This window comes from Lepidochelys olivacea (assembly GCF_965140295.1).
Source record: "Lepidochelys olivacea isolate rLepOli2 genome assembly, chromosome: 1".
Lineage (NCBI taxonomy): Eukaryota > Metazoa > Chordata > Testudines > Cheloniidae > Lepidochelys > Lepidochelys olivacea.
Window position 1 is genome coordinate 15,328,034 of NC_140411.1, and position 144,179 is coordinate 15,472,212.

General features: G+C 48.6%; 2 protein-coding genes across 5 annotated transcripts in view; one reads left to right on the forward strand and one right to left on the reverse strand.

Moving 5' to 3' along the window:
* Positions 1 to 232: 232 nt before the first annotated feature.
* Positions 233 to 77,952, reverse strand: MAP6 (microtubule associated protein 6). Of its 4 annotated transcripts, none has more exons than XM_084612277.1 (5): positions 77,854 to 77,952; positions 76,337 to 77,154; positions 18,504 to 18,717; positions 16,386 to 16,582; positions 233 to 441 (listed from the first exon to the last, which is right to left on the reverse strand). In XM_084612277.1, the coding sequence occupies exons 2-5, from the start codon at positions 77,098 to 77,100 to the stop codon at positions 372 to 374; spliced, it is 1,245 nt and encodes a 414-aa protein (XP_084468403.1). In that variant the 5' UTR covers positions 77,101 to 77,154; positions 77,854 to 77,952; the 3' UTR covers positions 233 to 371. The 4 variants fall into 4 exon arrangements, with proteins under 4 accessions (XP_084468403.1, XP_084468404.1, XP_084468401.1 ...); XM_084612278.1 differs by lacking the exon at positions 77,854 to 77,952 and adding an exon at positions 77,651 to 77,774 and having other exon boundaries at positions 16,423 to 16,582; XM_084612275.1 differs by lacking the exon at positions 77,854 to 77,952 and adding an exon at positions 77,651 to 77,774.
* An 18,693-nt stretch (positions 77,953 to 96,645) lies between these two features.
* Positions 96,646 to 144,179, forward strand: part of MOGAT2 (monoacylglycerol O-acyltransferase 2) — a 58,649-nt gene continuing 11,115 nt past the window's right edge. The window contains exons 1-3 of the mRNA XM_084617579.1: positions 96,646 to 96,827; positions 117,842 to 118,020; positions 143,894 to 144,098. Of these exons, the coding sequence (XP_084473705.1) occupies positions 96,734 to 96,827; positions 117,842 to 118,020; positions 143,894 to 144,098 (478 nt within the window). The 5' untranslated portion in view covers positions 96,646 to 96,733. The remainder of the gene's footprint in view (positions 96,828 to 117,841; positions 118,021 to 143,893; positions 144,099 to 144,179) is intronic.

Sequence of the window (144,179 nt, forward strand, 5' to 3'; positions counted from 1 at the left end):
ACGAAAAGAACGGCTGACACTGGCCATTAGGCTCCTAGGATAAGCCCTAAAAGCCAATGTGATACCTGCATGAGTCTGTCTCCCATCAGCCAATATCAGCCACAGTACCTCAGCTGAAATCAGTGGCATTTCACCAGTGTAAGGGAGGGGAGCCTCAGACCCATTGGCTTCCCCTGCTCAACCACATATCAATTCTATCATGATCAAGTGAAATAAATGACGCAGATAGAAGTAACGTTTCAGTGCCTGACGGGCAACAGAAGATCCCATTCCAAGCAGTTCACCGTTTTTATTGGACGCCATAGGACGATACATGTTTCATGCAGGCGCTGTGTTTGTCCCAGCCGCCGCTCAGAATGAAGTGCTTCACTTCATGTAGGTGGGTCCTGGGCTAAGGTACTTGGTTCCTGGTCTGTAGCACCGGTGGCTTTATCGAGGGTCCTGCAAGCAGAAAAAGAGAGTCATTCCACAGCTGCTAGACTGAACCGGTGATCAAAGACCACAGAACATGCCCCCCCCGCCCGCCCGCCCTCGCCAGTTGGTATTGGCCTCACAGTGAATCACTGCATGGAGTGCATTCATTTATTATAAACCCAATAAATAGTTCCTACAATCACCATATCGACGATGGGACTGATTCTGCTCTCATTTAGGGACTGATCTAAAGCCCACTGAAGTCAATGGGTGTCTTTCCATATACTTCACTGGGCTTTGGGTCAGGCCCATGCACTGGTTTTACTACACCTGTGCCACTTCATTGACTTCAGCAGACTTGCTCTGGGTTTGGGCACAAACAGGATCAGTCCCAATGGGAAGCCACAAATCGGGGATGAAAAATGTTTGCCAATTGATTATAACCTGCATAGGCAGTCAAAGGGTGTCTCACTGTAAAATTCTACAACAAAGAAGCAGTGTCTTTCCCTCAAAGCGAGCCGTGACTGCCCTGTGACATAAGGGAGCTGTGTGCTATAAATTAAGGGGTGACTTGTCTGCCCTGAGCGTCTTAGGGACTCCTGAAGTGCTCAGATCCTGCTGGGTCATTAAAATGATTGGCTTTACCAAACAGCAGCTGCCTGAATAATACAGGCCAGGGTTTAGGGTAAGCAGATAGCAATGTGAAAAATCGGGACACTTTCTTTTGGGGGTGGGGAAATGGGGGTATAGTTGCATATGTAAGACAAAGGCCCTAATATTGGAACGGTCCCAATAATATCGGGACTTCTGCTCACCCTACCAGGATTCCACTCTGCCAACACCTTTCATATGTAAATTCAGCAATCCAAGGGAACTGACAGACATGGGTGGTGGGTGAAGCTTCCCCTGGGGGCTCGCTCTCTGTCCCCCACTCTGCCCCAGGCCCTTCCCCATCCCCACTCAGCCCCCCCCCACTGCTGCTCACCGCTTCCCTCCTCACCTCCCCACTCCTCTCAAGGCCCCCCCCCGCCCACCACTCGCTGCATACCTTCTCACCTCCCCACCCCTGCATGACCCCCCCCACCCGCCACTTCCCTCCTCACCCCCGTGAGACCCCCACCATCCACCAGTCATCGTGCTCCCTCCTCACCCCCCTACCCCTGCAAGACCTCCCTGCCCACCACGTCCCTCCTCACTCTTCCAGCCCCACAAGACCCCCACCATCCACCTCTTGTCTTCTTCCCTCCTCACCCTCTATCCCACAAGACACTCCCCGCTAGCTGTGTACCTCCTCACCCCCCAGTCCCCACAGGGGATGGGGTGGAGGAGAGGAGGGATGTGGCGAGCAGCAGCAACCTCTGGAGAGGGGGTGGGTGGAGTGAAGGAGAGGAGAGACAGACTCACAAAGCAGCGGTGGGCGGTGGGGGCCTCAGGGCAGGGTGGAGCAGGGAGGGGAAGAGGCAGAGTGCAGGCAGGGCCACTATGGGCCAAGCATCTGGCAGCGGGTCAGAGGACGCTTAGCCTCCCCTGGCCTATTATACCCACCGCCCATGATGACAGATTCTGTTGGGTTTTTGGGGGGGGGGGACTCAGATGTTGGGCATCGGTATTGATTAGCGCTCCACAGGGCCAGCGGGTTCCATAGGAGTCGATGCTGATGTAACCAGCTGAGGCGCTGGGTCCTTGTGCTAAGGAGGACAGTCCATGGGGACCATAGTAGGAGGTGCTACATGCCTGAGGTCAGCGCAGGTAGCAAGTGGAAGCAGGAGGGGAGAGGATCCTGGAATCAGGGAGGATGGTGGGGGAACAAGCTGAGGGAGATCAGGGCAGGAGGCAGATTGGCCCCTGGAGGGGAAAGAAGGAGGTCTGCGGGTTTGGCGTGCAACAGGTGAGAGCTGGAAGGAGAGGATCTATGGGGTCAGGAAGGGCAATGGATGGGATCCATGTTGGTCAGGAAGGAAATGGAAGGGGGATTTCTGGGGCTGGGGAGGAGTATGGGAAGGGAGAGATGGGTGGGAAGGGCTCTCTGAGGTCACAGAGGCAGAACGGAGATGCGGGCGGAATCCAGGCCAGATTTTAAATGGCTGCTGGCGGCCATTTGAAATATCTGGGAACTGCGTTGCCCTTTTCAATGAGACTCATACGCAGGCCCTGGCCATATGTACAGACCGATGATAGTTGGGGATTAAAAGGCAGGGTGGATTTTGTGGCCAGCGCCCTGCCCATGTGCGTGTAGGTACAGTAGTGTCTGCCCATCTGATTGAATCCAGTGCAATCCTGGTTTGCAGCCAGAGAGCACAACTTTCCCTGCAAGAGGCTATATGCCAGTTCAGGCTAGAGCCTGGACTGGGAGCTGCTCAGCTAGGGACAATCTCGCTCATGTGTCCAGGGTTTACCTGACCTCCACACTTGCAGCAGGGTGGATTTTTCTGCCGGAACATATTGGCAGGGGGCCTGTGGGCACTTCCCCACCCCACGGAGCAGTCATGGAGCAGGGAGTAAGCTGGTAACACAACTGGCTTTCTGCAGAGGCCAGGGGTGCGCGGTGAGAGAGCTGAGAGCTGGCCATAACTTGGAAGGGGGGGACCCCAAGAAGGAGGTGAGCCCAACACTTAAGGACAGTGGAGTCAGTGGGAGTGTCAGGCCTACGGCAGCGCCCCACCTGGACCAGTCAGGTTAGGGCGCTGCACTGAGTGCCTTGGGGCATATTTACACTGCATCTAGGAGTCAGCCTCCCAGCCTGGGTCCACAGACTCCTGTTAATGTGCTAAAAATAGCTGTGTAGACACAGTGGCTTATGCTGGGGCTCTGAAGCCAAGGGTGGGGTTCAGAGCCTGAGCTCCAGCCCAAGGTGCACCATCAAAGCAATGTCTACACAGCGAATTTGAAGGTGCTCGCATGAGTCTGTGAACCCAGGCTCTAAGGCTTTCTCCAAGATGCAGTGTAGACATAACCTTGGAGGCCAAAGTCCTCTTGGCATAGAACAGGAACAGCAATGCAAGTTCCCCTGCATCACCCTGTGCAAATATCATCCAGCAACACATGGGCAGGCTATTCATCTGTATTTAATCTGGACAGTCCTCTTTTTGGGTGGTTTGTCCCTTGTCTGGTACTGAGACAAAACCAGACCTGGTTTTGTCCAGTATCAGATGGGGATGCCATTTTGAAGAGGCCATGTTGGCCGGGGGTGGAGGAGCGCAGTCTTCAAAATGGTGTACTCTCTGTGTGGCGTGACCTCGTACACACCGTGGATGTGAAGGCAGGTCAGCCGGGGCAGGCCTCCGCCATTCCCAGCAGTACCAGAATGCTCAGTATTCTGGGAATGTGTCAGCAGACACCCTAGCAAACCACACTAGGGCTGAGAGGGCCTTTCAGTCTCCATGCAGCACTCGTGCTATGAACAGTTCTCCCCTAGGAGCTGAGCTGAGACCACCAGCTTCTTTCATGTAAGCCACTGAATGGCCATGAGATGGGCATGTCCCAGCAGGCTATGCACCAGCCTCCTAGATGAGAAAAGGTCCACCAGGCCCCCACCTCCCCCTTCTTTGGCATCCTTCATGAGAAACTGAAATAAGAATAATGGTGTGATAGTCATTTCAAATAAAGCTGATTCACAACAGGCAATAAAATGGGGGAGGGGGAGGCTGCATTAATTCCTTGCGAAATCCCTACTCAAGGAAGGACACAAGAAAGAAAACATCCCCCACAACCCCTACGTTGTCCAGCACACGCAAAACAACCAACTGGATCATGTTCAGTGGACCTGGACAAAGTGAGTCAGGAAGGTGAACTATCTACCCTCAGAACAAGGGGTGGTTTGAAAGAAAAGTGAGTCAGGAAGGTGAACTATCTACCCTCAGAACAAGGGGTGGTTTGAAAGAAAAGCCAGATCCTGAAATAAAACTGTCTCAATTTATAGACTGTGTGTTAAAAATTCCTGTTGTCTCAGCCAGGCGAGGCACTTATCTGAAGTTCTTTGCACTCTCACGGACCGTCTGTGACAACGTATCATCCAACAAAACTGGGGTCTCGCCAAGCTTGCAGCAGAAATTAATGATGTGCTATGACAAGGTGACAGATCGGTGCCCTAAGGACGGGATGGATGCTAGGCAGCAGCTCATAACTCTGGTTGCAGGCAGCTTGGGAAAGAGATCTGGCAAGAAATGCAGGGGTTTAGTAGTGAATTATCAGGTGTCTTAACAACCGGCCAGCATTTAACAGCTTTAAACAACAGACTGAGATACTGTATGTCATGCACAGAACCCCTCGTGTGCTAACAGGAGGCTGTGGCCCCAGGCGGGGAGGCTGGCTCCCAGTTGCAGTGTAGACATGCCCCAAGGCACTCAGTGCAGCGCCCTAAACTGACTGGGCTTGATGGAGAGGTGCTGTGGGCCTAAAGGGCCCACTGACTCCATTGTCCATAGGCATTGGGCTCCCCTCCTTCCAAGTTATGGAACCCAGAGATGGGAGCCCACCTCCTCCTGATTCTTCTCCCTTACATCACCACTACGCTGGTGTCACACCAGTGAGCTCAGTGGCACGCCTCATCCTGGTTTGCACTGGTGTAAATGTGTTTAGAATGGGCATAGCTCCATTAAAAACAGTGGGCCAGATCCAGCGCTATGCGTTGGGCATGAACCTAGGAGGCAAAGGACCTAGCTTCTCATCCTAGCTCTGATGCTGACTCACTTAGGGAAAGTCAATTAACCATTTGGTGCCTCAGTGTATTAGGGATATGAGATTTCGCCACCTTTGTGAAGTACTTCGAGAGCTTTGGATGAAAAAGAGCTAGATGCAAACTACTATGATTTGTAACTAAGGTTCATCTTTGGTAAACAAGGACTGAGCTGCTAAGAATTCATAATAAGGAGAAGTGCTGGTACCCAGCACTTGCCAGAAGAAGAACCAGGGACCATGCATGTTCTTGTTCCATTTGGGCACTGGAGTTTTTGTTCCTAGCTTCTTCATTTCTGTACATTGGTTTATCCTAAGGGCCTGATCCTCAGCTGGTGGCAGTGGGCATAGCTCCACTCCACTTACACCAGCTGAAGATCTGCCCCTGAATTGCATGTCATTCATTTGCCTAGATGCCTGCTCTGCTCATGTCATCATGAACCCGGGGCTAGATTCATAACAATGACTTAGCCACATAATGCCTAGGTATCCTGCTGTCCAGTGGAACCCTCAGCCCCACATTATGCACCCAGGCTCCCCCTGGGCACAGTGAGGCACTGAAGAAAGGGACTCACAGAAGGCAGGATGCTGAGTAGGGAGCCACCAATGACAGGCAGTAGGAAATGTCAAAGAGGAGGTGGGAGGCAGCACGCATACAAGCCAGCCCATTGTAGCCACCGCCCTGTGTTAGTCACTCACTGGGGAGGCAGAAGACTCGGGTTTAAGTCCCTGAACTAAATCAGGGATTCAGACCTGGATATCCCACGCCCCAGATGAGTGCCGTCACCCGGACAGACATACTCCAGCCATCCCCCTACATGCCTGCTCCTGGCTGTGTGTGCAGGTGAGGTATGTTCTGAGCACCCCGACCAGGTCATGGCCCACAGACAAGATAAGTGGGGGAATGCCTAGTTTGATCATTTTTCCAGGGCTCAGGTGCGAACAAGGGCTCCCAGTAGTTTGGTGACAGCAGGACCTAGGCGGCTTTGTGCTTGCCCACCGGCAGAACTTTAAGCACCTAGGGCCTACAGCGTCAGCTGAGCGGTGGTTTGTAAATGTCAGTGACACCTAAATGTTGGCCTCAGGTGCCTTAAGAGGCAGTTAGGTGCCCACGTCCCTTTGTGAATCTAGCCCTTGGTCACCTTCCTCCTTCTCAATGAAGGATCCAATTTTGTGGCATCTGCCGTGTTAGTCACTTCCCCGCATGTGTGTTCTCTTTTCTAAGACACTGACGGATAGAGGCAGTGTGGTCTAGTGGACTGAGCATGAAGATGGGCACTCGTAAGTTCCTAGATTCAGCCAGAAGGGACCATTACGGCCATCGTGTCTGAGCTTCTGCCTGTCACAGACCAAAGAACTTCACCCAGTAAACTCTGCCCCAAGCCCATAACTTCTGGTTGAGCTAAATTCTAATTAAGTTAAATTGCAATCCCAGGTCTCCAAATGTCTTGCTGTGAAGCCTCAAGCGCATCACTTAGGCCTAGATCCCCAAGGTATTTAGACGCCTACCTCCTGTTAATTTCAGTGGGAGCTAGGCACTCAAATAGGTTTGAGGATCTAGGCCTTAGCCTCTCTGTGGCTCATATGTAGAATGCGGAGAGTAATACTATGCTTCCCTTGCGTCTTCTGAGAAGTGTGAGCATTAACTAGGTAATATTTCAAGTGCTTTGTAAATACAGAGCCTCACGCCTTTGCGTTGCACTGGTGGACTGAGCGCAGCACCAGACAGGTAAAGCATGAGGGTTGGGAGGTGTTAGATCCTGATACCCTGACTCACAGTGGATAGTCCATTATCCTGCTAGCAATCCCATTGATTTCAATGCAGAGTCATTTAGTACTCAGTGAGAGGAAGGGCATCAAGAAACTGGCCCTGTAGGAGCGCTATGATCAGAACTAAGGGGAACAGCTCTGTCCTTCATAGTGGCCTGGCTCTCGCCACACATCTCTGCCTTCTCTCCCCTTCGAGCCTTCCAGCTCCCTCATGCGCCTCATGCCATACATTGTCTCTGGCTTGCTCGCATGCCTGTAGCTGGCACTGTGTTATGATGTCACACACTAGTACATTTCCTGAAGGAAGCCTTTTCAGTGGTGACTGGCTGGCTCCCATTGTTCCTCATCCAGTCTTTTACTAACATGCTGCTCTTTCTCTGTGGCTAACTGCACCCAGTGATCCCATTGTACACAATGGCAGGTCTCCCGCTGGAGGTCATTAGGAGCAGAGTGTGGTGATGGGTAGCAGTTCAGTGAGTGCATATACCCATTGCTACCCCTACCCTCCTTATAGAATATTTTGTGGTGGGATGCTGTAGGAACTGAGAAGCAAGGATCGAGCTGTGACTCTGTCGGTCTCAATGCAGTCCCTGCTCTGCCCCTCACAAGGGCAGGCCAAAGATGAGCAGTGCAAACCAGAACCATCAGGCTGTCATCCAGACTCAGGCTACAAGCAGCCCTGTTGAAATCCACCCTTGAAACGTCTCCTGCTGCTGATCCAGCCGCTGCAGCTTCCTCTGGAAAAGACGGCTGCTTTGATGTCCACGGATGCAGCTTTTGATGTGGCTCCCGCTGCTTTCTCTGTTCTGCTAGGAAAGGCTGATGCGTGGGCATCTGCTGCTGTTGTGGCTTCTGCAGCTTTCTCTGGGCTACGCGAGCTCTTTCCCAGCCTCCACAGCTCACATGGCTGCCCCGTCCCATGAAAATCCAGGAGCTCCAACGAATTCCTCCGCGCGGAGCCCCCGCCCCCCCACGTTCTGCCAGCAGCACCAGGGCCGCAAAGGCAGAAGGTCACGTGACAGCGCTGAGGTGTGCAGAAGGCACAGGGCCGAGTGGGGTCCCCCGCTGCCATCAGCCAGGGGTGTGGGAGGGAGCAGAACCACAAGCTCAGCAATCCCAAAAGGCTGCTACGATAGGCCAGGTAACCAGGCCAGACAGACCGCGCTCTGGCAGACGGGGGTGCCGAAGCTGCACACCCGACAGAGAGGGAAGTGGGGCCCTGGAGGGGTGAGGTATCATTGTTTATTCTCACCAGTTACATAGCGACGGACGTCTAAGCTCAGGGAAGCCCCGACGAGCTGACGCTGCACAAGAGAGCAGACAAGGCACGAGACAGGCGCTCGGGGAGGGTGTGGGGACGGTGGAGGGATTCCTGTCAGAGGCAGGTTTTCAGGAGGGCTTGGAAGGAGAAGGCGCTTAGTGGACGGGAAGCAGGAGAGGTTTAAGGGTGTGGGAGGGGCTGCACGACCACACCCTGCCAAAACGACGGAGAGTGAAGAATGCGGAGGGGAATGAGAGAGGCGCACAGAGAGCAAAAGGGGAAGCAGCGTGCAATGACAAAGGTAGAGGAGGTGGTGGTGACCTTTCTCCTCTCTGAAGGGTGGCTGAGCCACAGTCTGCCCCAAGAGGGTCCCGGGGTACCTAGGCTTGTCCCAGTGAGAGGAGGCTTCCACAGACAGGCAGCTAGCAGGACTGGGGATTCAGGTGCCGCGTGAGCAGCTTCTCGCCGCGCAGCAGACGGCAGCACTGAAAGCAGCTTCGAAACAGCACATGCACAGCCCTGTCCTGATCTGCAGCCGCCTCTCCCTGCCCTTCCCGCAACACCTGCTGCTGAGATGGAAAAGCCCAGGGCAAAGCCTGGCCTTTTGGGGTGACGTCAGCTCCCAGGACGTACATGGCCCTGTCAGCTCAGTAAGGAACCCTTACTGAGTTTCAGTGTATGGGCAAGGGGCCTACCCTAACAGAATGGAGCAAGGCAACCCACGCATCCCATGCAACAGTGTCTTGCTGGCCAAGGAAGATGTGAAGAAAGGCCACTACTACAGCAGACAATTTGCTTTAAAAGCCGATGAGGGTGGGAGATCATGGGGTATCATGATGACAACAAAGTAGTTTCAAATCTCAACAAATGTTTATTGGAAATGAATTTTCTCTTTGCTGGCAAACATTCCTTCCAGCTGTTGCTTACATTTACTTTGCCTTCTTAGCCACTGTCTTCTGAGAGCACGGACATCTCCATCCTGTAGCTCGCTTTATGCAGCAGCCTCTCCGTAGAGCAAGCTGGCATTCGAGACACCCAAAGATCCTTTCAATCCATGCACAGATTTGTCATGAGCCTCACATGTCCTCCATTCTGACATTCATTGGGTAGGTAGCTTTTCAAAAGGCAGCCTGAAACAGAAATCCATGTTGTTTACACGGAATCTCCACACTTCACCATGAGCCACCAGTCATCAAATATCAGGGGTTTATTACCCCTGCCTGCAAACTTTACTCGTGTGAGTAATCCTAGTAATTTCAATAGATTTACTCACATGAGTAAGGATCTGTATGATTGGGCCCTTAAACCCACAGTTAAATCAGACTTACCAAGTAGCTACTGCAGATAGGTGGCCAAGATCTGGCCAAGATCTGGTTTGGAAGATGGAAGCACCAGGGTATTTTGCTACAGCACTGGGGATAATATTCTTAGCACTCAATGCTAGCATATATTCAAGTCCACACTTAGAGAAACATTTCTTGTTCCAGTATAGTTCTTTAGTTTCTGATGCTGCAGTTGTTGAAAGAAGAACACAATTATTTCTAGACATTGGGAAACACCAGCAATGACAGAGACTTCTGCCTTGACATTCCTGTTCTCTTTGGCAGTGGCAGATGGCCCAGTATATCCTAATGCCTACAATATTGACACACAAAAGACAGGACTCATCTCTGCGGGTAGCGCATCAACCAGTGAGATATATTCTTGACTTACTTGGACTTTAACAGTCAGGAATTGGGACTGATTAGTTTAAAAATTTGAGATTTTCGAAGATTATCTGGAGATTTAGACACACAACTTGGAATATCTCAATCCAAAGCCACGTCTTAGCCAGCCAGGCAACCTAAAAATAGCCAATTGTGAAGGGAAATCTAGTGTATTTTGTCAGATTTAACCATTTTTTGACTGGCCAGCTACTGGTAGCTCAAGCCAACCTCAAATATTCGGTTTCTGAGGGTGTAGTGAAGTAAAGTTGACCGTTGGTTGTTTTAATTTATACATTTCAATTCTTTTAAATCTTTTCTCCCCTAAATTCATATCCAACACTGTGCTCATTCTGGTGTGTCTCTCCACATTTTAAGTGATCTACAAAGCATAACATCCCTTTTTAAATAATGCTTGTCCTCAAAGCTTTGTACTGATAGTCCCACAACACCCCTCTGAGACAGATGAATTGTGTCAGTAAGTGACTTGCTCCATGCTACACAGTGAGTCAGAGGCAGACCTGTGATTAGCCCCCCAAGAGTTCCTGGTGTCTAAGCCTATCTTTCATTCATTAGGCCACACAGTCTCTTCAAAATGTATTATTCACATATATGTAGCGCTTGAAATTCACAGCTAATTCTAAATCACGTTTTCCAGCACTGCGCATGGGGGTTTCCTGCAGGTTCTTGTTGGAATGCTAAGCAGAGGTGCTCAGTGATTCCATGGTAGGTCAGATCCGGGTGCATAAATACTGGATGTATGAAAACAATTCTGATGAGCTCCCACAATTACAAACACACACATCCAAATTGCGTACTCTTAATGACACACATTTTCCCTATCTACCCGATCTAGCTGAGTGCAAACACACCTCTGGAAATTAGAGCTGTGGCTGAGACACCCTTAGAGCAGCTGAAATGTTTTACGGCTGTATGGTTGTCATTGACAAAGCCCTGGCTGGGATGATTTAACTGGGAATTGGTCCTGCTTTGAGCAGGGGGTTGGACTAGATGACCTTCTGGGGTCCCTTCCAACCCCGATATTCTATGATTCTATGATTCTATGCTTGACCACAGGTTGGTACGTGTGTGTCTCTGAGAAGTTGCTGAGGCTAGAACAGGGTGTTGTTTTCAGCACTTGATGGAAATGGATATATATTTAGCAGATTGTTTGTAGACTAGGCATGGGTGTGAAATCTGGTAGGACATACGGTATAATGTCATTTTTTTTTTACATGGGCCAGTTTCTCAGCTGGACTGAATGGGCATAGTGCCACTGAAGTCAATAGTGCTATGCCAACAGACAACAGCCACAAATCTGGCCCAAGGACAGAAGATTTTCTCCAGTTGAGGATCTGGCCCAGTGTGTTAATGTAGCATTCATTAAATGAGAATAGAGGTAATATTCAAAGCAGAAGCTTGCAGATCTGGATGAAAAAAGCTGAATTAAGTTCTCTGGCTGTTCATAACTTGAAGCCAAAATATCACCCCTTCCCCCTCTACCCTTCATCTTTTTTCCCAGCTAGGAATCACATTTACATTACTATCTACACCAATACTTTGCATTTACACAGAAACTTTCATCCAAGGTGCTCAAAGTGCTTCATACTCAGTTAATTAAGCCCCTGAAGAACATCTTGGTGGTTGGGTATTATTAGCTTTAGATGGGTAAACTGAGGCACAAATAAATTAATCTGTGACTTGTCCCAATCAGTGGCACACAGAAACAGAACTCAGGAGTCCTGGATTCCAATCCACTGCTCAAAATAAGACCATTCTTCCTCCCTCATGTAGCCAATATAGTACATGTTCCAACATGTATTTTTAACCCTTTGTCACCTAATTACCACTGAAAAAAAAGTCAAGCAAAACAAATGCACTATTTTCCCAGCACGGATTTTATGGACCCTGGTCAAAAAATTGTTTGGCTTCATATAGACTGCCTGTGTAAGCCCCCTGCTGCTGGTCATCTATGCATATGGACCAGCTTGTGAATGGGCACCAACTCTTCCTAACACCTGGATATGACTGTTGGCAAGATAGGATGCAAGCGCTGGTGTTGAGAGTAGGATTCTGAGTTTCCTGGCTTGTGGTTGAGAATGTGCCATTGTTAGTTCACCGCTGGGTAGCTTTCATTTTATATGATCATGTCAGAGAACCCTGAGCGTAAGTTTCTGCACTCAAGGCCTGATCCAAAATCCATTGAGGGCAATGGAAAGACTCCCAATTGACTTCAATGGGCTTTAAGTGGCTTTATCGGAATGCCAGGTATGAGTGCTAATAACTCAGCCATCATGCTCTTGGCAGGAGCTCCTCTCCTCCTCCGCATGGGCCATGTTTCTGTGGCCTGGCTGACTGTGATCCGAACAGCAGCAAGGCGCAGAGAATCTTGCCCAGTAACCTCCTGCACGCAGGGGCACGGAGCAGGAGACCTCTGTTCAACACGGCACCGATTAGAAATAAAATCCAAACTACCTGCTTCGTTCACATGACTTCACTGTCCATCTTCATCTCTGCCAATGTTTAGCCCTCAGTTCATGCTTATGTGATTTTAGCAGCCATCTGAAGAGAGCCAGATTGCAGCCTCTCACTGTTATCTCTGCAATATGAAACTCAGCATGGCTCTCCCAATGTAAAACATTGGAAAAGGTGCTTCCTTCACTTACTCAGTTGTGCTTCTTAGCGAGAAAACAAGATCAAGAAGGTGGTATTCGTCTTCAGCATTTATTTATCATTGGGGGAAAAAAACCCTTTGAGCAAGCAAAGATCACAAGCACGTCACAATCAATTGGCTATACATTAATCTTTTTGTTTCATCATTCTCATACTAACAGCAAGAATGAAGTAGCACCAAGAGGTGGTGTGCTCAACACATTACAGAGACAATTTGTGATATGCAACCAAAGCCAGGCCACAAAATAGTAATTAGACACTTCCTAACTGCCTCGAAAAGGCAAGAGTACATGGGAGTCATGTATTTACACCAGAAACATTGCAGATGAGGAAGCGGATGATGGATTTGCAAAGCAGTCAGAAAAAGAAGCCTGTTGGCATTTAGCACCATCTTGCAAAAGGGAGTGACAGCACAATAAGAAGACATAGTGAAAATAAGAAAGCAGGTGGTCAAAACCATAGCAATTCTCACAAGGATAAAGCAAGCACTTTTTAACCAGGAAAGCAAAACATATGATAAGTTGGTAATGAAGTATAACTGCCTTTGTGGCAGTTGGAAACCCAAAATCAGAGAATAAATTCTTGCCAAATTAAAGCCACAAGCTTAGCATCCAAAGTGGACTTGAATGAGCAAAGATTTCATCTCCTTTCTGATCAATGTTAAATTCACTCTGTGGATATTATGTCGGAGCAATGAGAAAGCAGGTGGAGGGCTATACACTGTCCTGAATCCAGGCACACAGCTGACATTGGTAGGAGTTCCATCACAAACTAAGGCAAGATGAGGCCCCTAGGACCAAATTCTGTGCTGAGACATGCCGCACGTAACCCAGCTGACATCAGTGGGCTAGCATGGAGTGCAACTCAACGAAGAGTTTGACCTTAAGACCTGATTTTATTATATCTCCTAATACTAATCCCCGGGCCAAACTATGCACTTCAATGCATGCCTGGGGCCCTCAATAGTGTGCACATATAGGGACAAAATTGGGCCTATCCAAGGGACTTACTGCTAAATCTCTTAGGGCCCCATTTTAGTCCCATTAACTTCCAGTGGACTTGGCACTTAGTGACGCATTAATATGGATGCTAATGGGCAAAAATGAACGATCCTCTGCAATGAATGGATACAGTCTCTCTCCTGTGTGAGGGAGCCAGTGTTTCTGGCTATTGTAAACTACTTTCACGCTTTAACTGCTCTAACGCTTCATCATCTTAACTGTTGCTATCCTCTACCTGAGATAAGGAGGTATGTTATGGAGGCCATGTCTACATTAGCACGTACATCAGCAAAGTCTTGTCGCTCAGGGGCGTGAAAAAAACACCTCCTGGAGCGACACAAGTTTTGCTGGCATAAGTGGCAAGACATTCTCCCACCGACATGACTACTGCCACTCGTTGAGCTGGTTTTATTGTGGCGACAGGAGAGCTCTTTCCTATTGGCATCCTGCAGCTACACAAGCGTTGTGACAGCAGCACGGCTGCATGGGTACAGCGGTGGCCCTGTCAGCTTGTCAGCGTAGGCACGGCCAGAGAAGTGTAACGGTGAAGGGAGGCATCCGTCAACAGGTCAAGCGTCACAGAGTCTTTGAGGCTCAGCTCTCTCCGAAAAGTTAACAAACATCCATTTTGATGCAAGGAACATGCGTTATCTTTCATGAGTTCAATGAAACCCTTTGCTGAGCTACTCTGCACTCGCAGACAGAACTGAGGTTTGCAGTTGCGCAACATCCATTCAATTTCTGAGCACTCGGAATAGTGATGACCATTATAGACAGTTCAGTGAGGTTCTCCATGAAGCATGCATGTCAAAAATGCATTACATTCGCAAACAGTTCCACAGTTTTACTTCCTGGAGGATTTCCCTGGTTTCCTCCTAAATATTGGAGGTATATGTATGTATATATATATTTTTTTTCCACATAAACATCCTGGTTAGTTTATACTACACAGTTCTAACACAGCTAAACTTGGAAATACACCACTGAATTCAGAACATTACACTTATTTATACTCAAAAGCTTTAGGCTGTTAGCACAAGGCAAACAGGACACATTACACAACACACTAAACTTTGCATGTATTCATTACTCGGGCCAACAAAGTTTGCTATTCCCATAGCATAGAACTTCCTTAATCTTTAGAAACCTTCTCTTACCCTTCCATTGTGGCACCCCTTTTAATTTTTCAGACATACCAAATGACAAACATTTAGATTCTGAAAACTGAAATCGCCACCTCCGGAAAAACAAACAAACCCTTGCAAGTATTTAACTGAAATCTAATATAATCTAGAAGCAAGATAGTCCTTTTTCCAATACCACTACAGCAATATGATCCTGGAGCTCTCACCTAACGTCATCCCAAGTTGCTTTTGCCTAGTGAAATTTGCAACTTGGATTGAGCTATAACAAAAAGGATTAACCAAGGCCAAACAGGAATGATTCCTACAGCTGCTCTGGGGGTTTATTACCCAGGTGGTTCAACATCTCCGTTTTGTTAAGCTAAAGCAATCCTGCAAGGTACTTAGCTCTCTTAGCTCCTGCTGAATCTGTGAACCGAATGCTGAGATCAGCACTCTGGGCCAGACTCACAGCTGGTGTAAATCAATATAGTTCCATCGATTTCAACAGAGCAATGCAATTGATACCAGCTGGGAAACAGGCCTTTGTTTACTGAGTCAGACTGACATTGGTGGGAATTTACCAGAGTAAGGACACAATAAACACTGAGTTGAGAGCTTGAGGATTTGGCCAAGTTGGAGGTTAGGGCTCCCAATAACTGAGTCATGGCTCCAATCGCACAATTATGAGCAACCATGACTTAACGTGCAGGTATATTTAAAACTATTGTGCTTGTGACAGTTTCCTAGCACTGTGTATGAAAATGCAATCAGAGCTAACAATGGTGACTTGCTCCATGCTACCCATAAAGAAGCCATGTCTGCAAATTGAATCCATTTCTGAAACCTCCTCCTACTCCTGTTGCACACAATATCCATCTGCATCTGAAAAACAAAGGAATCAGACCAAGATCCAAAACAAATCGGAAATCATAAAAAAGAAGCAGATCCTGGAAAATGACAGGGAGGAACAACCTGCAGAGTCTGACTTGAAGCCCATTCAGGAAATCTTTGCAACCAGCTGGACTCTCTCTGTGCCTTACTTCACTTTCCATTCTGCTGCAACACAGGGCCAGATCCTGAGCTGGTGTAAATGGGCATGGCCCATCTATACCAGCTGAAGATCTAGCCCAAAATCTTTCCTTACAAGGGATCTGAGCCTTCATCACTTCCTTGGGCCAAATGCCCATTGATGTCTCTGAGAACAATTCTGCTCTTAGTCCCAGTAGTGTGAGTCTGGAGTGACTCCACTGAGTTATGCCAGGTTTGCAGGGCCTGATCCTGCAAGATATTGAGCACCTCTCCTGTACTGTTGATGCCAATGGGAGAAGACAAAGCTCAGCACCTCCAAAGGACACTCAGCCTCATGAGATCAGCTCCTGGGAACAGAACTGAGCCCATTCCCTGCACCAGTGGAACAAATGGCAGCTTTACACCATCAAAGCACTGGAGGATCAGGCCCAAGGAAAGAGACAAGCCTTTTAATACATTCGCAGCACACAATTAATTGAAAACCTTTGTAATCCTACAATCCTCTGTGCATTCCACCCTCCTCATCCTCTCCCCATCATTCTGTGTAGATCTGTGTCGTACAGGCAAAGCCAAAAACCTGACCTCTGAAATGAGGATTCCTAATCCTCCTTGGAAATAAAACATAAAAGCTTCTAATACAATCAGAACAAAAGCAGATTAGAAGCCTCTAATTAATTTTGTGGCCTTTATTTAATAAAAGAAAAAAAAAGAGAGAGAAAAGTGCAGTGAAATTTACTCTTTAGCCTCAGCCAATTTATTGTTCATCTCTTTACTTTTCTCCTTGTCCTCTGGCTTTGTCCCACTGGAGCTCTCAGCACTCTTTTTCTTGGCAGCCCGGCCAGATGCAATCTGCTTGTCTTTGGCCTTTTTCAGTAGTTTATGGCTCGTCGTTGTCTTTTTTGGTTTGGAAGGCTGAACACTACGCTTCTCCACCTGGATGGACGTAACATACAAACCGCCAACACAGAAACACACAGGAAAAGGTAGAAAAATAGGATTTAGAGAGAGACATCATCAAAGAGATGGCAATTTGTATTTATTTATGTTTCGCATTTAAGAGCTTGTCTACACGGAGACTTTGATTTACACCCCAGTTTGCCACGCACTAAGCCTAGTCTACACTGCGGGGAGAGGGAGAGAATCGATCTAAGTTACACAACTTCAGCTACGTGACTAACGTAGCTGAAGTCAACCTACTTAGATCTACTTACCGTGGTGTCTTCACTGCGGTAAGTTGACTGCTGACACTCTCCTGTGGACTCCACCTGTGCCTCTTGCCTCGGTGGAGTACCGGAGTTGATGGGAGAGTGCTCAGTGGTCAATTTATCGCGTCTAGACTCGATGCGATAAATCGACCCCCCGCTGGATCGATCGCTGCCCATCGATCCAGCGGGTAATCTAGACAAGCCCTAAGTCTCTGTGTAGGCAAGCCCTAAGTCAAGTGTTGGGGCTAATGCTATTTAAGTACAAAGCGCCAGACTGTCCTGCACAAGGTATATTGACATATTGGCACTGAAGTAAATGAAGCTATGCTGATTAAAGCCAGCTGAATGTGTGGCCTGACTCTGAGCTCTCTAAGGAGTTCTATTCATTAGGAGACGTCATTCAGGGCCTTATTGTATTTGTTTAAGGATGCCGTCCAAGGTCTCATTCTAACGTCTCCATAATGCATGTGGCTATCGGGACACCACTGAGGAAAACAGCTGTCAGCGTTCAGCAACCTTGTGAACAATGGCTGCTAGGGTCAGCTTAGCAAAAGGGGCTTTTTGATGTGATATGTTGGACTCCCCAGGTTTTGAGTAAACACAGAAGGATGCAGGGATACTGGTCAGTCACTGGAGGCAGGGGGCACATTTTGTCACCCCCTTGACTGGCTGATTTGGGGAGTGGTCTTTGCAATCTCATTAGGCGTGGCCTTTCTTTGGGATCAGACAAGGGAAACGATGGCCCAGAACAAAGGGGAGGGGAAGAGTCACAGGATCCTCTGTTGGATGCTTTATAAGTTCCATTGTTTGGGGGGCTGCCAACGCGGGGTGGCGGGGTGGGCGTGCTCCTTGTTCCGCTCCTTTCTCAGGTTGATACAATGGAGGAAAAACACAATGGGATGCCTGGGGCTCATCTACTGCCAAAAGAAACAGCAGCACCAAGCGTGGACTTGGAATGATATCAGGGGAAGGTGCGAAGCAAAACCCTGGATCCAGCCCATTCTCTCTCCCAGACTTGGGGAGGTGGGGTGGGGTTCAGAATCCCACTGGAAGCAGAATTTCCCATCTGACCCCGTCTCTCTTTATATCGGGACCAAACAACACCTCGAAGAACTGCACAACCCCAAACTCTGGGATGAAGGAAAAAATCCAGACCCAAAATTGTACAGATCGGATCCATTTAAAGACCCATCCGTGGTTGCTGTAAATCAGTGTAACTCCACTGAAGTCAATGGAGCTACCTCCATTTACACCAACGGAGGATCTGGCCCTTAGCATGTTACTGGGGTGAAAGACAAGAAGGTAACGCATTTGTAGCTTTGTGTTTACCAAGTAATAATAGTCTACATTAGAGATCAGGGAAATGCGAACACAAAGAGATTGTCCTGGGGCCAGATTTTGCACCTGTTGTAATCCAGCATCCCACCTCTGACTTCAGTGCAGTTATATTGATCTACACCAGCTAAGGATTCAGCCCCACGCCTCTTACTGGGGTGTCAGAGAACGAGTCCTAATAGGGTCCCCTATTGAATAAGAAATGAATAAGCCATGGGAAGTGGAATGAAACTAAGCAGTGCTGTGAAGTCTTCATAGCTATGCCCTGCTGCAGACACGTGCTGGCCCTTGTCCCCTTACACTGTATTTCTCACCTTTGAAGATTCTTGGAAGGGCTCACTGTACAGGCTGCGTATCCTCCTGCGATCGATGAATTTGTTATCAGCTTGTACAGGCTTGCTGGGCTCCCCCTTGAATTGAGAGCTGTAACTGGTTTCGTGGCTCACTTTCTCGTCCGGGGGCTTGTATTGGGGCTTAGCTTTTATAAGCTTGACTCTGTTGACATCTACCCAAGGTCTGAATTCATTTCTAGGGTTCAAAAAAACACAAACAGGAGGCAGAAATTAAAACAACGGGAACATGGGTGGCTTGTGAAAACTAAACCAACCTTTCTTAGCAGACATCTCATTAGATGGCCCTTCCCCTTCTGTATATTTTGCATTCTGAAAACCCTATGCCATAGACATATGGGGCCAGATTTGACAGAACTCAGCATCCAACAGCTCCCGTTGGGCTTGATCCATTGCCCATTGCCAAAACTCCTACTCGGATCTGGCCTATTGAAACAAAAGTCGTTGCTGGGAGGCTGAAAATCTCACCATTTAATTTAGGTGTGTAAATAGCTGGGCCTTTAAAAATCTGGTCCCAGATGTGGGTGCTGAGCCCTTTTGAAAGTCTGGCCTGGCCTCAGTGCCTCTTAAACCTATATTGCTTCACCTATGCTCTGGAAAGCCCAAGGAGAGATTCCAGACTCTTGTATGCATTTATTCTTATGATGAAAATTTATATGTAAAGAGAGAGGAATGTGCAGGGTTACTGGATGTCACAGTAAACGTTTGGTTTCCCATCTCAGCACACGAGCTTTGTTATCAGCGAGTTTACCTGTAAGAGAACCAGCTAGGTGAGTGTCAAATGTAAAGAATCCAGTGTTTTCTACAATCACCACTCATCTAGGGATTGTATTGCGCCATTTGTACTATTTTGCACCACAACGTATACATTAAAGCCCTGGTTTAGCACATCCCTTTGACTGCACATCTGTCAATTATGTAAGGGTTTTTTAGGATTCGCCCAGATTGCAATAAGAACGGGAGGACTTGTGGCACCTTAGAGACTAACCAATTTATTTGAGCATAAGCTTTCGTGAGCTACAGCTCACTTCATCGTTTGTTAGTCTCTAAGGTGCCACAAGTACTCCCAGATTGCAATGTGTACCAGCACTGGTAGCTACATCTCTGCTTCTCCTCTTCATTAGCCCCTGAAGGCAAACACTAGAGCTAGTGGAAAATTTCCAGTCAAAACTTTTACTGGTGGGGAAATGGCTTTTTGGTCAATCAGAAATTTTTTAAAGACTCCATTTCTGTTTAAAATTTTCACGGATTTTGGGAGAAAAAAAGCAAACAAAAATTGTTTTGTTTTCACCAACCAAAACAACCCAACTTTTTCTACTAAAAAAAAATCCACAACCTGGAAAAATTTCAAACAACCTGTTGACAAAAATTTTTTTTTCACCAAAATTGTATTCAGGGAAAAAGGAGAAGCATTTCCTGACCAGCTGCATGAAACACAAAATCGGAATCCCATGCTACGACATTTCCTTACCTACAGATGAAATTCACTTTTGCTCAGGGAGCCAGCACAAGATCTGTGCATCAGTTATGTCCTAAGGGTTCAAGTAGGTGATGCGTTAACCCTCTGCATGGGGTGAATTTCATCCATATAGCACAGCACTGGTCTGTTTTTACAACGCTTGAAGGAAATTAAGCGCTGCATGCATGCATTTCTATCCCTCCTGCTGTGGCTGCAACGTCTCTGTGGGTGCTATGACCCATCTTTGACTCTGGTAAAAGCTCCCAGTTATTAGTCATTTAAATTTTAACAATACCTTTCACTTGAGGACCCATTTGGTCTTGTATTTACAAGCCTCTTGCTTCTGCTTCCTCACAGAATGTTCCTCTCTCTGCTTTCTTGCCTCTTCTCTCTGCCCATCTAGCCTTTGAACTTTTTACCTTTACTTAAAAAGAAAAGGAGTACTTGTGGCACCTTAGAGACTAACCAATTTATTTGAGCATGAGCTTTCGTGAGCTACAGCTCACTTCATCGGATGCATACCGTGGAAACTGCAGCAGACTTTATATACACACAGAGAATATGAAACAATACCTCCTCCCACCCCACTGTCCTGCTGGTAATAGCTTATCTAAAGTGATCATCAGGTTGGGCCATTTCCAGCACAAATCCAGGTTTTCTCACCCTCCACCTCCCCCACACAAATTCACTCTCCTGCTGGTGATAGCCCATCCAAAGTGACAACTCTTTACACAATGTGCATGATAATCAAGTTGGGCCATTTCCTGCACAAATCCAGGTTCAGTTTGGATGAGCTATTACCAGCAGGAGAGTGAGTTTGTGTGTGTATGGGGGTGGGGGGTGTGTGAGAAAACCTGGATTTGTGCTGGAAATGGCCCACCTTGATTATCATGCACATTGTAGGGAGAATGGTCACTTTGGATGAGCTATTGCCAGCAGGATAGTGAGTTTGTGTGTGTGGTTTTTGGGAGGGGGGTGAGGGGGTGAGAGAACCTGGATTTGTGCAGGAAATGGCCCAACTTGATTATCATGCACATTGTGTAAAGAGTTGTCACTTTGGATGGGCTATCACCAGCAGGAGAGTGAATTTGTGTGGGGGGGTGGAGGGTGAGAAAACCTGGATTTGTGCTGGAAATGGCCCAACCTGATGATCACTTTAGATAAGCTATTACCAGCAGGACAGTGGGGTGGGAGGAGGTATTGTTTCATATTCTCTGTGTGTATATAAAGTCTGCTGCAGTTTCCATGGTATGCATCCGATGAAGTGAGCTGTAGCTCACGAAAGCTCATGCTCAAATAAATTGGTTAGTCTCTAAGGTGCCACAAGTACTCCTTTTCTTTTTGCGAATACAGACTAACACGGCTGTTACTCTGTTACCTTTACTTAGTCACTGTTGGTGAAAGAGCCTTCTCCTCTGCAACTCCTACCAGTTGGAACAGCCTCCTTGTATCTCTACACCACCTCAACTCCCTATTTTATGGCAGATCTCAGCTAAAAACATTTATTTCCTTTGCCTCTACTTCTTCCTTTCTCTCCCGCTCTGTAATTATTTAATCCTTTCATTGTCTGGTGGATTAACTATGCCGACTGGAGAAGCTCTCTCCCATCGGCTTAGAGTGTCTTCCTGATAACCCTCTGCAGAGGTGTTAATTACCCACTTCATTTTAAGTGGTCTCCTACAGCATGTGTGAACCCCTTATGCTTAACAACCTGTCCTACTTTGTATTTATCTTCTCCACACCCGATGCAGTGCTCTGTGTAGCTCAAAAGCTTGTCCCTCCCACCAAAAGATGTGACCCACCTACTTTGTCTCCTGGGACCAACATGGCTCTAACAACTCTGCAAACTAGCTAGCAGTGTCAAAACATAAAGTGTAACAAGGTGTAAGCCTATTTGTGGCCAGCACTGAACAAATTAAAATGAAGCTCTTATTCAATAGCGTTTGTATGGCCAAGAGATGCTGCTTTCAAACAAAAATGGAGGCTTTGTTCAGAACAATACGCCCCCTTGTGGTATACTCTGGATGCATGGCATCTTTGTTGTGCTGTGTCAGCTGATCCTGGAACAATGAAACAGATTCAGCCTGGCAGCAAGTGGTTGTGACGCTGAATGCTCCTCCATTACTATTTAATATTTGCATTGCCCCAGAAGGCTGTGAGGCACCTTGCAAACAGGTAGGAGCACAAGATTCCTGTCCTGAGGAACTGACAGTCCAACAGCATGATGGAACCTGTGTTATGCTTCCACACAGAGGAGACAAAGGCATAAGATGTCTCCTCGCTTCTCAGCACCAGCTGCATGTATGGCTGGAGTGAGAAAACGGCCTCCACAAAGCTGCTACTCCACCCCCAGTACAGGGGGCTGGAAACTGGACAAGCAGGTCTGGGAAGTTGTCGGATCCTTGACCCCTCTCCCACAACCGGCACAGATGAACCGGCAGTATGGTAAAGTGCTGGTGCAGAGGACTTGCCCCTTGGACCACATGGGAGAGAGGAAGCAGGCTAATCATCACACATGGCCCCTTATACAGGGCTTGTGGCAAAGCCACCTCCTAGCCCCAAACAGGCAATATGAAAGAAAGGCTGGGCGTGGACTGCAGCAGTGAGCATGTGCAAGAGAGAATGGGCACGGTAAGCACAGCCTCGGTTAGCCCACCAGGTTTTGTTTCAGATTTTTTCCCTCCTTTAATTTTGCTGAGTTTGTTTTTAAGGAGGTATTTCTTTCGGTGAAAGGCAGGCAGGAGGCTGCCAAGGAGCTCGCTCCTGATTCGCCATCCAGCCCCAGGCACAGGTGAGGAAGATCTGAAAAGAACTAACTGAAAATCACTGAACTCCCCAGTATAAAAGCCGTGCCTGTGGAATTCAGTGACTACTAACGGGTCAAATCCCACACTCCAGCCTCCAGCAAAACTCCCACTGCCATTAACAGGCGTTTGACCAAGTAAGGACTGACCCAAAATATGCAACTGAGGACAACGATTAGCATGTCATTGTATGAAATCATACAGTACCTCTGACCCTGGGTAATATTCCACAGAGTGGTTAGTGAGCTATCTGACTTGACTCAGGCCCGGCGTATCCTATAGTCAACATCCATGAGAGTCAATGGCAGTCTTTTTTTACTGTCTTCAATGAGCTTTGGGTGAGGCCCCCATTCTGCATCCGATGAAGTGAGCTGTAGCTCATGAAAGCTTATGCTCAAATAAATTGGTTAGTCTCTAAGGTGCCACAAGTACTCCTTTTCATTCTGCAGGGAGACTCTACTGTTGGCCAGCTGGATTCATAGTGGTTCTTTTCACTCATATGTCAGATTTGATTCCCCCTCGGTCCAGGAGGGTTAATGGAGACTGCAGGTGAAGATGAAGCAAATAACCCACACGCACACACCTGTGAGATACTGGCTGAACCGGAGCTTAGCTCTGTGGCTGGCAGCCACCTGAGGAGATGCTCACTGAAAGTCAGGTAGGCATTGATTTCTCCCATCTCCGTCAGGTTTTGAAGCCAGCGCCTACAGGGGTCAGGTTTAACTGGTTCAGAGAGTGATACCATTTCAAGCTACAACCCACACGGCTTTCAGACAGGTTTATGTTTGCTCACAATGAGCTTAGGATGTCCAATTAATTCTGCACCCAAAGGGAGAGATCTTACTATCAGTTACGCTAGTGTTAATCTGGAGTGACTCCACTGACATGCATGGAGTCAGCATCTCCTAGATTTACATCAGTGTAACTGAGATGAGAACCTGGTGTCCCTTGGCTTTGATCACTTCAAACGTACCTGGAAGCAGATGCTACAAATGGAGCCTGCACATGTAACCCCTGGTTCATCGAATGTTACGGGTTTCCTCCCAGTGGCTGGTCCACAGGAGATAGGAGTCTGCTACAGCTAGCAGTGAAAGGAGTTCCTCCTTGGGTACGTCTAAACAGCAGCTGGAAGTGGGATTCCCAGCTTGAGCAGACACACATGGGCTAGCTCTGCTTGAGCTAGCCCCTAAGAGTAGCAGCATAGCCCTGGCATGTTGGGTGGCGGCTTGGGTGCGCCGCCCAAGTACAAGGCCATCCAAATCGCTGGGTGCGTCCTCGGGAGGCCTAGCCCGAGCTGCCATCTAGGATATGTATTTGTACCTGAGCTCGGGCTCACACCTCCCAGTCGCTGGGGAGACATACCCCTTCAGGCTCAGTGCTAAATGCCCCTGCTCTTAGTACGTCTCATTTTCGGTCCCTGGTGATTACTGTCATTGTACACCCTGTGCATAGTTCCAATCTATCCACTTTCTAGGGCTTCCCAACAGCATCTCCTCTATGCCAGCCCATGGTTCTCTCTGCTCTCGAGGCACACTTCAATTTCCCTTATACTCTGGTTGACGCTAACAAGATCCATCTGCCAGCATGAATCAACAGTGTTTATTCTGCATCTTTATGCAGGGTGGTAAAAAGGTCTTTACACGGGGTTCCACCCTTGATCTTAGCCTGGCTTAAGAGAGGAGCCCTGAATTCATATGCAAGGGCCTAGAAACTGTGACCCTGTTACAAACCTTTGCCCCAAAAATGTCAGCTTTGAGCAGACTCAGCCGATCTGTAAGTATACTCACTCCACCAGAGTTTGAGCAATAGAAACTGGATGTCACGTTATCCACTTTGTGTTGGGGAGTTAGAAAAATATTTTCATGACTACACAACAATGCACAAAATTATTTTTAGCAAAGATTTAGAACCTGGAATACGTTGGTTGTATTTGCTACCCACTCCTGCGTTCTACCTACCAGTAAACTGTTACTGTGTTTTTAAGTTCCAAACTGATGAAGGAAGGCTATGACACAATGAAGCCCTATTACTTATCACCTCGGCTTAGAAAACAGTGAACAGGATAGAATCCCTGTCTCCTATTCTATCCACCCAAAAATACATCGTCCAGATTCCTTCCTTACTGTGATCAGGCACTGTAGGGCAACCAGATTCTAACACTGAATCTACTTGGACAGCAGTGTTTGGGCTGCTAAGGTACCAAAGTGGTGGAACATATTTAGGAGCCCAGATGCTCAAATAAGATGATGGGAGCTGTACACAAAGAGATATATAGATTGATAAATCACTTATTAAGAAAAACATTTTGGTTAGGATAATATTAAGTGGCACTAGTCTGTTACTAAAAGGAAACTGCTTCTCATAGGTTAAATGCTACTGATAAAATTAGAGGAAAGGTGTGCAGCAGGGGACATAATAAATCAAAGCAGAAATTAAACCCAAATATGAGCATGCGCTGATAAAATGAGCATTCCCTTCGCTTCCATCACATCCACTTCTGCCTTGGCTCCAGGTTAAAAAGAAAGCACCTTCAATTATCTCCTTTTAACATGGAAACTGAAGTACATTTCCTGTCAGTCCGAGACAAACTCTGATGGCTGCAGACTGCACTAGTGCAGCATGTTTGGCAACTCCATTAGTGCAAATTTAAGAACCCTTTGCAAAATCCACTTAGCACGAACTAGGCGTGATAAATGTTTCTTCAGAAAAGTCTGGCCGGCACAAATTAAGGGCTACATCCTGCTGCTCGTACTCATGGGGAGTAGCTCCTTACTATTTGAGTAGCCCCATTCAGCTCAGTGCAACTAGTTGAGAAGCAAAGGACTACTCTATGTGAGTAAGGGTGGCAGAATCTGGCCCTAGACTCCTGATTTTACACATCAGATAAATTACAGAGGACAACACCACACTCATCTTAAAACGAGGGGACATAATGAAAGCATTTAAAATAATGAATGTAGAGAAGGTAGATTGGGAACTTCTGTTCTCCCATAACACATGGCAAGCAGACATTCAATTAAATTCAGTGGTGGGAAATGCAAAACCCATGATAAGAAATACGTTTTCACTCAACATGTGATTGAACCTCTGGAACTTTCTGCCACAAGAAGTCACCGAGGCCAAGGACTTAACAGAAAGGGACTGAACATTTATATGGACATCAAGAATGTCCAGAGTTGTTATAATTAATGACAACAATAATTTTGGAAGGGATAATAAACTTCATGCTGCATTGTGTGCTTTGGGTCTTAGCTAATCTCTAACTAGAGACCAGGATGAGAGCTATGTGTAGGAGGCAGATTACCCCACAACTCCCCACTGTCGGGTTCTTGCACCTTCCTCTGGTCATCTGGTGGCCGCCACTGTCAGAGACTGGATAGGATGGACCACAGGTCTGATCCAATCGGGTGATCCTACTCACACAAATCCAGTAGGACTGCTCAGGTGGGTCAGATAAGAGCTTTAGGACCAAAATGTGGTTAAGCTCAACTCTAGTGGCAAACATCCCATGGACATTAATGGCAAAAAAACAGGCCCCCGCGCATGCCTGCAAGCCAGTACGTGATCTGTTTATGTTAAAAATAAAGACCCCCTGGACTGTAGGTTATTACAAGATCAAATTTCTACATGCAGCCATACAAACGTCACAGATAATTTTTTAAATTGTACTATTGTTATTCGTATTACTTGGAGAAGCAGTTGGCTCAGGGAGTTCGTAATGAATTATGGAGCCTTTCGCCCTTCAGTCATTGATGGGAATGCAGTCCAGGTCAGTACTGACTAGAGTTGGGCAATTTTTTTCAGTGAATAGTGTATTCACCAAAAACCACTATTTGTGAATTTGGAACAAGTTTTGGCTCCCCAAAAATTGGAAAAAAATTTCAGAAAAGTTGACACTGTTCCTTTCAGCCACTTAGAAACAAAATGTTTTGATTTTTCATTTCAAAATGGCATTTCATTTAAAAAAATTAGCTAATTTAAAAAGTGGAAAAACACCCCAAAATGACCCAAAACAAAATGAAGAAACCCCCCCAAATTAGTTTTGGATTGAACAAAATGTTTTGTTTGACCTGTAATGATTTTTTTTTTCCTTTTTTTTTTTCCTTTTGGTGAGAAAAAAAAGATTTCAGTTTTGGTTCGAATGGAGCTCAATTATTTTTCAGATGTTGCGGTTTGGCCCATGAACCTAAAAATCAATTATTTGCTCAGATCTATAATTTACTGACCCAAAATGACAGGTTTCAGAGTAGCAGCCGTGTTACTCTGTATCCGCAAAAAGAAAAGGAGTACTTGTGGCACCTTAGAGAGTAACACATTTTTTTGAGCATAAGCTTTCGTGAGCTACAGCTCACTTCATCGGATGATCTGATGAAGTGAGCAGTAGCTCACGAAAGCTTATGCTCAAATAAATTTGTTACTCTCTAAGGTGCCACAAGTACTCCTTTTCTTTTGACCCAAAATGGTTCCCTTATATGGACAACATACCCCCATATCTCTATGTCTGTACTTTGACCGGTTAAACTTTTACCCCCAATCGGGGAGATTGCAGATTATGTATTCCTTACGCCACCCGTTCCTAAACCGAATTTCACACCCCTTGATAATCTGTACCTTATTCCCTGATAACCAGAAACTTCTATGCTTGAACTCTGTACTGTTTTCTTTTTATTTCAACATTATCTTAATAAAATTATTAAATTCTTGGTCATCTGTGTGAAATGGGGCTGGTGGCCTAGACAGAAGTTAGATAGTATGGGATCATTAGCTAGGCCAGTTCATATCCCTGCCCCAGGGAGAATTGATCCCTACTGGGCATTTTCTAAAGTGCTTTGTCTCAATCCAGCTCCTAATGGACAAGAGCCCAGATCACAAAACCACCAGAAGAGCCAGTACTAATTGACACCAATGTTGGCCAGCTCAGCAGAAAGGCCTAGTTGCAAATGAACTATGGAGTTCCAACTATCTATCCACTTGTATCAATGGCCTTAAGGACCAATGGCATAAAGATATTGGGGCCTACGGTTCAACACACCTAGCCCTCCAAGCATAACAATGGATTAAACCCCAAGAGGAGGTGCTGAGCTCCTGAAACTCTTGCACCAAAGGAATTGCAGGAGCTTGGCAACTTTCAGGATTCCCAGTGACTGGGAAGATCCCATATGAGCGTGAGAGGGAAGCTGAAATACCCAGTAACAGCTGATCCGTCAAGGGAAAGGGACACTGTTATCAACTTTGCCACAGTCACTGGTGCAACCCCTGCTTACAGTTACACCTATGTAAAAAGCTCAGCAGCTCTGTTCAAGTTCATGGAGAAACTGCAGACTGAAGGCCTGCTCCAACCTCATCGGAAGTGAATGGGAGTCTTTCCCCTTGGCTTCACTGAGATTTGACTCAGGTCCATCTGCCAGCAGGGCTGAGAGCAGAATTTGAACTGCACAAAATATCTGCAGTATCATGGTATGAATGTATCAGTTATGTACAAATATCCTGAATCAGTTTGATGTATTAATGTGTGAGTGGGAAACAAAAAATCAAACAGAGGAGCAATCATCAAGGGGAAATAAAACCTATGGATATGCCTCGCTAGGTCTTACCCTGCGCTGAACTCAAACACGAGAGGGGGAAAGAGTCTGTAGGGATCCTCGCTCACTGCGCAAGAGGCATGAGTTCAAAAAGGCTGTAAGAGGGACCAGGCTAACATGCTATCCATGTACCATATCCTCCACAGGATGTGGTCAATTCAGCTAGGAGGAGTCAATCCTTCCACCTGGTTATGAAGGATGCTAGAGTCAGTAGCTCAAGACAGCACTAGAATGAGGACCCCAAGTTAATGTGCCAGCCATGCATCATGGCCCCCATACAGCGCAACACAGAAGTTGCATCTGCTCTTATCCCTGCTCCACTGCAAACAACACGGTGCAGAAGAGTGACATCAGAAATACTCTAGAGAATCTCAGAAAACCAGCACGGTAAGATAGCAATGCACCCTTGAGGGCAAATCTAACCACAATCTAGCCCTACTTGATTAACAGATTTGCCATGCGCCCATGCTTCAGGATCTGCAGGAGCAACAGGGGGAGTAGTTCCAGAACTGAGGGCCTTCCACTGAGAACGGCCACACATCATGTTCAGACCCAGTTGATCTCAATTTCTGCAATGGTGCCTTGGGAGGAGAGTCGGTCTACACGGTATGCAGAACCCAAACAATGTGGGGCTTTAAATGTTGATACCAACACACTGAGTGATGCGGAAAGCAATGCAGTCTTTAGCCCATGGGTGTAATATGCTCCCTACGACCATCCCCAGCGAACAAGTGGGCTGAGCCCTTCTGCACTGGTTGTAGCCTCAGAGCAGTCTTCAGAAGTAGCTCCATGGACCATGAAGCATGCTGCAGTAGTCCAGTCTGGACCCATCTATCATTGTCCAGACTCTATTAAAGCAACACAGACCAGTTTTATATCTTGGGCTTCTGAAGTTAGGTGACTGAAACCCTCATGGACATGCGTGGCGGGTGACCTTCTGGCTCGAGAAGGCTAGCCCCTGGCCAGCCCCACCCTTTCCGCCCTCCTTCCCGCGCTGGAGCCCAGAGCCCCCCCCCGCCCAGTGCACCAGGCAGGCAGCATGCAGCCCTCCCAACCCAAGCACCAGGCAGGCAGGAAGGCAACGTGCGGCTTCTAAGCCCAGAGCCTCCAGCCCCCCCGAACACAGAGGGGGCAGCCGCAGTGCCAACAGCCTCTCCCCAGCACTGGGCAGCCCCAGCCACAACCAAGTCCCAGCTGCAGACCGACTGCGAGAGCCCTAGCCTTAAACCTAGCTGCAAGCACTAGCCCCAGCATGCTTCCCTAAAAGAGGAGCAGCCAGCCTGCCTGGGCTGGAGCAAGGGCGAAGGGCAAGCAGGAGGGGGGGGTATCCGGAAGGAGCGTGGGTGGGGCCCTGCGGGGCTGTTTTGGGGGCACAGCCTCCCCCAGCCCATGATACGTGCCGCCCATCCTCATGGAACTGTTTATAGGTCTGACCCAAAGCCCACTGACACAGTCAAACTTCCTAGTGTAAATGCAGCTTGTTGTAAATGCTAAAACAACAGTACTGGTCAGCCCTGCGCAGAGAGCCAGTAAGAGGCTTAGGCAGCATTTAGGTGCCCTGCGAGCCCCCCAATTCCCTCCCAGTGGTGTCAGAATGGAAGCCACAGCACGGATTGTCTTGTCCGTGCCCTCCAAAAGCGGTGGGGAGGGGGCTGCAGAGGGCGAGTGGGAGAATTTGCAAACCTCTCTCTCCAAATGCGGGTGAGCGAATCACCCTGCAACACGTTAAAAGATCAAACGAACAAAACAACTAATTACACAGATGTTCTGAGACGTGAAAATCTTTATTGTTGACAGCTGAGTACAGCAGGATTAGAATCCAGTTCAGAAGTTGTCAGAGGCAGATCTGGGCAAGCCTTGGTATTTAAACAGAGCTAGAAGAGTGAAAGTGCTGCTGTAAACATTTCTTGGACCATGGAGTTCTGTGGGTCTGATTTATCCCAAGAACACGTGCAGTGCTACACTTTTGCAGTGGGAGGATACAGGCATACAAAATACTGAGACTAACAAAGCAATACGCTCTATATCTTCCTAAATTCAGGGAGGAAAGTTCAGGGAGGAGGGGTACTGACATAACCTGCAAAGACAACAGTACTTAGCACAGTCCTGTAAATTCTGCTTTTCTCGGAAGATGCAAATATACTTTTGTGCAATTAATATCAAGTGCAATTCATTCACATATCAGGGTACTGGTAGACTGGCTCCAGGATACCATGGTGACTGCATGTGCTCTCTCCTTCTCCAGCCTAAGTTCTTCTACGGTGCCTGTCCTAAATGTAAAGGGAAGGCTAACCACCTTTAAATCCCTCCTGGCCAGAGGAAAAACCCTTTCACCTGTAAAGGCTTAAGAAGAAAAAAGATAAGCTCACTGGCACCTGACCAAAATGACCAATGAGGAGACAAGATACTTTCAAAGCTGGGGGGGGGAGGAGAACAAAGGGTTCTCTCTGTCTGTGTGTGTCTTTTGCTGGGGCCAGAGCAGGAATGCAGGTCAGAAGTCCTGTAAAGGGTTAATAAGCAATCTAGTTAGATATGCGTTAGATTCTGTTTTGTTTAAATGGCTGATAAAATAAGTTGTGCTGAATGGAATATATATTCCTGTTTGTGTGTCTTTTTGTAACTTAAGGTTTTGCCTAGAGGGATTCTCTATGTTTTGAACCTGATTACCCTGTAAGGTATTTACCATCCTGATTTTACAGAGCTGATTCTTTTACTTTTTCTTCAATTAAAATTCTTCTTTTAAGAACCTGATTGCTTTTTCCTTGTTCTTAAGATCCAAGGTTTCGGGTCTGTGTTCACCTATGCAAATTGGTGATGATTTTTATCAAACCTTCCCCAGGAAAGGGGGTGTAGGGTTTGGGAGGATTTGGGGGGGAAAGATGTTTCCAAGCGGGCTCTTTCCCTGTTACATATTTGTTAGACGCTTGGTGGTGGCAGCAATAAAGTCCACGGGCAAAAGGTAAAATAGTTTGTACTGTGGGGAAGTTTTAACCTAAGCTGGTAAAAATAAGCTTAGCGGTTTTTTCCTGCAGGTCCCCACATCTGTACCCTAGAGTTCAGAGTGGGGAAGAAACCTTGACAGGGTGGCAGAGCGGTGGGATTAACTTGAAATCATTTTGAGATCAATTTGAGATTTTTTGAACCAGAAGCAGAGATTTTAAAAAGGAAATTTTTTTTCCTTTGGGCAGCTGGAAAGCAGTTAGAGGGGTTTTTTTGTCTCTGCTTGGGGGCCAGAGCAGAGACAAAAGGGAATTGTCTTTTCTGAGCTGGAGTTTTCTCTACCTAAAGGCAGGGTAGTTAACCTCCTGCAGGGAAATTTACAAGTCTTCACAGACCTGAAGAGGTGGGTTGTTGTTTTTTCCCCTAAGAGCAACTAGAGGGGTTTTCTGTCTATTTGCCTGGAGACAAAGGTGTTAGTTGGTTTTTTTGTTTTTGTTTTTGTTTTTTTAAGGATTTTTCTGTAGGCTGACAATCATTATCAAAGAACATCGGTATCTGGTTACAGCACAACCTATTTTTTTTTTTACAAGCCAAGTTTTTTGTTTTTTTGTTTGTTTGATTCCTAACTCTCGGGTGTAAAGTTAGTTAAAAACAGAGAGGCTACCATGACAGAAACCAAGGCACAACACAAATTGGAGTTAACCAGACTGGAGGCAGTGAAAGAGGCAGAAAAAGCCCTAGAGGCTGCCCACAGGAAAGCTACGGAGGCAAGGGAAAAAGAACTGGAGGACAAGGAAAAAGAGAGGAAGCATGCACTGGAGATGGAGAAGGTAAGAGCTGAGCGGAATCTACTGGTTAACCCTAACAATCCCCAACAATCAACAAATGGGAGCGACTATGTCCACAGTGTGATGAATCCAGTGATATTGCTGAATATTTTCTAACCTTTGAGAGACTGTGCACTCTCCATAAAATTCCTGAAGCTCACAAGATGACCACATTGGTCACAAAATTGACTGGAAGAGCTCTGGACATATTCAATAAGAAGTCTATTGATGAGGCTTCTTACTATAAGAAGTTCAAGGATTTGGTTTTAAAGCAATTTCAAATTACACCTGAAACGTACAGAGTAAAATTTCGAGCCCTTAAGAGAGGGCCTGGACTAAGTAATGTGGCTTATCTAAACCAGATGAAGGATCTGTTAGATAAATGGGTCCAAGGAAGGGGTGTCACTAGCTTTGACGGAATGTGTGATTTGATAGCTCAGGAGCAATTCCTGAATATGCCCAAAGGAGGAAATAAAACAGTGTTTATGGGATAAGGAAATGGACTCAGCAGAAAGTCTTGCTTCTTATGCTGATCGATACGAGCAGTCCTGGACCGCCAGAGAGGCGGGGCAAGCCAGAACAAAATGGGTGGAGGGAGGAGAGAGGAATAATCCTGGTCACAGTTGGAGCAGATACCAGAAGGGACACCCTCAGACCACACCCTACTACTGGGGGCAGCCCAAGACCCCAACTACACACCAAGGAATATTCCAGACACCTTATCGTCCTGCCACACCATTCTCCAGCAACCCACCTTGCCCCAGTGATCCGTCAGCTGGACGATGTTTTAAATGTAACGAGCCGGGGCATGTGAAGGCCAACTGCCCCAAGAACCCCAACAGATTACAGTTCATTGCACCGGAATCACACCAGAGGTCCTCAGGCCCAGGTACCTCCCAGATACCCTTGGAGCGGAGGGAAACTGTGAGAGTGGGCGGGATGAAGGTCACCGGGTGGAGGGACACCGGAACACAAGTGTCAGCTATCCATGCTTCCTTAGTGGACCCCAATTTAATCGACCCAGAGATCCAAGTGACAATTCAACCCTTCAAGTCCAACTCTTTCAATTTGCCTACAGCCAAGTTGCCTGTCCAGTACAAGGGCTGGTCAGGAACGTGGACTTTTGCAGTATATGATGATTATCCCATCCCCATGCTGTTGGGGGAAGACTTGGCCAATCATGTGAAACTAGCCAAGAGGGTGGGAATGGTCACCTGCAGTCAGGCTAAGCAAGCTGTCACACCTAGATCTGTTCCAGAAACTTCTACCAGGGCCCGGTCAGAGGTGATGGACCCGGACCCCATGCCAACGTCTGCAACAGCAGTAGTGGACCCAGTCCCAGAGACCGGAACCGGCAGCAGCCGATAACCCTACACAAGAGGCTCAGCCGGAGCCTGAAACCCAACATAGTGCACCAGTGGAGAGCGGTTCACAGTCAACGGAAACAGCCCCATCCCCTACATCGCTTCCAGAGGGACCAAGCCTAGGTCCACAATCCAATGAGGAACTGATGTCTCCAGCATCAATGGAACAGTTCCAGACCAAACAGGAAGCAGATGAACACCTCCAGAGAGCTTGGACCGCGGCACGGAGCAACACACTGCCTCTCATCTCTTCTAATCGATCCAGGATTGTTGTAGAAAGAGGACTTTTATACAAGGAAACTCTTTCTGGTGGACACCAGGAAGACTGGCATCCTCAGAGACAGTTGGTAGTTCCAACTAAGTACCGGGTAAAGCTCTTGAGCTTGGCCCACAGTCATCCTAGTGGCAATGCTGGGGTGAACAGGACCAAAGACCATTTGGGGAGGTCATTCCACTGGGAGGGAATGGGCAAGGATGTTTCTACCCATGTCCGGTCTTGTGAGGTATGCCAAAGAGTGGGAAAACCCCAAGATCAGGTCAAAGCCCCTCTCCAGTCACTCCCTATCATTGAAGTTCAATTTCAGCAAGTAGCTGTGGATATTCTGGATCCTTTTCCGAAAAAGACACCCAGAGGAAAGCAGTACATACTGACTTTCATGGATTTTGCCACCCAATGGCCGGAAGCAGTAGCTCTAAGCAACACCAGGGCTAAAAGTGTGTGCCAGGCACTAGCAGACATTTTTGCCAGAGTAGGTTGGCCCTCCGACATCCTCACAGATGCAGGAACTAATTTCCTGGCAGGAACTATGGAAAGCCTTTGGGAAGCTCATAGGGTGAATCACTTGGTTGTCATCCCTTACCATCATCAAACAAATGGCCCGGGGGAGAAATTTAATGGGACTTTGGGGGCCATGATACGTAAATTCATAAATGAGCACTCCAATGATTGGGACCTAGTGTTGCAGCAGTTGCTCTTTGCCTACAGAGCTGTACCACATCCCAGTTTAGGGTTTTCACCATTTGAACTTGTATATGGCCGCGAGGTTAAGGGGCCATTACAGTTGGTGAAGCAGCAATGGGAGGGGTTTACACCTTCTCCAGGAACTAACATTCTGGACTTTGTAACCAACCTACAAAACACCCTCCGAACTTCTTTAGCCCTTGCTAAAGAAAACCTACAGGATGCTCAAAAAGAGCAAAAAGCCTGGTATGATAAACATGCCAGAGAGCATTCCTTCGAAGTAGGGGACCAGGTCATGGTCTTAAAGGCGCTCCAGGACTATAAAATGGAAGCGTCGTGGGAAGGGCCATTCACAGTCCAGAAGTGCCTGGGAGCTGTTAATTATCTCATAGCATTCCCCACCTCCAACCGAAAGCCTAAGGTGTACCATATTAATTCTCTAAAGCCCTTTTATTCCAGAGAATTAAAGGTTTGTCAGTTTACAGCCCAGGGAGGAGATAACGCTGAGTGGCCTGAAGGTGTCTACTACGAAGGGAAAAGTGCTGGTGGCATGGAAGAGGTGAAACTGTCCATGAACCTTGGGCGTATGCAGCGACAGCAGATCAAAGAACTGTGCACTAGCTACGTGCCGACGTTCACAGCCACCCCAGGACTGACTGAACGGGCATACCATTCCATTGACACAGGTAATGCTCACCCAATTAAGGTCCAACCTTACTGGGTGTCTCCTCAAGCTAAAACTGCTATAGAACGGGAGATCCAGGATATGCTACAGATGGGGGTAATCCGCCCCTCTGGCAGTGCATGGGCATCTCTAGTGGTTCTAGTTCCCAAACCAGATGGGGAGATACATTTCTGCGTGGACTACCGTAAGCTAAATGCTGTAACTCGCCCAGAGAACTATCCAATGCCACGCACAGATGAATTATTAGAGAAACTGGGATGGGCCCAGTTCATCTCTACCTTGGACTTAACCAAGGGGTACTGGCAGGTACCGCTAGATGAATCCGCCAAGGAAAGGTCAGCCTTCACCACACATATCAGGCTGTATGAATTTAATGTACTCCCTTTCAGGCTGCGGAATGCACCCACCACCTTCCAAAGACTTGTAGATGGTCTTCTAGCGGGATTAGGAGAATATGCAGTCACCTACCTTGACGATGTGGCCATATTTTCGGATTCCTGGGCAGAACACCTGGAATATCTACAAAAAGTCTTCGAGTGCATAAGGGAGGCAGGACTAACTGTTAAGGCTAAGAAGTGTCAAATAGGCCTAAACAGAGTGACTTACCTTGGACATCAGGTGGGTCAAGGAACTATCAACCCCTACAGGCCAAAGTGGATGCTATCCAAAAGTGGCCTGTCCCAAAGTCAAAGAAACAAGTCCAATCCTTCTTAGGCTTGGCCGGATATTACAGGTGATTTGTACTGCAATACAGCCAAATTGCTGCCCCACTGACAGACCTAACCAAAAAGAAACAGCCAAATGCCGTTCAGTGGACTGAAGAGTGTCAGAAGGCCTTTAACCAGCTTAAAGCGACACTCATATCTGACCCTGTACTAAGGGCCCCAGACTTTGACAAACCGTTCCTAGTAACCACAGATGCGTCCGAGCGTGGTGTGGGAGCAGTTTTAATGCAGGAAGGAGTGGATCAAGAATTCCACCCTGTAGTGTTTCTCAGCAAGAAGCTGTCTGAGAGGGAAAGCAACTGGTCAGTCAGTGAAAAAGAATGTTATGCCATTGTCTACACTCTGGAAAAGCTACGCCCATACGTTTGGGGACGGCGTTTCCACCTGCAAACCGACCATGCTGCGCTACAGTAGCTTCATACCGCCACGGGAAATAACAAAAAACTTATTCGGTGGAGTTTAGCTCTCCAAGATTTTGATTTTGACATACAACACATCTCAGGAGCTTCTAACAAAGTGGCTGATGCACTCTCCAGTGAAAGTTTCCCAGAATCAACTGGTTAAAATCGTCCTTGAGATGTGGAAAATATTGTTAGTCTTTATGTACTTGGTAGTATATTTAGAGGTACATGTATCTTATTAACTTTTTCTCCTAGAGCTCCAGGAAGAAATCACAGCCAGCGTTTCACCCTATCTGTGATTTGGGGGGCGTGTCATAAATATAAAGGGAAGGCTAACCACCTTTAAATCTCTCCTGGCCAGAGGAAAAACCCTTTCACCTGTAAAGGCTTAAGAAGAAAAAAGATAACCTCGCTGGCACCTGACCAAAATGACCAATGAGGAGACAAGAGACTTTCAAAGCTGGAGGCGGGGGAGGAAACAAAGGGTTCTCTCTGTGCGTGTCTTTTGCTGGGACCAGAGCAGGAATGCGAGTCAGAAGTCCTGTAAAGGGTTAATAAGCAATCTAGTTAGATATGCGTTAGATTCTGTTTTGTTTAAATGGCTGATAAAATAAGTTGTGCTGAATGGAATGTATACTCCTGTTTTTGTGTCTTTTTGTAACTTAAGGTTTTGCCTAGAGGGATTCTCTATGTTTTGAACCTGATTACCCTGTAAGGTATTTACCATCCTGATTTTACAGAGCTGATTCTTTTACTTTTTCTTCAATTAAAATTCTTCTTTTAAGAACCTGATTGCTTTTTCCTTGTTCTTAAGATCCAAGGTTTCGGGTCTGTGTTCACCTATGCCAATTGGTGATGATTTTTATCAAGCCTTCCCCAGGAAAGGGGGTGTAGAGTTTGGGAGGATTTTTGGGGGAAAGACGATTCCAAGTGGGCTCTTTCCCGGTTATATTTTGTTAGACGCTTGGTGGTGGCAGCAATAAAGTCCAGGGACAAAAGGTAAAATAGTTTGTACCTTGGGGAAGTTTTAACCTAAGCTGGTAAAAATAAGCTTAGGGGTTTTTCCTGCAGGTCCCCACATCTGTACCCTAGAGTTCAGAGTGGAGAAGGAACCTTGACAGTGCCCATCACTTTATGTATTTGTGAGCCAGATTTATATATGTTGGATGGTGCCTTTCCCCACAAGTAATTCTATTGATAATACCAAACTGGGAGGGGCTGCAAGTGCTTTGGAGGACAGGATTAAAATTCAAAATCATCTGGACAAATTGGAGAAATGGTCTGAAGTAAACAGGATGAAATTTAATCAGGACAAATGCAAAGTATTCCACTTAGGAGGGAACAATCAGTTGCACACATACAAAATGGGAAGTATGCACACATTCACTGCGGAAAGGGATCTGGGGATCGTACCTGATCACAAGTTAAATATGAGTCAAAAGTGTAACACTGTTGCAAAAAAAGCAAACATCCTTCTGGGATGTATTAGCAGGAGTGCTGTAAGCAAGACACGACCAGTAATACTTCTGCTCTACTCCATGCTGATTAGGCCTCAGCTGGAGGACTGTGTCCAGTTCTGGGTGCCACATTTCAAGAAAGATGTGGACAAATTGGAAAAAGCCCAGAGAAGAGCAATAAAAATGATTAAAGGTCTAGGAAACATGATCTATGAAGGAAGATTGAAAAAATTAGGTTTGTTTAGTCTGGAGAAGAGAAGACTGAGAGGGGACTTGATAACAGTTTTCAAGTACATAAAAGGTTGTTACAAGCAGGAGGGAGAAAAATTATTCTCCTTAAGCTCTGCTTCTTGTCCTATCCTCAATGGGCTTAACTTGCAGCAAAGGAAGTTTAAGGGGGGGCATTAAGGAAAACTTCCTGTCCAGGTAGTTGAGCACTGGAAGAAATTGCATAGGGAGGTTGTGGATCTGTCATGAGAGGTTTTTAAGAACAGGTTTTACAAACTCCTGTCAGGAATGGTCTAGTTATTACATAGTCCTGCCTTGTGTGCAGGGGACTGGACAAGATGACTTCTTGAGGTCCCTTCCAGTCCTATGATTCTATGACTTCAGTGGGACTATTTGTGGAGTGAAGTACTATTCCCTTGACTAAAGTTATCAGAATTTGGTCTTAAGTGCCTGTAGATAGATATTCAAAATATTACTCCCCAGTACTCAGTGAGGTACTTAAGCACATGCTTAATTTTAAGTATGTGCTTATGTCCATCCCTATTCACGAAAGCACTTAAGCACATGCTTAACAGTACATAAGCACATACATTTAAATGTACTTAAATGCTTTGCTGAATCAGAACCCATGTTACTGCAGTTAAGAACCTAAATTCAATCTACATTTTAATTTAAAATGGAAATCTGGCACAGCTAGGTGATTTGGTGGAGGCTGGGAAAGACAAAGGTGTTTTGGATCAAATGTGTAGAATCAGGGTTCTGTTGGACCACCTAATAGTTCTTAAACCAGGTCCTTGGTAGAACCACGGAAAGGAACTGGATGCAATGCTTTTCAAGAAAGAATGGTCTGAATGTTCAAAAAATATGGCATGAAAACTGCCCAATCAGACTGGTAATAATGCAACCGTCTGATCTGACCTACTGTAGCAGGAGCCAGGGCGGGCTCTAGGCACCTGCAAAACAAGCAGGTGTTTGGGGCGGCACATTTCTAGAGGCGGCATCCCAGCGCTGGCCATGCCCTCCCTAGAACTGTGCCCCTGCCGCCCCAGCCTGCTCCCCTGAGCGCGCTGCCACCGCTCCACTTCCCCCCCCTCCCACCCAGGCTTGCTGCGCGCCGAACAGCTGTTTTGCGCTGCAAGCCTGGGAGGGAAGGAGGGAGGAGAAGCCGAGGTGGTGCGCTCGGGGTAGGCAGCGGTGGTGGAGTAGAGGTGAGCTGGGGCGGGGAGTGGTTCCTCTGCCCCCCCGGCCCTCGCTCCCCTCCACTCTGCCTGCTCCCCTGAACGCACTGCCTCTCCCTCGCCTGAGAGGGACGGGGGAGAAGCGGAGCAGCAGCGTGCTCACGGGAGCAGGCGGAGCGGAGGTGAGCTAGGGCAGGTGTTGTGGGGGGAGCTGTGGGGGGGGAGAAAGTGGCATGCCCAGGCGAGGAGGAGGCAGGGCTGGGGATTTGGGGAAGGGGTTGGAAAGGGGTGGAGTTGAGGCGGAGCCGGGCACGGGAAAAAAAAGTGGGGGCAGCCAAAAAAATTTTTCTTGGGATGGCAAAAATCCTAGAGCTGGCCCTGGCAGGAGTTGGGGAGAGAAAGGGTCTTTTGTTCTGAACTCTTTGTTTCATAGAATATCAGAGTTGGAAGGGACCTCAGGAGGTCATCTAGTCCAACCCCCTGCTCAAAGCAGGACCAATCCCCAATTTTTGCCCCAGATCCCTAAATGGCCCCCTCAAGGATTGAACTCTCAACCCTGGCTTTAGCAGGCCAATGCTCAAGGGAGTGATTCATGTCACCATGGAACAGATATTTGCTCTTGCAGGGGAGGAGTTCCACTGTGGAAGAACCCCTGCTGTTTTGGCCTTCATGGAAGCTAGGGTGTGAAGCAATTTCAACACACCTGCCTGCTCCCGTTATCTAGACTCTTTCCCTGCTCCAGCAGGGGACTCGATTCCAACTCCAGTGCAGGCCCAAGAGCTAAGAGCAAAGTCTGGACACCTGTGGGGATGGCGCTGATGGAGCAGGGCAGCTGTTGCTCAGATCCTCGCAGGAGGTTATTGGGCTGGATGCAGGAATTACGGGGTGAAATTCTCTCACCCGTGTTAAACAGGAGGTCAGACAAGACAATCACCATGGCCTTAAAAAAAATAAAAGTCTATGCATCTCGGAGAATGTCTTCACGGCAGGGGTAACAGCAGCACAGCTACGGAGCAGCCGCTGTGCCACCGAAGCGCCACAGTGCAAACGCGTCCTACGTTGACAGAAGGGGTTTTTCCACCTATGCAGTTAATCCACCACTCTGAGAGGCAGTAGTTAGGTCAACAGAAGGCTTCTTCTGTCAGTCTAGCTGTGTCGATAGTGGGGGTTAGGTCGTCCTAACTATGTTGCGCAGGGCGTCACACTTGACACAGCTCGGAGCCACGCAGCTAATTTTTAGTCGTAGACCAGGGCTACGTTTTGCCCTAAGGTCTGGACTTAATTTTACCAAAATCTTTCTAAACGATGGCCTAGATGAATCCTCAAAACCACAACAGTCAACTCTCTCTCTCATGGCTCCCTTTTCTCCATTCCGTGTGGAGGGAAGCGTTGGAGTTGACCAACCTGCTCTGACCCAGGGAAGGTCAGAACGGTCTTTGGCAGGGGATAGATGTCTTTGTTTCCCGCCCATTTAATATTATTGGCCAAAATATTCTTTCCAGTCCCATTTGGAAATCTCTGGTCCACCTTCCCCCCCACCTCCCGTCCCCAGTGTTTCTAATGGAGCTTGAAATCAGCATGGCTTTCTGATATCCTTTCTTATCTGTGCATCAGCATCATCAACCATGTCAATTCAGCTGTGGGAATAGAACTGAACCGACTGCCTTTGACCAGGCAACAAAGGAGACACAGGATGAGAAACACTGTTGCTGTCTAGGTCCTACTTAAATAGCAGCTATTGTTTTGCTGTTCTGTGGATCCAGCTGGGTATTCATACTGCGCTCATCACCATAGCATCCTTTATACGAATATATCTGGAGTATCACTTACAATGTACACAAGACACAATGTACTGCAAGACTTAAATAAAAGACCGTTCTCAGACATGGAAAGTTACTGGTTATTCAAGTCGGAAAACACATCCCATGTCACGTTAATATGAGGATGTGATAATGATGCAGGCGTTACTGTGAGACACAGGTACCCAGCTTCTAGTGCTTTTCAAGTTCAAGACACTAAAAAGGCAAAAGTAATGATCCAAGCTTCCACTATTGGGAAAGGGAGCACAGGGATCTGAGCCCTGGTCTACTCTAGTGGGGGGGGATCGATCTAGTTACGCAACTTCAGCTAAGTGAATAACATAGCTGAAGTCAATGTACTTAGATCGACTTACCGTGGTGTCTTCACTGCGGTGAGTCGACTGCTGCCGCTCCCCCGTTGACTCCGCCTGCGCCTCTCGCGGAGCTGGAGTACAGGAGTTGATGGGAGAGTGCTCAGGGGTTGATTTATCGTGACTAGACTAGGTGCGGTAAATCGATCCCCGCTGGATCGATCGCTGCCCACCAATGCGGCAGGTAGTGTAGACATACCCTAAGTCTCCTTGTACACTCATGCAGGAGCAATCAGAGAACAGGGACTCCGCCTGTGCACTAACAAGCTGAATGGTGCTGTGTAGCACTAGGAGGGTGTGGCCATGCTCCCCAGCCTTCTGCTCAGATGTGGCTTTTCGCAAGGGGTGCTGGAGGAGGGGAGAGGCTGCTACTGTTTGGGAGAACTCAAATTTAACACCTCTGTGCCAGCCTGCTCGACATAAGCAGGTGGAATCAGGGCCCCTCCCCCCGCACCCCAACCCACTTTGTAAAAGTTTGTCTGGAATCTATCTGGGCAACAAAGAGCAACAAACGTCTCCAAGAGCAACAAACGTCATCCCAAGACATTTACAAAAATAAAGACCTATACAACTGAAGTACATTTTATAACAACGTTCAACTGAGCTCTGTGCTGGATACCACTTGCAGTTCAGAGTCCTGAAGCATGATCCTCCTCTTCCTTACACTTGTGTAACACAGGTGACTTCAGCAAAGTCACTCTTGGTTTACAATAGTGTGAGAGGGGAACTAGGACCATGATGCTTTGCAAATGCAACTAGGGCCTGTTCCAACTCCTGCTGAAATCAATGAAAAAAACTCCCATTGATCTCAGTAGGAGCTGGATCATGTCCTTAATTATTGACGAGATAGGCATTTCAGGCCTATATTTGGTCAGATCAGTCCACTTAGTATTCTGCATCTGCAGGGATATCCAGGCAGCCTTCCCTTGGGCAGCACTGCAGCCATTTCAGCATTTTCAAATTCTAATGAATACCAAACATTTTGTGCTGTTAACAGGCCAGTGCAAAGAAAACCCAGCTCTGGCAGCCCACGGAGCACTGAACATGCCTTCTGCACATATTGCTAATTACTACCAAAGGTAGAGAGTCTGATCCAGAAATCCTTAAACTGACAATGTTTTCTTCGACTTCAAGGGCCCATCAAATTCACTGGGAGCGTTGATGCAAGATTATGCCCTAAATTGCCTCCAATGTCTATGGATAACATTTTCAGAAGTGCCTAAATAGCCTATAATACCTAGCTCTTACATAGCACTTTTCATCAGCAGATTCCAGACATAGCACTTTTCATCAAAGCACCGTGCAAGGAGATCAGTATCATTATCCCCATTTTATAGAGAAGGAAACTGAGACACAAGGTCACCCAGCAGAGACTAGAACCCAGGTCTCCTGGTTCCTTGTCCAGTGCACTTATACATTAGACAACACTGGCTAGATCTATACACAATGTTGCACTGGTTTAACTAAATTAGAGAACATAAAAACATAAGAATGGCCATAATGGGTAAAACAAATGGTCCATCTAGCCCAATATCCTGTCTTCTGACAGTGGCCGATGTCAGATGCTTCATGGGGAGTGAACAGAACAAGGTACTTTATTGAGTGACCCATCCCCTGTCGTCCAGACCCAGCATCTAGCAGTCTAATGTTTACGAACACATAAAGCATGGGTTTGTGTCCTCGACCATCTTGGCTAATAGGTCCACCAGGCTATCCTCCAGGAACTTATCTAATTCTTTTGTTAACCCAATTATACTTTTGGCCTTCACAATGTCCCCTGGCAACGAGTTCCACAGGTTGACTGTGCATTTTGTGAAGAAGTACTTCCTTATGAAAAAACGAGGAGTCCTTGTGGCACCTTAGAGACTAACACATTTATTTGGGCATAAGCTTTCCTGGGCTATAACCCACTTCATCAGGTTGCATTTGTTAGTCTCTAAGGACTCCTTGTTATTTTTGCTGTTACAGACTAATATGGCTACCCCTCTGAAACCTACTTCCTTATGGTTGTTTTAAATTTGTAAACCTGCTGCCTATTAATTTCATTGGGTGGCCCCTGCTTCTTGTGTTATGTAAAGTGGTACAGAACACTTCCTTATTTCACTGTCTCCACACCAGTCATGATTTCATAGACCTCTACCATATCCCCCCTCGGTCATCTCTATTCCAAGCTGAACAGTCCCAGCCTTATTAATCTTTTAGCATATGGAAGCTGTTCCAAACCCCTCATCGTTATTTTTTTGCTCACCTCTGTACTTTTTCCAATTCTGATATATCTTTTTTGAAATGGGGCGACCAGATTTGTCACCCAGAAAGAATGGCTCAGGTGTGGGAATCTGCCTCACATCTTCTGCAGTGAAGACCAATACAAACAATTCATTTAACTTCTTCGTAATGGCCTTGTCTTAGCACCTCGATCATCCAGGGACCCACTGTCTGTTTGGCCGGCTTCCTGCTCCTGATGTTCTTTAAAAAAACTGCTATTAGCTTTTGTGTCTCTTGATAGTTACTCTTTGAATTCTTTTTTATGGCCTGTCTAATTCTACTTTCACACTTGACTTGCCAGAGTTTAGGCTACTTTCTATTTTCCTCAGTAGGATTTGACTTCCAATTTTTTAAAAGATGTCTTTTTGATTGTAACAGCCTCTTTTACTGTGTTGTTTAGCTATGGTGGGATTTTTTGTTGTCCTCTTACTGTTTTTTTTATTTGGGGTGTATATAAATATATATATATATATAAGAATATATATAAATACACCCCCCCCCAATAAAACTTGCAGGCATTTTACTCTTGTGACTGTCCTTTTTAACTTCCCTTTAATATTTTATGTAGTTTCCATTTTTGAAGTTAAACGCTACTGTGGTGGGTTTCTTTGGTATTTTCCCTCCTACAAGGGTGTTAAATTTAATTATGGTTGCTTACCAAGTGGTCCAGCTATATTCACGTCTTGGACCAGGCACTGTGCACCACTGAGGATTAAATGAAGAATTGCCTCTCCTCTTATGGGTTCTTGGACTAGCTGCTCTAAGAAGCAGACATTAATCCAGGAGCAACATGGCACCTTTAGTTAAACTAGTGAAACTTCTGCTCTTAGAGAAGCTTGTTGATTTTCAATGGACTTGAGCTAGTTAATCACCTAGACACTTTTGAGAATTTTACCCTATATTATTATTTATATGTATATAATAAATATAATACATATAATACATATGCATTATTTTCTATATCATTCCTCAAATGCTTTCTTTATGTGATGACATATTCAGAATTGTACAGATGATTTAAAACAATGACATTGTACACTTCATCGTACCATAGAATATGTCCATGTTTTAATATGGTGGAGGGACCACCAAGTGCCACTCCTACAAGGCCAGATGCTGTTCTTAGCAGGGCTTATTCCACTTGAATGAAATCAGAATCCAAACCTGTACCCTTAACAAAATTTGATGAAGACTCATTGACCATATGGGGCTTCAGACATGAGAGTCCTGAGTATGACCAACATGCTGGCCATGTTACTTAAACTTCAACAGCACAACTGAATGCCGTCCACACTACCATCAACCAAAAAGTGCTGGCTAGCTCCGGTGCTGTTTGCAATATTACTGCATGTGGTTCTGCAGCCTTGTCTGGGTTTCCTGATGTCCTATGACAACATTTTCTTGAGACTTACTATAATGTGCTCACCAGCTGGCAGCACAGAATTCTGTATTGACCCACTATGAATATTTCATAGGACACATTTCCGCAATTCAACGAGCCACATTTCCACAATTCAACGAGCCACATTTCCACTATGCCCTGAGAGTGTAACGCCAGTGAGTGAAATCAGGCATAGAAACATGCAATATGCAACATGTGTATCTTCATTAGAACTCCGTCATGCATGCATTACGACAACAACAGAAATATGAATAATGTAACACGGAACATGTAGGCAGCCAAGATTAACCCAGAGCAGAGCCGCTCCACTGCCGGAATTGGTGTAGGTCTGTGTCTTTTTACATGGCTATTTATAGTGAAATTAAGGTAATTTTTAGCTAGCAAATTACTGCTGCTGGCTTTGATGTAGTAGGCTGAATTCTGCCCTCCATTACTCCCATGCAATGTATTCATGAAGGTTTCTTGTACTGAAATAAATGAAGGTTGTATTTATTTTTAACTGGGAATAATTAAAGTCAGTAATAAAGATGGATCAGAACCAAAATCCGAGATCCAAATACCACTGAAGTTTTGATGGGTGGGTGGGAGTCTGAACCAGGATCAGAATCTTAAATGTTCACAGTTCATTATCTCTATAAACGGGCCAACCTTTGCCCCAAATCTGAACAACCTTTAACTTTTGGGTGAGCAAAACCTACCTCCAGATTTGAACAATGCATCTCTAGCATGTCACTCTTCACAGTATAGTGCATCAAGCTGAAAGTGAGGTGACTGTCTGCATGATCCTGGAGCCCATACCTCAAATTTTAGGTAGGGACTTTAGGAAGAAATGTAGGGACATAGATTTTAAGTCCACAGAAATACACTGGGCTAGTGCCTAGGCCACATGATATTGTGTGAATTAAAAGTAAAATAGACAAATAGACTAGACTGGGCTGGACAGACAGACAGACAGGTATTTTGGAGGGACAGAGTGGAAAAATGGGGATGTCCCTTGTAACTAGGGACAGTCAGCATGTGACTATGGTACAAAGTCTCACACTGTGTCTATAATCTGTATAGTTCTCTAGGAAGCCACAAAAGACCCCTCAAAACTACAGTGGGGCTGCACGGGGTTCACTGAGGGCAGAGTCAGGCTCATGAAGTGCATAGCACATAACACAACAGAGTAATACTTGGCCCACTCCTTTTTCAGCTGACTCTTCCTTCGTTTGTAGTTATTCAGGCCTGTGGAAGGCACAAGATTTTGGACCAATGGTAGAAGGCGACACAGTAAGATACCCCTTTCTCTCCCCCCCCCCCCCAGAAAAACAGGCTGAAAGCTTTTGGAAATGTAAACACCATTTGCATGTCAATCATTATTTTACAGGGAAGAACAATTGAATCTGGTTCCCAAACAACTGTTTTAGCCCCACGCTATTGGATCAGCAAGCGCCAGGGCCATCAGCGGCATCTCAGGGGAGTCTGGGGAAGAGACAGCTCGAGACACTGCAGCAGATGGCCACATTGTAAGAACTCTTGCTAATTAGGTGAAATAAAGAACGATAGAAGTGGATGAAGCAATTATTGGTCAGAGCTGGTACTGATGTCACAGACACTGTTTATATGACGACTGCCGTCGAAAACCAGAAATGCTGAAATGTCTTGCTTGGTAGGTTATGTGAAGCCAGGCTTCAGAAGAATGTTATTTTATAATGAATTCGCTTCGAGGTTTTCTCCAAGGGTTACACGGATTCCAAGCCTTTATGTTGAACAACGGGCAAAACTGGTTGCACCTTTGGACACCAAAGGAGTTTACAGTAACATGGGCGACTTTATACATTCCCCTGAAGGTTTCGTTCTAAACACCTGATCTAGGAATATGTATATCACAATGACCACAGAAATAGTGTTATTATTATTTGCATTACAGCAGCAAGACTGAGGTCTCATTGTGCAAGGTGCTGTACAAATACATAGTAAGAGACAATACTTGCCCTGAAGAGTTTACAGCCTAAATACACAAGACAAACAAAGGAAGAATTATTGTCCTCATCTTACAGAGAGGGAACTGAGGCACAGAGATTAAGTGAATTCTGCAAGATGCCACAGAGAATCTGCACTAGACCAAGAAATTGGACCCAGATATCCTGATTCTCTAGTGCCTTAAGCACAAGACCATCCTTCCTCTTTCATCTCACACTTGGCAAACAAGTAAATTCAGAGGTGATATGTGTTTTTCCAGCCAAACAGAGCAAATCGGATATGGTGAATAAGAATGGCTTTCATTTCAAACAAAAGTAAAGTCTCCATGAGAGAGTACAGTGTGTGTGTGTCTCCTCTGTAACTGCATGCACTGAACTAAACATAAAATGGCCACCGGTCTCTGTAAACCCCATTGCCAGAGATTTAAAAGTGCAGTACACAGAAAACAAAGACATAATAATTGCACAGATTAGGGGTAAAAATTTCAGAAACACCTATGTGTTTTAGGAGCCTAAGTCCCATGTTCAGAAGTGACTGAGGCAGCTGTGTCTCACTGAAAGTCAGGAAGTGCCTAAGGGCCAGATTTTCAGAAGTATTTGGGCACCTAAAGATGCAGACAGGTACCTATCTTGCTATGGCGCATTTGAAAATACCACTAGGTGCCTAACTCCCATTGAAATCAAAGGAAGGTAGGCACTTAAGTACATTGGATGATCTGGGTTGTACACACCGAAGTCCCATTGACTTTCAATGACATTTAGGCTCTTAAGTGCCTAAATCACTTCTGAAAATGTTCCCTGAGATGATCACAGCTGTTCCATATGGCCTTAAAATCTACAAACGAGGTTCCTCTCCTGTTCCTGAGGGGTTACAGTTAATTTAGCACGGTGTAAAAATACTTCCAGTTACTCCTTGCAGTGTGCACCACCCTGCATTTGTCAGCATTTCACCTACCTCTGCTCTGCTCCCTCTGTAAACTCTACTCATTGCAGGTTCTCCAAAGATGTTTTGCCATCATACAGCTACCCACAAAGGCTTTGAGATGTGGCTTGGATGGCAGTGCCCTTAACTTTTAGACAATTGAATTAAAAAAATAATAAAATGGCCAAGATATTAAGCACCTATAACTTATCTGCAAAGATATTTCATAAATATATTATTATGTGAGTAAATACCGCATACATTTACACTCCCTCCGAGCCACCGGGGTCCATGGGGTAAATAATCTGCATTTGGAAACAAGGTCAGTAAACACTTATTTCTTTGGAGCTGTTCCAAGTTTAATTGACAAACTAAAACCTGCTAGGAACAAAGGGTACTTAACTGAGAGACCACAGCAAGGAAGATAACTCCTTTCTGGCAAACCGTGCATGGTTTAAACACATTCCTAAATTGATATTTATTTCAACCAACGGAGCAGAAAGCTTGGAGAAAGCTGTGCCTTCCTCTCCCATAAATAATTTACAGTTTGTAACATTTCATAAATGTTTATATTTAAAAAAAAAAGAAAAGTAACTTAAAAGAATGCAATCAAGTCAGAGAGAAATCAACAGCACTGAGGGTGGTGAAAGTGAAGGTCCTTAAATGACAGTGTTGGGTCTTTCCTTAGTCGCTGGCACACCCCAACCCACAGCAAAAGCAGTCGAAAGAGAGACTATTTTGCTCAGCAGGAATCAGAGAGCTAGTCCTTCCCTCTACTGCATAGGATCAAATCCTTCTCCTCTCTACACCAGTGAGAGTTGTTCCACTGATCTCCTTGGCATTTGGATCAAGCATCTTTTCATCAATGTTAATTCATCCAGCTTCCCCCCAACCCCCCCAGAATATGGACTGCCCCTTAGGGGAGATCCAGAGGCAGCAGCTGCTACAGAGGCAGGGCAAGGCCACAGTGCTAATGCAATGCCCCCTGGCCCTTGCCACATGGATGACTCCAGTGGATTCCCAGAGATCCTCATGGACCTGGGGGTTTTGTAGGCTTGCTTCCTTTTCTGGGGTGCAGCATAGTCTCATCTGTGCTTTCTAGGTGGGAGGGTGGACGTTCCCGCATACAGCATCTGCTGTGCACGCTCTTCCCTTTGTGTTTTTCAATGCACATTCGCATGTATTTCCAGCTGCCTGTTGCACTAGAGCTCAGTGCCACATTCACTAGCCCATACTGACAGGTCTGGGCCTGTAGCACTCACTGACAGAGGGTCGGGGCAGAAGTTTCTGACAGCTCAAAATCCCACTGAGGCCTCTCCATAGGCCCCCTGCTGCTAGCTGTAGAGGGCAACAAGGATGTCGTGCAGGGCGCTGGGGGCATGGTCTGCAAGTTTATGCGCACCTGGTAATGGGCAGCCCTTACCTGGCATTTGCACACCCAACCTGTGCAGCTTGTTTGTGCACTTTGGTGCCGGAGGTTCAGTAGGTGGCCCCAGACTGCGCTTATGTCGCAGCCTGGGGGTGGGAGGTACTGTGTTGCTGGAGGGGCTGGCCTAAATGCTTGGAAGCGTCCAGTGACTTTGGGTGCCTCCTTTTCTGGGTGCTCAACTTGAGACCACTTAAAGCCCCCTGATTCTTAGAAACAGCTGAGCACCTGCCTGTTGAAAAGCAAGCCTTTTTAAAGCTGGGCACCCCAAAATGGAGGGACCACAAATCACTCGTCATGTCTGAAAATTTGGGCCATCAGTCAAGGCCCTCATCACTTATGGCCAATAAATCTCCCATGAGCATAGGGGTGGCAGACATGATGGCTCCGACAAATTAACATGTATGTTAAACAAGCGCTATGGAGTGCATCTAGATGTCCAGTCAAATGATAACCACCTCAGAGCACCTGCTGGGCTGGAGGAATGTGTGTGTGTGTGGGGGGGGGTGTAATGTGTGTCAGGGGAGGAGTAATGATTAAGGACCAACAAAGCCATAAAGGTCATTTGACTCACAAGTGACCTTACTTATATCAAAGTACTTTTTATTACAACTGCCATTGCTTGATCCAGCGCTCTCCCCGTGGAGCATGGAGGAAGGCAAGGAAAACCAAGGGTATCGCCGACTGGAAATCAATGGAGAGAATGATTGTGTGTGTGGGGCCATGGAGGAGGTGACCAAAACAATGGGGATATAGTGGGGGAAGCTATAGCCTCCAGCTGGCACACAATGTACTTTGGACCTATGCCCTGATGCAGCAAAACCCATCAGCACGTGCTTCACTTTGCGTATGTGAGTGACCCCACTGACCTCCCTGGGGGTGTCGTCAACAGCATTATTCATGTGTTTAACAATAACATGCGCTTAAGTGTTTCGCTGGATCAAGGGCCTAGAGAGACTTTAAATCTGGGTTTGCAAAGTAATTTGTGGGCTGTAGCTCAATGAGTCAAATATTGAGATCTGACATTTCTAATCCAAATTAGACATAAACACAAATTATTAACCATGAGGGGAGGATTAAGCAATGTCACAAATTACTAGGGGAAGTGATGGATTCTCCCTCCCTTGAAGTCTTCAAACCAAGACTGGGTGCCTTTCTGGAGGATATGCTTTAGCCGAACACAAGTTACTGGGCTCCGTACAGGAGTAACCCTGAAATCTGTACTATGCAGGCAGTCAGACTAGATCATCTGATGGTTCATTCTAGCCTTCAAATCTATGAATTGCAATAGGTTCCAGGTCAGGATAGTAGCACAGAACCTTCACCAGACATAATCTACTCAGGAGCCCCCAAAAGGGGCTGACTTCACAGCACTATTTCCTATATGGAAGGGAAGGAACCACTTTTCCTTCTCCAGAGAGCTGTGAGAATGAGAAGCTGTGTTGACCTCTTCTCATACAGAGAAATGTCCTTGCCAAAGTGTGTGTGAAGACTAGACAGTGGGGGGGATTTGCTCAGTGAGTAGGATGACTGGGCACCAGCAACTAACTCGCCTAGTGACAGATGCAAGGCTCCAAGTCAATTACAATCTTTTCATTGATTTCATTGGGCAATGGATCAAGCCCTGGGCACTTGGCTTTAGCACCTAGAACTGACCCTAGTGGTAGGCTAAAGGCGATCACTCGATAGCCACAGGCAGGTTGGCTATCCTGGCATATTTGCAGACTTGCAAATACAGCATTCTGGCACTTCTTCTGCTCTCCCAAACCTCTGGATCTATACACTTATTGCTGTAATGGCTCTGAAAACATACTCCCGACAGCATTTTTGGCAATGAGACTTTTCACATTCCCCTTGTCTCATTACCAGCAATGGGGACCAAGGATACATCACCAAATTGGGACCGAGTCTATGTGCCAAGCAATTTCCACATTACAGAGAGAGAGAGAGAGAATCTAACTAGCCAGCACTTATATGGGCAAGAACTGGGCCAGAACATAGCGACTTCTGCAAATCGTAGCCAGGGCTGCAGTGAAATTAATTGAAGGTGAGGCATGAATGGATGCAATGCGTCTGGCTGCATTTGGGGGGCTTTGAACAAAGTAGGCTAGCCTGCATCTAAAATCACAGTAACCTGCTGCTGACAGCTCTCCCTTGCTGCTAACAGGATACTATTGAGCCTATACAAAGAGTCAGGCTATGAGAGCAGACAACCCCTGCCTATCCAGGAAACACAGACCCCTTAAATCTTAAGAAGTCCCCCAGAAGTCCCACCCCCCTCTGTGCCTCACGTTTCCTCCCCTGTTAAATGTCAAATCCCTGGGCTGGGACTGCAACCCACACCTCCACGCCTGCTCCAGTCACAGACCGACCAGCCACACCAGCTCTTTCGTGTGACGGCCACAGAGCCACACACAGAGATTACCGAGTAGCAGCAGCTACCACCTCCTCCCGAGCAGCCTGGGGCCCTGCATAGTGCATAAGCAAAGCTTCAGGCGTTTGTTCGAGGAAGGGAAGCCCAGCCTGCCTTAAAGCCCAAAAGAAAGCAGCCTCCAAATAAAACAAGTCCCCAACCTCCGCAACTCGTGGAGAATGAAAGCGACTCTTAGAAAAGACAAGCCCAGTTCCATGAAAAGCGCTACAGAGGTGCTGCGTGTGAGCATGGCCCACAGCAGACATGTTTTGACACTGCCTTCAGTACAGTGCATTAGGAGTGGCTCGTATTTTATTACTCAGTGCTCTGTATATTTATGCCAGTGGTTGGGGAGAGGGCACTGCCTGTCCTTAGTGTAACAAACCATTCCACTGATCTCCCTGACCTCGTCCACGGCTGGGAGCTGGGCAGCTGGCCAGGCGGGTTTTTCGTATGGATGATCGGCTCTCCACATTACCACCCTGCAGCCACACCGCACAAACAGGGCACGTGGTTCCCCTTCCGGCCACTACACTGTTCCACCTCGCCCCTTTGGCTGCCTGCCAGCAAACCCACTTGGAAACTTCAGGGCCGGTTACCATAGATACTTGCAGACTCTGTGACAAGCTCCGCTGCTTCGCTCAGACGGGCTCATTTATCCACTGGACACACGGCATCCCTGGCTTGCTCCGCTGCCTCACAGCAATTGACTATGCAGCCTCATGCAACCATAGCCAAGTCCTTTATAATGACAGGGGCGCTCCCCCCTGCATGCGACCTGCTCAGATCTCTTGCGGCGTAAGGATTGGTTCACAGGGATTTCAGGGATATTTCCTTGGCACTTGTGCCAGGTGCTTTATCATCCTGATTCAAAAGTCTCTAAGCTTCCCGGCACCCCGAATACACCAGCTGACTTGTCAGTCTCTCTAGGGTGGACATAGGTTCCCAGACTGCATGAATGGGAGTTCAGATGACCCTGCTCACTCATTATCATCTTACATCCCTTAGGAAGCCATTCGCACCTGGGCAAAAAGTGGGTGAAGTGCTGAGAGCAGAATGGTCAGGTGTTACCCAGGTGTAAATGAGTCCCCAAGGCAGCGGGAAATCAGCCCCTCAATCTCTGGGGCCTGATTCTTCTGTTATACTAGTTTTACCCCAGTGTAACTCCACTGAATGCATCCGATGAAGTGAGCTGTAGCTCACGAAAGCTTATGCTCAAATAAATTGGTTAGTCTCTAAGGTGCCACTAGTACTCCTTTACTTTTTGCGAATACAGACTAACACGGCTGCTACTCTGAAACCTGATTACAAGAGAGTCACTCCTGATTTACACCAGCATCAGTGAGAGGGGAAATCAGGCCTGCAGGAGAGTTCAGGACATGCTGGACCCAATTCTGGTCTGACACCAGTGCGAATCAGATCAGTGGGGCACCACCCTCACAGCTGGCATGAGAAGAGGGGTCATTATCTACAGTACAGTGTATGAGTTTTAAGGTTGTGTGGCTCCCCGTTCCAGGGCTTTCACAAATAAATCACCAGCCCCATCTATTTTCCCTGAGCTACCCAAGTCTGACCAAGGAAGGGCTAGCTGTGTTTTCAGTTCTCCCTATGCTTCCAAAGAGAGCTGCTACACAGATTTCTTTGAAAAGTCCCATTTGCACTTGACTATCGTATTACTGTATCCAAGGGCAGGGGACGCAAATCAAAAGTGGATATGAACTTAAGATCAGGTTTCTGAATTCAGTCCCTTCACTAAGCAGCTTGCAGGCACTGGTTCAGAATGGGTCCATAGGGATTTTAGTATGGTTTAGACAGCACGGTGAGGGGCGTGGTAAAAGAACCATAATAGTCTGAATTTGTACATTCTGTTCTCTGTCCTATGAAGAATTCCTGGTTCGCTGAAATGTGACATCACATCTACAAGCAGTCTCATTCTGTCTGTGCAATTTGTGGTGTTTGCCATACCCAAGAGACCTTCAGCAAGCTAGGAAAAAAACCCTGGATTTCTGAACAAAGGAGAGTTCAGACCAAATTTCCTAATTAAGCTAAACCAATTTAAATGAAGCATAAACTGGTTTATGTGCATCAACATTAGGGGTTTCATATGTTAAGAATATGCATAAGGGCCATGGCTGGGGCAAGAGATTTCTGGTGTGGGGCACTGTCTTCTCCCCTTGAAGATTGTATTTGAAGGACCTGCTGAGGCCTGTGAGTTTCTGAGTGCAGTTTTTCTGGCAGGCATCTACGCTCTGTTGCCTGGTTAATGGGAAAGAATGAGAAGAAAATGGACAGGGAGGAAGAAAGCACTAACTCACTCCCTGAATAATTAATCACAGAGAATTCCTCATATTCAACCACACTCTCTCTCTATTAACCATCATGACCAGCATTCCCATAATGGGCTTAACTACCTACCCCATCTGCAAGGGGTTACAGCAGGGGTGGCCAACCTGAGCCTGAGAAGGAGACAGAATTTACCAATGTACATTGCCAAAGAGCCACAGTAACACGTCAGCAGCCCCCCCCCACCAGCCCCCACCCCCGCTCGCAGCACCTCTCACCCACCTGCAGCCCCACCGATCAGCACCTCCCCCTCCCTCCCAATCAGTAGTTTTGTGGTGTGCAGGAGGTTCTGTGGGGGAGAGGGAGGAGCGAGGGCCCTGCAGGCTCAGGGGAGGGGGAGGGAAGGGGTGGGGTGGGGGCAGGGCCTGTGGCAGAGCCAGGGGTTGAGCCGTGAGCCCCCCCCCGGCACATTGGAAAGTTGGTGTCTGTAGCTCCAGCCCCGGAGTCGGTGCCTAGACAAGGAGCCGCCTATTAACATCTGAAGATTGGCCACCCTGGAGTTACAGGATCAGGGCCAGCATGGGTGACTCCCTCTACAAGCAGGGAGAAGGCAGAACAAGGAAACTGGTGTATACTAATGTTATTGTGATGTTTCTGCACAGCACCCCTCCTTAGGTGTCAGACTGGGAGCAGACTCTCTTCAGACACAAAGCTGCTTTCCATGGCATTAGAAGCAAATGGCAATCAACCATGTTTTTATTTCTAAATAAACCTTCCTCCCCTGCTGTGACCCACTGCACCAGCATGAGAGCAGGGCTCAGTGGACCTGCTAGCACTCCACAGCCCCATGGAGGCTGCCTCTCTTGGCCAGATCCCCAGCTGGTGTGAGTCAGAATAGCTCCATTTATTTAGCTCCATCAAATTACACCAGCTGAGGATCTAGCTCCTTTGCGTAGATGCTGTGATTGGCAGGAGGGACATTCATGCTACTGCCTCCTGGAGCAGCAGGAAATTGCATCACAGCGTCTCTCGCCCTCTGCAGTCAGGACGGCTCCAGAACTGCTCCGCTCCCCAAAAAGTGCCTCTGGTGAGGAAAGAACATTCTTCACCCTATATATCTTATAAGATAGACCAGCAGCAAGAATCAAACAACAGGTCAACTTCCGATAGCCACCTTTAAAGCGAATGAAAAGCAGCAGCAAAACAATATTTGCAAGCCAAAATACTTTGCAAGGTCATTGATAACAGAATACCCAGCCAGCCATTCTCCAGCAAACACACCCGCAAGACTGGATGGAGAAACAACATGCTAGTTTTCATTTGCATGGAGGGGAGTGATCCTTCAGGGCCATGCATGCAAAGTCCCAGTGCAGTTCAGCCCTACATGTGTACTGTCCATGCAGAAGAGACAACACAGCTTTCCTTGCTATCGATAGTGGCATAGTAACCGATGCTGAAATGGATCATCTAACTTGCAGCTCCACCATGTCTCTGTGCTGATATTTTTAGAGTTAAGAGATAAATGATAAAGGCTTGTGATTTGACTGATTGGCAATCGTTTAGCACAAGAAATCACAAATTTTCTGGCAGCGACGGACAGACAGTTCTATGCAGTGTTAAACTGCAATGACAAGCTTTTATTCTTATAATACAATAAAGAGGAGCAGTGGGCTCAAAGGGTCTTAATTTAAAAACTGGGAGCCTGGAACATCTGAGTGCTAATCTCTATCACCAACTCCCATGCATGACCTGAGGTAAGTTATTTGAAAGCCCTGCCTCAGTTTCCCCACCTATAGCAATAATTATATTTTGCCTCACCACAGCGTCTTCCATCTGAGACTCTCAAAGCACCCTAGACATGGGGACACTAGTGACTCTGCTTCACAGCAGCATTGTGAGGGCTAATTAGGTGTTGTCTGAAACTTGCCACATTTTATCATCTCAACAACTGATGCAAAGACAGTTTATTGTGCTGACTCAGTGCTTTGCCAAGCTAAGGGCTTGGTCCTGAGTGTTAGGTTCTGGCCCTCGCTGGGGTGGAACACATCTGTCCTGTCCCCAAGGAAGGTCCAGGAGGCCTGTTGAACAGCTCCTATAAACCCTGCCACACTCAGGGATACATTATGTGCTCCCCTCTGGGACCATTCAATTCTTCCAGCCAACGCTGAGGATCTTGGGGCCACTGCCTCCCCTCACTGCCCTTTATGGGGTGGCTAGGACACCCAGTCCTATGGGACTGCAGTCCTTAGGCCAGATCCTTCGCAAGTGTAAATCAGTGTAGCCCCATCGAAGCCAATGGAGTGACATTGATTTATGCCAGCTGAGGATCTGGCTCCTTGTGTTCGGTAGGACAGCCACTCCTGTGAGTGAATGGTTGTAGGATTGGGCCCTTCTGGCCCACTATGATGTCAGCAGGCACTTGGCAGTTGGAGATGCTTTGACCATCTATAGTCCTAAGTGATCAGATGGCATTTTTGGCAAGAGGTAGGGATGTGAACTACAGTGTCCTGTTCAAATGGCAACCCCAGTAATTACATGTGCCACCTAGAATCTTCCCCAGGACTGGGTCACTTCCCCTGCAACAAGTCTCCCCACCCTTCCCCACTAGAAAACACCCTGGCACAGGCTGTGTTTCACCACGGAGGTAGCAGTTTTCCACTGGTGGCCAAGTTATTCCTACTGTATATACTGTTTGCAAAGTGTTTTGGGACTCTGCTGGGTGAATGACCCCATATAAATATATGTAGCTATCATTAGAAAGCAATATACCTCAGATAATGTTCTACTTGAGGACAGGAGAAATGCTTGGGGACTGAAATTAGGAGCCCAGTATACTGAAGTGGGTAAAAGGTGAACCAAGCGCAGGAAGTTATAAATCGAAAGATAATTGTTCCATTAGATAAAACTCTCCTAAAACCACACTCACTGTCTCCCATTTGGGCTGTCAGGCTCAAGGAGGGGTATTTGAGTTCCTGAAATGGTACAAAGAGGGCTAACAGGTGTATCTGGAGATCAGACAGTCAGCATAATGAATACCTTCAGCTAGGGATAAAATAAAGCAAGACGTGGCGCTTGATAAGTATTTATAGACAAAGACCTGTCCTGATGGCAGGGAGATAGGAAAACCAGAAGATGTTAGAAGATACAAACAAATCATAGAACACCCATTCTAAATGTAAGCGTAAGGCGAGGGAAAGTCCAGCTCTCTAAATTAGCTGCTCCTTGCCGCTATTACCATTCTTTATTATTGTTATCACAGCAGCACTTTGAGGACCCAACTGAGGTCAGAGTCCTAGGCATCTACACGGAGAAATCTTACAGTCTAACTAGACAAGAACAGACAAAGGGTAGAAGGGGAAACGGAGAAGTGAAGTGACTCGACAACACATTAGAGCTGAGACTAGAACCCAGATCTCCTGAGGCCCAGGCCAGGAGTCCACTTCATGCCTTCTGAAGAGCCCTCTGCAAGTTCAAACACAAGCTGTTGGGCTCAGTGCAGGAATGTGTGGTTAAAACCTTTGGTCTGTCGTGTGCAAGAGGGCAGACTAGATGAACATCATGAATCTTGTGTCCTTCTCCCACTTCTGTTTTCATGCCTTCTGCCATGGCAGTCCTATGCACTTCTCCATGCTGTCACACAGGCCCTCATTCAAATCCTTTTCAAGAAGAGGGCGGCCAGTCTTGGGGTTAATGCACTGGACAGGGACTCAGGGCATCTGGGTTCAGTTTCTGTTTCTCTTACAGATGCACTGTGTGACCCTGGACAAGTCGCTTAATCGCTCTAAAAATGGAGCTAACGTCCCTTCCCTGCTTCAGAGGGGTGTGGTGAGACTAAATTCTCTTAGTGTTTGTGAGGCCTTGGATCCTACAGACATGGGGGCCCTATCAGTGTATCTTTGGTGCGTCAGCCAAAACGGCAGCTGTCACATAAGCACCTAGACAGATGGAAGACTCAAAGACTTTAAGGCCAGAAGGGACCATTGTGATCATCTAGGCTGACCTGCCACATTGCAGGCCACAGAACCCCACTCACCCACTGCTGCAATAGACCCATAATCTCTGGCTGAGTTACTGAAGTCCTCAAATCATGATTTAAAGACTTCAAGTTACAGAGAATCCACCATTTACCCTAGTTTAAACCTGCAAGTGACCAGTGCCCCATGCTGCAGAGGATGACAAAAAAGAAAACAATCCAGGGTTTCTGCCAATCTGACCAGGAGGAAAACTCCTTCCTGACCCCAAATATGGTGATCAGTTAGACCCTGAGCATATGGGCAAGACCCACTAGGTAGACACCTGAGAAAGATTTTTCTATAGTAACTCACAGCCCTCCCCATCTAGTGTCCCATCTCTGGCTGTTGGGGATTTTTGCTGATAGCAGTTGCAGATTGGCTACATGCCATTATAGGCAGTCCCATCACACCATCCCCTCTATAAACTTATCAAGCTTAGACTTGAAGCCAGTTAGGTTTTTTGCCACTATTCCCCACCTTGGAAGGCTGTTCCAGAACTTCACTCCTCTGATGGTTAGAAACCTTCGTCTAATTTCAAGCCTAAACCTGCTGATGGCCAGTTTATATCCATTTGTTCTTGTGTCCACATTGGTGCTTAACTTAAATAATTCCTCTTCCTGATATTTATCACTCTGATGTATTTATGAAGAGCAATCATATCTCCCCTCAGCCTTTGTGTGGATACGCTAAACAAGCCAAGCTCTTTGAGTCTCCTCTCATAAGGTAGGTTTTCCATTCCTTGGATCATCCTAGTAGCCGTACCCTGCACCTGTTCCAGTTTGAATTCATCTTCCTTAAACATGGGAGACCAGAACTGCACACAGTAGTCCAGATGAGGTCTCGCCAGTGCCTTGTATAATGGTACTAACAATACTACCTTATCTGTATTGGAAATACCTCGCCTGATGCACCCTGAGACTGCATTAGCCTTTTTCACGACCGCATCACACTGTTGGCTCATAGTCATCCAGTACACCCAGGTCTCTCTCCTCCTCTGTCGCTTCCAACAGATACGAATTTTTGCTATAAGCTCAGGACTTATTGTTAGTCCCTAAGTGCATAACCTTGCACTTTGCACTATTAAATTTCATCCCATTTCTCTTATGCCAGTTTTCAAGGTCATCCAGATCTTCTTGTATGATATTCTGATCCTCCTCTGTATTGGAAATATCTCCCACCTTTGTGTCATCTGCAAATTTTATTAGCACACTCCCACTTTTTGTGCCAAGGTGATTAATGAAATGACATCTTCTGCAAGGCCTACAGCCATGAACTCACCTCAGTCAGCTGCCTTCTTTATCCCAGGAATAAAAGAGGGAGGAAAGCAAAGTAGTCAGGGAGAAGAGGGAAAAGACAACCTGAAAATTGTGCCACTGAAGAATCAGGGCCCCAGTCTATAGACACCAATTTTAAATAAATAAATCCATTAAAATACAATCACATAGCAAAGCCACTTAACACACACACACACACCTGAGCCACCATATCTGATTATTACTCTTGTCCTCCCTTTCCCCTGTTCCTCTTCTTTGTTTATTGCTCTCTTATTGCATTAGGCCTAAAATTAGATTGTAAGCCCCTTGTGACTTTTGTTCTGCAAAGCACCAAGGCCCTGAACAAATAACAAAGAAATATTCAAATATGCAGTGGCTCACAGGATCAAAGACCATCACGTCTGGGAATCTTCACAAACAAGTCACTGCTGATATTACGGGGGGTGGTAGTTTCTTCTGCGTGAAGTTGATCAGTACGGGTAACGGACTAGACAGACAGGTGATTGGAACAGGTGGAATAGATGGGTTTAAGAAAAGATGGCCATACACCTCACATAACTTACTGGGTTTGCAGGCTGAAAAGTACCAAGCAGCAGGAGAACCAGATGTTCTCTGCATCTTCAGTATGGGAGATGCTGAGTGACTTAGTCCAAGGTTGCACAGTGAATAAGGGGCTATGCAAAAACTGGAGCACTAAATCATTCTGTCCCCCAGTTATATAGGTTGGGTGCCCGCAATCCACAGAGCCCTGATTGGCTGGAGATGGGCAGATGAGAAGCTGGCCTCTCCATCCCCCCCATCCCTGGTTGGTTAGAGAGCTGGCCGTAAATCCAGCTCTATGGAGCCCAGACTGGAGGGACCATTGAGACTGTGCATGACTGATAGAGGCAGAGTTCCTGTTCAGCATCTGGGATTATACCACACGCCCATTGACTGTTCTCTGCCATGGCACCAGCGTTCAGCCCAGGCCGATCTAGTCACTGCAGTGATAGGTGTAAGTGAACCTAGCTGAGATGGGAGCCCCCAGCACAGACTGTACAAGCCAGACTACAGTGCTGCCTATTACCTGAACAGGGGGAGAACAGGCAGGAGTGAACTGGACTCCAGGGTGCAGAATTCACCTCCCCGACAACCAGATTTTCAGCCTCTCTCTGCAGTGGCTCAGCATCAGTTTTCACTTTGTTCGTCTCTGGAAGGTTATGCACAATTATTCATCCATTTAACCTGGCTGTTCTCCATGGCTTCGGCAGAGCCATAACATCCATGCTACCACTCAATTACATATTAAATAACCACTGAGTATCAAAGCTATTGTGGAAGTATAACATTGTATAAGTATAACGTTGTATAAGGGGATATGCTGGATACATTGTATATGAGAGGGCATGCCAAAACATGTTACAAAGTATCTGAGGGAGCACACTGTAGGGACAGTTAGCTTTTGAATGGAGAAGCAATTAAGATAGATCCAGCACGTCTAAGAAGCAGGCATCAGAATGGAAGGTGTGAAGGGCAATTAGTTAAGTTAACTGGAAGCTGTTAAAGGAGATTGTTAAGGGTGGCAGGTAATTGAAGATACGTGACTGGTCTCAGGGATCTCGAAGGGTGGTGACTAAAATCTTTTTCTTCTTTTGTCTGTAACTTCTCTGTAACTTGTTCTCCAAAAAAACTGTATAAATTAAAAGACACAAGCCCCACTCGGGGGGCTCACTTCTAAATGTATTAGCAGAGCAGCTTTGCTAATAAAACAGAGAGGTCTGATAAATTGTGAGTCTGAGTCAAACTTTGACAATTTGGAGGTTCCACCGAGATGGCAAGCGGCTTCACTGAGGCTGTGTGATCCCTGACTGCCTTGCAGGATGATCGTGGCAGCCGGCGCCTGGACGCTTAGTCCAAGCGATCCTCCACAAGACAGAAAGGTACACAGCAGCAACGCAGTCTACGCCATTGAACTTGTTGGTTCCCACTCTGTTTGGGTAGGGGTCTTTGGATCCAGCTTCTGGAATCAGACGTCTCAGGTAATTATTATTCTTGTGCTTTAACCGGTTTGAGGACTGTCTAGTCTTTGTGTCTATCCGTCTTCCCCGTGGTGTGTGTGTGAATCTGGGAGCCATCTCTGTCCGGAGACTGGCTGACCAAGGGGTCCCCGTCCCCACGGTCTGAATAAGTGGAATCCGCTCAGCTGCAGCCGCACCACGCCTTGGGTATAACCCCTGGTGTGAAAGCAAAGGCAGTTGAGGCAGTAGCCTGTGGGCTCATTTCTGTGTGTTGCACCGGGTGCCGCTCTGCTGAGACCGAATTTCCTTCTTGTGTGAGTGCTGTGTGAAGTCCTCCTGGATGGGTAATCAGAAGTCTAAGGTAGAACAGTTCCCTAAGGGAACTCCAGCTTATTTAATGTATTTTAGGAGGGGTCCGGACTCTTGTAGGTTTCTTGAAAAATGGTCCAAATTAGCTCTAGAGAACCCCAAATTACAGTGGCCACTGTTAGGTTCTTGGGACAAGGATTGAGTGGATGCTTTAAAAAGCAAACTCGTCCTCCCAAAAACCAAATTGGAGAGAGGAGAAGTAGACTGCTTCATGCAGTGGTGGGAAGAGGCAACTCACCTCTCTTAAAAATTCTATCAAAAAACTAACAGTTCAATTGGATGCAGTCTCTCCCACCACTAGTCCGAGCACTCCCCTTTACCCAGTCCTGTGCAATGATCTGGATCAAACCCGACCCCCACCATACTCCTGCGCAAATAAGAAATCAGAAAAGGAAAAATCTTCAGTGACTACAGATAATGAAAGTGAAGAAGATACCCTCATTGGCCTCGCAGCTCTGCAAAATATTATGAAGAAGAAATCCAAAGCAGACTGCAAAGATTCTCTTGACATCTCTTCTTGGAAAAGAGAACCTGATGGGAGGTTAATGAGAGACTCTGGTCAAACTGTTGTGGCACCCTTACGAGTCCTTAAGATGGGAGAAAGTGAGTCCATATGGGATTATAAGCCCTGGACTCGTACAGAACTTTTATCTATAGTTAAAAGTTTTCCCAAACCACAGGAAAACTCTGTCAAATTTGCTGAGGAGTTTCTGTTAATCTGTGAAACCTATGAACCCTCTGAGACAGATCTCCTCCAACTGTGTAAATTGTTAGCTCCTGCCAGTTATTATGAAAAATGGTTGGCTGCCATAGACTGGCCAGCTGAGGCACGCCACTCAACCATAAAAAGTACTGGCCCAGATTCGGCATACAGAGACCGGTGTATGGCTCTTTGGAAGTGCCTGCATCAAGCCATTCCCAAAGTGTGGTCTCCTAAAACAAACTGGACAGCAATAGGTTGCTGTAAGCAAGGGCAAGGAGAAAGCCCAGGCGACTATAGGTCCCGGCTAACTGATATTTTCCTACAACATTCAGGAATACAAGAGCCCGATGTAAATGGGCAGGGGGCCTTGGCACATGCATTTGTTGATGGTCTTCTCCCTGCCACAGGCAGCATGTTAAAACGAATAAGTGTGGAATGGGAAACTGAAACCATGGACAAATTGCTGGTAGTAGCAGAGCATTGCCACCGCACTTTAAAAGGAAAGGAGGAACAGTCCTCCCAAAAGTTAATGGCTCTGCAGATACATCATTATTCAGGACTAAGCAGACCACACCGGGGACAGGACAGGGTTGAGGAAGGGGGCGGGGGGCTGGATTAACTGGGGTTTGTAACTACTGTAAACAGCCTGGACACTGGAAAAAAAGAGTGTCCAAGACGACCTAATAATTGTATGGGAAATCAAGTGAACCCCCGCTGGTTCCTCCAGCTGATCCCCAACCCTATTTTTCACCCCAACAATGACGGGATGCTGGGGAACCTCACAAAGTTTTAGCTCCCTTATTACCTCTGTCCCCTACTGGAGAATGTGTCCTGACTGTAAATGATCTCTCTCCCTTTCCTTGTTGATACTGGAGCTTCTCTTTCTACAATCCGCACCACTGACTTGCCTGAGGTTCCCCGATCTGGAAAATCTGTGTCTGCTGTTGGCATTACAGGGATCCCTACCTCTTTTCCCCTCTCAAAACCTTTGTCTGTTCAGGTCGGTCCCCTCTCTGAGGAGCATGCATTCCTCCTTTCTGATTCCACCCCTGCAAACCTTCTGGGACGGGACTTGCTATGCAAACTTGGCTGTTCTATTTACTGCTCCCCAGATGGTGTCTATCTGCAAATCCCTCAGTCTTCCTTATGTGATTCTGTAGCCTCCCTGCTGTCTGAAACTTCCCTCTCCACTCCAGTCCCTTGCTGTCCCTTAACTCCATCCCTAGAGCACCTAATCTCTCAGGTGCCTTCCTCCCTATGGCCATCGCACCCATCTGAAGTGGGCTGATTAAATACTGACCCAGTTCGGATTACTGTAGACAATTCCAAACCTCTGCCTTGCCTGTTTCAGTATCCTTTGAATCCTGAGGCAGAGGCTGGGATTGCTCCAGTTATATCTGCATTAAAAGAACAGGGAATTATTGTCCCTTGTTCCAGCCCCTGTAACACCCCTATCCTCCCAGTTCAAAAGGCTGATGGCAAATCGTGGCGATTTGTTCAAGACCTTCGAGCTATTAACCGTATTGTCATATCTTCTTTTCCAGTGGTTCCTAACCCTGCTACAATACTAGCGTCTATTCCTCCAAATGCAACCCACTTTACTGTTGTAGATTTGTGCTCCGCTTTCTTCTCTGTCCCAGTTCACTCTGAATCCCAGTATCTCTTTGCCTTCTCCTACAAGGGTCAGCAATATACATGGACTACCCTTCCCCAGGGGTATACAGAGAGTCCATCCTATTTTTCCCAAGCCCTAGCCAGGGATCTCGCTGATCTGGTTTTCCCATCAGGATCCACACTGATCCAATATGTGGACGACTTACTCCTGTGCTCCCCCTCTCTGTCTGCCTCAGAAACTGATTCACTAACACTTCTCACAGCTTTAGCAAACAAGAGTCATAAGGCTTCTCACACAAAATTGCAGCTCTGCCAAACCTCTGTCACATACCTAGGCTTCCTTCTCTCCCAGGGCTCCCGTACACTCTATCCAGCCCGGGTACAAGCCATCCTTAGCTTTCCCCAGCCTTGCTCTCCACACCAGGTCAGAAAATTCTTAGGCATGACAGGGTTCTGTAGGCAATGGATTCCCCAATATGCTTCTCTGGCTAAACCACTCCAAGAACTCACTCGATCGTCTGTACCTAACCCCATGCCATGGCCACTTGAAGCAAATGCTGCTTTCATCTCCCTTAAGCAGAATTTAGCCTCTGCCCCTGCCTTAGGGTTACCTAACTATGACAAGCCTTTTACCCTTTTCTGTCACGAACAATCTGCTTGTGCCCTCGTGGTTCTTACTCAGGAGCACGGTGACAGAAATCGCCCGGTGGCTTATTTTTCTGCAACCTTGGACCCTGTAGCCCAGGGTTTACCCCCTTGCCTATGCGCTGTAGCTGCTGCAGCACGCCTGGTCGAGATGTCTGAGTCCTTTGTCCTCCGCTCTCCTCTCACTCTCATGGTTCCCCCATTCTGTGAAAACTCTCCTTCTGCAACGCAACACTGCTCACCTCTCCTCTGCTCGCCTCACTAGGTATGAACTTTTGCTGCTTTCAACCTCACATATCACTATTAAGCGCTGCTCCCAGTTAAACCCTGCTACCCTCCTTCCTTTACCTAGTGATGGTGAACCCCATGACTGCCTTGCAACTGCCTCCTCTATCACTGTACCGCGCCCCGACTATCAAACATGTTTTTTCAACGTGGCCCATAATGGCTTGAAGGAAACTTTGCTTGGTCTTTCCTTAAATACTGCCAAATCCTACTCTCAGTGACACAGAGCTTTCAAGGGATTACACAGATGTAACCAAGAGCAGAATTTGGCCCATACTGTTATATACCCTGCTTTAATAATATCATGGGCCCAGTCTGGCTCCTTATGGGTCTGATCCAAAGCTTATAGAAGTCCATGGAGAAATTCCCATTAAGTTTAACAGGCCCGACACCACTGGTGGATATCAGGAGTAACTGCTGACTTCTTTACTCTGGATTCACCCAATAGTAACAGAGTAGAAAGAAATAGGTCCCATAAATGTTAATTTACAGAACAGGTGACACTCCTACTGTCCAATGGTTTCAATAAGTACCTATAATCCAGTTACAGTAAGATCTATCAGGCATGTATTACTAACTCAATCTTATCTCCAGAGTCAGAGACAGAAATTCTAGACCCAATTCTGAACATAAAGTGTAGTTCTGAATATGAACTTGCTACTTTATCAGGGCCTAATCCAGCATTTCCTAAGAGGTCCCTCTATTTGTTGCTTGTGTACTGGAGGAGGCCAGGCACTGACATCTACTCTGTGACTTTTATGAACTTTCACTTGTTCAGCTTGTTTTTAACAATGATTTCCAACCCAAACCCCTGCTCCCCAAAAACAAAACAACCCAAACAGGTTTTTTTTTTTTTATGCTAGCAAATTATATCTACCTTTCGAGAGCAACACCATGACAATGCTGGTCAAAAGTTTTCCAACAAAAACTTTTTCTGAGGGAAAACACCTTGTCAACCAAAATGAGAATTTTCACTCTCACACACACACACACCCCACCCTTTCATTTTGCTCAAAATTTTTCATTTTTCAGTGAAAATTTGAAACGAGTTAATTTTTTCCAAAATGTTAATTTCATTGGGATGAGAGGGGATAAATCACTCTTATTTTTTCCTTACTGAAAAAAAGATGGAAAATTCCCACTCTATTTTTTCCCCACAGGGATGAAGTGAGTGCAAGCTTTTGCCCACCAAAATATAGGGAATTTTTTCATTAAAATTAAAAAAAAAATGCTTCAACATTTTTCATTGATAAAACCAAAATGTTCTTTCTTTCTTGAAATTTTTTACCCAACACATTCCCCACTTTCTCACCTACTTTAATCAATAGGTCCTGTGGGCTGTAATTCTTTGGTGTCATTTCAGCTCTTGGTTGATACACAGGAGGTCTTATTAGATGATCAAATGGTCCCTTCTGACCTTAAACGCTATGATTCCATGACTCGATGCCACTGCCAAACTGTATGCATATTACATTGACTACTCTGCCACAACCCTCCTTGGGTAAGTCACTTGGGCTCTCTGGGCTCAGTTGCCCATCTGTACAATGCGGATAACTGCACTGCCCTACCTCAAATATGTGAGGATAAATGCATTGAGAGATGCTCAATTTCTAGCGTAACAGGGGCTATACACGTCTGTAAAATAGAGAGATTAAGCAGAGTATGAATGTTACTGGATCCTCTTGCAGGACACCAGATAACTAAATACAAAAGGGCTCCGTTCACCAGCAAGAACTTTCCATGCAGCTGAAAACCACAAATTTGGTTTCTTCCACCCAGACCATTCATCCGATAATTGGACGAGTCACGTAGGCCTGTTTTTTTCCTGTCAGGCTGCAGAGCAGAAAGCCAAAAATGGGTTCAATCACCGAGTAGCATACACGAGTACTTCCCCCTCCATTCAGCCATGGCTGATGATCACAACTGGTTTTAAAACAAAGCTAATCCCCCTTTAAACTGGATCACTGGGGTCGGACCCTGCCAGTCACATACCTGTCCCTTGCTGGCCAACCCAGCTCAGTTGCTTTTATTTGGCTACCTTTTGACACTGCGGGGCCTTTCTTCATTCAGTTAGTCAAATGCCCTATTCGCTTGCTGTTGGACAGGACAGGCAGCCACGGGGTTGGAGTTGACTTAAGGGTTCCCGTGATACCCAGCTGAATACAGTGATGCGATGTATCCACCAGTCACGTGTGGCTGCATTGGCTCCATACCAGTGCACAATATACAAGTAACAACGAGGAGTCCGGTGGCACCTTAGAGACTAACAGATATATTTGGGTATAAGCTTTCGTGGGTAAAAAGCCCACTTTTTCAGATCGAAGTGCGTTTTTTACCCATGAAAGCTTATGCCCAAATAAATCCGTTAGTCTTTAAGGTGCCACCGGGCTCCTTGTTGTTTTTGTGGATACCGACTAACACAGCTACTCCTCTGATTCTTGAATATACAAGTGCTATTGCAGATGTTCACAGCATTGATACTGGTGCACCCCAGGTTGTACCTGCTAGTTTCTGGATTATGTTGGTTCTCGTTTTTATCTTTGCAGCTACCTTCAACATGACCATGGAAGGAGAGGGCGCGCTCAAGTTTCACTCTGAGATATGTTGGAATGTAATTGTGTGGCACATTTTTAATCACTGAATATTACTTTCAGTGTGTTGTTGGCACTCCTATTATCAAGATGAAATGCGCTTACTATTGTTTTTGCAGGGTTTGGTTTGAGCCTTCATTTCCAGAAATATTGTTCCGTATTTTGGAGGTCCTCAGATAATGCTCTCTCAGTGTCATGGAGGTTTGATGCTTGGCAGGATCATCTGCATATCCAAATTTTCGTGATTTAGTTGGAGAGATGTCACTTATGTACATACTAAAAAGGATTTTTACAAGTACAGAACCTTGTGGTAACCCATTGTTTCTGATACAGGATGAGCTGGTCTTATTAGCCAGGTACACCCGTTGGCGTCTGTTACTCAGCATGGGCCACAGCAGGTGAAGTGTTTGGTAGCAAGGTATAATTATAGCAAGTTTCAGCATCAGGCTCTTAATCCAGACAGTATCATGCACAGATGACAGGTCAACAAATACTGCACCGATCTTTAGTTTTTTTTGATCGCCAGCCTCAATGTGAGTTGCGAGCACCAGAATTTGGTCACAACAACTATGTTTTGGCCAGAAGCCTGCCTATTTGACAGGGATAATTGACTCAGTAAAAGGGCATATTCTTTTGAGGATGATACATTCAAGAAGTTTATAGGTCATACATAGTATAGAAAATGGCCTACAGCTTCCTGCTTCATCAGCGGGCTTTCCAGGCTTTGGAATGGCAATTACCGTTGCCTCATGCCATATTTCAGGGATCCATACTGTCCTTAAGGTAGCGGAGTACAATGTTGCTAGCCATTGGAGTCCTTTGGGGACCAGATGGTGGAGGAATTCTGGTGGAATACCATCAGGGCCTGCAGCCTTCCCTTTTTTTAATCACGGCAAGTCCTTCTTTTACTTCCTCAATGCTGACAGTGGAAGGTTCTCCTGGGGGGATCGATGCAAGTGTTCAGCAGAGTTGTTGATACACTTCTCTTCTTGTGTGTTTATCAAGTGGTCCTTGTGTGTTCTCCACCAGTTTGAGGCTATTGAGTTTGGCTGGATTTTTGGTGGCCAATAGTCATATGATGTGATTGCAGTTATCCTAATGAATCAGTGGCCTTCCTGGACATTATAGAGCTGGGGATCATCAGAGTGCAAGATGGTCCTTATGCGTGGTGGGGAGCTGGGAGTGAACAGCACAGAGCTGGTTACACAGCCTGAGTATTCTCTATGCCTCTGAAATCCCCAGCTGCCCCATTAGGGCTGTTTGGGGGTACAAAGGGGCTGGGATGGGGAACTCCTTGCCAAGCCACAGACTCCCTGTGTGGGCAGACTCCCTTGGACAGGTGTCTTATCCTACACTGTGCCTCACTTCCCCATATGTATTTAAAAAAAAAAAAGTACTTTCCTGCTTCACAAGGGCATTGTGAGAATAAAATCTATGCACGAGGGTGAGATGCTCCGCCACTACAGAGGAGCCCGTAGACAGAAGAGACAATCTCAGATATGCACATGTACAACAGATTACTGGTATCCATCTAGTGCAGACAACGTCTCCGAGTCAAATCACAGCTCCCTCTGCCAATGTGTGCAGTCCCCTTGAAGCCAGTGGAGCAGCACATGGGAGTGAGATAAGCAAAATTTCCCCTTTTGTGATGTGCTGCCATGTGTGGTTTGTACAGCACCCAGCACTACGGGGCCCTGGTCCAGAGCTAGGGCTCCTTGGTGCTACCGTAATAGAGGAATATTAATGTATTGTGCTGACATGTGTTATTATTTACTGTCTGTATTTCCATAGTCTCTGGGAGCCCCAGTCCATTGTGCGAGGTGCTATACAAACACAGAACAAAAAGCCAGTCCTGGCTTCAAAGAGCTCTCAATCTCAGTGTTTGCATGAGTAATTATGAGCTTGTCTATACAGCAAAAGAGCGTGGGGGTATTGAGAGCTTTTCAGTGGTGAGCTACATCAACTCAGCTAACACAACTGTAGAGAGCCCCCTTTCTGTAAGGGAAGGATGGGGTGAAGGGATGTGCACGGGGGCGGGGGGCAAGCAGGGGCACGGGCTGCCCAGTTTCATCAGGGGCACAGAACTCTCCAGTCCTCCCCAGAGCTGCAGGGAAGAGAGTGAGCTCCAGCCAGAGCCAGAGAGGGGGTGGAGAGAGAGGGAGAGGAGAGCGAGCTCCTGCCGGAGCCAGGAGAGGGGAGCACAGAACGTGCCCCCCCAAAAGGGGTCAGTTAAATTACTGCACATGCCCCTGAATTAAGATGTTGTAGGGCTAATGGGGAGCATCCTTTACATTGATTTGTCTTGTATATCTACACATTGATTCAGTCTTGTCCATTTGCAAGTTCGGAGCTATTTTTGTGAGTAAGTCAAAGCTGGCAGAAATTATTATCTAGCCGTATCCTGGGGGGAGGGAGTGGGGAGCAATTCCAACACGGGCTGGGAAATCAGGCCCCAAACCTCGCTTTAATTAGGTGTCAGAATTTTCATGACCAGCTCTCATGAACCCCCTCTAGCAGACCCCTGAATAGTGAGTCACCTTCATAAGCTTGATCCTGGTGAAATCCCCAATGAGTGCTGTGGGAGTTTTGTTCGAGAAAGCAGTGCAGAATCAGGCCCTATTCCCACTGCATCCCTACAACCAGAATATCATCTGCTACTGAATTTGTCATTTGCTTTTGGCTGGAGACCGGTTTTATGGCCTTAAAGCATCACATTACGCTGATCTTCAGCAGCAACAAGGACTGTAAGGAAATCTCCCAGGTCATCTGTTCTCTGAATATTGGCTGCCAGCCCCCACCTGTGCATCAGTGCAGCTAAGGGCAAAGAGGACAGGCACCAATATGAAACGTCCTTGCTGCCCTGAAGCAATAGGTTAATAGTATTACATTGAGTTTAGGGTCTGGCCTCTGGCTGCCCTTACTTGGCTTTGCTGGGGGAGGATGGAAAGAAAATACAGGAAGCCACTTCCCTCCCCATTACACCCATGCAGTCTCCAGGCATAACAGTGACCATAGCACTCTTTAGGCATTGATGGAGAAGATCCAAAGGAGGCATAGTCAACTGGTTTGAAGGTGTGGTCAGTCCTTGTGCCATTGGCTATCCAGCGGTACAAGGAAGGTGCCATTTCACCTTTATCTGCCCTGTGCAAGCACAATGCCCCAAGCACCTCTGCTCAGCTGCCACAGATCTGTATCCACCCAGCCCCTCCCTTCTCTGCCTACAGTTTGCTTTTTTGGGCCCGATACTGAAAGATGCTGAGCAAAGTTCTGTGCTGATGTCACTGGGGGGCCAAGAGAGCCCTGCACCTGGCAGGATTAGAGACTAACTCCTTAAATTCAGGTGATTGGAATTCAGCCATCAATATTTCCTTAATGCCTCCTGAAGGCCCAGCAGCTCATTTTAAAAACGCTTTTCAGACACAGTGATTTCCCTGATTTTTTTCGGAATAAAGTTAAACATAAAACAGAATAGCTCAGAAATTCCATTAATTTCTACACTTGTGCAAGTGAAAAGTGGCTTTCATATCAGACACAACATGATGTTTAAAGAGCACATGGAGTCAAATTTTCAAATGTAGGCACCAGAGGGTAGGCACCTAAATCCGGATTTTGTGTACTTATCCAGCTGGTTGCGTCATGGACAGGTGAAATTCACATGCCATGAAGTCCTAAGTGCCTAATACAGATATTTACAGTATGTGCCTTACCGAATATGAGCTGCCTAAACTTCTGGCATTCAAGTTTGCAAACTATGCCCTTCGGCTCTGGCACACTCTCTTTCTTATTTGAGGTCTTGGCGGGGAGGAGGAAACGTAAATGTCCGAGAGACTACACGCACAGAGTGCTGCTTATGAGCAGAACGCTTTTCACTAATTAAAAGGATTTCTAGAATTTGGCATTTTCTAAACAATGAATAACTCTTAAATATTTCCATATTAAACACAGAACTAGAAGTCATCTGGCAACTAGCACAAACATCACTTTGTTATAAACGAAGAGGCAAGTGCAAAGAGAGATACCATTTTATAGCCCACTCCCCTCCTGTGACACACTCCAAGGACTAACAGGATTAAAATGAGAGCACAAAGAAAAGGAATACTGGGGGGGGGGGAAGAAGAGATACCAAAAAGGGATAATACACTGCAGATTTAAGGCTCAATCCTGCCAGGCACTGAGGCCCTTCAGTCAGCATTGATTCCAACACCTCCAGGGCTAAAGATAGAACCTATATAGCATATGCTGGACACCCAGACTGACAAAGGAATGAGGAGTCTACTGCTCAAGATTCACTTTGCAAAACACCAAACAATGGGCTTTGTAGCAGATCGCAGACTCACAGCGCCTCCTGCTAGTCATCCGGGAATTAGCTTGATTCCAGCACTCAGAGCACCTCCTGCTGGCTGGTGTCGCTCCTGCCTCAGGCCCTGTGTCCCTCCTGGATGCTGGTGCTCCTTTCCCTTGGGGTTCTGCCCACAGCAGCACCCCCCCACTCTGGGTCTCTGCTCTCAGGGGAACCCGCAACCCTCTAAGCCCACCTTCCCTCAGTGGCTACTGCCAGTCATCATCTAGTCCCCTTTCTCTGGGCAAACTGCAGTCTGTAATGGCCACTCATCACTGGCGAGGGAGTTGGACCAGCTGCCTCTGCCTATCCCCAAGGCTGGAGTGAGACTAACCCAGCTCCTCCCTTAGCCCTTACATCAGGGCCAGCTGTGGCCTGGCTGGGTTTGGCCACAACTGTGGCCACTTCCCCAATCAGCCTACCTTTTCCCCCAGGAGCAGAGTGAGTGCCCTGCTACAGGCTCATATGACAGATGACAACAAACAAGTTCAGAAGAAGCTTTCAGCATTTTGATGGTAAATAACTTATTTCCAAAGGTAGGACTCTACTTTGGCTCAAGGATCTGGACCTGTGTTCAAGAGGATGCACCACCTGCAGGGTAGCAGCTAGAGGCATTATCCCTGCACAAGGCAGGAGCAGGCATGAAGCCTTTAGAAGAATGAGGGGAAAGTACAATCGCTTGCAGAAGTTACTTCACCGGTAGGAAAGGTATAGCTTGTGCTATCCCAGTGATGCCTCCTGGCGCTAGCTAGTGTGAAGATGGGGCCATGACTAGCCCCATTTGCAGTGGTGATCACTCATGTTAGCACTGGGCAACACCTCCTGCCAAAGGGAGCGCAATCAGCTAAATTGCGACTGCTCCCTGCATGGGTGCATGGAGGGAGCGGGGAGAAGGGGGTCATCCATCCTACCCTTTCAGCAGCCTCAGAGAATAGGCATAAACCTGCCCTTTATTAAGCATACCAAACAGAATTGACCTGATCAGACCTATTACATTATATCCACTGCATCCTCAGAATTAGTCATGGCATCAAAATACTGACTAATCCGATTTAAAGATGCTACAATCAGTTGCATTACCAGTGCACCAGGGCTGTGATTCTGTGTATGTAAATAATCTAAATATCCACTTACTCAATGTGGTAGAATAGAATATGGCACTTTATCATGTCAGCTATCACATGATTCAAGGGCACCGTTTACCTTTTATTCCTGCCATTAAAAAACAAGCAAGGAATGTTAAAGGCAAAAGCTATTTCTGTTACTAAAAAAAAGTGTCAAGAAAATCCATAATTAAAAGGGACTAGTGATCTTAAAGAAGCCTTATTTTTAGAGGGCAGGTGCTCAGCACTTTCTGAAAAATCAACCCCCTTTAGGGCACCTCCAGATGAGCCCCCTTAAATATTGAGCCACCCCAAACCACTAGTCATTTTGGCAAATCTTGGCCAAATACCGTAGTTCCTTTGTCCTTCAAACTTCCTACTAGATATTTCACAATATAAAGGTCCCTAGTGTCACATGCAGAGCTTTGACAACAGCCGATAACCACGGGAGCCCTGATTCAATCCAATATCAGTCTCAACTCCAAAACAAATCAGAAGGCTCTTACTAACCCCCTCCCCACCACCAAAAAAACCTGCTTAATTCTCAGACATTTCCTACAGGGATGTGACAGATACACATTAATTTCTGACTTTTGCAAATACTAGCCATAAACAGACATTTCAGATATCATTTTTTCTATTTAAACTTTTTAGGTTAAAATTTTGTTCACAAGGGTGAGCTAATTTGCAAGCGGCATGTTCATATCAGAATCTTAGGGCCCGTTCTGCTCTCACATTAATACAGCTCCATTGACTTCAAAAGGTGTCACTGCTGCTTTATACGAATGTGAAATCAGAGTGAGGCTCGTATATACACTAGGGATCTTCATTGCGGTGTATCGTTTACACTAGTGCAAAGTGAGGGTGAAAACACTGTCAGCTAAGAGTGGCACTGTTTGACACTACTTTTACTCCTGGGGGAATTCTGTGCCACTTTGCATGTGCGGAGTTCATGTCCCGGGCAGATTATTTTTCTCCGCAGAAAATACATGCTGCTGGAGAGGCGCTGCAGATACACCTTTCACCCCCAGAGAGTGTTGTGGCGAGTGCAGCTGGCTCACAGGCCAGAGCAGCCAAATGTGGAGAGGGAGGAGGAGAGCCTGCTTTCCTCACAGTGCCCTGCCCCTTGGGCCAGGTGAAGAGGCCCAGGTTTTTTTTGGGTGGGGGGGACAGACAGAGCTGGGCATATAGGAATGCTGGGGGGGTGACACAGACTGGGGTTCAGAATGGCTATGGGGGGGACAGACTGGGGTGGGGGCTGAATGGGAGTGGGAGTGCAGGACCACATGGGGATGGGGGGCGGCTGAGTGGGGGTGCAAGGACACCAGGAGACTAGGGGTCAGCCAGGGTCTCCATGGGGCAGGCTCCCCAATTCCCTAACAATCCCTCCCCTTCCAAAAAAACTGTTGCATACTTCTTCCACCCACACCCAACAACTGTTCAAGTTCACTCCCAGTCTCCTTCCCAGCAATTACTTCCCTCTCCCTCACCTCCTTCATTATCCCTGACTTCCCCAAGCCTTTGCACTGCTTGTAAGGGGTGCTGGAAATAGCATTCTGTATTGTAGTTGAAATGAATTATAACTTAAAGTTCTGTATTAATATGCCTAGTAAAGAATCTATTTGTCAAAAACATTTCCTGAACCTTTTTTAGTTGTCTGTATTGTTACAGGTATACTTGCTGACAGGTACTTTGAAATAAATTACCGAAATAATTGAAATGGGTGTGATTACACAGTGTTATTTTGACAAATAAAATATGCAGAATTTTTAATTTTTTGGCGCAGAATTCCCACAGGAGTACACTTTGCACATGGGTACATGGCTGCCAACATGCAGGGCAATGAAGAATCAGGCCCAGAATTTTTAGCCTTAGTTCATAAGAAGGAAAATTCTACCACGTCCATGATTTTCAAGCTGAATGCCAACTGTGCCTTTCCCCACTGCAAGCAGAAAAATGGAGGAGCTAAATTATGTATACATTTTAGATTCATATGAATTGTTTCTCATGTTGCTATGTGACAGGTATCATCTGCAGAACCCATGAGATGGGCTAATTAGTCACATTCGCTTTGCTGGAAACACCCCCTAATGGGGGTTGAGGAGACAGAGAAATTGCAAAATTTATTTTATCAGCAAAAAACCAGCAGTTCTGCTTTCAGGACTATAGAACCCTAGTTTCCTCTGGCAAGGAAAGATCTAGAAAGCAGCATCACGAAAATCTCTGATTTCAAAAGGAAATCAAAACTCCAGTTGGGCCTAGACAATGTGTGTATACTTCCAGCCTGTCACCTCTTTGTTACAGTTTGTTTTTCATTTATAATACATACTTCTTCAACCAGAAACAAACACCTTACAGCAGCTACATTTCATTCTGAACCACAGGGAGGACCATTTTCATGTGAAATCAGGCATCAACTGCCTTCTGAGAATCAAAAGAGAGATAAAATCAAGGAGAGAGGTTACTTCATCAGTGCTGGGGAAAATCTGTGGCTTATATATACTGGAATGTGTGATTCCCCCAGCAGCCAGCAAGCTACTTCAATCAAATGGATTTAACACGACAGTGACAAAACTTTGTCCCACCCACCTACCGCAGGATCCTGGAGGACACACCTAATCTGCATAAATGAAGCCCATTGTGGAGGTCTGTTTTCATCCCAGCCACCTCCTGCTCTTATAAATCTGGACCAATGCATGCTCCCACCTGTAGCCTCTGCAGGAGGCACCTTTGGATTAAAGGCACACTGCAGGCTTTAAACTCCACAAGTTGCCTTCAGCTCACAGTCCAAGCTTCAGCCCAGTTGATTTTATCCTGGGCTCCTATGAAGCCTCCAGCCCAAAGCCTCACTGTGTTCATAACGGCTTGCAGACATAGTGCAAAAGTGGCCAGCAGGTTTATTAGCCCAGCATGTGAACACATACAGTTACAAACAAAGGGGAGGTGGAAATGGAAGGGTGATTTATTGTTGAGACTGCACTGGTGGGAGGAGCCCCCAGAAAGTTCTTGAAGCTGCAGACCCAGTGATTTTTTATTGGGTTTAGCTAGTAGGAAATGGTCACGCACACCACAGGGAGATACAGTATATCTGGGGTGAGGTTAGGGGAGGATGGCAAGAGATTTCCCTGGCTTCCCCTCAACAGAGAGGACACAGAGGATGGAGGAGGGGTGTTGGGCAGGTGTACAGGGGTTGGGGGAGGGTAGTGGGCAGACACAGAGAAGATGGAGGAGGGGCGTTGGGCAGGTGGATGGGGCTGGGGCAGGGCACTGGGTGGACACAAAGAGGATGGAGAAGGGGTGTTGGGCAGGTGAAGGTGGGTTGGGGGTGGCCCAGAGACACTAGCTACTGGGCAAAGGCACACAGAAGATGGGGGTGCTGGGTAGGGGGGTGATGTATCCGCCTCTCACCTGTAGGAGCTGCTCACCCCGGCTGCTGATTCCTCCCTGATCTGCCTGTTGAGGGCATCCACCGCTGCTCGCCCTTTGGCCGCCTCCTGGGATGCCGAGAGCCCGGGCTGCTGCTGCCCCCCATCCTCGACCACCTGGACCCTCTTCTTCCGCCCTTCCTCAGCCCTGGCCACCTTGGGCTGCTCCTCCTTTGCCCTTTGCTCTGCCTCCTCCTCCTTCTTCTCCTGCCCTGGCTGCAGCTTCCTCCTCTTCTCCTGGCTGGGAGGTTTCTCCTGGGGGCCCTTGTCCAGGGCTGGCCCAGGGGACGGGGCTGGCTTGGGGATCCAGGGGTGGTCCCCTCTCTTGGGGATGGGCCAAGCTCGGAAATCCTTCTGGTACTGACTCTCCTTCTCAAAGGGGGTTTCCGAGGGCTGGTACTCGCTCTTGGGTTTGCAGCTGGGCTCCGGCCGCTGCGCCTTCCAGTGCTTGTAGTCCTGGCGCATCACCGAGTCGGCCAGAGGCTGCTGCCCCGGCCCTGCCTTGTGGTCCCCCCCTGCCGCAGTCGCCTTGGCAACTGCATCCAGGTCGCTGCCAAGGATGGAGGGCTGGGTCTCGATGGCAGAGGAAGGGCGTGGCTGCTGCTGCTGCAAGCCCACCTGGGCCGTGGGGTTCTCAGTGGCCTCGGAGTATTTGGTGAAGACCAAAGGGACCGCGATGTCCGCCTTGTCCAGCTGGTTCCAGAAGCGGGCGATGCAGCACGCCCGGGTGATGCAGGGCCAAGCCATGGCGACGCCTCAACCTCTTCCCCTCCCAGACAGCCTGGCCTCTCCCCGCACACCCTGCAAAGAACACAGCAAAGTAATCCACTCGCTCCGTCACTCCTCCTCCTGAAACAGCCCCCGGCCGAGGGGGGCAGGAAAAGGAAATTCGGTGCCAGTTCGAGATCGAGGGGGGATCTCTACGAATTGCAAAGGGCTGGGGGGGGTGGGCAAATCGAGCTGCGGCGGTGCACGCAGCACTTCGAGGGCGCGGGGGGGGGGGGGCAAACCGGTGCCAAGCCCGAGAGTCACAGTCCCTAGCTGCAAGCAGAAGGCTCTGTACGAATTGCAAAGGGCGAGGACTCTGGCAAACGCAAGGCAAAGGAAATGCTGCCCCGCAAGCAATGGTCGGTCAAAGCTGCGGATCCCCCCCAAGTCCTTGGCGACCTTAGGCAAGTGCAACCTCCTCCCCCCCCCCCGCACCCCACCCTGCAGGCGCGCGGCAGCCCGGTCGGGTTTCAGCCCCGGTGCATCGCGGAGAAGAGCCCGGCTGCAGGCTCCTGCCTTCCCCCCGCACCGCGTCTCTCCCCGGCTGGCGCCGCTGCGGATCTCACGGCCGCGGCTGGAGGAGCAGCCGCCCCCTAGCCATCATCTGCGCGGAGAGCGGAGCATCGCCGCCGCGGCGGCTGCAGAGAAAAAGGCCCCACCCAGCCCCGCTGTCAGCAGCGCCGCGCAGCGAAGGATGCTGAAGAAGGGGGGGGATGCAGAGAGATCACCTGCCTCCCTCAGCGCCTGCGGAGTGGGGGGAGCCCTGTTAACTCTTCCCTCCCAGACCCCTGGGGCGGAAGGGAGGGGAGCCTAGCTGGGAAGAGTGTGTTGTGTGGCTGGACAGCAGCAGGGAGATGCTCTGGTCCCACCCATTTTCAGGACTAAAAAGCTTTGGACAGAGGCCCGCCTCCATACAGCCGTGCCGTGCAGAGAATGAAGCCGCAAACAATAAATTAATCCACTTTAATCCACCCTGGCATGCCCAGTTCAAGAACCAGGCTGCGGGGCGGGGAGGGAGAGAGAGAATGAGGATCACCGGCTATTAAAGCCTTAGGGTCTTTAAGGAAATCCAAAGGGCTAGAGCCACTTGCTTGTTGGGGCGATTGTTCCAGTGGCCTATTTCTGGGTGTGGATTTCAGCGATCAAAATGGTTCCCCTCATGGGGGAGAAAAAAAAAATCACAACAAACCTACCCAGCTCACAGCGCCACCTTAAAGCAAACACTGTCTAGACAAGAGTAAAAAAAAAATAAAAAAACCACCCAAAGCCCCACCACAGACAACTCAGATCCTTTGTAGGGGACTGAGAATGGGAGATGAATCAAGAGGGAAAAGGTTCTTCCCTCCCCTCCAATTGGTGCTGACTCACTGCTCCTTCCCTTGATGGCTCAAGTTCTGTTTCCCTTAGGGAGTCTGCATCTCTGCTGCCTCTTCGTCCACCTCACCCTCATTCAGTCTCCTCCCTGCTTTTACAGGCACCTCTCTCTCTGGGCTGCTTCTATCAGACCAAATCTTGTTATGCCACAATTTTGAGCCTGTGGGTATTTAGGTCCCGAGCTAAACACAAATAAGCGTACACACAAGTGGGGTAAACTTGGCAGGTTGGGGGCCTTGGTCTGTAATACTGTCCCCTCTATCGTTTTAGTCCCTGCTGGGTAAATAATTCCAAGAAATATACAATGGGGGAGAAAAAGAGCTGGGTTCATCCAAATTTCTTGCCATTAATGAGTAAAATATGATAAGAAAATGATTTTCCCCAGCTAAGGTAAGTGTCTGAAATTTGTGGGGCTGCAGCAAAGAGTAGCTTCAGCTGCTATTTGGTTGTATTATTAACAGTAATGCTAACAATACTTTGCACTACTATAGTACTTTCAATCCTAAAATCTCAAAGTAATGTACAGACATTCGCAATATAGCCCCAGATACTCCGAGGTATTTAGGTACCTAACTACCATTTATTTCAAAGGGGGATAGGCACATAAATACCTTTAAAGATCTGGGCCTTAATCCTCACCCCTATGTAAATTTACATGACTGGTTTAAACAGATGTGTGTTTATAAATCCAACAGCTGTCCCTTTATCTATAGTGACTGCCCTGTTTCTGCTTTTATAGAAAGCACAGTTTAAAAGGGGGCGAGAAAAGAGTTTCCTCTTTGCTATGAATGAAATAGGAGGTTTTTCACCCTCTCTCATACTGCAATCAAGATAATTGCAAACAAGCCACAGGTCTCCACTACCTGGCTCTGATATGTGTATCTCTTTTATTATGGCTTTTAAAAATAACAGCTAGAGACATATTGCCTGGCCCATTACAGCCAGATAAAAGCAGTGCTGTAGTTAAGGCTGAGCTAAGTTTTGCACTTGAAGCAGGGATTGTAAAGACAAGAGCCCCAGGGCAGACAGTACCTTTTAATTTGAAATTAGATGGGAAATACATCAGAAAGACAACAGACCATGGAAGGTGAGGTCGTCTGGGAAGAGTATTCATGGGGAGAGCAGGAGGTAAATCCTGATATTTGGATATACTCTGCACAAGCATAGCACTTTGTACCCAACTCCCACCACATTTTATAGAGGTGACTGTGTTACTCCTGTTTTATAGATGTAGAAACAGGGGCACAGAGACTGAAGTTGATGTGTGTGAGATCACACAGTAAACATAGTGGCAGAGCAAGAACCAGAACCCAAAGCCCCTGCTACCCAATCTCCCACTCTAATCTCTAGTGAGCTTTGCTTTCTGCAAAGGTACGATAGTAGGTACTAGATAATATTAGTTCTGATGGTACCACCAATGATCACAAGTCAAGAAAATGCTACTTAATATCTCAGAGCAAACAGTAAAGTCACAAGGTTTTCTGGGAAAAAAATCCTGCTGTTTGAACTTCTAGGATGCTTTTTAAAAAATACTTATAGGCAGACAAATAATTCTATTTATCTGAGCCCTGCTACAATCAAGTACTACAACATAAAACCAATACTGGTCTGAGATCTGCTATTCTTGGAGATCCCACATGCATGTGCACACACATAAAATCATAGAAGTAAGTGTAGGAATGGAAGGGACCTTGAGAGGTCATCTATTCCAGTCCTCTGCACTCATGGCAGGACTAAATAATGGCTCGGCCATCCCTGACATGTGTTTGTCTAACCTGCTCTTAAAAACTTCCAGTGACAGAGATTCTACAACCTCCTTAGGCAATTCATTCCAGTGCTTAACTACCCTGACAGTTAGGAAGTTTTTCCAAATGTCCTACCTAAACCACCCTTGCTGCAATTTAAGTCCATTGCTTCTTGTCCTCAGAACAAATTTTCATTCTCCTCCTTGTAAAAACTTTTTATGTACTTGAAAACTGTTGTGTGCCCCCTCAGTCTTCTCTTGTCCAGACTAAACATACTAATTTTTTTTAAATCTTCCTCAGAGGTCATGTTTTCTAGACCTTTAATAATTTTTATTGCTCTTCTCTGGACTTTCTCCAATTTGTTCACATCTTTCCTGAAATGTGGTGCCCAGAACTGGAGACAATACTCCAGTTGAGGCCTAATCAGCGTGGAGTAGAGTGGAAGAATATCTTCTCGTATCTTCCTTACAACACTCCTGCTAATACATCGCAGAAGGATGTTCGCTTTTTTTGCAACAGTGTTACACGGTTGACTCATATTTAGTTTGTGATCCATTATGACCCCCAGATCCCTTTCCACAGTACTCCTTCCTAGGCAGTCATTTCCCATTTTGTACGTGTGCAACTGATTGTTCCTTCCTAAGTGGAGTACTTTACATTTGTCCTGATTGAATTTTGTCCTATTTACTTCAGACCATTTCTTTAGTTTGTCCAGACCATTTTTAATTTTAATCCTATCCTCCAAAGAACTTCCAACCCCTCCCAGTTCGGTATTGTCCACAAACTTCGGAAGTGTACTCTCTATGCCATTATCTAAATCATTGATGAAGACACTGAACAGAACCAGACCCAGAACTGATCCCTGCAGGACCCCACTTGATATTCCCTTCCAGCTCGACTGTAAACCACTGGCACCAACCCTCTGGGAACCGTTTTCCAACCAGTTATGCACCCACCTTATAATAGCTCCATCTGGGCTGTATTTCCCTAGATTGTTTATGAGAAGGTCATGCAAGACAGTATCAAAAGCCTTACTAAAGTCAAGATATACCACATCTACTGCTTCCCCCCATCCACAAGGCTTATTACCCTGTCAGAGAAAGCTATTGGGTCGGTTTGACGCAATTTGTTCTTGACAAATCCATGTTGACTGTTACTTATCACTTTATTCTCTTGTAGGTGTTTGTAAAATGATTGCTTGATTATTGGCTCCATTATCTTTCCAGGTTCTGAAGTTAAGATGACTGGTCTGTAATTGCCCTGGGTTGTCCTTATTTCCCTTTTTATAGCTTGACACTATATTTGCCTTTTCCAGTCTTCTGGAATCTCTCCCATCTTCCATGACTTTTCAAAGATAATCACTAATGGCTCGGATATCTCCTCAGCCAGCTCCTTGAGTGTTCTAGGATGTATTTCATCAGGCCCTGGTGACTTGAAGACATCTAACTTCTCTAAGTAATTTTTAACTTGTTCTTTCCCTATTTTAGCCTCTGATCTTACCTCATTTTCACTTGCATTCACTATGTTAGATGTCCAAGCACTACTAACCTTTTTGGTGAAAACTGAAACAAAAAAGTCATTTCACATTTCTGCCATTTCCACCTTTTCTGTTATTGTTTCCCCCCCTCATTGAGTAACAGGCCCACCCTGTCCTTGGTCTTCCTCTTTCTTCTAATGCATTTATAAAATGTTGTCTTGTTACCCTTCATGTCTCTAACTACTTTAATCTCATTTTGTAGCCTGGCCTGTCTAATTTTCTCCTAGCATGCTTGTGTTGTTTGTTTATATTCATCCTTTGCAATTTGACCTAGTTTCCACATTATGTAGGACTCTTTTTTGATTTACAGATTATTGAAGATCTCCTGGTTAAGCCAGCGTGGTCCCTTGCCATACTTCCTATCTTTCCTACACAGTGGGATAGTTTGCTCTTGTGCCCTTAATAATGTCTCTTTGAAAAACTGCCAACTGTCTAAAACTGTTTTTTCCCCTTAGACTTGCTTCCCATGGGATTTTACCTACCAACTCCCTGAGTTTGCTAACATCTGCCTTCTTGAAATCTACTGTCTTTATTCTGCTGTTTTCCCTCCCAACATTCCTTAGAATCATGAACTCTATCATTTCATCTGATGAAGTGAGCTGTAACTCACGAAAGCTTATGCTCATATAAATTGGTTAGTCTCTAAGGTGCCACAAGTCCTCCTTTTCTTTTTGCGAATACAGATTAACACGGCTGCTAACATCTCATGATCACTTTCACCCAAGCTGCCTTCCACTTTCAAATTCTCAACCAGTTCCTCCCTATTTGTCAAAATCAGATCTAGATCAGCCTCTCCCCTGGTAGCTGTCTCCACCTTCTGAAATAAAAAAATGTCTCCAATGCGCATTCCAAGAACTTGTTGGATAATCTGGGCCCTGTTGTATTTTCCCAGCAGATGTCTGGGTAGTTGAAGTCGGCCATCACCACCAAGCCCTGTGCTTTGGGTGATTTTGTTAGATGTTTTAAAAAAAGCCTGATCCTAGTAAGGCAGGTCTGTGGTAAACCCCTACCATGATATCACCCTTGTTTTTTTATCCCTTTTTTACTTACTCAGAGACTTTCAACAAGCCTGTTTCTTATTTCCATCTCAGACTCAATCCAAGTATATCCATCTTCGATATACAAGGCAACACATGCTCTCTTTTTTCCCAGCCTGTCCTTCCTGAGCAAGCTGTACCCTTCTCTACCAATATTCTAGTCATGGGTATTAGCCCACCAAGTCTCTGTGATGCCAACTGTGTCATACGTGTGATTATTCACTAGTATTTCTAGTTCTTCCCATTTATTCCCCATACTTCTTGCGTTAATATGCATCTAAGATACTGATTTGATTTCCCCCCCACCCCATGTTCTCTCTTGTCTCTCCTTTATCCCTGCTATCACAGCCCATGCTCCCTACAGATTCCAACCCTTCTCCCAAGTCTCCATGTTTTTGATTTACCTGTGGGCTTTTGTTTCCTGCCCCCACTGAACCTAATTTGAAGCCCTCTTCATGAGGTGGACCCATCTCTGCTCAGCATTCCTTCTTCCCAGAACAGCATCCCATGGTCAAGGAAGCCAAAGCCCTCCTGATGACACCATCCCCGCAGCCAGCCATTCGCCTCCAGGATGCATCTGTCTCTGGCTAGGCCCCTACCTTGACTGGAAGGATCAAAGAGAACACGACCTGTGCTCCCAACTCCTTCCCCCTTACTCCCAGATCCTGGTAGTCACTTCTGATCTGCTCAGAGTCACACCTCACAGTATCTTTAATGCCCATCTGGAGGAGTAGCATTGAGTAGTAGTCAGAGGGCTAGATGATCCTCAACTGCTCTTGTATTGCGCAGTGATATTATTGCTCTGTTGTTTCATATCTGTTGCCTTAAAAGCTATTGGTGTGATTAGTTGTCGTAAGTATAACAGAGATAGTGTGGTCCAGCAGATAGGTTACTAGACTGGGAGTTAGGAACCCTTCATTCTACCTCCACTCCTGACACTGATCTTGATCAAATCATATATCTTCTCATCCCTCCCATCCTTCATCTATTTAGACTGCAAAGTCTTCAGGTCAGGGACTATGTCTCACTATGTATTTGTCCAGCACCTCACACAATGGGGCTTTAACATCATTTGGAGACTCCAGACGTTACTTTAATACAAATAATTTTGCTACAATATTTGAAAGAAGCTTTAAAATATCTGTTGATACTTACATCTTGCATGTGTACAACTAGCATCATTTCACTCTACTTCTTAATAGGTCTTTTTAAAAAAAGGAGAAATAAAATGCTTTGTCATATACAGCTAGCCTTATTCTACATGAGATATGGCACCAGCACATACGGTACAGTATTTGCAGACAGAGGATGGTATAAATTCACTGCTTTGCAGACACCAGTTAGAGCAAGAGGCTGTAATAAGCTCCATAATGAGACAATATCAAAATGCCTTTGGTAAAGGCTGTTTGTTTTTGCAGTTAAAAAAAATGCCCTGAAACCTAGCTGCTGATTCATTTTCAGAAATAAGCTACAGAAAATAATGTAATCTCTTTCTGCAAGTAAAGCACATTAGCACCAATCAGTTGAATTGATTTGCTGGCTTTAAATCTCACTCATAAAGGACAGAAGGTTAAATAAATAAAATGCCTTATGTTTAAATAGCAGCAGCAGTGTACAGGAAGAGCTTTTATCTCATGCAGATGGTTGTGTAATGATGGGAAAATACCAACAGCAGAAACAATTGTGCTATGTAAATCATCTGATCCCAACTAACTTCAAAGAGGCCAGGATTTCACTCTTTACCTTTAGCTCTGTCTCCTACCTACTTAGGACCTAGTGCTGCACCAACTGAAGCCAATGGGAAAGTTGCTATGGATTTGGATGGTGCAGAGAGGAACGATGGTCCAGTGGTTTGTGAAGCAGAGACTTGAACCCAAGTCCTAGACTAGGGAGACTTCGGTTTAATTCCTGGCTCTGACACAGACTTTTTGTATGACTTTAGTCATTTAGTCTCTGTGTGCCCCAGTTCCCCATCTGTAAAATAGGGATATAATAGCGTTTTCCTACCTCACGTGGGTTCCGTGATAAATACATTAACAGATCATGAGCTGCTCAGATACTAGGGTAATAGAGGCAATATAAGTACCCAAGATAGATAGGGTTAGGTTTTTACAACACATGTAGAACACAGCATGGTATAGTGGATAAAGCAGAGGACTGGGAGGACCTGAGTTTTATTCAAGACTGTCACTGATTTTTTGTGTGACCTCGGGTACTTCACTATTTTTCTAGGGCATTTCTAGGGTACACCCACTGTCATAATATCAAGGTGACTTTGCCTGTGCCTCAGTTTCCCCATCCTTAAAATGGACATAGTAAACATATGCCTACTTGTCATGCACTTGGAGCTCTTCAGATGAAAGAGAGCATATCCATGAAGGTATTATTTAATAGCAAACAGATGCATGTAGTCACTGAATGGAAGACTGAAGGAGGACTGGTGACATCTGATTGGTTGATGTACTGTGCATTAATTCTCAAGAAATCCCAGGAACAGCTAAATGTTGCATAGCTCAACTCTGGCCGTTTCTCACTACCAAAGCCAAGTCTTCATGTCACATAGCTGCTCTTGCCTAGCTGGCAGGGGAGGGGACCAGTCCTATTCAACATATAAAAATGATACATGCATACAAATAGGATAATCATATTCAGTACATTATAACCTTTCCAATGATATCTCACATGACCTATCTTGCATAAAATACATCATAATTATGCCATACTCATATCATAATAATATCACTATAACGAATACGGGATGCAGTGTGACAGTAAGGCTAACATTTAGTCACAGGTATTTTAGTAAAAGTCATGGACAGGTCACGGGCAATAAACAAAAACTCATGGCCCTTGACTGTCCATGACTTTTACTAAAAACACCCCTGACTAAATCTTAGCTTCCCAGGGGACCCCCCAAGTCCAGCTGCACCAGCTGCTGCTCAGGTGGTTCCTGGGGCCACGCTCCAGCTGTTAGTCAAGCCAATCTGGGACCGCTGCTCAGGCAGTCCCTGGGGCCAGCCGCACCAGCTACTGTACGTCAGCAACACTGACGTCAGCAACACTGGCCGCTGCAGCTGCGGAATTTCACAGATGTCGCGGAAAGTGACAGAATCCGTGACTTCTGCGACCTCCATGACACACTTGCAGCCTTATTTAAAGGTGAGTGGGGTGTGTGGCCATGCATGTCAAATAGCTGGGCATTCGCTAGAATAGGAGGAATTTAAATACCAGGGTGTATTTGCAGTACTTTGCCAGGAGCTGTTACTGAGGCACCAGCCCTGGGGTGTTGACAGTACACTAAATAAAATACTGAGAGGTCAGTACAGTGGGCAATCCAGCGCAAGCTGATCCAGGGTGTCCTCCCCATGCCCAGAATCATTATTCTGGGAAGTTTACTTCTCAGATCCCTCCTTTGTGCTCTTATAGACTCATAGATATTAAGGTCAGAAGGGACCATTATGATCATCTAGTCTGATCTCCTGCACAATGCAGGCCACCGAATCTCACCCACCCACTCCTGCAATAAACCTCTCACCTATGTCTGAGCTACTGAACTCCTCAAATTATGGTTTAAAGACTTCAAGGTGCAAAGAATCCTTCAGCCAGTGACCCATGCCCCATGCTGCAGAGGAAGGCGAAAAACCCCCAGGGCCTCTTCCAATCTGCCCTGGAGGAAAATTCCTTCCCGACCCCAAATACGGCGATCAGCTGACCCCTGAGCATGTGGGCAAGATTCACCAGCCAGATACCCAGGAAAGAATTCTCTGTAGTAACTCAGATCCCACCCCATCTAACATCCCATCACAGGCCATTGGGCCTATTTACCATGAATAGTTAAAGATCAATTAATTGCCAAAATCATGTTATCCCATCAAACCATCTCCTCCTCTAAAGAGAAGCATTCTCAACCTAGCAGAGAAGAGGAGAAGGAAAACAAAGAGGAAAGATATTGCAACCAGAACTGTCCTGGGGGCGCAGGAAAGAAATTGGACCGGGCTAAGAGCTGGAATTTCAGTAGGAGTTTCCCTGAGGCTCTTTTGAAAGTCAGTTGGAGTCATAGAATCATAGAATAGAATATCAGGGTTGGAAGGGACCTCAGAAGGTCATCTAGTCCAACCTCCTGCTCAAAGCAGGACCAATCCCCAATTTCTGCCCCAGATCCCTAAATGGCCCCCTCAGGGATTGAACTCACAACCCTGGGTTTAGCAGGCCAATGCTCAAACCACTGAGCTATCCCTCCCCCCAGGAGTCTTTATTTATAGAGCTTTTTCTGACTTTCGTCACCGTGGTATCTTGGAGCTTCAGACATTAGTGGTTTAGCCTCCCACCACCTCTCTGAGGAAATGTATTGCCATCCCTTTTACAGGTAGGGAAATGGAAGCACAGATATTATAAGTGACTTGCCCAAGGTCACATAGGAAACCAGTGTCAAAGCCAGAAACTGAACCCAAATCTTCTGACTCCCAAACAAGTCCATCCTTCCACCTCTGTCTATTAATTTACTGCACATTGGTAAAGATGCTCTGATATTATACTGCACCCATTTCATAGATTCCAAGGCCAGAAGGGACTGTTGTGATCATCTAACCTCCTGTATAGCATAAGCCATAGAACTTCCCCAAAATAATTCCTAGAGCAGAGCTTTTAGAAAAACATCCCATCTTGATTTTAAAATGGTCAGTGATGGAGAATCCACCATGAACCTTGATAAACTGTTCTAATAGTTAATTACTCTCACTGTCAAAAATGTACACCTTATTTCTGGTACGAATGCCTTATTTCCAGTCTATGATAAATAAGCTCTTCCTGATCTCAAATTAACACCCTGCTAGGCTTTGGGTCAGTAACAGTGTGGGGTTTTTTTTCCTCTGTTAATTTTGAGTTCCAATGTGTCAAAAATCTCTAGGATCATGTGCATTGAATTGTTCATCTGCTGTGGTTGATCTTCCCCAGACCATGACCCCTTGTCTCCTCCAAACTGCTGCCGCAGCTGCCAAGCACTTGATGAATACAGCTAGTACTCTGGAAAGCAGAGATGCCTTGTATTCACCAGAAGTGTTTTTTACCAAGTAAAATAATGTTTTTTATCACCCCGTAAGAAACTAATTAGTCCCAGTTTAAGGCATTTTCTATTTAAAAAAGAACTGTTTAATTAATGCACACCACATTACACTTAGCTTTAGTGACACATTCAGAGTGTGGTTACATACGGCTGTTTCAATGAGGTTAAAGGACTCCGTTTCTCTTTCAACCCTATTGCAACAGACTATTTCAATTTTTCCTGCTCCTTTTTGGAGTAACATTAAGGATACTGTGGAATGTGCTGTGCCCCCAACCAGAGAGCATCACTCCAATATCTTTTGCTCCCCGTGTGTTTCCAAGGCCAGAGTTTTGCCTGTGTTTTAAACCTAGTCTGGTTTAAAACAAAACAAAACCCATCCCCCTCAGTTGCGATGGCAGCCTTTTTAGTTCTCTCTAGTCTTTAAAAACAATCTGTTGACTGCTAGAGATGAACGTTTGCACCTAGTTTCTAACGGCGCCCTTGTGTGAGGCAGAAGCGCTGTGGGAGCTGCAGAAGCGGCCGCTTGACAGCATCCTTTCATGAGCTGCAGCAGGCAGAGATTTATACAAGGTGTCTCTGTGCAGGAACTGACAGATCAATGACAGCAGGAAGGTCACCCTTTGAATTCCTTATGACTATCGCTGCTCAGTGCAATTGCTGTGCACCAGTGGAAAGCAATGAAGAGGGGCACAGCTATTTATGGTGAGGAAGGGATGGGGTAGGCTGCCATTCTCCAATAGCTATGCTCAGCAAAGTCTCATTAAAAGAACTTTCGGCGCTCCATAACCCTTTAGAGGTTTTCTCCCCACAGAGAGGCAGCCTCTCCCAGAGAGCAAAGCCCTGAGATAACAGATTTCAAAACACCCCCTTTGCGGGGTTTCTTTCCCCCAGGTGTTCCTGTTGGGCTAAGGCGAGAGGAGCAGGCTGAGCATTCCCTCTGTCTGGGAGGGACCACCACTGGCACCTCCCTCCCTAGCGCCGCCTCTCCCATGTTCTGAGAGAAGGAGGTTGGTTCGTATCCTGTCCGCTTTCTCAGAACTCTTTCTGATTGGCTATGGGAGGGGGAAGCCCCACCCACACTGCAAAACTCCAGTCTAGGACTACAGAAGGAAGGAGCAGCCCAGGGTCTTCTCAGAACACCAACCACCTTCCTCTCACGCAGCGGCTGCCTGCCTGGGTCTTTGCAGCAAAACCCAGGCATGGCCCCAGAGACTCCCCTCTGCAGCCGTAATATGCGAGTACACTTCACTGCAGCAAATGGTCAATGATAATGAAAGGCAAAAAGGTTAAAACTGATCGAGATTTAAAGCCACACAGCACTTTGCTAACCAATGGAACTCATAGCCACAACATATAATTAAGGTCAAGAGTTTAGCAGGACCCACACAGGAATTAGATCTTTATAGCAATGAGAACATCCATAGCTGTACTGGGTCAAGGGGGAAGGGATACATCAGTAAATGCATGCTTCAGGGCAGGAACTACCTACTCACTGATGAGGGTCAGGAAGCAAACTTCCCTGAGAGATTGGTTATTCCACAATTGTCCACTATGTGTTAAAGAGACTCGGCAATAAACATCCAGAGCATATTTGCATCAGAAATGTGTGTGTGTGCCTATCTTGACAGCTGAGGGAGTTAAGAAGTTGTCCAATTAACAATACCGCATTACTGAGGAGACCAGCACTCAGCACCACAAAGGGCGGTATCTGTGAGGTGCTAAGCACCTCCTGAAAGGAAAAGAGGGCTCTCTACAGCTCTGGGGAGGTGCTCCTCACCTCTCCGAATCAGGCCTCTAAGGAATACCCAGTGCAACTGCTGCAGCAACTGACTTGCAAGCAAAAATCTAGGCTGAAATAAGTCAACATAGACCAGTCACTGAACAGTTTTTACTGATGTACAAATGGAAAGTGCTGGTAATTTGCAAACAAAGAAAGGGGCGAAATTAATGGAACAAACTGTTCTCTGCAAAGTGTTACATGTAGCGCCTGTTATTATGCATTAGTACAGCACCCAGCACAAGGGGATCTGTGTCTCAGCTGGGGCCTCAGGCCCTACTGTAATGCAAACAGCAGTTTAACTGCATCCCAGTCAAAATGAATGTGTTCTGCGATCTTTAGGAGTGTTTTAATGGGAACACTGTCACTGCTGTTTGGCAACATATTTAAGGAGCTATAGCAGCATTCAAATATTCGTGTAATTACTCTGTGACTACATGGCATGTATCCGGTGAGTAGCTTTCTAATTTCATTCTTGTCCATTACAAGGGAATTACATTTGAAGTTTTCAAGTAGCCATAAATAACGTGGGATTTGCATCCGCTCTCATGATAGGACATTTTCATTTGCCTGGCAGAAATGACCCCTGGGTTACCTTTTAACTTACCATGTAGCATTTCAGCTATGCACTTTAAAGAGCTATTTGATCTCAAGCTATTTAATAATCACTCTTCTGGGCTCAGTGCAGACAGACAGACCCCTCCATATGGCCATGCATTGAATATGGTCATAATTCCTGCTTTCCAAGGGCTGTATCATGACATTAGTTTTTACCATGAACTCACCACTGAAATCGATGAGGAATTAATGGCACACTGAGGCCAAGTTCTGGGCCACAAGCCCTGCATGACTCACACCTTAGCCTTCTGCCCTCCTCTCCCCAGCAGTGCAAATCTTCAAGCTGTGCCAGTGGACTCCATATACAGTAATAGCTTTGTTATCTGGCATGTTGGGGGAATGGGGCGTGCCAGTAAGTCAAAAATTCTCGTTAACTAAGAGAGAGGGAGTTTGGGTGGGGAGGGGGCTTGGGGCAGCGGGTTGTGGCGTGGGAGGGTTTTTGGGTGCTGGATCCGGGCAGCACTCACCTCAGGTGGCTCCCTACAAGTGGCAACATGTCCCCACTGCTCCTAGGTGGAGGAATGGCCACGGGGGCTCCATGCACTGCCCCCACAGCTCCCATTGGCTGGGGACCACAGCCAATGGGAGCTCCAGGGGCGGTACCTGCAGGCAGAGGCAGCGCGCAGAGCAGCCTGGCCATGCCTCCGCCTAGGAGCAGCAGGGACATGTTGCCTCTTGCGGGGAGCCACCTGAGGTGAGTGCCGCCCAGATCCAGCACCTCAACCACCTGTCCTAAGCCCCCTCCCGCACCCAAACTCTCTCCCAGAGCCCAGGTGCTGTACCCCCTCCCTAAATGCTAGTTTCTAGAGCTTCCCAGTTGGTAAAGTGCCAGATAACACAGCTTTTACTGTATCATGCTCACCAAAAGCTTTGTTACTGCCTTGCATTGGAAGCGGTGCAGAGCTGCCCCATGCATAGATTTTAGGGCCAGAAGGAACCATTATGATCATCTAGTCTAACCTGCAGAACTAAGGCCATAGAATTTCACCCACGTCAAGCATAGGTGCCAACTTCTACTGGCGCTGGTGAGTGCTCAACCCCTGTCTGTCCCCGGCCCTGCCCCAACTTCACCCCTGCCCCGCCTCCTCCAGCCCCCATTCCAACCCCTTCCCCAAAGTCCCCACCCCAACTCTGCCCCCTCCCTGCCCCTATTCCTACTCCTTCCCCAAATCCCCGCCCAGGCCCTGCCTCTTCCCCGCCTACTCCTCTGAGCGTGCCAAGTTCCCACTCCTCCCCTCTTCCTCCCGGAGTATGCTACAGCTGTTTGGCGGTGGCAAGCGCTGGGAGGTAGGTGGAGGAGAGGAGATGCGGAGCACTCAGGGGAGGAGGAAGTGAGGTGGGGTGGGGGGAGCGGGAAGGGGAGCTTGGCTGCCGGTTGGTGCAGACCACCCACTAATTTTTCCCCATGGGTGCTCCAGCCCCAGAGCACCCACGGAGTCGGCGTCTATGACGTCAAGCCCATAACATAAGCCTATAAAGCCCATAGTAGGAGCTCTGGGTTGCACTGTGCCTCAGGATAGCACAGTTCACCCTATGCTACTCTGCGCAGGGCACCAAGTGCAAGGTGTGTGTCATGGCCTCACCTCCATCCCGCCCACATTCCCCAGCAGCAGGAACGAGACTTCCATAAAGGGGAATGCAGTGACTGCAACTGCAGTTGGGCCCAGCCTTGGGGCATATGGGATGAGGTGAGAAGAAATGTTCCTACCTCTTGTACACAGAGGGAAGGACCAGCCTAGAGCTGACTGAAAGTCGGAATTTCCGTTCTGTGGGAAATTCCAAAATTCTAAAAAAAGATTGCTCCCTTTTTGGAACGAAATGGAAATTTCTCAGTTTCCCACTAAAGGGGAATCCAAACCCCTGCCCACCCCAAACACTTTGTTTCCAAATAATGTTTTGCTTAAAGAAGTTGAGTCTGGGAGCCCAAACTCCAAGGCTCCCCGACTCCACATCACTCTTGGTTTATGGACACGGAGCTAAAGAGCTCTGGAGTTCTGTCTCTGAGGCAGTCCATCCGGCAGGACTTCCCCAGAGCTGCAGTCACTGGAAGCTCTAGGACAGTCCATGTGGTGGGGCAGCCCCATTGCCACAGACCCCAGAAGCCTGAGTACCCTTGTTTCTGAAGCCTGCTTGCGTTTCACTGGAAGTTCATCAAAACCAATGTGCTTCCACAAAACATTTCGGTTTCAACAAATTGTTATTTTCCGCTGAAAGACTTCAGTCAGGATATTCCTGACCTGCTCCAGACCAGGCATATCAGGCAGATGGAGGGCCAGACTGTCTTGATTAGGTGGGGGCAGGGACAGTCAGGGAGGCTAGCAGAATTTGGCTGCCTTTAGAATTTGATCATCTGCATTAATAGCCTAATTGACAGAGTCAAGCAATTCAAGGAGATCTTTCCCCAGGGCACTGCACACAGTGCAAGGGAGTCATTTAATCGTTGTGACAGCCCTGCACATTCTAACAGGCACCCAACACTTTCCCAGCTTCTCTCCCGCCAAGGCATTTACATACACAGACCCTGGTTTAACTGAGATTTCAACTTGTAAATTCTGAACCTTCAAGCTTTGCAATCTTCTGGTTATCAGAAAGTTGCCAGTGTTAGCAAATGTCTCTCTGCCAGTGTTTATTACTTTATTGTCCTTTTATGATGCAAAGCCTTTATCTTCTAGGCTTTACACCACAACACGGGATTGGCAATGGATTAGTTCATTTTCTTGAGTAATTTCTTAATTATCAGAGCTGGCCATACATTAGTGGGGGAGAGGGAAGGAATCTATTAATGTTTCTCAGTGATTTGGGGGGATAATATTATTCAGACTGCTGCTGGTGATCCACCAAAAAGTTTGTGAACTTCAGTACAGATCTGAAAATTTGTACCTGGAGTTTGTTATCCATTATTCTTCTGGTTAAGGAGGCTCAATCGTCTGGGAGCAGAAATATCATGTGGTTTAGATGACAAAGCTACAGAGAAAGGATAATCTAGTGATTAGAGCACACCAGTACTCAGCCCTGCCTGCCACAGACTTCCTGTGAGATTTTGGCAAAGTCACTTAGCCTCTCCGGACCTCCATTCTCCATCTATACAATGAAGACTTAATGATAATTATTTCTATTGCAATAGCATCTAAGGTCCCACAGGGGGATCAGGATCCCATTATAGCAGACAACAAACAAGTCACAGAGACAGCCCCTGCCCCAGAGAGTTCACAAGCTAAGATTTAGACAAGACACGGTGAAGAAACAGGTGGAAGGACAAGTTTGTAGCAGACCTAAGTTAGTCATCAGAATGTTCTCAGCCATCACAAGCCTAAACACTATTTAGCTCTGATAAAACTGTATCTAGCTCAAAAACTTGTGGTTGTACTAGTAGAAAGTCATACAGTGTTGATATAAAAACTCCACGCAATGGAGAATTTATCACCCCCTATTAGCAAGCTGGTTAGAGACCCTCCTTTAGAAATTTTCATCTTGTTTCACATTCAACTCCCAGCAACTGGATCTTGTGACACTTTGGTCTGCTGGGTGAAAGAGCCATCTAGCACCAGATATTCTCTTTAATAAGATAAGCAGATTGAGCTCCTCCGAGCTCACTAATTTTTCAGTATCCATTTTTATCCAGAGATTTCCAAAGCATCTCCCATAGAAAGTGTACTTTTAACGCCTGATAAAGAGGAAACCGAGGCACAGTGAAACTAAACTTGCCCACAGTCACACAATTGGTGAGTGGCGGAGCAGGGAACTGAACTGAGGTCTTCAACTCCCAGGGTGGTGTCCTTGTTGCCGCCTTTGAAAGCAGTACATAAATCAGAACAAGAGTTGTCTAGTTTCCCAGTTGTCAAATCTATTTTTCCTCCTTACAGTAGAAGGTAGAAGTTTACTGTACGCTTCAAGGTTGTTAGAAGAAATGAATCCCTTCTGGTAAGTGTTGAGTTCACCACCTCACTTATCTCAATCATATGCCACATGCGCCATTTATAATTCAAGCAAATATCATGGAGATCATGATCCAAGTAAACTGTGCAATCAGAGAACCTCTTGCTGCCCACCTCTGACCACACACCTTGCTCTTAGACCTGATGGCAGAATCTTCTCTTTTCTCTCTCTCTCTCTCTCTCACTACAAATTTAATCATTAAAATCAATCAGCTGAAAACCCCAGGCTTTTGTCACCACAAAAGCAGACAATTCAAGTGAGCTCTATCTTGGGGCTATTCTGGAAACTGAAGCTAATGGAGAGTGCAGCGAGTCATCTACTGATGGGACGTTATACCAGGACCACAGCTGGTGCGCCACACGTAGCTGAACACAATTTATTGGGGAAGAGTCAATGTGGCTTTTGTAAAGGGAAATCATGCCTCACCAATCTGTTAGAATTCTTTGAGGGGTCAACAAACATGTGGACAAGGGCAATCCAGTGGATATAGTGTACTTAGATTTTCAGAAAGCTTTTGACAAGGTCCCTCAACAAAGGCTCTTAAGCAAAGTAAGAAGTCATGCGATAAGAAGGAAGGTCCTCTCATGGATCAGTGTGTGGTTAAAAGACAGGAAACAAAGGGTAGGATTAAATAGTCGGTTTTCAGAATGGAGAGAGGTAAATAGTGTTGTTCCCTAAGAATCTGGACTGGAACCAGTCCAATTCAACATGTTCATAAATGATCTGGAAAAAGGGAATAAATAGTGAGTTGGCAAAGGTTGCAGTTGATACAAAATTCCTTAAGATAGTTAAGTCTGATGCAAACTGAGAAGGGTTGCAAAGGGATCCCACAAAATTGGGAGACTGGGCACCAAAATGGCAGATGAAATTCAATGTAGATAAATGCAAAGTAATGCACACTGGAAAACATAATCCCAACTATACCTACAAAATGATGGGGTTTAAATTAGCTGTTACCACTCAAGAAAGAGATCTTGCAGTCATTGTGGATAGTTCTCTGAAAACATCCACTCAATGTACAGCAGCAATCAAAACAGCTAACAGAATGTTAGGAACCATTAGGAAAGGGATGGATAAGACAGAAAATATCATAATGAATTTATATAAATCCATGGTACGCCCACATTATCAATATTCGTGGAGTTCTCAGACTCAGAGACTTTAAGGTCAGAAGGGACCATTGTGATCGTCTAGGCTGACCTTCTGCACATTGCAGGGCATAGAACCTCCCCCACCCACTCCTGTAATAGACCCACAACCTCTGGCTGAGTTACTGAAATCCGCAAATCATGATTTAAAGACTTCAAGTTACAGAGGAATCCACCATTTACCCTAGTTTAAACCTGCATGTGGCCCGTGCCCCATTCTGCAGAGGAAGGCAAAAAAAACCCAGGGTCTCTGCCAATCTGACCCTGGGGAACATTCCTTCCTGACCCCAAATATGGTGATCAGTTAGACTCAGAGCATGTGGGCAAGACCCAGGACCCAGATACCTGGGAAAGAATTCTTTGTAGTAACTCAGAGCCCTCCCCATCTAGTGTCCCAGCACCAACCGTTGGGGATTTTTGCTACTGGCAGTCTTTTGTAGTTCCGCTAACCTGCTTACCAATCTCCCCCTCCAGCTGCAGTAGCCATGAAAGATCCAGTCCCTTATCTACAAGGTAAACCTTTTAAAATCAGATTCATCACCCCCAAAGCAACAGAGCTTCTCGCCTCTGCCCAGCAGACACCAACACCCTCAGCTGTTGTGTCTTCCTCATTTTGTAATATTGTCTCCCTGCATTTGCCTTGCTCTAAAAGAAGAAATAGCTGGATTTCCAGCTTCCAAAGCTGCACTGCTGAGGGAGAATTTTGCATGGGTCCTTCAGCTACATACAGTCTGCAAATACAAGAGCCCTTGACAGTGTGAACAATGGACCTGCCTGTGCTTGTCCCTTCTATAATAAGAGAAAAGAAAACCAAAAACAATTCTCATTTACAGTTGTCATGGAGCGTTGTATGGGGAGAAAGAAAAGTGTCTCTCCGTGGCCATGTCTCAATTGTGTGCATGTGTGTGTGTGTGAATGCTCCAGAGACCAAGTCCCTTCCTAGAAGCAGATGCACAGCTGAGTACTTCAAGCAGCTGGAGGAAAGAAACAAGAAACTCCTTCCCCCTCCCGCCCTCCCCCGGAAATAGGGACACACATGAATAAAAGGTCAGATCAGGGTCCTAAAGAGAGCCTATTTCAAGGATGGTGAGTAGGAGGTAAGATTGTGAAACCCTAAGTGACTGTCTGGTTTTTGTTTGTTTATTTGTTGAGGGCTTTGATTTACAGTCCCTGTCTACTCCCAGAGAACATTCTTCTACTCACGCTTCCTGAAATGGGCTGGGCTTGCTGATCACAAGATTACCAACCTCTGTACTTACTGTATGTTGCACAACTTGCTGTACTGTAAAACGGTGTAAATACATGCAAAAGACTTTGCTCTCTGCTTTTCCCACTTGAAGAAAGTCCTGTGCCTTTTGAATCACACACTTGGTCCAAGATGAAGGTTGAATTTGCTCCTCTCTCTATTCCTTTAAAGAGAAGGCTTCAGACTGCTTCAGTAGTTCAGTGGGTCTTCAGTTTCCTGGGACTAGGTAAGATTTATTTTAATGTCTCTCTAGAGAAAAGTGCTATCCCAGCACCTTACAGAGGAAGAAAGAGCCTGTGACCCACATTACAGATGAGGAAACTGAGGCACAGAAATTAACCTCTCACATCAATACAATGGCAGAGCTGGGAACAGAGCCCTAGCCCACCAACGCCTATCAGGTAGCCACTGCACGATGCTGCCTCCTTACAGCGCGAGCAGCAATACATTTGTGCACAGGGAAGCTGCGGACGCCCCCACATCTCTCCCTTACCAGAATCTAAACATTCTGTAGGTTAGGAAAGCAGGATAGTACATCTCAGAATATGTTTAATAATAACGAAGAGGAGTGGAAAGTTAAGTCCTTTCTTTGGACACAAATGACGTTGCTCTTAATTTCGATACTGTGCCCAGATACGGGTGTGTTAGGAAAAGTCTGTCCTGCAGCCTGTAAATTGCATTTGCCGCTGCACTCTGCCTTGTTTCTGTTATCACCACCCAAACAGCATAGTCCCAGGATCTACTGAGCGCTCCCTTTCTGTGGCTTTGCCTTATTTAGGGATTTCTTTAAAAAAAACCCTGCAAGCTAAGAACAGAGACTTGGTGTAGTCTGCATCTCTGAGCCACTCTGCCCAGCCCCACTCCCACTTCTTATTCAGAGCTGGCCTCTAAATTAGTTATCCTTTCACCTCCTTAGGCTTGCCTTTTTGCTTGTCTAATTACACACGTGCTCGGTGTTACTCATAAAAATGCAACCCTGATGATCACAATGCCTGGATTCAAGTTAGTCATAGGAGCGTCTACAAAAATGCATTATGGCCGAAGGATGTAGAAGCTGGTCTGCCTGCACTGAGCAGCAGAGTTCTTTGTTTAGATAAACAAAACAAAAAAAAAAGGCAGTTTCCGAGGAAACCCAGCTTGGGCAAGGAACTCATTCAAAAGTTCAGAAGCTCAGAAAACCTATTATCATGCAGCTAACAGATTAAATTAAATAATAATGAAAATGAGAGGGAGAGACTTGCTGTTCTATTAAGGCAGTATTGTTCAATGGACAGAACGTGGGTGTGGGAGTCAGGAGATGTGGGGCCAGATTCTCAGCTGGTGTAAGGTCTGTTGCTTTATAGCAGTTCAAGATCTGGCCTCTAGGTTCAGCCACAAGAATAGGAATAAACTGGACCACTGTCCCACTGGCCAAGCCATTTAACCTCTCTATATCTCAGTGACTACGGGAAGTGGCTAACTTATTGTGGCAGATGCAATGTAACTGTGCCCTGGATACAAAGAGGCACAGCAGAGGTTCTTTGGGCAGAGAACTGGGGTCTTGCAGGGAATCCAGACCTGCAAGGAAAGCAAAGGCTGAGGTTTCGTTTTGTTGTTAACCCTCTGGCATGGCTACGTTTGGACTCAATGCTGTGTGATCCATAGCATCGGCCCCTTTATATTGTACCAGGCGCACCAACAGCCCCTAAAGCCGCCCTAACTGGACAATTAATCCTTCCCCTTTCCCTTGCATCTCTGAGGAATGCTTAGGTGGTGCAGAGCTGACCAGGCCAGCCCTACACCATCCCAGCATGTGTGGCGTTTCAATGCATGTCAGAGCACGGCTGGGCAATCGCTCTATTGCCTTGCACCTGCTCTAATTTGCCAAGTGCTGGTTTAATGTCTGTTGTAGCCTGGGGGATCCCAGGAATGCAAGGGAGGTGTACAGTTCCCTTTCCCCCTCCAGGTTCTGCACAGAATACAGCTCCACTGGACCCAGTATGTCTAGGTTCTGTTCAGGAAAGTCCCTCTCCCCCATTTATAAAATGATGGGCAACCTTCCTCCAACTGAGCTAAATAGCTCAATGATTGTAAAGCACTTGAAGTTCCCTCTGTAAGACGTGGTATATTTGAGGGTTTTAACAGCACATTGGTAGCCAAGTTGCACTTTAAGTACAAGTGGAGTTCTCTAATCAGTGACAGGAACAAGTTTTGCTCTTATTTCACGCTGATGTAAATCAAGAGCGACCCTGCTGAAATCAATAGAGTTATGGTGGTTTAGACCCGACAAGTGAACAGAATGAGCTCCCTTGACTTCCAAGGGGTTACTTCTGGATCACACGGTTGTAAGGATCGACCTGGTCAAAACTCAGAGTTTCAATTCTGAGAGAAATGCTGAAGTTTGTTATTGTTCCAAACTGAAATTTCTGGGGGGCAAGAGGGCGGGGAATCAAATAGTTGAAAAAGAAGTTGGTTTGGGGCTCAAACAAAAATGTTTTCTTTAGATTGTCACTTCATAGCTCATATTCTATATATAAATGTACATGCACATACACGCACACAAGCATCCCATACAAAAACCAAGGTGTTCCAAAAAAGTGTCAGAAGGGAACCGTTCAACATGGCTGAAATGCCGACAGTTTCACTCCCTCCCATTCCCCCCAAACAGAACGTTGTTGACATCAGAACTTTCCGCAGGAACACATCAGTTTTGACAAGCCAGCATTTTCTGATGGAAAAATATTCAGCCAGAAATTTTTTGATGAGTTCTATACAAGGACATTACCCTGTAAGGTGCTGTGTGCCTTACAGGGTACCACCCAAACTCACAAGATCAGGCTCTAAATGAGCAGAGTTTGGTCCCTGGCTGCTAATCTCTGGCCTAGAAAGGTTCAAGGTTCGGCCCTGAGATAAGGACTCTCCAAGGTACAGTCAATCTGTGCCAGGCATTTGCACAGACCTTTAGCTGGAGAGCCAGAAATCAGCCATTCAGCTTTACCTCCTCTGGTAGCTGTTGCTATGGTTATGCAAATGAACCAATGCAAGGAGAATGGGGCAGCTGGGAAGTAAGAGGAACCATTCTTTCTCAAGAGGGGTGCTGGATAGCTCAGCACATGAATGGCACAGCCAGATCCCAGGGGCTGGGCCAGCTCTGGGGGTAGAGTCTGCTGCAGTTTCTTTTTCAACAGGCAGACATGATCTGCATCTCCACGAGGCCGAGGTTGGGTCCTGGAAAAAGAGAAAGAGAGGCACGTGAGAGAGAGAGAGAGAGTGTGTGTGATGAACATTGAGGTCCTGCTTGCTTCAGAAGCAGAAAAAGCTTGGGAGGCACAAAGCTTGTGGGGGGAGCGTGTGAAAAAACAGTTTGCACCTCTCCCATCGGACGCTTACAGCCTCAAGGGCTGCCCTAGCATGTGCCTCATCTGCCTGGAGTTTTGCAGGGCTCCAGAATCAGCAGAACCCAGCTCCATTCTCATTTACCCCTCTGCCCCTTTCAGCCTGCCTCTGCTCCAGTGCCATGGCAATGGCGGTTCTGCGCCTGGACACAGGGGCATCTGCATCATGTGGATCCCCCCAATGCGTCCTGGCACTTATTCTATGACGCAAAACTTGGGGGAAGTGGTAAATGATGAAGAGGACAGGGCACTGATGCAGAGCGATCTGCATCGCTTGGTAAACTGCCACAAGCAAAAGACATTCATTTTAATACAGCTAAATGTGAGTGGATACAAAGACTGTAGGCCATACTTACACAATAGGGGACTCTATCCGGGAAGCAGTGACTCTGAAAAAGTTTTGGGGGCCCTGGTGGATAATCAGCTGAACATGAGCCCCTCATGATGCTGTAACCAAAAGAGCTAATGCGATCCTGGGATCCAGAAACAGGGGAACCTTGAGTAGGTATAGAGAGGCACTGTATTTGGCACTGGTGTGACTGCTGTTGGAACACTGTGTCAATTCTGGTGCCCACAATTCAAGAAGGATGTTGAAAAATTGGAGAGGGTGTAGAGAAGAATCACGAGATGCTTAAAGACTTAGAAAATGTGCCTTATAGTGATGGATCTACTTAAGCCTATATATTTTGTTTAACAAAGAGAAGGTTAGGAGGTTACTTGAGTACACCCTATAAGTACCAACCAGGAGAACAAATATTTCATAATGGGCTTTTCAATCTGGCACCTTATAAATGCTTATGATAATTAGTGTGTGATGTGCTATCTGGTGTGTTGGTGCATCACCCCCTACTGGATGGGATTAGAGCTACTAAATGTTGTCTTAGGCCCTATGCTGCTGAGAGACCTTCCTTTAGTTCACGCAGTAGTGCCAGAGAGTCAGCCCCAGTGGACACCGATGTCACTTTCAGAATCTGAAGAGCCTCCATTCATAAACCACCGTTCTTCCAAGTTAAAGACTAAATGGACAGATACTAAAATTTCAGGATCCGTTGGCATCTGGGCAGCTAGTTTTTCTGGGACATGAGCCCTCCTTTGACATAGACATAAGAGTCTCTCACCTTTGTTGCTTTCACTCCTCGAATAGGTTATTTAAAGCCATAAAAAGCCATTGTTGATGTTTCAAGAGGTTCAAAAGGAACCAGCTGAATTCTGAGGGAATCCACTACAAAGAATAACCACTAGGCAGCAGGAGCAGATGCTCACCCCAGCCCTAAAGACCATAATCATGTCTCCTACATGGCAGAGCAGAGCAGTAACCACTAAGATAACACACTCAGCAGTGAGACCCAGGAGGACAGCATCCTAGACAGCACCAGGGAAATTACACCTAGGAATCCAATACAGCAGTGTTACACAGTAACCACTAGGCATCAGGGCTGAGGCCAGAACACTTATAACTTGGCAGCCTAATGTCTAATGACAGGATCTTAGATTCTAGGGCAGGAATGAAAGCCCTGGCCTCTTGAATTCTGCACAACAGTAAATGCCAAGGGCTAGATTGTGTCTAACCCTAACCTGGTCCCACAGGCAAGGGAAGAATATGGATCCCTTTTGCGTGGTCACCTAAATGCTCAGGGGGGCAGAGTGGGCAGAGTCATGGCTCCATGATGTGTACACACACAAGCAAAAAATAGAGCCCCAGGAGGAATTATGCCTCTGTGCTCCCCGCTTCCCCATCTGGGGCAGTGCCCTGTTATGGGCAGCATGATCTAACCCAAAAGAGTTACAGGCACTGCAGCCTGGGCACCTTTAAGGGCTAGGCTCTAGACTCGGACAGAACTGCTGTATGGGAAACGCGAGTTCACTGCGGCATGTTTTACAAGCACATGCACTAGTAAGCTAGGGTGGAGTCTGGTGGGGTACGGCACCTATTCTGCCCAAATAATCTATTAACAAAAAAGACAACCACCTGAGTCTAAATAACAGGCATTAATCATCATGAGACATAACTGCAAGAATAAATCTAACTTTACTGACCAGCAACTGCTTCTGGCCAGGAAGACCACTGCCTCCTTGTAATATGTACTTTGGGCTGTACGCAATAAGATAAAAAGGTAATTAGATATTATGCAATTTTGCAGCCAGCTTGTTTGCATGGCTCAGAAGTGTATTAAGAGCATGGCCAATTTAATGTCGATATGGGGCTTTTGTACATCATCTTGTCCCCCAGCGCCTAATTTAGCTTTGGGTGCTGTTTTCACAACGTGTTATAAGCAGTCCATGCACATGAGTTGTGAAAGGTCATTTGTAATATTTAATTTCAACATGATTGTCAGGTTGAAAGGTCCTGGCTCATTCTACCCTGGATTATTACATGAGATTCCCATTGAATTCTGTGGAGCATCTGTAGCTCTGCAATGGTCTGGTCTATTTATTTTTTTGTGTACTGCATTTCTGTGTGCCTAGGCATCTTGTCTGCTGGAGGCCACTGTATTCAGTTTAGATGGATACACTCCAGCCTGCAGCATCTGCTCTAGGAAATTGCATAGTCCTATTTCAGCTCTATGCAGAGTTAGATAACATGGGGCTGCTAAAATGCTTATGCTAGGTCTACACTAGAGCTTATTTAATTGGTAGCACCTGTGCTTACAACTGCAGAGCTGTTTGTCAGTGTCTACAAGGCTTTGCAGTCATTTTGCCTGAAGATACGACTGCATTTTGTGCACGCAAAAAAAGAGAACCGCAGAGCAGTGCAGACGTCTCCTGGTTAAGAAAAACCAAACAAGAACGAGCTACAGTGATGTCAAGAGAGCACTGTATGTGACTCCTCTAGCAAGATGCATCTGAAATGAACTCAAGATGGCAATTACTGCCAGCCAACTGCTATAAGGGTGAAGATCTAGTATTCAGGGCATAAGATCCATCCACATACACCACAATTTCAGTGGAAGCCTGTTACACAGTACACAGGAGCCTGCAGCAGCATAAACTTGGAAGAAGTTCTTATGTTATCAATCACACCCTTACTGGGTCCTTACCTATGTGCCTGGGCCCAGTGACTGGTCGCATGACTAGATATGCACAGGACCACAATTTGGATTTTCTGGCAGAACTTTATATATGCTGATGATAGCACGTTATTTTTATTGTCTGTTGACTTCTTGAGCTTTGCTCTGAAGCTCAACAGCTCGGTAGTTTGTCCTCCTGCAGGAGAGCAGGAAAAGCGAGTGTTGTGTTTGGGCTGCACAGTGTAGAACAATGTTGGTTGTTTTTTTTAAAAAAAAATCCTAGAAAGGTTTTACACATTGACTCCCCCTCCCAGTCACACCCAAATTCCACTCTCACACAACCCTCCTTCCCCACCCCTGCCCCAGATACAGTCATGTAGGGGATCGAAGGTAGCAAGCAACCTGTGGGCTACAACCGGTACTCCAGCCTATGACCCAGAATAGCCACTGTACTCTCTGTAGCAGCTGTGGGCGGGGTAAGGCCACTTGATCAGCACAAGTGGATTCAGAGGCCCTGCCCACCCAACAGCCCCCTCCATGCTGGCCCAGTGGAAGCCATCATAAGGGGTGACTGCCCATGAAATAGGGCCATTGGCACCTGCCCACTTCTGGGAGGGCAATGCAGGGGATTAAGTGGTGCAGAAGGTCTTGGGCCAATCTAGTTTTGCGGAAGCAAAATAAAGACTAAATTTTGGGCCTAGCCCATCTGATAATGGTGGTAGATTACTTAGGGTCAGCGTCCAATAGCTACAGAGCATTACTTGTGACAGTAATTGTCAGCATTGCCAACCTCAAGAGATCAAAAGACATGAGACTGGCATCAAATTGTGGGGTTTGTGTGTATGTCTTTTGACTTTTTAACTCCCCCGCTATTCCTCTGCCGGTGCGTGCGTGATAATTGCAGGTTGAAAAAAAAATCAACCTTTAATGCACACAAAAGTGCCACCTCTCCCTGGCTGCTTGGATGGAGACTCTGCTTAGTCTTGTCTCACCCCTAAAATCCCTTTCCTCTTCCTGTCTGACTTGCCCCCCTCCTGGTGTATTTCCTTTGGTCAGAGAAGGGCTGGATGGTCAATCGGTTTAGAACCACTGACCTAAATTAATGCATTATTATTCACAGATAAATGTGTTACTTTTTAGGGCTGATGAGCTAGACATTAATTTAAAGTTCTTTTAATATGAGTATCATTCATGGAGTATCACAGCAAAGACAATATGGGACTGGCATAGCCTTTTATACTTCCCAGGCCGCCCCACCCCATCCCCCGACTCTTTTGCCCAAGACCCTCCCCCCGACCCCACCCTTCACCCTGCCTCCCCGAGTCCAGAACCCCCCTCCCTGACTCCCCCTGAACACCCCCCCGCTCCAGCCTGCCACCCCCTGCTCCCTCCCCCCCGGGTATGCTGTCACATATTCTGTACCAGATACAGACTAGCTACAGAGCTTGCTTATACGCACCAGATGTGTTCCTGAAAAGATCCCTTAATGCGCAGCCAGGTAAGGCTGTTGGCTGAGGTGAGCTTAAATAAGGTATTTTACACTCAGCACCACCTAGTGGGTGAAAAGTATAACACAGTTTAGGGTTTCATTACAACTGTCCTCCCTTCTTGTCCTCTGGAACCCCCCCTTCCACTCCCCTCACCCTCTCCTCACTCCCCCTCCTCTCGAACCCCCCTTCCACTCCCCTCACCCTCTCCTCACTCCCCCTACTCTCAAACCCTCCTTCCACTCCCCTCACCCTCTCCTCACTCCCCCTCCTCTCAAACCCTCCTTCCACTCCCCTCACCCTCTCCTCACTCCCCCTCCTCTCAAACCCCCCTTCCACTCCCCTCACCCTCTCCTCACTCCCCCTCCTCTCAAACCCCCCTTCCACTCCCCTCACCCTCTCCTCACTCCCCCTCCTCTCGAACCCCCCTTCCACTCCCCTCACCCTCTCCTCACTCCCCCTCCTCTCGAACCCCCCTTCCACTCCCCTCACCCTCTCCTCACTCCCCCTCCTCTCGAACCCCCCTTCCACTCCCCTCACCCTCTCCTCACTCCCCCTCCTCTCGAACCCCCCTTCCACTCCCCTCACCCTCTCCTCACTCCCCCTCCTCTCGAACCCCCCTTCCACACCCCTCACCCTCTCCTCACTCCCCCTCCTCTCGAACCCCCCTTCCACTCCCCTCACCCTCTCCTCACTCCCCCTCCTCTCGAACCCCCCTTCCACTCCCCTCACCCTCTCCTCACTCCCCCTCCTCTCGAACCCCCCTTCCACTCCCCTCACCCTCTCCTCACTCCCCCTCCTCTCGAACCCCCCTTCCACTCCCCTCACCCTCTCCTCACTCCCCCTCCTCTCGAACCCCCCTTCCACTCCCCTCACCCTCTCCTCACTCCCCCTCCTCTCAAACCCCCGCTTCCACTCCCCTCACCCTCTCCTCACTCCCCCTCCTCTCGAACCCCCCTTCCACACCCCTCACCCTCTCCTCACTCCCCCTCCTCTCGAACCCCCCTTCCACACCCCTCACCCTCTCCTCACTCCCCCTCCTCTCGAACCCCCCTTCCACACCCCTCACCCTCTCCTCACTCCCCCTTCTCTCAAACCCCCCCTTCCACTCCCCTCACCCTCTCCTCACTCCCCCTCCTCTCGAACCCCCGCTTCCACTCCCCTCACCCTCTCCTCACTCCCCCTCCTCTCGAACCCCCGCTTCCACTCCCCTCACCCTCTCCTCACTCCCCCTCCTCTCGAACCCTCCTTCCACTCCCCTCACCCACTCCTCACTCCCCCTCCTCTCGAACCCCCCTTCCACTCCCCTCACCCACTCCTCACTCCCCCTCCTCTCGAACCCCCCTTCCACTCCCCTCACCCACTCCTCACTCCCCCTCCTCTCGAACCCCCCTTCCACTCCCCTCACCCTCTCCTCACTCCCCCTCCTCTCCAACCCCCTTCCACTCCCCTCACCCTCTCCTCACTCCCCCTCCTCTCAAACCCTCCTTCCACTCCCCTCACCCTCTCCTCACTCCCCCTCCTCCCGAACCCCCCTTCCACTCCCCTCACCCTCTCCTCACTCCCCCTCCTCTCGAACCTCCCTTCCACTCCCCTCACCCTCTCCTCACTCCCCCTCCTCTCGAACCCCCGCTTCCACTCCCCTCACCCTCTCCTCACTCCCCCTCCTCTCGAACCCCCGCTTCCACTCCCCTCACCCTCTCCTCACTCCCCCTCCTCTCAAACCCTCCTTCCACTCCCCTCACCCTCTCCTCACTCCCCCTCCTCTCAAACCCTCCTTCCACTCCCCTCACCCTCTCCTCACTCCCCCTCCTCCCGAACCCCCCTTCCACTGCCCTCACCCTCTCCTCACTCCCCCTCCTCTCGAACCCCCCATCCACTCCCCTCACCCTCTCCTCACTCCCCCTCCTCTCGAACCCCCCTTCCACTCCCCTCACCCTCTCCTCACTCGCCCTCCTCTCGAACCCCCCTTCCACTCCCCTCACCCTCTCCTCACTCGTCCTCCTCTCGAACCCCCCTTCCACTCCCCTCACCCTCTCCTCACTCCCCCTCCTCTCGAACCCCCCTTCCACTCCCCTCACCCTCTCCTCACTCCCCCTCCTCTCGAACCCTCCTTCCACTCCCCTCACCCTCTCCTCACTCCCCCTTCTCTCGAACCCTCCTTCCACTCCCCTCACCCACTCCTCACTCCCCCTCCTCTCGAACCCCCCTTCCACTCCCCTCACCCTCTCCTCACTCCCCCTCCTCTCGAACCCCCTTCCACTCCCCTCACCCACTCCTCACTCCCCCACCTCTCGAACCCCCCTTCCACTCCCCTCACCCTCTCCTCACTCCCCCTCCTCTCGAACCCTCCTTCCACTCCCCTCACCCTCTCCTCACTCCCCCTCCTCTCGAACCCCCCTTCCACTCCCCTCACCCTCTCCTCACTCCCCCTCCTCTCGAACCCCCTCTTCGACTCCCTTCACCCACTCCTCACTCCCCCTCCTCTCGAAACCACATCCACTCCCCTCACCCTCTCCTCACTCCCCCTCCTCTCGAACCCCCTCTTCCACTCCCTTCACCCTCTCCTCACTCCCCCTCCTCTCAAACCCTCCTTCCACTCCCCTCACCCTCTCCTCACTCCCCCTCCTCCCGAACCCCCCTTCCACTCCCCTCACCCTCTCCTCACTCCCCCTCCTCTCAAACCCTCCTTCCACTCCCCTCACCCTCTCCTCACTCCCCCTCCTCTCAAACCCTCCTTCCACTCCCCTCACCCTCTCCTCACTCCCCCTCCTCCCGAACCCCCTTCCACTCCCCTCACCCACTCCTCACTCCCCCTCCTCTCGAACCCCCCTTCCACTCCCCTCACCCTCTCCTCACTCCCCCTCCTCTCGAACCCCCCTTCCACTCCCCTCACCCTCTCCTCACTCCCCCTCCTCTCGAACCCCCTCTTCGACTCCCTTCACCCACTCCTCACTCCCCCTCCTCTCGAAACCACATCCACTGCCCTCACCCTCTCCTCACTCCCCCTCCTCTCGAACCCCCTCTTCCACTCCCTTCACCCTCTCCTCACTCCCCCTCCTCTCAAACCCCCTTCCACTCCCCTCACCCTCTCCTCACTCCCCCTCCTCTCGAAACCCCCCTTCCACTCCCCTCACCCATTCCTCACTCCCCCTCCTCTCGAAACCCCCCTTCCACTCCCCTCACCCTCTCCTCACTCCCCCTCCTCTCGAACCCCCATCCACTCCCCTCACCCTCTCCTCACTCCCCCTCCTCTCGAACCCCCCTTCCACTCCCCTCACCCTCTCCTCACTCGCCCTCCTCTCGAACCCCCCTTCCACTCCCCTCACCCTCTCCTCACTCCCCCTCCTCTCGAACCCCCCTTCCACTCCCCTCACCCTCTCCTCACTCCCCCTCCTCTCGAACCCTCCTTCCAGTCCCCTCACCCTCTCCTCACTCCCCCTCCTCTCGAACCCCCCTTCCACTCCCCTCACCCTCTCCTCACTCCCCCTCCTCTCGAACCCCCTTCCACTCCCCTCACCCTCTCCTCACTCCCCCTCCTCCCGAACCCCCCTTCCACTCCCCTCACCCTCTCCTCACTCCCCCTCCTCTCAAACCCTCCTTCCACTCCCCTCACCCTCTCCTCACTCCCCCTCCTCTCAAACCCTCCTTCCACTCCCCTCACCCTCTCCTCACTCCCCCTCCTCCCGAACCCCCTTCCACTCCCCTCACCCACTCCTCACTCCCCCTCCTCTCGAACCCCCCTTCCACTCCCCTCACCCTCTCCTCACTCCCCCTCCTCTCGAACCCCCCTTCCACTCCCCTCACCCTCTCCTCACTCCCCCTCCTCTCGAACCCCCTCTTCGACTCCCTTCACCCACTCCTCACTCCCCCTCCTCTCGAAACCACATCCACTGCCCTCACCCTCTCCTCACTCCCCCTCCTCTCGAACCCCCTCTTCCACTCCCTTCACCCTCTCCTCACTCCCCCTCCTCTCAAACCCCCTTCCACTCCCCTCACCCTCTCCTCACTCCCCCTCCTCTCGAAACCCCCCTTCCACTCCCCTCACCCATTCCTCACTCCCCCTCCTCTCGAAACCCCCCTTCCACTCCCCTCACCCTCTCCTCACTCCCCCTCCTCTCGAACCCCCATCCACTCCCCTCACCCTCTCCTCACTCCCCCTCCTCTCGAACCCCCCTTCCACTCCCCTCACCCTCTCCTCACTCGCCCTCCTCTCGAACCCCCCTTCCACTCCCCTCACCCTCTCCTCACTCCCCCTCCTCTCGAACCCCCCTTCCACTCCCCTCACCCTCTCCTCACTCCCCCTCCTCTCGAACCCTCCTTCCAGTCCCCTCACCCTCTCCTCACTCCCCCTCCTCTCGAACCCTCCTTCCACTCCCCTCACCCACTCCTCACTCCCCCTCCTCTCGAACCCCCCTTCCACTCCCCTCACCCTCTCCTCACTCCCCCTCCTCTCGAACCCCCTTCCACTCCCCTCACCCACTCCTCACTCCCCCTCCTCTCGAACCCCCCTTCCACTCCCCTCACCCTCTCCTCACTCCCCCTCCTCTCAAACCCTCCTTCCACTCCCCTCACCCTCTCCTCACTCCCCCTCCTCTCGAACCCCCCTTCCACTCCCCTCACCCTCTCCTCACTCCCCCTCCTCTCGAACCCCCTCTTCGACTCCCTTCACCCACTCCTCACTCCCCCTCCTCTCGAAACCACATCCACTCCCCTCACCCTCTCCTCACTCCCCCTCCTCTCGAACCCCCTCTTCCACTCCCTTCACCCACTCCTCACTCCCCCTCCTCTCGAAACCACATCCACTCCCCTCACCCTCTCCTCACTCCCCCTCCTCTCAAACCCCCGCTTCCACTCCCCTCACCCTCTCCTCACTCCCCCTCCTCTCGAACCCCCCTTCCACTCCCCTCACCCTCTCCTCACTCCCCCTCCTCTCGAACCCCCCTTCCACTCCCCTCACCCTCTCCTCACTCCCCCTCCTCTCGAACCCCCCTTCCACACCCCTCACCCTCTCCTCACTCCCCCTCCTCTCAAACCCCCCCTTCCACTCCCCTCACCCTCTCCTCACTCCCCCTCCTCTCGAACCCCCCTTCCACTCCCCTCACCCTCTCCTCACTCCCCCTCCTCTCGAACCCCCCTTCCACTCCCCTCACCCTCTCCTCACTCCCCCTCCTCTCGAACCCCCCTTCCACTCCCCTCACCCTCTCCTCACTCCCCCTCCTCTCGAACCCCCCTTCCACTCCCCTCACCCTCTCCTCACTCCCCCTCCTCTCGAACCCCCGCTTCCACTCCCCTCACCCTCTCCTCACTCCCCCTCCTCTCGAACCCCCCTTCCACTCCCCTCACCCTCTCCTCACTCCCCCTCCTCTCGAACCCCCCTTCCACTCCCCTCACCCTCTCCTCACTCCCCCTCCTCTCGAACCCCCCTTCCACTCCCCTCACCCTCTCCTCACTCCCCCTCCTCTCGAACCCCCCTTCCACTCCCCTCACCCTCTCCTCACTCCCCCTCCTCTCGAACCCCCCTTCCACTCCCCTCACCCTCTCCTCACTCCCCCTCCTCTCAAACCCCCGCTTCCACTCCCCTCACCCTCTCCTCACTCCCCCTCCTCTCGAACCCCCCTTCCACACCCCTCACCCTCTCCTCACTCCCCCTCCTCTCGAACCCCCCTTCCACACCCCTCACCCTCTCCTCACTCCCCCTCCTCTCGAACCCCCCTTCCACACCCCTCACCCTCTCCTCACTCCCCCTCCTCTCAAACCCCCCCTTCCACTCCCCTCACCCTCTCCTCACTCCCCCTCCTCTCGAACCCCCGCTTCCACTCCCCTCACCCTCTCCTCACTCCCCCTCCTCTCGAACCCCCGCTTCCACTCCCCTCACCCTCTCCTCACTCCCCCTCCTCTCGAACCCTCCTTCCACTCCCCTCACCCACTCCTCACTCCCCCTCCTCTCGAACCCCCCTTCCACTCCCCTCACCCACTCCTCACTCCCCCTCCTCTCGAACCCCCCTTCCACTACCCTCACCCACTCCTCACTCCCCCTCCTCTCGAACCCCCCTTCCACTCCCCTCACCCTCTCCTCACTCCCCCTCCTCTCCAACCCCCTTCCACTCCCCTCACCCTCTCCTCACTCCCCCTCCTCTCAAACCCTCCTTCCACTCCCCTCACCCTCTCCTCACTCCCCCTCCTCCCGAACCCCCCTTCCACTCCCCTCACCCTCTCCTCACTCCCCCTCCTCTCGAACCCCCCTTCCACTCCCCTCACCCTCTCCTCACTCCCCCTCCTCTCGAACCCCCGCTTCCACTCCCCTCACCCTCTCCTCACTCCCCCTCCTCTCGAACCCCCGCTTCCACTCCCCTCACCCTCTCCTCACTCCCCCTCCTCTCAAACCCTCCTTCCACTCCCCTCACCCTCTCCTCACTCCCCCTCCTCTCAAACCCTCCTTCCACTCCCCTCACCCTCTCCTCACTCCCCCTCCTCCCGAACCCCCCTTCCACTGCCCTCACCCTCTCCTCACTCCCCCTCCTCTCGAACCCCCCATCCACTCCCCTCACCCTCTCCTCACTCGCCCTCCTCTCGAACCCCCCTTCCACTCCCCTCACCCTCTCCTCACTCGCCCTCCTCTCGAACCCCCCTTCCACTCCCCTCACCCTCTCCTCACTCGTCCTCCTCTCGAACCCCCCTTCCACTCCCCTCACCCTCTCCTCACTCCCCCTCCTCTCGAACCCCCCTTCCACTCCCCTCACCCTCTCCTCACTCCCCCTCCTCTCGAACCCTCCTTCCACTCCCCTCACCCTCTCCTCACTCCCCCTTCTCTCGAACCCTCCTTCCACTCCCCTCACCCACTCCTCACTCCCCCTCCTCTCGAACCCCCCTTCCACTCCCCTCACCCTCTCCTCACTCCCCCTCCTCTCGAACCCCCTTCCACTCCCCTCACCCACTCCTCACTCCCCCACCTCTCGAACCCCCCTTCCACTCCCCTCACCCTCTCCTCACTCCCCCTCCTCTCGAACCCTCCTTCCACTCCCCTCACCCTCTCCTCACTCCCCCTCCTCTCGAACCCCCCTTCCACTCCCCTCACCCTCTCCTCACTCCCCCTCCTCTCGAACCCCCTCTTCGACTCCCTTCACCCACTCCTCACTCCCCCTCCTCTCGAAACCACATCCACTCCCCTCACCCTCTCCTCACTCCCCCTCCTCTCGAACCCCCTCTTCCACTCCCTTCACCCTCTCCTCACTCCCCCTCCTCTCAAACCCTCCTTCCACTCCCCTCACCCTCTCCTCACTCCCCCTCCTCCCGAACCCCCCTTCCACTCCCCTCACCCTCTCCTCACTCCCCCTCCTCTCAAACCCTCCTTCCACTCCCCTCACCCTCTCCTCACTCCCCCTCCTCTCAAACCCTCCTTCCACTCCCCTCACCCTCTCCTCACTCCCCCTCCTCCCGAACCCCCTTCCACTCCCCTCACCCACTCCTCACTCCCCCTCCTCTCGAACCCCCCTTCCACTCCCCTCACCCTCTCCTCACTCCCCCTCCTCTCGAACCCCCCTTCCACTCCCCTCACCCTCTCCTCACTCCCCCTCCTCTCGAACCCCCTCTTCGACTCCCTTCACCCACTCCTCACTCCCCCTCCTCTCGAAACCACATCCACTCCCCTCACCCTCTCCTCACTCCCCCTCCTCTCGAACCCCCTCTTCCACTCCCTTCACCCTCTCCTCACTCCCCCTCCTCTCAAACCCCCTTCCACTCCCCTCACCCTCTCCTCACTCCCCCTCCTCTCGAAACCCCCCTTCCACTCCCCTCACCCATTCCTCACTCCCCCTCCTCTCGAAACCCCCCTTCCACTCCCCTCACCCTCTCCTCACTCCCCCTCCTCTCGAACCCCCATCCACTCCCCTCACCCTCTCCTCACTCCCCCTCCTCTCGAACCCCCCTTCCACTCCCCTCACCCTCTCCTCACTCGCCCTCCTCTCGAACCCCCCTTCCACTCCCCTCACCCTCTCCTCACTCCCCCTCCTCTCGAACCCCCCTTCCACTCCCCTCACCCTCTCCTCACTCCCCCTCCTCTCGAACCCCCCTTCCACTCCCCTCACCCTCTCCTCACTCCCCCTCCTCTCGAACCCTCCTTCCAGTCCCCTCACCCTCTCCTCACTCCCCCTCCTCTCGAACCCTCCTTCCACTCCCCTCACCCACTCCTCACTCCCCCTCCTCTCGAACCCCCCTTCCACTCCCCTCACCCTCTCCTCACTCCCCCTCCTCTCGAACCCCCTTCCACTCCCCTCACCCACTCCTCACTCCCCCTCCTCTCGAACCCCCCTTCCACTCCCCTCACCCTCTCCTCACTCCCCCTCCTCTCAAACCCTCCTTCCACTCCCCTCACCCTCTCCTCACTCCCCCTCCTCTCGAACCCCCCTTCCACTCCCCTCACCCTCTCCTCACTCCCCCTCCTCTCGAACCCCCTCTTCGACTCCCTTCACCCACTCCTCACTCCCCCTCCTCTCGAAACCACATCCACTCCCCTCACCCTCTCCTCACTCCCCCTCCTCTCGAACCCCCTCTTCCACTCCCTTCACCCACTCCTCACTCCCCCTCCTCTCGAAACCACATCCACTCCCCTCACCCTCTCCTCACTCCCCCTCCTCTCAAACCCCCGCTTCCACTCCCCTCACCCTCTCCTCACTCCCCCTCCTCTCGAACCCCCCTTCCACTCCCCTCACCCTCTCCTCACTCCCCCTCCTCTCGAACCCCCCTTCCACACCCCTCACCCTCTCTTCACTCCCCCTCCTCTCGAACCCCCGCTTCCACTCCCCTCACCCTCTCCTCACTCCCCCTCCTCTCGAACCCCCCTTCCACTCCCCTTACCCTCTCCTCACTCCCCCTCCTCCCGAACCCCCCTTCCACTCCCCTCACCCTCTCCTCACTCCCCCTCCTCTCGAACCCCCCTTCCACTCCCCTCACCCTCTCCTCACTCCCCCTCCTCTCGAACCCCCTTCCACTCCCCTCACCCTCTCCTCACTCCCCCTCCTCTCCAACCCCCGCTTCCACTAACCTCACCCTCTCCTCACTCCCCCTCCTCTCGAAACCCCCCTTCCACTCCCCTCACCCTCTCCTCACTCCCCCTCCTCTCCAACCCCCCTTCCACTCCCCTCACCCTCTCCTCACTCCCCCTCCTCTCGAACCCCCCCTTCCACTCCCCTCACCCACTCCTCACTCCCCCTCTTCTCGAAACCCCCCTTCCACTCCCCTCACCCACTCCTCACTCCCCCTCCTCTCAAACCCCCGCTTCCACTCCCCTCACCCTCTCCTCACTCCCCCTCCTCTCGAACCCCCCTTCCACTCCCCTCACCCTCTCCTCACTTCCCCTCCTCTCAAACCCCCCTTCCACTCCCCTCACCCTCTCCTCACTCCCCCTCCTCTCAAACCCCCCTTCCACTCCCCTCACCCTCTCCTCACTCCCCCTCCTCTCGAACCCCCCTTCCACTCCCCTCACCCTCTCCTCACTCCCCCTCCTCTCGAACCCCCCTTCCACTCCCCTCACCCTCTCCTCACTCCCCCTACTCTCGAACCCCCCTTCCACTCCCCTCACCCACTCCTCACTCCCCCTCCTCTCGAACCCCCCTTCCACTCCCCTCACCCTCTCTTCACTCCCCCTCCTCTCGAACCCCCCTTCCACTCCCCTCACCCACTCCTCACTCCCCCTCCTCTCGAACCCCCCTTCCACTCCCCTCACCCTCTCCTCACTGCCCCTCCTCTGGAACCCCCCTTCCACTCCCCTCACCCTCTCCTCACTCCCCCTCCTCTCGAACCCCTGCTTTCACTCCCCTCACCCTCTCCTCACTCCCCCTCCTCTCGAACCCCCCTTCCACTCCCCTCACCCACTCCTCACTCCCCCTCCTCTCGAACCCCCCTTCCACTCCCCTCACCCTCTCCTCACTCCCCCTCCTCTCGAAGCCCCGCTTCCACTCCCCTCACCCTCTCCTCACTCCCCCTCCTCTCGAACCCCCCTTCCACTCCCCTCAGCCTCTCCTCACTCCCCCTCCTCTCGAACCCTCCTTCCACTCCCCTCACCCACTCCTCTCTCCCCCTCCTCTTGAACCCCTCCATCCACTCCCCTCCCCACCACTCCCTCTCCCTCCTCTCGAACCCCCCTTCTAGTCCCCTCACCCTCTCCTCACTCCCCCTCCTCTCGAACCCCCGCTTTCACTCCCCTCACCCTCTCCTCACTCCCCCTCCTCTCGAACCCCCCTTCCACTCCCCTCACCCTCTCCTCACTCCCCCTCCTCTCGAACCCCCCTTCCACTCCCCTCACCCTCTCCTCACTCCCCCTCCTCTCGAACCCCCGCTTCCACTCCCCTCACCCTCTCCTCACTCCCCCTCCTCTCGAAACCCCCCTTCCACTCCCCTCACCCACTCCTCACTCCCCCTCCTCTCGAACCCCCGCTTCTACTCCCCTCACCCTCTCCTCACTCCCCCTCCTCTCGAACCCCCATCCACTCCCCTCACCCTCTCCTCACTCCCCCTCCTCTCGAACCCCCCTTCCACTCCCCTCACCCTCTCCTCACTCCCCCTCCTCTCGAACCCCCCTTCCACTCCCCTCACCCTCTCCTCACTCCCCCTCCTCTCGAACCCCCCTTCCACTCCCCTCACCCTCTCCTCACTCCCCCTCCTCTCGAACCCCCCTTCCACTCCCCTCACCCTCTCCTCACTCCCCCTCCTCTCGAACCCCCCTTCCACTCCCCTCACCCTCTCCTCACTCCCCCTCCTCTCGAACCCCCGCTTCCACTCCCCTCACCCTCTCCTCACTCCCCCTCCTCTCGAACCCTCCTTCCACTCCCCTCACCCTCTCCTCACTCCCCCTCCTCTCGAACCCCCCTTCCACTCCCCTCACCCTCTCCTCACTCCCCCTACTCTCGAACCCCCCTTCCACTCCCCTCACCCACTCCTCACTCCCCCTCCTCTCGAACCCCCCTTCCACTCCCCTCACCCTCTCCTCACTCCCCCTCCTCTCGAACCCCCCTTCCACTCCCCTCACCCTCTCCTCACTCCCCCTCCTCTCGAACCCCCCTTCCACACCCCTCACCCTCTCCTCACTCCCCCTCCTCTCGAACCCCCCTTCCACTCCCCTCACCCTCTCCTCACTCCCCCTCCTCTCGAACCCCCCTTCCACTCCCCTCACCCACTCCTCACTCCCCCTCCTCTCGAACCCCCCTTCCACTCCCCTCACCCTCTCCTCACTCCCCCTCCTCTCGAACCCCCCTTCCACTCCCTTCACCCTCTCCTCACTCCCCCTCCTCTCGAACCCCCGCTTTCACTCCCCTCACCCTCTCCTCACTCCCCCTCCTCTCGAACCCCCCTTCCACTCCCCTCACCCACTCCTCACTCCCCCTCCTCTCGAACCCCCCTTCCACTCCCCTCACCCTCTCCTCACTCCCCCTCCTCTCGAACCCTCCTTCCACTCCCCTCACCCACTCCTCTCTCCCCCTCCTCTTGAACCCCTCCATCCACTCCCCTCCCCTCCCCACCACTCCCTCTCCCTCCTCTCGAACCCCCCTTCTACTCCCCTCACCCTCTCCTCACTCCCCCTCCTCTCGAACCCCCGCTTTCACTCCCCTCACCCTCTCCTCACTCCCCCTCCTCTCGAACCCCCCTTCCACTCCCCTCACCCACTCCTCGCTCCCCCTCCTCTCGAACCCCCCTTCCACTCCCCTCACCCTCTCCTCACTCCCCCTCCTCTCGAAGCCCCCCTTCCACTCCCCTCACCCTCTCCTCACTCCCCCTCCTCTCGAACCCCCCTTCCACTCCCCTCACCCTCTCCTCACTCCCCCTCCTCTCAAACCCCCCTTCCACTCCCCTCACCCACTCCTCTCTCCCCCTCCTCTTGAACCCCTCCATCCACTCCCCTCCCCACCACTCCCTCTCCCTCCTCTCGAACCCCCCTTCCACTCCCCTCACCTCCCTCCCCCCTCGAATCCCCCCTTCCACTCCCTTCACCACCCCTCCCTCTCCCTCCTCTCGAACCCCCCCATCCACTCCCCTTGCCCACTCCTCCTCTGAGCCCCCCTTCCACTCCCCGTGTCTCCCTCCCCCTCCTTTGGAGCCCACCCTTCCACTCCCCTTCCCACTCCTCTCAACCCCCCTTCCCACTCACCTCAGCACCCCTCCTCTCAAACCCCCCTTCCACTCCCCTCACCTCCCTCCCCCCTCGAACTCCGCCTTCCACTCCCTTCACCACCCTCCCTCTCCCTCCTCTCTAACCCCCCTTCCCACTCCCCTCACCACCCTCCCTCTCCAACCCCCCTTCCCAGTCCCCTCACCACCACCACTTCCACTCCCCTCCCCCCTCCTCTCAAACTCCCCCTTCCAGTCCCCTTGCCGCCCCTCCCTCCCAGTCCTCTGCAACCCCCCTTCCACTCCCCTCCCTCCTGCCCCCAGTATGCCCCTGCACCTCTTAAATCTGCCTCCTGATCCCCCTCACTCTCTCTATGCACCTTTCAAAGCATCTCCCCTGATCCTCACAGTCCCTGTGTCCCGCCCACCCCCCAGATGGTTGGCAGCCATGTGGCCTGTGGGCCTGGTTTCATGTTCAGTGTCATGAGGGAGGTGGCAGTCAGCTTTATTAAGGGCAGCCCCCTTCCACATGCAGACAGACTGTAGGGGAGTGGCAGCTGTTAGGGACACATGGAATATTCAAAGGCTATTATATCAACTTCATAAATGTACGTATATCTGTGGGCTAGGGGTTGTATTCTAGCTCCATGGGGGAGCTGTAAGAGATTCCTGCATGAACTAAAAGTCACTTGGGGGACAGAGAAATTAATACAAATCCTTAGTCTGGAAACCAGGCTGGAGAACCCTCCCTGCCTGGGGGAAATTGCATAGACTGGTTTGACCTGGTTGGCGAAGCTTAGCAAGCAACGACTGAGAAGTGAGGACATTGAAACCTACCAGGGGCTCCATGTGGCAGATGGGTATTGTCTAGTGAGCATGCAGACAGGCGGTTTTTTGTTTTTAAGGTATGTTCTTTCTGTAATGCTTTTGATCTGAATAAGTAGTATCTTGCCTTACAAATGCTAGCAAGTCACTGGTGAACTCTGTCATTGGCCCTACCAGAATTGCAGGTGCTGCCATAAAGTCAGGCCTTCTAATGGGATCACAGTGGATAGCAGCTAAATCCCTAGTCTACAGGGAAGGAATCCCAGAACTCTGCCCTGCAAAATGTGATGGGTAGAGGCCGGAGATCTGACTGAGGTGTCCTCAAGAAGGCAACAATGGCAGTCAGAGGCGCCTTGGAAGCCATGATATTTCTGAGTAAGTTCTTTCACCTCTTGACCCCAGCCGAGCCTGGTTTGCCCATTGATTGCCCTGTTTTTATCTCAGCACAGTGCTGCATAGTTCTCTTCATCGGCCTCTTCTTCACTCGTTTGTGGCTGGTCAGCGTCCTGTATGCAACATGGTGGCTTCTGGACTGGGACAAGCCAAGCAAAGGTGGGCGACGAATTCACTGCATCAGGAACAGCGTCATCTGGAGATACATGAGGGACTATTTCCCCGCCACTGTAAGTGCAACCAAAGGTAGGGTCCAATCCAGTTCCCACTGAAGTTTATGGGAAGGAACTCCCATTTTGTTCCATGGGCATTAGATCAGGCTCTTACAGCCCTGAAGAGGGGCCAAGGGATCCTAGCACTGGACCTAATAAGTCAGCACTAGATTTTACTGCTTTGTCTTTCACCGCCTGGAGGGAAGGGTGGGCTAGAGATTAGGGCAGAGGGTAGGAGACCTGGTGCTTGACCTTGTAATAGTTGTTTAGCCAGCATTTTCAGACCCACAGACCAAAATAAATCTGGCTTTAGATGCCTACCTCTTCAGTTTCACTACACCTTGGGAGGTAGGGAAATAGTCTCCCCATTTTCCATCCATGTGTGTTTAGATTCTTGTCCTGCACCCTCTGTGGTATCTGAGCACTTTTAAGGAAGCTGAAGAACCAGGGACACTAAGTGAAGTTACACAGCCAGTCAGGAGCTGAGATTGGACTTAAACTCAAGAGTTCCCGGCTCCTAGGTCCTGTTCTTAGAGCAATTTACAGACAAGTAGCTGGCTGGAAATTAACTGGCTTGAAGTCGAGACTGTAGCCCCCAGCTGCAGGGCCGGGTGTACATTTTAAATCCTAACTGGCGCTTTGTTTTACTGTTGGCTATACAGCACCCTGAGTGCACATGACACAAGGCGCATGTGCAGAACCCATGAGAGGGCTGGCTTCAAAGTGCTTGCAGTTTCCAGGCATAAGCTGTGCAGTACAAAGCCATAGGCGCTGACTCTGTGGGTGATCCGGGGCTGGAGCACCCATGGGGAAAAATTAGTGGGTGCTCTGCACCCACCTGCAGCTCCCTGCCCCACCCCAGCTCACCTCCACCTCCCCCCGAGTGTGCCGCCGAGTCCTGCTTCTCCCTGCTCCCTCCCAGCGCTTGTGCTGCGAAACAGCTGTTTCACGCAGCAAGCGCTGGGAGGGAGGGGGGAAGAGGAGGAGGAATGTGGCGCGCTCGGGGAAGAGGCAGGGCCGAGACGGGGATTTGGGGAGGGATCCAATAGGGGCAGGGAGGGGGCGGAGTCAGGGCTGGGCCAGGGGCTGGGCCAGGGGAGGGGTGAGCACCCACTGGCGCCAAGGAAAGTTGGCGCCTGTGTACAAAGCAACGTATTATGGAGAGTCAGGGATCCTGCCATGGAGTGAGACCAAACTAGGCTGGAGTCTGAGAATCTTTAGGTCAGGTCACAAGACCTGCCTCTTCAAGAGCTGCTTGGGTGCGGGGGAGAAGCTGACAAAACCCCCCAATCAATGCTCTTAAGAACCAAAGCCAGAGCCTCCAGAAGTCCACTACTACAGGCCTCGCCATGCCAGCCTGTTAGCCTGGGAGGCAGACAGATACTACTGCTAAGTACAATAGAGAAGATTGACCCGGTGAGGATCCTACAGGCAGAACACTTCAAACAGGTGGGCTGTCAGGAGCTCAGAGAGGGAGGGCCATGGGGCAAACGTTAACCAGGAAGGCGTTTTCCATAGATTCCAAAGCCAAAAGGGACCAGTGTGATCATCGAATCGGATCTCCTGGCCAAAGGACTTCCCTGAATTAGAATCTACCTTTTAGAAAGACATCCAATATTGAATTTTAAAAAACGTTGCCAGTGACGGAGAATCCGCCACAACCCTTGGCAAGCTGTTCCAGTGGTTAACGACCTTCACTGTTCAAAAACTGCCCCTTATTTCTAGTCGGAGGTTGTCTAGCATCAGCTTCCAGCCACTGGTTCTCGTTACACCATTGTCTGCTAGACTGAAGAGCCCTCTACCGCCAAGTTTTTGTTCCCCCTTTAGGTACTTACAGGCTGATCAAGTCACCCCTTAACCTTCTCTTTGATAAATGAATCACTATAAAGATACGGTTTGCAATCCTTTAATCGTTCTTGTGGCCCTTCTCTGAACCCTCTCCCATTTATCAACATCCTTCTTGAACTGTGGACACCAGAACTGGACACAGGATTCCCAGTGCCCTTATGACCTCCCTAACTTGCGATTCCCCTGGTTATATATCCAAGGATTGCATTGGCCTGTTGGCCACAGAGTCACACTGGGAGCTCATGTTCAGCTGGTTAGATACCTAGCATTTTGTGGTTGTTGTGAATAGGGTGGCATGAAAGGCAGCACAGAGTTGGGAGTGGATGAAGGGGGCGCAGGGAGAGAAGAGTCAGCAGAGAAGGGACAAAGGGACCAGCAGAGAAGTCTTCAGGACAGGGATATAGAGAAGGTACAGAATGGGTGTAGTGGGGCTGCCATCCTTCTAAGGCTTCATGGGGGAAGTGAAACTTGATCTCCAGTGTCTTTGAATGAAAGATACCCTGAGTTATTAAAAGAACTGGGGATACCCTTGGGCAACAATGGTGGAAGTGTGTTCTGCTATACATGAGCCTGTCATACATGGACGTTGGCTACTGGCATTCAGATACCACACCCCTCTGACAGCAATGGTGAGCAGCCCTGCTTTGGGTCTACAAGGAATATTGCTCTGCAAGAGCATGTATTTAGTGCACTTCTTAAGGACCGCTGCTGCTGCTTCCTGTGAGGGAAGTGAAAGGGAAGTGCAGCGCTGCAAGTAATAAGAATAAATCGGTGCAGAGATTAGGGGTGGGCAGAAGACAACCCAGAGTCTCTGTTTGGCCAGAACTCACTGATGGGTTTTGATTTGGAGCCAGTGGGGGAAAAAGGTGGATGCTTGTGTAACACCTGCTTCATTTGGGACGTCTGCTTTTAAATAATCCGTGCAGTCCTGGAGTTACAAGATGCAGCCTGTGGCCATCCTCATCTTTTAGGCCTCAACTCAGCAAAGCACTTTAGCACAGGGTTTAGAGCACAGTCCATACTTTCCCGAGTCAGTGCATCCTTAAGGAGGTGCAGCCCATGGAGACGACAGATCCCAGCCAGTACCGCTCATTTTCCTCCGAGCAGCCTTAGAATGAGTCTGCAGGCAGCTGATGGCAAATACGTGCAGGTGTTTGGGGTTCGGGGGCCTTGCTATTCCTACAGCAACAGAATACAGCCGGCTATCCTACCAAGCTGCCCCTCGTCCAGACTTGCACGTGAGTGCCAGAGAGGCACTTTATGGGTTTGTAGGCACATTTGGTTTTTTTCAGTGTTTTTAAAATATTCCAGAATGCAGGACACCATCTGGCATTCCAGCATTTTCCAGGGAATGAAGTCCCCCAATTCCCCCCTCCCCCTACTCCACCAACCCTTATTTTAATGGTTGCTTCCTTCCAGATGCCCCACTGTTGCTCGGCTAGGTGCCGGCACTTGTCATTCGTGTACATTAGTTAATTAAGCCAGCCAGCTTTGCAGAGTGTTATTTGCACATGTGTCAGGGTTGAGTAATATTTTGTAGGCAAGTGAAATCTCATTTGTTTTTTCATTATCATCATCATGACAGCAACAAGGGAGGGGGATGGGTTGCCTGGGCTGCTTCAAAAAAGTGACAATTTTACAAGGCTGTATGAAGCCTTCAGAGCACAATGCGATAGGAAATCTGCAGTTCTTGCTTATCTGTGAAATGGGGATAATGAAGTACAGCGGGACTAACCTGTAGTCATCAGCGAGCCAGAAGTAGATCCAAAAATAAGTTCTTCAAGTCTCAATTTACAGTCCCCTGCTCTAACTACTGGACACTTTCCTGTGAGCTTGTATCATTTTTCCCAACAATTCTTTAACAGACCAACCTCCACTCCTCGTTAAGTCCTATCAACACGACTAAAGTGGTAAGAGAATTACTTATTATTTGCACTTCAGTAATATCTAGGGGCCCTAGCCAGGGATCAGGGCCCCATTGTGCTAGGCCTGGTATAAACAAGAATAAAAAGACAATCTCTGCTTTGGAGAGCAGCCAGTCTCCTTGAGCCCCATTCCAGCAGAGCCGCATCTGGCTCTAAACACTAGACCAAAGAGTTTTTAAGAGTCCCCATTGCAAAGGGCTACTGGATCTCCCCTGCATGCTGCTGGACTACAGCAGCCATACTAATCTTTAAGACATAACATTTTAAGCTTTTCTGAAATTGCTCTCCTGATGCCCATTGTACTTTACATTTCTCCTGGGTGCAGTGATCAAAACTAACAATGCCTTTGAATCTGAGTGCCCAGTGGCACTGTAGACGTTAGGGATCCCTCTGTGATAAGGAAGGAGCAGAGGCTGCAAGAGAGATATTTATGCTGTGGACAAGGAACAGTCACTGCTGCAGAGCTCTGGACTGGGAAGGATTAATATTGTCAACAATAATATTTGAGCACGGCTACATAAATGCTGTTGTTAAAATGCTGTACAGACAGTAGCTGATTGAATCTCACAAGACCCCCATGTAATAGGCAATTATCCATCACCAAGTGGGGAAACTGAGGCACTGAGGAGCTGAGTCACTTTACAGTCACATAAGGAGTCAGTATCAGAGTTTGATTTGGAATGCAAGAATTCCCAGTAAAGGGCCATGAAATATTTGCATCACTTCTGGGCTCAAGGTCCAATGCCTTCCACAAACAGGGACAGAAGGGAGACTTGTGTCACTGAAGTCAGAGTCATACCAAGGGCAAGTCTGGGTCAGCACATTCACAAAGCTACTAGATTTGCAAGTCCCCTTCCTCCCTCCTGGCAAGCCACCCGCCCTCACCAAGGGCCCACTGAAATCAACAAGAGTCCTTCCATTGATTTCAGCAGGCATTTGGTCCGGCCCCCAAGAGCTCCAAGTTCTCTCCCACCATCTAAGAGCAAGTCCCTGGAACAGGGTGGCGTGCCTCTTTACAGGCCAGAGGCCAGCCCTTCCTACCACACCCAGGCTGGGGTGTGGTGTTTAATGAATAGAACCAGCTGGGTATGGTGGAACTGCTTCTCTCTAGGGTGACCATCTGTCCCATTTTTAAAGGGACAGTTCCATTATTTGGGACTTTTTCTTATATTGGCGCCTATTACCCCCAACCCTCTGTCCTGTTTTTTCACAGTTGCTATCTGGTAACCCTACCTATGAAGAACAGCAGGGAGCTGCAGAGAGGGGGATTATCAGGGAGGAACAAGCAGTGTCACTGGCTGCTGGGAGCCAGCAGGCAAGACTAAGTTTTCAGGGAAGAGGCTCCAGGCAGGGAAGGTGTGGGAGACCCCCCCACAGCAGGAAGACAGGGAGCAGGGACTTGAGAACTTTTATTCTGAATGGTTTGTCAGGTTAATAAATCTACCCATGGGGAGGGGTGTTGCTGAAGCTAAGTGAGTGTGTGATGTTTTAAAGGGGCTATGAAGAGGGGAAACTGAGGCAAAGCTTGCAGTGCTACCCCCGGCCATGAGGGGGCACTCAGGAAGTAGCCAGCCTGTTCAGTCTCCAAATCTTCCTTTCCCGCCCCTACCTTTAGATGGCCCTGAGGGGTCCCTGGTCCGGTTGTGGGGGGAGGGATTGGCTGGTGATCCCTGTGGGAGGAAGAGGAAAATATCCTGTGGAGTTCAACAAACAGAAAAGCTTAACTCCTGTTGAATATACAGGTTCATAAATTATAAAGCCAGAAGGGACCACAGGGATCATCTGCTCTGCCCACCTGTCTAACACAGGTCTGAGAACTTCCCTAGGAAAAGCATCCAGAACAGATCTTTTAGAACCACATCCAATCTTGATTTAAAAATTGTCACTGCTAGAGATTCCACACCAGCCCTTGGCCGCCTGTTCCGATGGTCAGTCACATTCACTGCTAAAAACACTGCAGCTTCTTTCTAGTCCGCCCCTGTCCAGCCGCTGGACCGTGTTATGCCTTTCTCTGCTGATGGAAGAATCCTGTATTATCAAATTTCCATTCCCTACACATAGATATGTACAGACTGCTCAAGTCACCCTTTACCCTTCGCTTTGCTGAGCTCATACAGTGAGCTCCTTAAGTCCAAGGCACGTTTTCCAACCCTGTCATCGTTTTCACGCTCCTTCTCTGAGCCCTCTCCAATTTTGAAACATCCGTCATGAACTACAGACACCAGAATGGAGCACGGCATTCCAGTAGCGGGTCTCATCAGTGCCAACACAGAAGTAATATAACCTCCCTATTCCTACATGAGATTCCCTATGTATACTGCCAAGGATCACATTAGCCCTTTTGGCCACAGCATCGCACTGGGAGCTCATGTTCACCTTATCATCTACCATTACCCCTTTCTCTCCCCCCTCTTCCCTCCCCAAATCTTTTTTTCGGAGTTATTGCTTCTAGGAAGGAGGCCACCATCCTGTAAGTATGGTTAGTGTACATACGGCCCAGAGTTTAACAGGGATTACCAATGGAGTTCCACAGAAATTGGATCTCTCAATCCTTACAGACAACAGGACATGCTAACTTGTCTATAAAGTGTTTTTAAGACAGCGCTGTAGCAGCAACTTACCTTTTCTTCACTATAACACAGCTGCTACTTCAGTTTCCCTTTCGAGGCTGGGAAGGTTAGCGCTCCAGCCAAGCCCAACAGTTCCTCTTCCAAAATAAGTAAGAATCCAAGCCCAGTGCAGGGGCGCACCACTCCCATTTTAGGAGTGCTTTGACACTGGACTTTGGTCCACAGCCTTTTGGTGGAGAACTACAAGGAGCTCCCATTCACTCCAGGTCTCTCTAGTTTTCTAGAGCAAGACACCACTCATCTTCCAGAGCCCCTTTGACTGTCTACTTAGGCCTCTTCCCAGGCTCCTTGCATAGAGAAATTCAGCAGTCAGTCCCACTCCCTTCAGGTAGGAGATCCCAAAATAAATCTTGTCTCTTCGTTGACTAATGTCTCACCCCAATTTAAAAGACAGCTCTTATATATCCCTGCCCCCTTTTCCAAGGATGCATCACTGCCCAGACTAAAACTCCCATAGTCCCTCTGAACTAGAAGTCCCAGAATGCCTTGGCTCTGAGCTGAATCAGGAACAGGAACAGTGCTTGACCTTGAACCCCTCTTTAAGGGCCAGCTCACTCTGTGACACTATCCTATAGAATCCTACAGCAGAGAAACACAGTTATATTAAATCCTATTACATGGCTTAAAAAAGCCTATTAAGTTCTACAGGATTTTTCTGTAAGGCACAGTGGCACAAGTTACCCATCTCTACATGGAGATAACTACTTCCCACACTAAGGACTTGTAATGATTAAATTAACTAATCTGGAAGATGCCATATAATTCCAAAGCATCATGACTTGCTGTACAGGTCATCAGCTGAATCTGAACCCAAGACCTTCTGCACAGGCCTCTACCACTTGAGCTAAGGGGCTAACTCCATTAGCTGGTAGCAGCAATAGGCTGTTATCCTCTAGTGAGCCAGCAACGAGTAGAGAGTGGGACACACACTGTGCTAAGATGGGTTAGGCTTGCTGCATTTGATTTCTGCCTCACCTGTTGACACACAGTCAGCAAGCATCAGACAGAAGTACCTTTGGCACCTCAGAGACTAACAAATTTATTTGAGCATAAGCTTTCGTGGGCTAAAACCCACTTCATCGGATCCATGCAGTGGAAAATACATTAGGAAGAGAGATATATATACACAGAGAACATGAAACAATGGGTGTTACCATGCACACTAAACCTTAATTGATCACTCTCCTTATAGTGTGCATGGCAACACCCATTGTTTCATGTTCTCTGTGTACATATATCTATCTTCCTACTGTACTTTCCTCTGCATGCATCTGATGAAGTGAGCTGTAGCCCACAAAAGCTTATGCCCAAATAAATTTGTTAGTCTCTAAGGCACCACAAGTACTTCTCATTCTTTTTGCTGATACAGACTAACACGGCTACTGCTCTGAAACCTGTCACCTAATGACAGGATCCCTGGGGCTTTAATAAAAGCACCACATACCCCAGGAGAGTTGGCAACACTGCATTTACACCAGGGCAAACTGGGTGCAAGCTTCTGTTTCCACAATCATTTGGGGCACTGTTTTCTATCTGTGCCAGCAATGAAGCCTGGATCGTCCCCGTGAGATCCGTGTCTGGAACTCCCCACTCACATGTGGATGAGGGACTCAGCCACTTCATGGCATCAGCCCCCCGCCCAACTCTCACCTTCCAGAGGCCTCTCCTGGATCCAGATTTCCTGCTGGGAGAGGGGGCTGGAGATTGGCTGAAATGGGGCACACTGTGTCCCACCCCAAACAGGAGGGTCGGGTCAGAAACCAGCGGTGTGGAGAGACTGGCTGTCTGGTATGTGGAGTGTACCAGGGGGATGCCAGGGAGGAATTCCAGCAGCAGCAGGGCAGAGTAGGACACACCCCGAGGAAGAATCCTGACCTCCCACAAGGAGATCTCACTTCCCCTCTGCTGGAAGCCTTCCTGATACCTCCCCAATGGTGCCTTCCAGCAGATCAACCCACAGGCGCCTGAAGACAGCCAGCTCCCACACGTCCTTGTATTGCTTCATGAGGACCCCAATGTCAAAGTTCAGGCAGCCCTTGTACCTGCACCAAATCAGGGAGTATGACAAAGGAGCCCTTCCCTCTTCTGCATGCCAACACGGACTCTGAGCTAGTGCTTACCCCATGGGCCCAATGGGGTTTCCACGTTGTCTGAGCCACCATTTTCCACCTTAAGCCCCTGCTCACCTCCAGACGTCACTCCATTGCAGTAGTAACTGCAAGGCCAGAAGGCCACGCACCGCAGTTACATTCACACAGGTGTAACTGCCCTGGACTGAGGAGATCAGTCACTGATTTACACCAGTGAATGAGAGATCAGAATCAGGACCCGAGAGTCTCCTCCAAGGCAATGCTGCTGTTCTCTAGACCGCCACTGGGTGGTGCTGCAAAGCAACAAAGCCCATGCAATATAGCTCACTCTGCTGAGAGGAGGAAGAGCTGGGAAAACAGTGGACTCCCCCAAAACCTTCCTGCTCCACACAACCTTGCTTCAGGACCATGCTCCTCAGTCACACAGACGCTTAGCACTCTGCTGTCAATAGGAAAAACAACAATTAAGGCCTTATGGCTTGAAAGCCCTTTGGAAACATGGATCATGACTCCCGCTTGAAGCAGGGCAGTGTTATTATCCTGATGGAGATAACCAAGGCCTAAAGGCCCGGAGACTCGCCCAGGTCACAGGAAGACTCAGAACTGGAATGAGAGGCTTTTATTATTTATACGATGGGAGCCCCTGACTGGGGCCTCATTTTGCTGGGCAATGGGCATGAAAATATTAAGCGAGAGTCCCCTGCCCCAAAGAGCTCACAGTCTGACAGCAGGCAGGCGAGACAAGCAAAGGGAGGGGAGCGCAGACTCCAAGTGATACAGGCAGGTTTTTGCAGAGCCTGAGGCCAAGATTATCAGGAGTGACGCGTGGTTTCTCTGTGTAAAGGTTTCACAAAGCATGGAGCATTTGGAAATCAGGCTCCTGTTTAAGGCTTCTGAAATCGATCACTAGGCACTGCTGAAAATGTTGGCCTGGGCCCAGGGAGGGGGTCTCTTTAGAAACACAAGGTGTTGCGTGTCAAAGAGAAGACAACCTGAACAGCACACAAATATCGAAAGAGAACCACTGGGCTCTGGGAGCGAAGGCAGCCAGAACCATTCCGCCGGGCAGGGCTTGGAAGGAAAGCGTTCCGGTGCTTCACGGTATTGTAGAGCAGTAACGTTACACCTCGGTACAACGGGCTTCTTTACTTGCAACATCTAGTAGGGGCAAGGCAGATCAAGAGAGGGTCTGGGCCTTGACTTCAGGAGAGCTGGCTGCTATTTCCGCACCTGCCATTGACTTGCTGCCTAGCCTTCGTAGGTCTCTCTGTCCCTCCATCGATACGGTGCAGGGAGACTGAGCCTTCCTTTGCTCTGCAAAGAGCTCTGCAATCTCTGGAGGGCCCGCACCATACGGCATAAGGGCTGAGTATTATTGCCGTGCGGTTGGCTAGGTGATGGATACCCAAATAGCTAGCAAGCTTGAGCATTACCAATATAATTTACTAAAACAAATGGATCTGGTCTTTGCTCCTCAGTCGAGCCCCAGAAAAGCAGCTCAGGCTGCAGTGTTTGTGTACGATCAGTTCATTTAACACAAAAGGATCAGCTGCTCCTGGAGGATTAAACATGGCTTCTAATCCTCCCCTATCCCAGCAGCAAACCTGACATGGCAAACCTTCCGTTTCTGTGGGTAAGAAGGTGAAAAAGAGCTGCCGATTTGCTCTGACCTCTGTTATTTTAGGAAGCTATTTTAAATGTCCCCTACAGCTGAGCTCTGATCTCGGAGCACCATTGCTGCAGGAGAAAGGAGGGGAGGGCTGGTTCGTGCATCCATTTTCTTGGAGTCTGAGTGAAATTAACTCATCATATGCAGCTACTTGCCTGCAGGTAACTAACTGGCTGTGCAGTTTTGCCATTGCAAGCTTCAGGCATGTGAACATGGGCTTGTCGCAGATCTATCACTGTCAGAGCTCCCCGCTGCTGGTATCATGCTAGCAGAGTTACCATGGTGTGACTTTTTTAAAAAAACAGGGACAATTCTGTAAGCGAGGGCTGCCAGGCCCCTGTGAACAGGCCAGCAGGCCGGATGCCCGTCCTGGTGAGTTTAGGAGAACTTCTTAGAGTGGGGAGAGAAGGAAGCAGAGAAAAATAAACCTGAAATTCAGCAGGGTGCACAGAAAACTCTTGCACGGCAACCCAGACCCCTTATGTGCAGTTGCAGCAGTCTGTAGGGGGTGGGGCTGGCAGGTTTTGAATGAGGGAGGTTGCAGCAATGGGCCACTGAGGAACTGGGCGAGGCCCTGATGCGTGTATCATGATCAGGGCCAGGGGAACTGGAGTCAGAGGGCACGCGTTCCCCAGAAGGGCTGTTAGGACCAGGGGAACAGGTCTGGAAGCACCTCAGCCAGATGGACAGACTAGAGCAGGGCACAGGGTTTAATAAAGTTGCACTTGTTCAGCTTAACCTGCATTCGGCTTCACTCTTTGCTAATGAACCAGTGGGTTTAATGGGCACTTGCTAACTACCACTGGCCATCCCCCACTCAGTGTTCCTCTCCTGTCCCTTCACACAGTCCCTTCCCTTCCACACACATCCACTTGCATCCCCCATGCACCTGCCCCACTCATGCTGCGAGCCATCTATCAGGAAGCGCTGTTGTCTGGGGGTTTCAGTGAGAGACTAGATGTCAGGAGCCCTGGGTTCTATACCCAGCTCTGGCACTGGCTTGCTGGGAAGCCACGTTACTTCACCTCTTGTTCTGCAGCCCCTCTGTAAATGCAGGGGTGATAATGCTTACCTGCCTTGCAAAATTAATGCTTTGATATCTTATGGGGAAAGGCCCTGTCAAAGTGCAGAAGCCAGAATGTCCCAGGGCTCAGTCAAGCCTGGTGAGATTTAACTTGAGGCCTACCAGCCTGAACCTTGCCCTCATACAGCAATTTCTTGTAAACAAACAAACAAAACCCACCTCCAAATTGACTGTTACCTGGTTTCATCCTGACGCAATTTGACAAGAACCAGTCGTTAAGCCCAGAAAGCAAGGGGAGAAAATGGAAACCCTGTCAGAACCAGAGCAGAACTGATACAAAGCACAGGAAGCATGGGCTCTTTTGTAATCAGCTACTGTGTGAAGAGCAAATCCACCCTTAAATTCTTGTCTTCCGGTTCTGGTATCAGGTACTAGAGTACCACTCTAGTACTCGGGACAGGTAGAAAAGTTTACCTCAGTATATACAGCATCCCTTTCTCTTTCCCGCTGCTTACAAGAGGAAATATCTCAAGTACTGCAAATACTGAGGTTATCTAACGGAATCTACTTATCTAAGGCAACTGGCAAACTTTGAAAGGCCACCACTGTAAGTGGCGTCACGCTGGATTGTCACTGGTGTAACTGTGAGCAAAATCTGGCCCATGTGTCTTCAGATAGCACAGTGTAATGCTGTAAAGCTGCCATTCAGGACTTTCCGGCCTGCATCTTGCTCATTCCATTGGTTATGCAGAAACCATGACTGGGGTTACTTAACAGAACTGTGGTCCTGAGGCACTGCTGGATTTTTCAGGCTCTGACCCATGCACAAACTACTTTGATTGAAAACAAACGCACCCAGGAATTCTTTACGTCAGCGAGGACCCTTCGTCATGAGCTGTATAAAAGGGCGGCATTATTCGTAATTGAGGCAATTTATACAGTTGCCTGTGAAATTAACCATGAACTTTTAAATTTCTAACAGCCTTGGCCAGTCACTTCGTTTTTCATTTATTGGTAGGAGAAGAAAGAAGGGAGTATGGGGTTACACAAAGTCAAGTGGCGCAAAGTCATCTCTCTCTTAGCTCTTTCTGTGTCACTGGCATAGGCCCCAATCTCTCTAGGCCATTTGAAATCTGCCCTAATTTAGGGGCAGTGCATCGCCGTATCACTCCAGAAGGAGACCACAGAACTACAGACAGCTCAGAGTCACCATTCCTCTCCTGCGCAGGGAGGAGGGTGCAGGAAGCCTGATCCTGACTGAATACTCACGTAAACTTAGGGTGACCAAATTTTTATAGGGACAGTCCCGTTTTTTTGGACTTTTTCTTATATAGTCACCTATTACCCCCCACCCCATGTCCCGTTTTTTCACAGTTGCTATCTGATCACCCTACATAAACTCATATTTACTGGTAGGAGTTATGTGGCCAGCTTGAAGCCTCTTTGGGAGCCATCCAATCTGGGAGACTACACAAATACTTGAAGCAGTAGTCTGGGAGAATGGATCTTGAATAGCCCACAAACGGAGACGTGCTCATGCAAACCATTCCTTCCTGCCTACACTGGCTCAGATCAGTGCCTTTTCCAGGCCAGGATCCTAGCTCCAACAGCAGCCAGCACAAGCTGCCTCAGAGGAATGTACAACTGTGGAATAAACAGCCCAGAGAGGAACTTCCCTCCTGACCCCCTCAATTAGCCCCCTATATGCACGAATAATGAGCAGAATGTATTGACACTGAAGCCTGTTTGCAGATAATTCACTGACCTCAGCCTATAAACTGCCTATTGTTAATAAATGTGTCTACGGCCCCCCTTGCTATAGTACCAAGGTGGCCCCTGCTCTTTTAACATAGTTATCCCCATAGCACCCCTGTGAGGTAGGGCACAGCTATTATCCCCATTGTATAAAGAGGGAAACTAAGGCAGAGTAAGACTAAGTGACTTGCCCAAGATCACCCAGGTAGTCTGTGGTAGAGCAGGGTCTTGAACCCAGGTCTTCTCCCAGTTACAGTCTAGCGCCCTGCCTGCCCAGTCTTTCTAATTCAGCTAGCTCCCCCCGGTTACCATATCACTGACGTGCCTTGCCATTAAAATACCAAACAAAGCTCATTTTGACACAGAGATGATCAAACATTGCTAATGGAACATTTTTCAATCAAAAAGTCCAATTCAAAAAACCTAAAGGTTCCATGGGAACATGTCAATTTCAATAACATTTCGTTTTGAAAAAAAAAAATAATGAAACAGTTCAATGTGGTTGAGACGGTCCATTTCAACCTTATCAGAGCATTTCAATTTTTCATTTTGAAATTGACTTCTCATTTAGAAATGTGTTTTATTTTATATTTTTATTTCATATTTATATTATTTTATTATACCATTTTATGTTATGCAAATTACAGTATCAGTTACTAAACTAATTAGCAGTTGGATTACCAAACACAAATTATTATTTTATGTTCATATTATAATTTTAAAATAATTAAACCCTCATTTCAAATTATATAAAAAAAGAAAAATAAAGTAAAAATTTATATAAAATAAAACTATAATGGACAAAAAGAGTCAAAGTCAATATTCAATTCTATGGAAGTGAAATGTTACAGCTGACCTGAAACAAATTTTTTATTCTGAAATTACACGTTTGGGGACATTTTGAATTGTCAACTTTTTGTTCCAATCTCAAACCAAAAATGTTTTTTTAGGGTCGGCATTTGCCATGGAACAGAAATTCAGTATTTCAACCAGCTCTGTTTTTTCACTGCAAAATGTAGCTTTTGCTTCCCTGCACATGTCTGATCAGTCTGGTTTCCCATGTTGTGATCATTTGACTGTAATCATCGGTCCAGGACCAAGGCATCTCGGTACTACCAGAATAGAATAGAGAAGTGAAATATCAAGATGAGCCTCATTGTACGGCAACTTCAATCCTGTGCCCGGATTCGAAGGCGTGTGACTTGATGTGTATTGATTTATATGCCCATTTATCATATCGTACTGTATTATGGCACACGGTTCTTGCATTTATTTGTTGGCTACTGACTTAAGCTTTATGCACCTGATGGTGCAGCAAGAACGCTGATGCTGATACTGCTAAGTGATTCCTGCTTGTTTTGAAACCACCTTTTATGTAACTTTTCATGCTGTACATAGGTCATATGTTCTCCCCCGTCCACCCCACATTTCCTTCAATAACCTACGAGATAACTCAGGGAGATTGAAATGAGACAAACCAATCTGGAATTCAATCTTGCTTCATTATTGTCTGATACTGCAGCTGCCCCTGCTAGTTCACTCAAATGCCAGGAAGTCCCAATGGCAGTGAAACCTCCAAACCATGATCTTGAAAAGCCCAGCATTGTTCCGACTGGATGGAAGCACATCAGATTTATCTCACCCTGGTCAGCAACTCTGTCCTTCTTTGAGCTTCCTGTGCGTATGGATACATACACCATAGGAGCATAAGTGTCAGATGCAACAACATGGGAGCAGTCTTGGCAAGTCAATGACACATCTGTGAGATATAAGCGAAGGGCTAGCTTGAGCCTTTAAGCTCAGCCCTGAGTAAGGGGCAGTGTGTAATCGCTCAGCCCCAGGAAGCCATTATGACAAGTCACAATTCCTCCCATCTCCCTCTTGCTCAGGTGGGTTGGAAGCAAGTTACTACAGCCTTTGAAAGGGCGCTGCTTGAAATCTTTGAGGCAGGGTTTTTTTGTTTTGTGTTTGTACCATGCCTGGCACAGTGGAGTCCTCCAGGTCCATAACTCAGGCTCTGAGGTGCTACCACAAAACAAATAATAGCACTTCTCCATGTTTACCTGGCAAATAACCTGGCCAGTGCATGGGCGGGAGAGAGACACAGCTCCTCCCCTTGCCCACCCACTTGCACATAGGGGTTAATATCCCGAGAGCGAGGCCTGCATTCCACACCAAACTGGACTCCCAGGTAGGCCAAGCAAGGAGGGGTGTCTTCTGCCAGGAAGTCGCTGGGAGGTGCGTGTGCTCAGCACCTGGGAACATCAGGCCAGCTCTGCTTAGGAGCCTCAATGTGGATTTAGGGGACCAGCTCAAGACACACAAGTAGGAACACTTTGGCCTAAGAGATTTATCCCGGATCAATCAGCCTCCGATTGGGGAACAGACTCCTGACTCCTGGTGCCTTGCTCTGATCACAAGACAGGCTGCCCCGGCCTCAGGGGAAGGGGAACTTTGCAGCTCCAGTTGTGTTCTAGAGCTGCCCTGGAATGAGGGGTGTGTGGGCCTGAGGGGACTCCACATGGGATCACAAAGCAGCAGAAAGCAGTGTCCCAGGGCGGGAGGAAGGGGATGGGGAGGAGAGAAGGTTTGCTGTTGTCTAGTTGTTTACTGGAGCAGAGCAGGAAGAAGGACTGTGGCCCACAGCCTGATCTCCATTTGAATAATGGAAACATAACACAAACGCTGCTTGGACTGCATGAAATATTAACAGTCCTCCTTCTCCCTGTGGATGTGCTAGCCAGAGAGAAAACATGGCTTTAGCTTAGGCTCCAGGGCCTTTCTGCCTAGGACTGAAGATTAAAAGGTGTAGTGGTGTAAAGGGCAATGATTGCCTGGCAAACACCAGCTCCTCCATCTCAGGCTCAGGAGAACAAAACAAGAGCTAATGAGCTTGTATTTGAGAACCACAAAGGGTGAGGCATGTGTGGTGTTTAGGTGTTGCTTGTAACTTGCCTGGCTACTACAACAGCGTGGCCACTCCTAAGAGCATTGTAACAAGGCCAGTGCAAGGTTTCTGGGCATGCGTGCACTCAGGAAACCCTTGCTGTGCCTTTTGATAGGGCACAGTGTGTGTATCCCACTGCACTCTGCCGGCTGGTGCGGACAATACCAGGGTCAGTGCTCTTACCTCGCTGGCCTGTGCCCCTGCATGGAGGGGAGGGGGATTCTATCTCAATACTTATGTATCGGCTAAGGAGAAGACAGCAGATTAGCAGAGTGGACAAGCCAATGTGACTTGGGTAAGCTGTATCCTGTCCCTTCCCAGCTTGTGGAAGTGGACCAGGCCTCTGTTACCCAGTGTTGTGTGTCATGTAAAGGATTTTGCATCTTCTGTTTATTAAGAAAACCAGCCCTGAAGAAAGAGACATGAACTTGAACTGGAGGGTTTGGGCTTTATTTTGACTACTGTGACAGATGACTTTCCCCCGGTGGTTCTCAACCTATTTACCACTGTGGGCCACATATGCAGCTCCCCATGTGTTATGTGGGACACACAACACTGGGAATAGAGGTCTGGTCCACTTCACAATATATATACTACCTGTATGGCCCTGAGGGCGTCACATGGGCCATGGCTGTGTGGGCCGCAAGCAGCCCGCAGGCCATGGGTTGAGAACCACTGCTCTACCCACTGGCTTATAGTAGTATTTGGGAAAGACCAAAAGGGAGTGGATCTAAAATGGAGTAATGTAATAGGATGAAATTTAGCCCAGGAAAGTGTAAGATTAACTCATAATTTAACAGCAAGGTCCACTGGGCTGTGGAATAGTCTTCCGAGGAAAGAGGATAAAGCCCAGTAAACAGAGTAATTTAAAATTGCACTGAAAAAAGCACCGGGGAATACTTTTGTAGGGAACAATCTCTCGTCAGGAGATGAACTAGCTTGTCCTTTGACCTTGAATTCCTACAGTTCTGCAAATATAGCTGGCAGCAATGTTAATCTGAGACCCAACACTGCTCAGCTTGGAAAATCTAACACAATCACAGCCGAGGTGGGTTCTTAGGCATCTGGATCTCCTGCCATTGGCTCGGCATCCCTCAGATCTGTTGGATGCAAGAGGAAGGCACATCCACACAGGATTGTTTCTTGTTTACCATTTTCTTTTGCAGGTTGTTGTTTTTCTGGAATGGGAAATACCTTGGGATGCACTGTAGGACAGGAGCTCACTTTATTTAGATTTATCTACATGGATACACCTGCCCCAGACTCTGGGTGCTCTGATAATTATTAAAGGCATAACTCATCCAAAAAGAACAGATCAAGAGCAAATCCCACCCCACTTTAAAAGCAAACAAACAAGCCAGCCAATCAGCAAGAGAAGAGGTCCCCACCTTTCTCCCATCCCAAAGGGCCTATAGGACAAGTCTGTATTGCATAACAATTAGGCCGCACAATGTAAGAGATTAGCTCCCTTCCCAGTATGTGAATATTGTGACCATGACCCAAACTTGACCACTAGTCCGGTAAGAGATTGAACTTTGACAAAGAGGGAAAATGGGAATGTCTAAATGTTAGAAAGAAAACATTCAGGCACCAAGGAGCTAGTTATTGTGTCTAGGAGTTCCCTTAATGAGAGGAAGGCTAGAGTAGAAGGATTGTCCAGTGGTAAGCATAGCACCTGGGAGACCTCAGTTCAAGTCCATGTTCTGCCACAGACATCCTGTGTTACCTCAGGCAAGTCTCTGTGCCTCAATTCCCCATCTGTACAATGGGGATAATGTACTGCCCTACCTCACAGGGGTGTTGTGAAGCTAATTCTGTTAAAGACAGTGAGATGCTTAGATACTGTGGTAATAGGGGTCAAATATGTACCTAAGATATTGAGAAAGCATGGTTGCCCTTACCCGAGCTTGCTATATGCACATCACTATTCAGTCCAGCCTGAAAGGGGCAGAGGTGCTGTGAATGTGAGCAGCCATCTTATTCATTGATCTAGGTGCAAGTTCCAGCTGTGGATACTTGAGCTGCCCATGAAAAAGTTGCTCACACGTCCACTGTGTGCAGAATTGCTTGTTGTTATTACAGCAATGCCCAGACGCTGAACCAACGTCAGCACCCCAGTGTGCTAGGTGCTGTACACACACATAGTAAGGAACATCCCTGCCCCCAGTGCTTATAATCTAAATAGGCAAGACAGGAATTTCCCTTTCACCCACAACATATCAATGGAAGTTTGGGAATAGAGGCACTGATGTGACCAAGGTGACACAATTAGTCCATGACAGAGTGAGAAATTGAACACACATCTCCTGAGTCTCAGGCCAGTGACCTAACACCAAAGCACCCTCCCTCCCCAATCTCTATGCCAGTGGCTCTCAACTTATTACACATTGTGGGCCGCATATGCTGCCCACAATGTGTTACCTGGGCCGTAGGGGCTGGGTGGCAGGGCAGTAGCTGCCCCTGCCCCCCGCCACGCGGGGCCGGCCGGCTATCCGCCCCAGACCCTGAAGCTCACGGGGTCAGCCGGCAGCCCCGACCCCAGACCCTGTGGTGGGGGCTGGCTGTCCCGACCCCAGACCCCTGCCATGCGGCTGCCCCAGGCCCCAGGCCCCTGACCCCATAGGGCAGGCCAGCAGTCCCAACCCCACTGCCCTTGGCAGCAGGGCAACCTGGACACCTCCATGCTGGGCAGCTGGGAACCTGGCAGACCCCAGCACGCGGGCCGGCCTTTAGCACACTGCTGAGCTGGACCACAGCTGTGTACTAATTGGGCCGCATGTGGCCTGCAGGTTGAGAACCGCTGCTCCGTGCTGAAATGCCTGTTTCACTATGCTTGCAAACAACACATGAACAAGGGAACAGCCCATGAAACAATTTTCGTGGGACTGCAGAACTGACCCATGCAGAACGTGGGGTCCTCTTGGCTTCTCTGGTCAGCTGACTCCACGTTACCATCCTTCTGGTGGGTCAGCCAGTTGCCAACATTTATGTCCTAGCAGCCTTTGCACTCATACCCATTAGCCGCTGCTGAGGCTGCTGGGACATACAAATCTATGTGCAACCATAACAGGGAGGCTGATCTGGAATTCTCTGGGCTGGCAGAGTAGTAGATGGGGCAGAGGGGAGGAAGGTTTACCCAGGCGCTAGTGAATGTGCAGCTGTGGGTCAGGACATGCAATATCAGCTCTGTGGAAGCATGGTCCTTTTGCCACCACAGCGGCCTAAAGTTGGTACTGTGTACACAGGTCAGGGTGTGCTGCTTACTCAGGGCCCTGGACATGCTGAGGCAGCCTGGCCAGGACTGCCCTGGCAGAACCAAGATCTGCACGTCTGCGTTACCTGGTGGGTCTGCGGAATTATGGAACCAGATCGGGAGAGGCTAACGCACTGGGGAGTGGATGCCGATGGGACTCATGATGCTGCCGGGCGAGCTGGTGGGCAGAGAGAGAGGAAAGGAGAAGCCAAGAGTATGGCGGGAAGAAGTGGACCCAGCTTGAGCAGGGATTTTGGCCTACAGTTCCTAACATGTCCACTGCTTTTGGATCACCCACTAGAGATGCCTGATTTTCAAAGGGTGCTGAGCACCTGCATCTGCCGCTAGCCTCAGCTGGAGTTGTAGGTGCTCAGTGCTTCTGAGCAACATGGCCCTGTGTCCCTCAGATTGGACAACCAGCATGGGAGGCACCCACAATGAGTGGATGCTGGGTTGACAATGTACCCCAAGAAGAGGGGAACTTTGACTGGGCCCTGTTTATAACCCTGAATGACGGAAGGGTAACTTTAGTCTTGCTGCCACTCATGGGACAGCTGAACATGTGAGGGTACATATTTATCTTAGGGAAACATCATCTGTATGGGCCCAATCCACAGCCCACTGAGGATAATGGGAGCCTTTCCACTGACTTCAGTGGCCTTTGGATCTGGCCCAACCTATATTGGGAACAGATGTTCCAGCTGATAGGATTATAAAACACCAGGATTTTCATTCTGGCTCAGCTCCTGCCAGAAGGAACCTGCAAAGAAAACAAATGATACGGCAACAGATAGCGCAATTCTAAATGCGGTGGCTAAACACAGGCATGCTATAAAAGTATAATAAATCACGGGGAAACCTAAAAGGAAAGCATTGCAGGAGAGCAATAAGCAGCCAGCAATAATGAGAACACTGTGCAACCAGTGATAAATTAACTGCACAGGAATCAGGATTCATGGAAATCAGGGATGGAAAAGGACTGTTCAGTTTTATCTAGTCCATGCCTTTGGGGCTGCTGCAGGTTTGTTCTCTCTAGTGTCTATTTGTGTTGTGTCCAGTCTTAGGAGGCACAGATGGACTATTCTTGGGGTTCTGATTGCTCTTATTGCAGGGGAGGTGTCAGGGTTCCCTCCCCACTCTGAACTCTGGGGTATAGAAGTGGGGATCCGCATGAAAGACCCCCTGAGCTTATTTCTACCAGTTTAGGATAAAAACTTCCCCAAGGCACAAAATCCTTCCTTGTCCTTGGATGGGTTATGCCACCACCACCAAGTGAGTTAGACAAAGATTCAGGAAAAGGACCACTTGGAGTTCCTGCTTCCCTAAAATATCCCCCCAAGCCCCTTCACTCCCCTTCCTGGGGAGGCTTGAGAATAATCTACCAACTAAATAGGTAAACCAGGTGAGCACAGACCAGCCCCTTGGGTTTTTAGGATACTAAAAACCAGTCAGATTCTTAAAAAACAGAACTTTATTATAAAGAAAAAAAAGTAAAAGAAACGCCTCTGTAAAATCAGGGTGGAAGGAAATTTTACAGGGTAATAAGATTTGACACATAGAGGATTCCCCTCTAGGCAAAACTTCAAAGTTACAAAAATGGGATAAACCTCCCTCTTAGCACAGGGAAAATTCACAAGCTAAAACAAAAGATACTCTAACACATTTCTTTGCTATTACTTACTATTTCTGTAAGTTTAGATGTATCATTCAGTAGGAGCTAGATTACTTGCTTGGTCTCTCTCTTTGTCTCCAGAGAGAACACCCAAGCCCAAAACAAAAACCTTCCCCCACAGATTTGAAAGTATCTTCTCCCCTTATTGGTCCTTTTGGTCACGTGCCAACCAGGTTATCTGAGTTTCTTAACCCTTTACAGGTAAAGGAGGGATTTTATGCTATCCTTAGCTGTAGGTTTATGACAGGAGGGTATCCCAGAATGGAAAAGGTTGAGAACCACTCGACTGTTCCAGTCTAATGCAGCGTTTCTCAAATGTGGCCATCAGGGGCTTTTCTTGCGGGCACAGCCTTCTGGGTGGTGACTGGGGACAGGCGAACCAGTGGCCCTCCCCTGGAGCCACAAACGCCAGAGGAGCAGACAGCTGGTGTGCACCTTCCCTGGGGTGGTGGGGCTCAGGCTTCCAAGTTTAGCCCTGGAGTGGCAGGCTCCAACCATGCGGTGGTGGGCTCTGGCCCCCAGCCCCTCATGCATCAGCCCCGGTCCTCGCTGCCTCCTCCAGCCCCTCACCCATCAACCACATCTTTCCTTATTAATCCCTCCAGCCCCCTAATTATATCTTTATTTGCCAGTGTCCTTTTGCTGTGGTGGTACCTAGTACTGAATGTACTGTCCAAGGCCTGGTTTCCCCAAGGATGACAGGAGCAGGACTTTCCTTCAGCTGTAACATCTCTATATTATGATTTGTGCATCAATAGCACCTCAAGGCCCCAAGCAGGTCAGGGCCTCTTTGCACACACGCACGCACGCACACACACACACACAGCCCTTGCTCTGAAGAGTTTACTCTCTAAATAGACAAGAGAGACAAAGTGTGGGGGGGGGTTGTCTGCCCATTTTACAGAACTGAGGCACAGAGAGGTTAAATGACTTGCCCATGGACACACAGGGAGCCTTTGGCAGAGCTGGGAATCAAACGTGGTCTCCTAAAGCCTAACAGCATCCAAAATTATGATTTCCACTGTCACATCTAGGTTTATTTTTCAGCATTCCTGCTTCCCAGGTGTCTGCTTCCTATTGAATAGTTCTCTTTGAGATTTGCATTCCCCATCCTCGGCTTGTCTAAATTGGATCTCCTTCCAGGAACTGTGCCCTGTGTCTCACTGTCCTTCCTTCCCTTATGGTCTGTGATAAAAATCAGTTCTCCCTGCATGACATTTTCAAAAATGTTCATTTTGTAGCATACAGGTTAATGAGGAGCCCATGCAAACAGAGGCAATAGTGCTTGTAAGAATAGAGTGTTAGTTAAGGGACTGGACTCACCTCAGGAGAGCTGGGTTCAAATCCTAGCTAGGCTATGGACGCTCTGCGTGGCCATGGACAAATTGCTTCCAGCCAACTTTTCAGATATGCTCCCTAACTTAGTGTGCCTCCATTTTTGGGTGCATAATTTGGGACACTTGTTCCTGGTTGTCAAGGAGGTCTGGACCCATGTCTCACCCCTGTGAGCTCGGCCAGTGTTATTAGTGTTGGATGTAGGTTGCAATATTCAGATTGTGAGCAGCTGAAGTCCATTCCAGGAGTGTGTGGCGTTGAGATTTTGATTTGGAGTCATCTCTCATTATTAGAGGGGCAGACCAAGGTCACACAGGACCAGATTTGCAAGTGCTCAGCACCCACAAAGGGTCAGGTTTTTAAGAGCTCAGCATCCGCCTTAGCACCTAGATAAAAGGACAAATTTTCAAAAACTCAGCTCTTATTGTGATGCCTATGGCCATCCCCATCCTGAAGTCTTCTGAAAGTATGTGGTAAAGCTAGGATTACAAACCAGATCTCCCAGTCCTCTGTTCTAACTACTAGACCAAACTACCTCCCTTGGCTACAACTTACCTACTTCCCCTTCGGGCCGGTGGAACTGGTCTTCACTTCCTCTCCTAAGCTGTTCTTGAGTGTTGCTGTGGCCCATTAAACAGCTCCTGAGAATCCCTCTGCCCCAGGGGCGATGACATTTCAGTGATGCCCCAAACCCTTAGATCTAGTTTGCCTTCCCGTTTATGGACTACTTGGGGAGGAGGAACAAAACTAGCAAACAAAACTAGGCTGCCTGAGGCTGAGAGACTCATGGAAAGGTCCCTGGCTACGGAGTAAAATCAGCAGTCGGACCCCTTTGCTTGCTCAGCGCCTGGGCCCGGTAGCAAAGGGGCTTTTTGTTCACAACCTCACCTCGTTAGGAGATGGCACGTGACTGGGTACATGTGCATTGTCAATAATGCTCCGGGACAGATGGAAAATTAGCCACAGCATAAAAAATACCTCTTATGACCTACCTGCTGTCGCTGCTGTTTCTGGCTTTCTCCAGGGGAATTAATTAGCTGCCCTGCCATTAGAATAGCTCCATGGAGCGGATTGATGTACTTGGAGGCAGCAGAGTGGATAATGCTTGTGGGGCCTGATTCTTTCTTAGGCAAAGGGCCCTTTAAGCTGCTCTGGAGGTGAAAAGGGCTTTATGCTGAGTGGAAATGGACCCCTGAATGGACCCCTGTGCAGTGAGCTTGCCCAGCTGGTGCAGAGCTGCTGTGCACCAACCCTGCTCCCAGTCTCCCTGAGCTCATTAACAAGGCCTCCACCCTGCCTTGAGTGCCGATTACAGCCTTGCTCTGCCTGCTGCGCTGCCAGCAGGGCGTGTGTATGTTCTTGAGGAGTTTCTTTCCCTGGGGGCTTTCCCTGGTAGATTTTATTCCCCTCCTAATAGTGCTGCAGCCAGACACGCACCGACTGCTCTCAACACGCTTCTTCACTCATGAAGCTGGACAGTAAGTAAAGCTAACTGTACAGCCAGTGGGGGTGGGACTGGATGACTCAGGGAACTGGGAGCAGGTCGGCAGGAACTTTTGTTTCCAGGTCACTGAGGGTTTGTCTACACTGCAATTAAAAACCCACGTGGCGGCTGACCTGGGATTGCGGGCACAGACTAAGGGACTGTTTAACTGTGGTGTAGACATTTGGGCTCGTGCTGTAGCCCAGGCTCTAGGATCCTGTATATCTACACTGCAGTTAAACTGCCCCTAAACTCCACAAATCCGAGTCAGTTGGCATGGGTCAGCCACTGTGTCTAATTGCAGTGTAGACAGACCCTTGGTCAAGTCTAACTCAGGCTGGAAGTGTCCATGTTCTCAAATGGGTCAGGCAAGTCAGTCTAGGGTCCCAGGCACAGTCCAGGCACCCTGAACTGCACTATCGTGTCTCATGTCCTATCAAATGAATCTGCTTCTCCTGCAGTATCCAGATAAAAACATACCCCCACCCACAATTCTCCAGATAAACACAGGTTTCAGAGTAGCAGCCATGTTCCCTGACACACCCTCCTCCTGTAAAGCCTGGGAGAAAAGCAGCCCTTGCAGCACATCCAAATGGCTATGAAATCCAGGCCAGCTCCAGATAGTTGGGGGCTCTAGCAATGATAGGGAGGGTGGGGGAGAATGTCGTTAAAGGGGCAGACCCGCAGTCCCCAAAAGCTGTCCCAGCTGGTAGGGACTGAATATCTGAGTTGGGCTGTAACCAAACTAGTCCAGTGGCTCCTGTCACCTGCTGATGATCACATCAATGAAGTGGGACAGGGATGCCCTTTAAAGGGGCAGATGCCCCTGTCCCTGAAACTGTCCCAGCAGGTGAAAGGACGGGGGGACTCCGGATCTGCCTCCTAAAGTTAGACACTCAAGGGAGCTGTGTGTGACATTTACCCCTAAGCCAGCCCAGCAAAGGGGGAAGCACTTTCCAGAGTCTGCAAAGAATACGATGATAAGCTACGCCTGTGTAACACCAAGGGACCCTGGTTGTTATCAGCTGGGATCAAACCTGGGACCTCTGGAGCTTAATGCATGAGCCACAAGACACGTGACTCTTAGCCAAGCCCGTAGCAGGCTCACCAATCTCTGATGGTGTAGCCACTCCTAGAGGGGGGCAGAGCGCCCCACCAAGGAGACAGGGGTTACCCTTGCACCTGGTCTGCCCCGCTTCTCCCACAGTCACTCCCCCTCGAAAAGTGGCTTGGGGTGGTGCTATAGCACCAGCGGGAGAATTCCTTCCCCTTCTCACCGCAGACGAGGCTCCAGGGAATGTGCTTTTAGCCCAGACACTGCTGAGCGCCACCTGCTGGTGGCACTGGCTCTTTTTCAGCCTTCTGCCACCATTTTCCTCCTCCTCAAATGTGAGCGCTCCCCCACCCTCAAAGTCAGGCAGGCTGTGTTGCTAGGAATTCAAATTGTACCCGCAAGCCTTTGTCCTCTCATCGCCTTACCCCAGAGGGCCTTTGCCTTAAAGCAGAGCAGGAGCGTCACACCGCTGGGGTAGGACACGAGGACCCAGCTCCTCAAAGGTATTTAGGTGCCTAGCACCCACTGATTTCAATGGGAGTGAGTGCTGACATACTTCTGAGGCTATAGGCCTATTGTGCACAAATTCCCTTTGAGGATCTGGGCCAAGGAGCCTTCCCTGCATGCTTTGTTTGCACCACGGGAGCTAGGCACAGCTGCAGTCCCTGCTAGTGCTAGGTGAAAAAATGAGTGGGGGGAGGGAGAAACAGTCTCTCAATTTTTAAACTTTCCCACTAGAAAAGGAAGGGGATGTTTAAAAAGAGAGAGAGAGAGACAGGAGAGAGGGTTCCCCCCCCCACACACACACACCGGGCCACATACAGCCAAATGAAATGTTTCCAAAAACTTCAAAAGCTTTTGGCTTGACATTTTTGTCAGAAATTGAAAAATAGTGACCAAAATGAAAACGGTGGGTGGAAATCTCCCATTTTGGTTCAAAGGGCATTTGCCATGAAAAGTTAAAAAAAAAAAAAAACTGGGGGGGACACGATATTTTTGAACATCTTTAGTCTCTGTGAATGTCGGAGGGTAAGGGCTGCTCACTGGTAGCGCCCCCAAGAGGGAGGGAGACAGCTGCACACACAGAAAAATCATGACTTTTCTCTCAGGCGAATGCCCAGCCATGCAATGCCTGAGCTCTAGGATGCATTACAAACTCCCAGCTCCGTCTGTGTTATATCTCCTCATTGGTGATTGTGTCTCCAGCTGGTGAAGACGGCAGAGCTGGATCCAAGTAAGAACTACGTGGTTGGCTTCCATCCTCACGGGGTCCTGGTGGCTGGTGCCTTCCTCAATTTCTGCACCGAGGCAACGGGGTTTTTGCAGCTGTTCCCAGGGATGACCCCTCACATGATGATGCTGACACTCTGGTTCAGAGTCCCCTTCTTCAGGGACATCCTGCTGAGTGGAGGTAAGCAGTAGCATGGGGCAGAGTATGGGTGGCAGTGGTAATCACAGGTAGGACCTCGGCCCTCTGGGACCATGTGAAAAG

Bases quoted from the DNA above. Each gene is read 5' to 3' on its own strand.
- MAP6 (XM_084612277.1), bottom strand. From the start codon at position 77,100: ATGGCTTGGCCCTGCATCACCCGGGCGTGCTGCATCGCCCGCTTCTGG. The intron at 18,718-76,336 runs GTGAGAGGCGGA...TTTGAACCCTAG, and splicing joins GGGGTGAGCAGCTCCTACAG to AAATGAATTCAGACCTTGGG. The intron at 16,583-18,503 runs GTGAGAAATACA...ACGTCCATCCAG, and splicing joins CCTTCCAAGAATCTTCAAAG to GTGGAGAAGCGTAGTGTTCA.